The 140,307-nt window shown below is 52.6% G+C and overlaps 2 protein-coding genes and 1 pseudogene across 11 annotated transcripts; 1 reads left to right on the top strand and 2 right to left on the bottom strand.

Annotated features, from left to right (window-relative positions):
- Positions 1–1,116: 1,116 nt before the first annotated feature.
- On the top strand, positions 1,117–36,421 carry PSD4 (pleckstrin and Sec7 domain containing 4). 5 transcript variants are annotated; one of them, XM_045446822.1, is made up of 19 exons: positions 1,117–1,388; positions 2,374–2,518; positions 4,072–4,130; positions 20,875–21,952; positions 23,071–23,175; positions 23,462–23,540; positions 24,048–24,432; positions 27,369–27,545; positions 27,967–28,047; positions 28,196–28,308; positions 28,550–28,608; positions 28,793–28,882; positions 29,923–29,966; positions 30,311–30,471; positions 31,407–31,477; positions 31,598–31,761; positions 32,302–32,446; positions 32,639–32,782; positions 34,150–36,421. In XM_045446822.1, the coding sequence occupies exons 4-19, from the start codon at positions 20,984–20,986 to the stop codon at positions 34,405–34,407; spliced, it is 3,045 nt and encodes a 1,014-aa protein (XP_045302778.1). In that variant the 5' UTR covers positions 1,117–1,388; positions 2,374–2,518; positions 4,072–4,130; positions 20,875–20,983; the 3' UTR covers positions 34,408–36,421. The 5 variants fall into 5 exon arrangements, with proteins under 5 accessions (XP_045302778.1, XP_045302774.1, XP_045302777.1 ...); XM_045446818.1 differs by lacking the exon at positions 4,072–4,130 and having other exon boundaries at positions 1,118–1,388; XM_045446821.1 differs by lacking the exons at positions 2,374–2,518; positions 4,072–4,130 and having other exon boundaries at positions 1,118–1,388.
- A 10,540-nt stretch (positions 36,422–46,961) lies between these two features.
- Positions 46,962–105,455, bottom strand: PAX8 (paired box 8). 6 transcript variants are annotated; one of them, XM_045446812.1, is made up of 12 exons: positions 105,374–105,455; positions 104,921–105,028; positions 72,824–72,989; positions 70,204–70,404; positions 68,776–68,864; positions 68,348–68,473; positions 67,911–68,086; positions 63,695–63,815; positions 63,016–63,222; positions 55,900–56,001; positions 49,600–49,686; positions 46,962–48,162 (listed from the first exon to the last, which is right to left on the bottom strand). In XM_045446812.1, the coding sequence occupies exons 2-12, from the start codon at positions 104,943–104,945 to the stop codon at positions 48,086–48,088; spliced, it is 1,377 nt and encodes a 458-aa protein (XP_045302768.1). In that variant the 5' UTR covers positions 104,946–105,028; positions 105,374–105,455; the 3' UTR covers positions 46,962–48,085. The 6 variants fall into 6 exon arrangements, with proteins under 6 accessions (XP_045302768.1, XP_045302770.1, XP_045302769.1 ...); XM_045446814.1 differs by having other exon boundaries at positions 63,016–63,143; XM_045446813.1 differs by having other exon boundaries at positions 70,204–70,401.
- Positions 105,456–119,633: 14,178 nt separating this feature from the next.
- On the bottom strand, positions 119,634–119,736 carry LOC123581763 (annotated as a pseudogene).
- Positions 119,737–140,307: the final 20,571 nt, after the last annotated feature.

The following is a 140,307-nucleotide window of genomic DNA, read 5'->3' as shown; positions in this document are numbered from 1 at the left end:
TTTAGACAGTCTAATTCTGCTACATTAATCTGTTTGTCTGTCTTTATGCCATTTTGGTTTGAAGTGTTTCCTAATTTTCCCTGTGATGTCTTCTTTGACCCATGAGTTGTTTGGAGGTGTCTTGCTTGACGTCACATTTTCTAGATAAAACACTGCTGTCGATTTGTAAATTAATTCCGTTGCGATCGAGAAGATACCATCTATATGGGTTGACCTAATGAAATTTAGTGATTGTTTTATACCCAGTCTATATGGTCAGTCTTCATCCTTCTAGCCCAGAGTGCCTTGTCAATGCCTGACGTACACGCAGCAGGTATGCGGTGAAAGTTTGTAGAGTGAACAAAAGAATTAATAAGTTGTAGGATTGCTGACCTGGCATCAGGTCCCCTCTAAAAAGCACCAAAGCATCAGCATTGCATGGTAATGTAGAGCATGGACCCTGGGTCCTTCTGACTTGGGCAGGTTACTTAACCTCAGTTTCCTCATTAAGTGAAAAGTTTCCTACCTCATAGGGGAGTTGCAAGGATTACATGTGTTAAGACAGGTAGAGAGCTACTGCTCTCTAGTTAACACAGTATACATTAGCTGTTGTTCCTCGTGGAGAGCCTGGTCAGCTCCATTTTAGGCAGCATCAGATAAAGAGGCAGTTTCTCCAGGTCGCCAGTCTCTACGAGAGTTAAGATATCACAGGCTATGTTGGAAGAATAGAATCACTTAACTCAGACTTTCACATATGGTGCCTTAATAGCTACAGAAATAGAAACTAGATCGTGCCATGAACTGGGATCCTGGAAAATAGAAGCTTCTTGCCAATGTCAACTTATGTCTGAGGATGTGTTTGCTAAAATATGCTCGTTTCAAAACACAACTAGTTGCCATCATGCCACCAATTCCCAAACCAGCGAGCAGAAGTTCTCTGTAAGTGGACAGTCAGTCACAGCTGAAATTCTGGACTCCACTCAGACCGTTTTTTCCTGCCCCTGTGAAATACACACAAGCAGTGAGTTTGCAGGAATTCAGAGCAGCGCCCAGCTCCAGGCGTGCGCACATCTGGGTCTGGCCTCAGTTTCCGGTTTCTGGGCCCAGAGACGGAGCGGAGGGCTCCGCCGCGGGCAGCTCAGCCCCGGAGAGCGCAGGCGGGCGGCGTAGCCCGCGCCGCCGCCGTCAGACCAGTCGGACGGCTTCGCCCCCAGCCCGCCCCTCCCTGCCCGCGCCGCCGCCCTCCCTCCCGGAAACCCAGTCCCTCCCGCGAGCGCCCGAGCTGGACGCGGCCGGCCCCGCGCAGTCACCGCCCGCAGCCCTCGCGGTCCCGGCCCGCGCCTGGGCGCCGGGCCATGGGGCAGCCGGGCCGGCGGGAGAGGCCGGAGCAGGAGCCCGGCGGGAAGTGGGTAAGGGCACGTGGGGAGGCCGGGCGGGGGCGGCCCCGCCGCCCTCGACAGCGACAGTGTGCGGGACACGGGGCGCCGAGCCGGGGAGCACCTGCGCGGGGCTGTGGGGACTTGCGCTGAGGTCACCGGGGGTCTGCGGACCGGAAGAGCGGGAACAGGCCGCAGGAGGGTAGACAGTGAGCGCGGGGTGGCGGGGGCGGGCTCTCAGAATCCAACCTGATCTGGTGACAGGGATGGCACACAGTGGCGACTGTGCCCCACTGGGACAGTCTGCCTCGGCCTGCCCTGTGGTGGCTCCACAGGCTCCTCCAGAGGGGCTGCGTGGATCTCGGCCCCAGTATTAAAACTGGGTGACACGAGGGCTTTACTGCTAATCTCTATTGCCCTGTGCCTCCGGTGACCTCAGACCTCCTCCCTGCCCCCTTGGATGCCGGCCCCTCTCCGTGCCCTTCTGGGTGTCTGGCCAGAAAACATCAGAGATTTCTGGAAAGGTAAACAGTGTCTGCTCAGCTGACAAACTCACATCCCCGCTCGGTTCCTTTCTGGTCTAGAATTTAGTCTAGCTTGTCCTTTTGGCAGGACGATGGAGCCAGGATTGGGAGTTCTTTGCTGGTTTTTTTCCATGCTGCAAGATGGATTTTGCTGCTCTGGTCAATGCGCTCACCCAGACCCCTGGGTCTGTGGCCTGCATGTCTAGGTCAGGAGGCTGGCATCAAAGTGAAGACCTGGGCAACTTGGGGCTCCACCTGCCCTTGAACCTCATTAGCCCAGCCCTTTCCCCAGCCCAGAGCTGATTGAATGTAATTAGCAACTAATTGAATGTCTATGAGTCCCTCTGCATAAGAAATACACCAAGGTCAAGGTTAGACGGGCGGATAGGGCTGAGTGATTTATTCTTTTCTTTCAGACCTTGTATATTCTCCATGTGGGGCCTATGAAGAAGAGTCATTCATTCATTCAACAGATTCATTCATTCATTCCACAGATATTTAGTGAGTGCCCACTACCAATCAGGCATTGGAAATAGGAGTTGTAGGAAAGAGGAGCAGGTGAATCACGTTATTTCAGAGACCGATAAATACTGTAAAACGAAAGAACCTGGCTGGTTGATGAGCATGGTGGTGAGACAGGTAAGAGCAATTGGCCGCTAGCTAGACAAGGAACTAGCTTTCTGAATGTCGTGGGAGGGTGGTACCATTTTCAGGCCCTCAAACTCTGGGGGCTCAGGATAGGATGTCCTCCGTTTCCATGAGCAGGGACTTGTGAGCTGCCTATGAGGGGGTCAGTGAGCGGCGGATGGGTAGTGAGTAGCTCCTCTCTGGAGCCCTCAGAGTATACTTGTTGGGGAGGGGATGGCTTGCATCTAAGCTTCCCTAGAACACGTGCTCTGGTGGCTGGCTCGCTCATTTGTTCATTCAACAATTCCTTACAATATGTTCCAGGCACTATTCCAGGTGTTAAGGCTACATCAGTGAACAATACAGTCTTTCTTATCACAGAGCTTATTTTCTGGTGGGGAGAAATGGACAGTAAACAACAATAACAGCGATCTGAGTGTCTTGTCAGAGAAATGCTACGAAGAGAAGCAGAGCAACTTAAGGGGTTGAAGAAGATGATGGGGCTGTTGTGTTCAACAGAGTGGTCAGGACAAGCTGTACAGAGAAGATGAAATTGGAGTGGAGACCTGCATGTAGATAAGACATAGTTATGGGACTATCTGAGGGAAGAACATTGCAGGCAGAGGGAAGAGCGAGTGCAAAGGCCCTGAGGCATAAGTAAGGCTTGAACATGCTGGGCATACTGACCATGCTGGAGGAGCGGGTAGGAGGCCAGTGTGGCTCTGGAAGGCCAGCAGGCATTCCAGAGGCTCTCTGAAATGGGGGCTCAGCCTGATGAGCAGAGGCATCCAGGAAGGAGATGATGCCTCCTGGCTGCTGTGGCAGGAAGATTCATAGGCTCCCCAGCAAATCCAGGGTCAAGCCTGGTGGTTTACACTGAGCAGAACAGGTGATCCCCAGACATGTAGAGTGTGTCTTTTGGCGGGAGAGGCATTGCTGGCTGTTCTTACGCCCAATATCTGCCTAAAAAAAAAATCATCACGGGCCCACACTAAGAGAGCTAAAGTGGGAGGCAGATCCCAAGTTTTTCAAATCAGTAAAGACTCTGGAAACTGGATAGAGGGAGAAAAAACTTGCCTTCTAGGAAGAGTCCAGTAATCTTTCATTCTTTAATTAGGTGATCTCAATAGGTTTAAAAGGAAAACAGTATATAATCAGTGACATTTATTTATTTATAATATTTTTTAATGTTTATTTATTATTGAGAGACAGAGCATGAGCATGAGCGTGGGAGGGGCAGAGAGAGGAGACACAGAATCTGAAGCAGGCTCCAGGTTCTGAGCTGTCAACACAGAGCCCCACGTGGGGCTCCAACTCCGGAACTTCGAGATCATGACCTGAGTGGAAGTCGGGCGCTCAACCGACTGAGCCACCCAGGTGCCCCATCTTTTGTTATTTTTAAGATAATATTTACAAGGGTTACAATTCTTTTAGAAAGTATTTTTAAAGGCACGACTTGCATATGTTAAAACTTTTTATAACTGTTAATTCAAACAGCGCTTAAGGTGCACGGTGAAAACTCTCCCTCCCCCTCCTGTACTCTGATCCTCTATTTTCCTCTTCAGAGGCAGTTTCTTGAGACTACTTCCAGAGAGATACATTCTGTGTGTAAAGGAGCCTACAAGTAGGTGTAACTTCTCTTTTTTTATGCAAATAGTTCTAATACTCGGTTCTGCACTTTCTTTTAAGATACTTGTTCTGATTCAGGACGTAGGGATGTACGTCATGCTTTTTAAATAAATGTGTAATGTCTCACTGAATGGATGTGCCATATTCATCTAGCCAGTCCTCTATGGCTTCTAGGTTGTTCTCATTTTTGTTTCTTTGCTTGCCATGCCAGACAATAATGTGTGAAGCGTACGTGTTCCTACATACCCGCTCACTTCTGTGACGATAGGAGAAAGTCATGAGCACAGAATGACTGATTTGAAAGCCATGTGTAGTTTAGATTTCTGTTGATGGTGCCAGCCTGCTTTGCAGACACACACAGTATGACTGAGGGCTTCCGAGACAGCTTGTTTTTCCCGCCGCTCTGCCAGCTTGGTGTGTTATCATCTCGCTGTTCTTGCCAATGTGACAGATTAAAAAAAAAACAACAACAAAACTGGCATCACGTTGTAGTTTTAATAAGTATGCATAGCGAGTGGTGTTAGGAGTCTCATCTGTTTTTCGCTGTTTGTCTCTGTGAACTGTTCACGTCCTTGGCCTATGGTTTAAATTGGATTTTCGTCCTTCTGTTGTTGTTTTGATTGCATTAGAAGGGGTCTTACGATTTCTTCTTCATGGCTCCTGTCTAGTCCCACCGACTGCCCCTCACTGTCTTCCCCTACCTACCCTGCTTGTAAACAGCGGCCATTCTGATAGATGTATGGTACGTTTATCCCGGGATCTGGATGTATTCTAGAGAAATATATGACGTTGATTTATATATGCATGTATTTTAAACTCCATAAATTGTATTGTGCTACAAATCATGATCTTCTTACTTTTGAAACCTGACGCTGTTTTTTAAAAAGATTGATCTGGGGGCGCCTGGGTGGCTCAGTCGGTTAAGCCTCCGACTTCGGCTCAGGTCATGATCTTGCGGTCCGTGAGTTCGAGCCCCACGTCGGGCTCTGTGCTGACCTCTCAGAGCCTGGAGCCTGCTTCCGATTCTGTGTCTCCCTCTCTCTCTGACCCTCCCCCGTTCATGCTCTGTCTCTCTCTGTCTCAAAAATAAATAAACACTAAAAAAAAAATTAAAAAAAAAAAAAAGATTGATCTGACTGCTGTGTGAACCTCAGTTCGTTGCCCTAATTACTGGGCTGTGTTCCCTGGCTGGGATTATTGAATTTTCCTAATAGATGATTCTTTCATATTTTATTTATTTATTTATTTGTTTATTTTAGAGAGAGAGAGAGAGAGAGAGCTGGAGCAGGGGAGAAGGTCAGAGGGACAGAGAAAATCCCAAGCTGAGCGTGGAGCCCGACTTGGGTCTTGATCTCACAACCCTGGGTTCATGACCCCAGCCAAAATGGAGTCGGACACTCAACTGACTGGGCCACCCAGGCACCCCCTAACAGTTAATTCTTAGTGGCTTGGTCCACAGAGATTGGAGAAATGCTATTATGGGGATAGCCTCAGGGGAGGAGGAAGATTTGAGAGATGGAAAGGAGAGTGGGGAACGGAACAGAGATGACCAAGAACACAGCGTGAGGGCACTGCGGTACACGGAAGTACCAGGAACATTCAGGCAGAACATTCAGGTGGCGCTTCAGGCTGTGGATGTGTGGCCCAGGGAGAGGCTGGGGGTCTCAAACGCCAGTGTTGGACCTTCCCCGATGGCACCATGGGCGGAGGTCAGCAGGAAGTATTTTCAAGGGCAGGAGTGATCTGGAGGACGGGGGCCTTTTGTACTCAAGAACCTGAGGGGTAGGGGGTCCCTGCGGTTCTCCTGGTGGCCGAGTGGGGAGCAGTGGCACCTGCCGGAGAGGGAGAAGCAGCAGAACTGGGTACCGGGGTCAGGAAGGGTCTGGGCTGGTGTCAGGGCCGTTAACCTGAGAAACCAGGTGGATGTGATGCCACAGACAGGACCCAGGAGGGGCAGGCCTGGGCACAGAGATGGGAAGGCATATTCTTGGCCACATGGACGCACTGTTGGGCCTGCCACTAAATCGAAGCCTGCTCGTCCAGTAGAGGATTCCTGCTGGCAGTTAGGACTCTGGGCTTCAGTGAGTGAGGTCACCCCGGGCAAGAGAGGCCCGGGCAGAGCAGAGCCTGGGGCAGGCATTCTGGGAGAAGTGGATGGACAGGCTGAGCCAGACTAGGAGGCTGGGTGCACTCTCGAACTCTCCCTTTGCTGACTCCACGACTTTAGGAAGGCCTTCTCTCAGCATGGGAACCTGGGTGAGGTAGGAGGCCCTGCCTCCCCGATGTCTCCCATGCAGCCTTGGAGGAGGCATAGACGCACAGAGGCAGACAGGAGGGAGACGGCCTCAGGCGGCGCAGGTCTGTGGGCTCTCTCTTCCCAGGGATGAGCCCTGAGGCCCCGGTGCTGTTCCCACGTGAAGCTGCCATGCCAGGCTGCCCCTCTGTCCCTGCAGGCAAGTGTGCATAGAGCATGGAAAGGTCCCTCCTAGCATCAAAAGAGCACCAAGAAGCCCAGGGCTTTGCTGCTATGGGCAGGGCTAAATCTGGGCACCCCCAGGGAAATCCGGGACCTTTCAGTGGCCCCGGGGAATGCCTTGCTCTAAGTTTTCTCACCCTCCTTCACGATGTCAGAGCATGCCTGTTCTCTGTTTTGTGTAACACCAGAGCCTTGCGCTCCTGCTAATTGTAAGCCTAAATTTCTATTCAGCAGTTAATGACTGATCAAGCTAATTAGCGTTATAAGGAAGACTCCCAGTTCTTTCTCCAACAGAAATGCTTGAGAGGTTAGAGTCAGCGGTACACAGCGTCTGCCCTTTTGCGTATCTTGTCATGATTTTTGACAGAAGAGATTTCCACCTTCACTGTTTTAATATTTTTCCTTGACTACACACAATTTGAAAATAAAGTAGGCATTATTTGCTTCCATGTGGTCCTAAGAAATAATATGTTATGCAATCATATGTCTGTTGCATCAGTTATATTTTTTAAATGCGTATTCAAATAAAATTTATTAAAAATGTTCATTATGTGTACCACACTCCTACTTAAGCGAGCCCAGCCTTAGATTCATGGAGTCATGGAGGAGGTAGGCAATCTTTGCCCTGTAGGAGAGGGGAAAAAAACTTTTCCTCTAGCGGCTTAGATTCAGGCCGCTGAGACAGGCAAATTAAACTGACAAAAGACAGACTAACAGTAGAAAGAGGTTGGGGCGCCTGGGTGGCTCAGTCAGTTAAGCCTCAGACTCTTGATTTTGGCTCAGGTCATGATCTCACGGTTCATGGACTGAGCCCCATGTTGGGCTCTGTGCTGACAGCGTGGAGCCTGCTTGGGATCCTCTCTCTCTAGAAATACTTTCTAAAACAAAACAGTATACAGAGGCTTATTGCCATGCCCAGGAAAGCCAACCAAAGAAGTAGGGGGCTTGTTAAGTGGTTAAAAGCTTGCACACCTAACTTAGGGAGAGGGAGGCAAGGAGAAAAAGGCTTCTGTGGGAAGAACAAATAGGTTTCTTTAGAAAGACAAATGGGTTTTTAGAACAAATGAGGGATGAGAAAGTTTGTGATAATGTCCGTCTCTAGGGTATGGGTGGTCTTTCAGTCTCCTTCAGGGGCCGTAATCTTTCCTAGAGAAGGGATTTGGGAAAGTTTTTATTTTCCCAAAAGAAGGAATTTATGGCACCCTTATTTTCCAGAAGTTGTTGCTTCCAGTCAGGTAAGGGGAGCTCTGAGAAGACTTCTTTTAGCACCTGTCAGACCTCAGATGTCTTCACCTTTAAACAATCCTCATAGCAACTCTGGAATTCCAAGCAGGTCCCCACACCGACAGCAGAGAGGTCCCACTGGCAGCCACTCAGGGTGTGGTGACAGTGCAGGGTCAAATACAGTAGACACCATCGTGGGCCTCCCCATTGTACCCTAGTTCCCGCCTCCCCTGGATAGGAGGGATGAGGTTGGCAAAGAACCTCCCAGTCTTTAAAGTGTGCAGAAATATTCAATCATTATTTAATTCAGTGTATTTAATTGTCTAGTACCTTTGTCATTTTTGCTGATGGTAAACACAACACATATTTTTTAAAAATTAGATACGTGCCGGAAAGAGCGTGAAGAGCTTAAAATCCTGTGTACTGTTGCCACGCACAGAAAGCCGCTGCCAACCCATGTTTTGGTATTCTGTGGCCTAAATACACACGCTCTCAAAACTTGAGATCATCAGGAATATATAACTGGTTTTCTTAATAATATGCCATGGGCATCTTTCCCCTGCATTAAATACTCTCTAAACATAAGATGGTTAAGGGTGGCTGAGGTTCACCATATGGCTCTGGGCTCTACCATAATCAATTATCCAATTCCCAATCGTGGGTGTTGAGTTTGGGAGCATTTTTGCCGTTAGAAAGAACTGCCTATCCCTGTACCGGACAGATGTTTGTGAGTATCTGCTGGGTGCCAAGGGGGCTTGGAGACAGAGGTGACTAGCTAGAATCCGACTCACTGCTTACCTAAGGAGGGCAGACCCGTGACAAGTGGCTGCAAGGAAGGTGCCAGTCTACGAGCCCAGAGCTGGGAGGGAGCCGAGGAGAGGAGCCTTGGAAGACAGAGTCCGGGGCCAGACTTTGGTCCCAAGGAAGAAGAGAGCCAGGGAGCTGTGGCCCGGGCGGCTGTCCGTGCACGTAGGGTCAGCCTCCCAAGGCTCCTGTGCTTACCACAGGATTGGGCAACCAAGTCCAAGAGGTAGAAGCTTGTCATCATCACTTCCTGCCCTTTGTCAGGAAACCAGGGGCAGCACTGGTGCCCACATCTGTGTTGGGAGGTTGGTGGTAGCGTTCACCGCTGGACTAGACTCCCTTTCCTCATTGCCCTGCCTCTAAGAGACGTCTCCCTCGCATTCGAGAACTACAGGCATTAGGGAGGGAAGCCCTCACCCCACTCTGCCCCCCAGCTCTCCGCTCAGATCCCCAGGGGACCCATAGTCATGTGGGCCAGTGCAACTATAACCATCTAACCTGCCAGAGGAATGTCGAGGGAGGCAGGTGTCCTGTCTACACTCACTGAGGCTCCAGGCTTGTGGAGGCTGGAGAGCCGAGGGAATAGGGCCTTTACGGGCGGAAGGAGCGTGTGGCTTACTCCCAGCCCTCCCTAAAGGACAGAAGTTTGTAACGCAGGCAGGCACGCAGGAGCCCACTGAGGTGCTCCTGGTTTCTGCTCTCACCCTGCCCAGTAGCTGGTGCACCCCCCCCCAACCCCCCCGGAAGGATGGGAGTGAGCTGTAGCAGCTCAGGAGTTTCTAAAAGCTTTGAATTGGGAGAGAGAGTTCAGTAGCGCTGCTCGCTTGGAGAGAAGCCCAGCGCCTTGACACCTGCAGTATGCAGATGGTAACGGGGTATAGCAGAAAGCGGATTGGCTTGGGTTTGGCAGTCCTGGGTTCAGATCCAGCCAGAGTAACCGCTCAGACCCTCAGCGTCCTCATGTGTTCTGCAGCATGGAGATAATAACACCCCATCCCCACCCCAGCCTCGTGGGGATTGGAGGTGCTGCTTGTAAAGGGCCTGGTGAATGTCAGCACAGGGGGGCCCTTGGTGAGGGGCGGTCATAAGTCAGGTGCCCATTCCCTTCCCGGCTGCCCCCTCCTCTCACACCCTCTCAGGAGGGCAGGCTGTGTGCCGGAATCCCCAGAGCCCCTGTCCTGGAAGGTGGGCCCCATTCCCTCATCTGTGCTCAGCTTGTAAGCTGCCACCTCCCTACCTGTGCCGAGCAGCTTCCTCTGCCGGCAAACAGGAAGTCACTCACCTCGAAGGAGGCAGGAAGGGGCTGCCTGGCAAGGCTGCGTGCCCAGGGCCTGTGGTCAGGTCAGGAGGCCGGCGTCCTCTGGGCCCTGGGGATGGGGGCGGTGGGCTGGGTAGGGATCCCCAGGCACGGGGAGGGGTTGCAGATCGAAGCTCCTGCTGGCAGGGTCTTGGGGCCAGGAACCCATTTCCCTCCGCCTGCCCTCATCGGAGCCACAGGGCCACAGAGCCAATGCCCTCCTGGGCTGTACCCAGAGATCCCCCATCCGGAGTTTTGCGCCTGGCAGCCTTGGGAAGGAGATGAGCAGAGCTGGTGACTGCTACAGTCAGGGAGTCTGTGTTCTTGGAGATAGCTGTGAGCAGGAACATCCCACACCCCCAGAGGCACGCCCCTTGCACACACCAGCCCCCTGGGAGGAAAGGGAGGGGCAGATTCCATCCCCTGTGACAGCATTGTCCTGAAGTGATTAAGGAGGAGATGATAGGTAGCCCTCGGGTGCTCTGGAGGTGAGTGAGTGGTCCTTGCCCTTGACAAGGTCACATCACAGGGAACGTGTGGACTCATAAACACATAGAGGAGGCAGATCACTGGCGCCTCACCTGACCAGCGGCATTGCAGCCACGGGGAACCGTGTGTGTGCCAGGATCACTGGGGTGACGGAGGGGCTGGACTGCAGGGGGCAGGCCCAGACTCGGGGTGCAGGAGGTCCACCCCAGGTCCTTACCTCCTAATCAGTCCTCACTTTACGGCCACGTGGCTTCGGCCCCCATCGAGCCCCCTGCTCTCCCAACCCCTGCTTGTCTATAACCTCCGTGTGGCCACGTTTCATGGTCATTTTGCTCCTGCCTTACCGTCCTAGACCTTCTAGTGGCATTTGACATAGCTGACCACTTCCTCCTTCTAAAGTTATCTCCTTCCTTATCTTCTGTGATGACACACTCTCATGTTTCTGTCCCCTCTTTGGTGCCCCCTTTCACTGTCCTTTGCCTACTTGTCCCTGTTAAAGCTCTGTCAACCCCCAGAGGGGCCCCTTCCTGCTGCTCACACGTGGCTCACTTCTGCAGCCCAGTCCTCCCTTCCCGTCCCCTCCAGGCATGGTTTCAGTTGCTTGGTTGAGTTTCACAGGTGTCTTACACCTGATATTTTAAAAAGCAAACTGGATTTTCTCCCCCAAAGCTTCATCTCCCTGATTGAGCCATTTCCGAAAGTGCCATTTGCACCCGTCCAGGTGCTCTAGCCAGCAATCTATTTAGAACTTGCCCCTGACTTGGCAGTGCCCTCCAAGCCACTGACCTGCCTCCCCTGGACCGTGGGAGCCCCGGGTGGTCTCCCTGTTGTCAGTGAGCCCTTGACTGTCTAGTGCCCATGCGATAGCAGATGATCTTAAAAACCAGTCTGGCAGTGCCCCCTGGCCTGTCATTTCTCCACTTAGCACGCACACTGGCTGACCACTGGGGACCCTGTGGGACCTGGTCCTGCCACACCAGCCTCATCTTCTCCCACCATCCCCTCAGCCAGGTGACCAGCTGGCTGCCTTGCTTTCCGTCCCCTTAACTCACGGAGAGCTTTCCAGTCTCAGGCAAGGAATTAGACGGGCTGGTTTTTCTTCACCAGGGGATAATGGCCCCCATGAGCATTTCTGGTCTCCTGCCACTGTCCCTGCTGTCGTCCCCCCCTTGCTCCCCACTCCTTCCTTCCTCGGCATCCATCACCACTTACAATCATGTGTTGATTACTTAGGCCACTTGTTTATTTTCTGTTTCTGTCACTAGATTGGAAGCTCCCTGAGGACAGAGTCTGTGTTTTATTCCTGAGGGGTCAGCAGCTTGTCGCATTGGGACCACTGGAGGAAGGGGCGCTGGCTGGCCGGGGCCACATTCCAGAGAGGCCCTGTGAGGCTGGAGGCCCGGGGGGGAAGGTTTGCATTCAGGCTGAGGTGACTGGGTTTGTGGCAGACACAGCTGGGCACAGCGCTGTAAAATCCCAAATACAGAAGGAGGGGCGGCCTGGGGGAGGTGATGAGCCAGGTTTGTACTGCGGGGAGTCCGAGGCACTCATGAGATAAGCCTGCCCCTAACATTTGCCAGCCCCAGGAAGTGAACAGTGGAGGGCCCCGTCTGAGGTGTTCAGATATATAAAAATTATAACTGTGCCTGCCAAAGTGTTCTGTGAAGTGTGTCCTCTCCTCTTACCTCCCAACTTAATACTGACCTGGAGGTCCAGGTTTGAATGGGGATCCTCGGCCTCCTTCGAATGTGGCTGTTGCGGCAGAGCTCACGTCCAGCCTCCGACCCCTGCCCTGGACTGCCTCCCCTCCCTCTTCCCACTCTGCACCACAGGTGCACGCGGGGAGCAGCCTGCTACAGGTCCAAGCCCTGTCCACCCGCCCCCGTCCCTCCCCGTCCTCCGCAGTCTAGGGCTGCACAGAGCAGTGATGCAATGCCTCATGGGAGGAACAGGCCATGGGGGCCCCCGAAGCCAAGAATTCCAGGCTCCTTGGGTGCTCTGAGTATGGTGGAGGAGGGCCTGGTAGGCCTGTCCTCGTGGAGGAGGGACACAGATGGCAGAGGGGTAGAGCCGGAGTGAGGTCCTGTAAACTGTGGGCCAGGGTGGCCTCGGTCAGAAGGTGCTCTCTTCATGGCACTTGCATGCGGCGGAATCTCCTGGGCCCTTGGAATTATGAGGAGCTCGGGTGGGGCGGGGGCTTTGGAGCCTCAGCAGGGGAGGTGGTGGTTGTTGAGGCGGGAGGAGTAGCTTGTGCAGGGGGAGAAGAGAATGGTACAGGGACCATGGCTCCCCACCAGCCTTTGTCTCACGCTTGTGGACACCTGGGGCCTGTGTCCTGCAGATACATGTGGGGAATCCAGCAGTGGGGAACGGATGACAGTTCTCGTGGTCAGACACTCTGAGTTCTAATCTTAGCTCTGCGACTTCCCAGCTGTGCCACCCTAGGCAGAGGCGTAACCTCTCTGAGCCTGCCTCCCATCTGTAACGGGTATAGGGATGCTTCCTCAAGCAGGTGAGAAGAGTTGGCTGGGGTGCTATGGGGGGAGGGGGGGCGCTTCGTGACCGCAAGGCCTTTGTATCAGGCACCCCTGTTACCTACGTGAGAAGTAATGGCACACAGTTTGCAGTATCATTTGTGAAAAACAGGCAAAGAAAAGCTGCAGGGCCCAGGGCCCTCTGTGTCCCACTGGGTGCCCTGCGAGGGACCGCCAGCTGGGGTAGAGATGAGAACCTGGTGACAGAACCACAGGGAGGAAGGGGGTGGGGCCTGTCCACAGTCCAGGGCACAGCACCTTCCCCTTTCTCTCCCGAGGCCCTTGACTGACAGTTCTCTCTGGGCCTGGTGGAGGGCCCGGGGGCCTCCAGCCAGCAGGGGCATGGGGAGGGGGGCCAGAGGCAGTGGGCCTGGGAATGGAGGCCCCTGTCTTGTGGGCAGGAAGTGCGAGGTGCAGAGCAGCTAGGGAGCCCTGGGGAGGCTGCGGGGTGGGAGGGTGAGAGTGTCGGTGAGGAGAGCGGAAGTCGGAAGCACCGGCAGCCACATTCTCCACTCACGGACGGACAGACGGGTGTCCGGACCTTGCATCGGGAGGGCCCGCTTATCCTTTCCTGGGTCCTCTGGAGGTGAGCAAGGCAGACCTGCTTGGGGTGGCGGCTGGGACGGAGCCGGGGGTGGCAGAGGAGGTGGACAGTCCCGTGCGGGCCCTTGTGGTAGCTGCTGGGGCAGGTGGGAAGGAAGGAGGGCTCTGTGGGCCCACTGCGTGTGCACCTGCTGTGAGCCTGGCAGGGCGTCAACCCTCAGCTTCTCTCTCCTTTCTCCCTGTACCCCTCCTCCCTCAACCTTCCCCTCCCAAACCGGCCCTGCCTCCGATCCCAGCTCTGGCTCCCACTCACCCTGGCTGGGGGTCTGCAGTTGTGAAGAGTTAAGGGGCAAAGCAAAACTCCTTCCTGAACCTCTTGCGGGCCTTCCCAGGCCTCTGGTGACTGCTATGGCTCGGCGCCCAGGGAGGACTTGTGTGGCCAGAGGTCCCAAGTGAGCCAGGAAGAGGCTGGAGAGAAGGAAGCTAGGCGGGCCTGGGTTTTGGGACAGCTTTGGGTGCAGTCGCTCAGAATCAGCCATTAGGGGGCTCCCAGCTGTACCTCGCCTTTCGGGCCCCACCCCGAGAGAGGCTGGGTTAGTGCCCAGGACCCTGGTTGCTGGCTTGCCTGGGCAGCCTTGGTTTAGGCCTGTTGACCTGACTTGCAGCCGCCACCATTTTACTCTGAGAAGTGTCCCTGTTGGGGACACTCTAAGGCCTTCTGCTCATAGTTGTGATCCTCACAGTGAATGGAGTCTCCAGGAGGGAAGGTCCTTCCAGGGCCTAAGATCCTGTGGCTGGTGTCACTCCTCTGCTAAAAAGCAGGGGAGAGTGACCTGTCAGCAGCAGGTAATAAATACCCCTCAGGACTGTTGGGCCTTAGCCAGGTTTGAAGCAGTGTGCCTCAAAGGGGCCTGATTCCCCAGCCTCCTGGGGCTTTAGAACGTCACGGAGCTGCTTCTTTCTATAGATAAGGAAGCACTGAGCACAGGGATTAGAACCTGGGCTGCTGGGAGACCCGAGAAGGGGTGAGGGTGCTCCGGCTTGGCCCTGAGCCCTCCTCCTGGTCCTTGTCCTTTTCAGGGAGCAGCTGCTCTGGAGACACATTGGTGTTCTGCTCTCATTCTCTCTGTCCCCCAACATCTCTGCCCCAACCCCCTTCTCCATACCCCCATTCTCTCTTCTCCCACCCATTTTTGCCCCCCCATCTTCTCTGTACCCCATCCTTTCTGCCCCTCCCCCACCCTCCCTGCACACCCATTCCGTCTTTCTTCTCTGTTCTCCCTCTCTGCCTGAGCCCCAGCTGACCCCACCACAGGGTCCTGAGTACCATTGGAGCCTCTCTCTCTCTCTCTCTCTCTCTCTCTCTCTCTCTCTCTCTGCACATTTGCATGAAGGCTTCTTCCGTGTGGGCAGGATGTGGGGCTGCCCCTCGTCATGTCTCTCAGTGCTCTGGCCCCAGGTTCAGGCAGGAGCGTCTATCCTGCACCTCCAGACAAGGAACTCCTTTACTCCTCTGTTCTCCGGGGTGGCATCCCTAACCTGGCTCCTGCCTAGGGCTTCATGGGGACAGGCTACCTCCTAAATCCCTGGAGAGGCCAGGAGCCTTTGCTTTTTCCATAGGAAGGAAAAATTTCCAGGGCAAAAGGAAGGAATGTGTGCTGAGTCTGGAAGCTTAAAGGGAGTGAGAGACGGAGACTTATAACCCAGATAGAAGGTTCAGGGCCTACTCCGGGAGGAGCTGAGAGCTGAGGGAGCCCACTGGGAGGGTTGTCTGTGTGCTCGTTTGTTTTGGCTTCTCTAAAAGGCCGGCAAAGCAGCAAAGGTCAACTGAGCGAGACATGCTATTTCCGAGCACCTACCGGGGGCCAGGCCAGCAGCCACTTTCAGACCCGTCCGGCTTTATCACAAATCTATAGAGTAACTTTACTCCATCTTATTTCCTTGTTTAATAGCTAAGGAACCAGGTGAAGTTTCTCGACCAGAGTCATGCAGCTCTTTGGTCATAGTTAGGGCTTGAGTCTAGTCCGTGAGCCTCTGGACGCAGCCGGGGAGGGGTGTGGACCTTCAAGGCTTCCACCTGTCCCCTCAGGGCAGGCTCTCCCCCAGCCCCCTGCGGCCGCCCTGCACTTCAGGGTACAGGCTGTGTGCCCAAGCAGGGGGTGAAAAGCAAACCCAGCTCTCAAAAAGTACAATCCAGGTACCAACTGGTCTCCTTCTTGCCCCCAAGATCAAGGCAAAGTTGCACTGAAGCCCAGGGCGAGGTCAGGCAGGGGTGGAGGGACTCATGTCCCCTTGATTTCCTAGCAATCAGTGTCTGTGTCCCACACGCCCATCAGCCAGACCCAGCTTAGCCTCTGCAGGGCTCTCCATACAGGAGAGAGGGGGCACCACCCCTCTTCCCTCTGCCCCAGCCCCAGCCCCCTCCTGTTCCTTCCTCTCACCGTCTCCTGGAGCTCAAAGCATTTTGTTGGATTCCATAGAGCCATTCCACCAGAACTGAGCTTTAAATGTCCCAAGCCATCGAAGGGCCGCTTCATTTTGGAGGTAACAAAACCCATCTTAGGAAGCACCAGAGGCTTTCACCCTCCTTGGTTCTGGTTAGCCTACCTGAGATGAGCGATCTCAGAAGAGATTTCACTAAACACCAGGGCTGCAAAATAAAATGAAATAAAAAGTAAAATAAGAAATTTCTAGGTGCAGGAGCCCTGGACTCCGCTCCCCAGTTCCTGGCCCACCTCTGCCTAAGAGGTGCTATCCTACCCCCGGGAAACAGGCCCTTGCTCCATTCTTGACCCTTGCCATGTCAGGCTGCCCTCACCCGGGTGATTGGCAGGACTCCTTGATGGCCATGGGAAGTGACCTCACCCCTGAGGTCATCCTACCCCTTCATTCAGGGAGGAGCAGTTCAAAAAAAGGAGGAGAGAAAGAGAGGGAGGAGAAGGGGAAGAGAAAGAGAAAGGAAGAAAGGGGTCAGGGGAAGAAGGACCTTCTTAAACTCTCAGTGACGTGGCTTGCACAGGTGGAGTACCACCAAGGTGCTTAAACATGTCTTCCTCAGGTCCTCTCTGTTGACTTGCTGCCTGCAAGCCAGGACCCTACCTCTGGGAAAGCTCTGCCCCAGGGCACTGGGCTTCCTGGGAGAAGGGAAGATATGATTGGTTCATGAGCAGAGGGAAGTTGTGAGGTCAAAATGATGCTACATATCCTCCAAGCCTCAGTGTCTCCAGTCCTTTGGTAAGGTTGTTGAGGAGGGGCTTCCTGAGGATCTGTCCCTCCCACCCACTCATCCATCCATCCATCATCCATCCATCCATCCATCCCATCTGTCCATCCATCCATCCATCCATCCATCTGTCCATCATCTATCCATCCATCATCCATCTCTTCCTCCCTTCCATCCATCCATCCATCCATCCATCATCCATCCATCCATCTTTCATTTATCCATCCATCATCCATCCGTCCCATCCATCCATCCATCTTTCCTGTCATTTCCACAAACATTTCTGGAGTACCACTTCTGAGTCAAGCAGGTACTGCACCAAACAGTGGGAAAACAGATGAATTCAAGAGACTCTGCTTCACAAGTAATTCATACTTCATTCAATGCATGAAGACCCAAGGGAAATAGATTTATGGGTGGGTAGATAGGGCGCCTGGGTGGCTCAGTCGGTTAAGCATCTGACTCTTGACTTCGGTTTGTGAGTTCAAGCCCCACATCAGGCTGTGCTGGCAATGTGGAGCCTGCTAGGGATTCTGTCTCCCTCTCTCTCGGCCCCTCCCCTGCTCTCTCTCTCTCTCTCTCTCTCTCTCTCTCTTTTTCTCTCTCTCAAAATAAAATAAAAATTAAAAAACTTAAAAAAAAAAGATTTATGGGTGGGAAGAGAGAATGATACTTAAGAGAGCCACAGACCTGGGATTGGACCCCAGTTCCCCCACTTACCAGCTGAGTTACCTGGGCATATCTGACACTGTCTGAGCCTTCACTCAGCCTTATAAGTAGGGAGGAACTGCTACCATTTGTCTTATTCTTGGGGTGGCTGGCAAGACAGATGAGCCTGTAAAGCACCAAACTGGATAACTGGCACGTTGCAAGGGCTTGGTATGTTCTTTTTGCCTCCCCCATGAGGTTGGGTTGCCAGATAAAATACAGAATGCCCAGTTACATTTGAATTTTTAGAGAGTAAATTTTTAGTATAAGTATGTCCCAAATATTGAGCATCCTGTATGTTTATTTGCTACATGTGGCAACTCTACCATGAAGTTGCATGCCGCCCATTTGGAACTGCCAGCCTAGAACTGGGAACACCTCCCACTGGACTCTGTAACCCCAGGTGTCCCACAGGTGGTCCTGAACTTCTTGAGTCAACACTAACCTTTAACTAATCCACTTGAACCAAAGTATAAGGACATGCCCTCCGCCCTGAACTTTGTAGTTGGGAGTGGGCATAACACACACACTTGCAGGATTCTGTCCTTCAGCATTTCCATACTGAGACAGGTGAACAGGATCACAAAGAACCTGCCTTCTAGGTGCTTACATTCTGGGAACGGGAGGCAGATGAGAACCATGTGAGTAAACCACCCGCCATCACACAGTGGGGTAAGTGTTCTGAAATAGAGAGTGAGGGGTGGGGTGTCACCAGGGTGAATTTAATTGATTCAGAGTCATGGCCTAGTCAAAGTGCATACCTCTTCCCCCATCAAATGCTTGATCTCTCAGTCTGTCTGTTTCCTCCCTCCATTTCCCAGTCTCCACCCCACCTCCCTCAGGCCCCAAAAATCTGCTCTCTTCTCTCTTTGGTCTCTGGAAAGCTGCTACAGCTTTTCTGATTTTTTTCCCCCCTCAAACCCATTGAAGAATGTCTGGTTTCTTCTGGGAAGGCAAATCCAATGATCATTTACATCTAGCAGAGTCATGAACGTTTACCTGTATGGCTCCTTAATTCATATACATATTTATATAGAATTCTGTACATATTTGCCAAGAGGAGCATGGGGGATGCTCCCCCATGGAGGAGCCTTTCCACTGGCTGCTGCCAGCATTTTCCAGTCCAGTTATTGGCATTTGAACGTCTCTTATGAAGTGAGTTCACTAATGGGAGTAGGAGAGTTGATGTCATCCAGGCAAAATACTCTCATGCCCACAGGGCCATGCTCTTGAGGCTGGCACGTGTTCATATACAATGTGTGGAGGAATGAGGACTGGAGCAGAGGTGTGGGGAGGGGAGCCAGCTAAGCACAAATAGACCAGGTCCTGGTAGGGAGGGAAGGTCAGGGGAGTTCGGCCTCGGGGTCGGGGAAGTGAGCTGTAGACTGGGTGCTTCTTTCCACCTCTGCCCTAAATGGAACTTTCTGCCCGATGTTCCCTGTGCCCTGTGGACTGCAGTGGTGGGATCTCACCTCCTCACTCATACTTGATCATTCCTCACACAGGCCTGGGGAGGGAGGTTTGGATCTGGCAGGTTGTCCAAGTATAGACAATGGGTTGTGAGGTTCACTCCTCCTTCTCCCTTGGAAATAGGACTATGGCAGGTCTCTTACTCAGAGAGGACGGAGAGTAGAAAATGGACAGCCACCTAGGGGGAGCAAGGTAGTCAGATATCTCCTTTGGGGCCGGCCGAGGATTTAGGGAGCAAAGCATCTGAATCCTCAGCCTATAACTGGGGCTGGTTGTGGGGAGGGGTGTGGGGTGGAGACAAAGAACCAAGAAGGACCCAAGGCCGAGCTAGGAGACCCATAGAAGACCAAGGGGGAGACCAGTGCACATCAGTTTGATTCAGAGCATTGAATATAAGATTAAAAATAAGAAACAGCCCCATTTTGGGGGAAAGGTAGTCTACACAGTCACTGCCAGAACTTGGTGGCCTCAAAGGCGGGACTGGGGGCCTTTCCCAGGGGCCACAACTTCAGGATCATGAGGCCCTAGTTCAGCAATGACAGATTCTTGCTCTGAGTGAGGGATGTGGTGGTTGGGGCAGAGAGGTAAAAGTCCAGAAAAGGATTCTGTTTTTGAGGGACTTTTAGGGGAATGCTCTTAAGAGGAACAAGAAACTGAAATTCATGGTGGTCCTGTGTCATTTCTGTTAGGTACCCTCCCAAAAGAGGGCACAGTGCCAAGCTGTGTTTCTAGGTGACCTTAAAGCAATAGGTTTAAACAAGAGGACCCCCACCTGACCCTGGTTTTCCAGCTCTGGGGGTTCCCATTTATTGAGCGTCTGATGGCAGACTATAATGTAGGCAACAGGTGGTTACAAGTCAGGGGCAGGTGTGTGTTTATTTGTACCTTAGTTCCCCAAAGTAGTTTAATACAGCACACAAGCACACACAAGACTTCACGGTAGAAACACGCGAGTGAGGAAAGTGAGCCAAAGAGAGAACAAGAAAAGGTGGGATGAAGCCAGGGATGGGTTCAGTACTGGAAATCTGTGCTCGAAGGGCCTGTGCACTTGACCCCGTACTTCCTGAGAGCCAGTACCAAGAGCGGAACAGGTTATGAGTTTCATAGCGTCCACAGGATCAAAACCAGCCACTTGTTCTGAAGGAGCAGGGCCACCCAGAGAGCCACGTACCTTGTCCACATGCAGAGCATGGAGATGCACGCTTCTGGAAAGTACCCTGGGGCATCCCTCAGCTGCACCCAACTGGTGCGAGTGTGGCCGATGCACCGGGCAGGTCTGAGCCAATGTGGTGCAGCCCTTGGTGGGCACAGCCCTGTACCTCTCTCCTCCCCACGCAGCTAGGTAGGTCTGTGGGCTGCGGGTCCTCCTGTCAGGAGCCCAGGCTGGCTCTAGCCCAGCGCCCCCTCTGGCCTCCACTTGCATGGTGGAAGTGAGAAGCAGCCTCCTGGCCTAGCGAAGGATGAGGCCCCAAAGACGGGAGCCCAGGGAGGCAGAAATAAGGCAGCCTGCACCTTTCTCTCCTGGGTGCCTGCTTCTCCCCCAGGTCTCCCCGCCTCTAGTGTTGTCTGTTTGGCTCCCACACGCTTTGGTTTACGTGTGTTTTTGGCTTCCGTGGCTTGCGTGCCGTTTTGAGGCACGTCCACCTTTGGTTCCTGCCAACCACTTCAGTCCCTCGGTTCTCCAATCCCAATTCCCTAGTAAATCATCTGGTTCGTCCAGTTTATCTTTTCCAGCTAAGCCCCTGGGCCACCTTCAGCCGACAGACGGGGGTCTTGGAGCGAGCAGTTGAGACTGGGGGGGGGGGGGGTCGATGGTGCCCTCCTCACCCCGCCGGCGGGACTGTGGCTGGCAGCATCCCTTGGCCGGGAGCATGGATGCGACAGGCACCCCAGACGCATCTAATACACTAGACGTGTGTCTCCAGGGGCTCACAGCCTTTGCTAACCTGCATTTGCTCTGGGCGCTTGCAGGGTAGATGTGGGTTCCCAGCGGCACCCCAGGCCAGCGCTCCCCCTCATCCTCACGATGGGATTGTGAAGGCGGACATTTCTGGGGCTTCCTGAGCAGCTTGCGCTCCGGATGATGGGTGACGACAGCCTCTCTGAACACCCCAAACCCATGGAGTTTCTCAGCCTCTCCTTGGGAGACGACCTGCGGCCGTGCCCAGGAGCAGACCTCAGGGAGACATGCGGCCATCCTGACCCTCCCGAACCTTGTGTGGAACAGACCTGGTCCTCTGAGCCTCCAGATTCCACAAAGCCAGATGCTCCTCCCGGGGCCTCCGACACAGAGCCTGTGCACCTGGGGAGCGGCTCTTCCCAGGGGGGGCCCAGGCACAAGGCCGCACCCCCCGGGTCACCCAGGAGCAGCCATCCTCTGGGGAGCCCCAGGCAGAGCCAGAGCACGTCCACCCAGGTGATGTTCTGGGCGGGCATCCTGCAGGCCCAGATGTGCGTCCTAGACCTGGAGGAGGAGCTGGAGAAGACAGAAGGGCTCAGGGCTGAGCTGAGGTGCTGCATCCCCACGGCCCCTGTGGAGCTCCCCGCCTTCCCTTCCAGCACCGCAGGCCCCCGGGGCTCGGGCCTCCACCCCAGCTCGCCCATGGAGGAGGCCTCTGGGAGAGACAACAGCCGGCCTGAGGGGGAGAATCCGAAGCCCGTGTGGCCGAGGGAGGAAAGGCCGGACTCTTCCCCAGAGTGGGGTGCCGAGGAGGAGAGCGTCTTCTTCGACAACCCCCTCTTTTTGGAGAGCCCTTGCTCGGACACCAGTGCTTCTGGAGCTGGCTTTTCCTGGGGGTTCTCAGACTCTTGCACAGATGAGAGACCCGGGCTGCAGTATCCCCAGACCCTGGAGCCCCCGCTCCCAGGAGGCGGAGTGCTGTGGGAGCTGGGCAGTGAGCTGGATCTGGGGGTTGGCACGGCTGATCGCAGCGGACATACCACACCTCCATTCCCTGTGCCCACCTACAAACCTCACTTCTTCTCGTGGGCCGTGGCTGACACCACCGAGGGGACCCCTGAAGCACCTTCTGACTGCGGGGAGAGTGAGGTAAGCCGAGCCCTGGGGACCGACCCAAGGCTGTGCATGGGGACACGGAAGGAAAGGCCTTTCTCTGTGGTCACGGGGCCCAGAACACTCTTCAGATGCTAGGGCCTTTTGGAATGCTGAAGTAATATAGCTGAAAAGCAGGTCCGGGTGGCCTTCAGAATTATGAGTCCTTCGTTCGTTTCATGAACGCCATGATGTCCACAGAACACGATGGCAATTAAGTGCACAAATGTCTCCATCTCACCAGTTTCAGGGGGCTGTATCTGGACACATTTGGAGAACAAACAGCTCCTCCAATTGCAGCGTGTTCCAGGCCATTCTTAGTCTCCACCCCTCCCACCTCCAAGACCTTCCCAGCTGTAACAAGGCAGGGCTCAGCCTGCAAGATGACCTCTGCCCCTGGCCGGGAGATGTCTGTTTTAGGAGTCTTGTCCTCTCTTTTCTTGAGAGATTTTAGCATTTAGTTACTTTTAGTTCACCATCTTTCAACACCCCCACCCCCCACCCACCCCCGTGTTGATAGATCAGGCCCCTGCGACAATGGCAGAGGTCCTTGAGATCAACTAGGGACAAGTTACGGGGACAAGTGATATGAGACAGCAGGGAGCAGTTTTCCCAGGGAGACCTCTGCTTAAGAGATAAGGAAAGTCAAGATGGCAGAACAGGGCTGTAACTTTCTAATCTCTGTTTGCAAAGAACAATGCAGAAGAGCCATTAACCCGAACGGCTCTCTCACCTGACCCCAAGATCAGAGATGCTGCTGGGGACTGTTGGGAGTCCTCTCACCCGAAGGCTGGGGGTGCCCAGTGTGGGCCGTTACGGCTCTGTACGTGACCCTTGTTGCTCTGGCACCCTTCGGGTCCTCAGAGGGAAGCCTGGGAGCCCCATCCTCACAGCAAGTGGCACTTGCTCCCATCCCAGTGCCTGGGTGCTGCCACTCTCCCTAGAATCCAGCCCGTCCTGGGGCCGGTGCTGCAGCCCGTGGAGGGAGGAGGCTGGGGGCAGAGAAGGCAAGAAGTCAGTGAGCCTGGATGGGAGGTCCCGGAGGCCTTGTAGGGCGTGTTAAAGGCACTAAGAACAGTTTCCCTCAGGTCAAACCTCTTGCCTCTCTTTCTAAGACTTCTCTGGGAAACAGCTGTGACCCCACCGCGTCTGCAGCATCCTGTGTGGATAAAGCCTGGGACACAGGACCTAGCCCCGCCATACATCCTGCATTACCTTGGGCAAGTCATTTCCCCTCTCTTGGCCTCCCCTGCCCCATCCGTATGGAGGAACATGAGCCCGGTGATACTAGGGCCCGGCACCAGCACTTCTGGGATGTGGGTCTTTTCCCATCCAGGATTCCTCTTCGGAACTGAGGACCCAGACTAGACTGGACTGGGGCCATGTTGTCCGGGTGGGAAGACAGCAGGGAGGGAGGGGCCCTGTTTACTCAAGTCATTCTCCCTTCCCCACCTTCCCCTCTCCGTGCCTCCAGGGCTCATGGAGATCCTGTGCCTCTCTCAACAGGCCCTGCCCAGCCCTGAAGGCTGGCAGACAGAAGAGGGTCCTTCCTGGCCCCGGGGGCCTCTTCTCTCCCGGGACAGAGGTGAGACCTATTATGGGCTCTGGGAAATTGGGTGATGGGAGGCTTTGGATCCCGGTGGGGACAGAGATCATCCTTGGATTCACAGGTGTCATTGAGAAGTCTCATTATATTTTCTTGGAGCCAGACAGACTTGGGGTTTAATCCTGCTTCTGCCTCTGTGACTTCATCAGGACCATGGGTTTGAAAATGCTCATTTCATAGAATAAATGAAGAAATGGACAAAAGACCCAGCGTTTCTGATGCCTGGGTCCTAGTCGTTTAGGAAGTCCTGAACCCCAGGTTGCCTCGGGACTGGAGTCTCCTGGGAGCTCTCTGGCCACTGCCTCTGCATGTGGGAGGTCACTGCCTGAAGGAGGGACAGAACGTGCTGCCCAGCTCCAGGGGAGGAGCCCCGGGGAGGGAGCTCGTGGAGGTGGCTTCCCGGGCTGTTTTCCTGGCTCTGCCGCACCCCTTTGCCCTCAGTCTGCCTCTCGCCCCGTGTCAGCTTCACTCCATGCTCTTCCTCAGGTGACAGTGATGCTGAGTGTCCCCAGGGATCTGCTCCCTGCACCTTGGCTCCTGGCTCCCCAGGGAGCCCAGCGTCTTCACCGGAACCTAGCAGCCCTGAGTCTGAGAGCAGAGGCCCTGGCCCCAGGCCCAGCCCTGTGTCCTCCCAGGAAGGCAGCCCGCGGCTCTGGGGCCCCCACCAGGGCAGCAGTTTTCCCGAGTGGACACTAGATGCTTCACGCCCTTCACTCCTGGAGACAGATGGGGCAAAGCCAAGTTTCCTGGAGAAAGAGGAGGCCAGAGACGCTCCAAACCCAGGGAAGGAAGTGAAGAGTGAAGGCCCAGCCAGGACTCCAGAGGCTGGAGCCGTCGTCCAGCCTGGTCCTCACTTGACTTCTACAGAAGGGTAAGTGTTAGACTGACCAGCTCTCTAATTGTGGATACATTTAGGAATGCCCTGGTCTGGACAGAGCGTGAGAAATGCACAGTGGGATTTAACACACTAATATCTATGAAGCCAGGAGTATAGGACTGGGTGCCAGAAGCTTTGGGAAATACTGAAGGGTTTGAAAGCACGAGAAACCAAGAAGCAGACAGTTACACACGTGGGGTGGGATTTGTGTGTGCTGAGGCAATGCCCTGAGAGTCTGGGCACCGGGAGAGGAGGAAGGGGAAGTGTTCGGGGAACCTGACCGGGGCCAGGTGCCCAGAAAAATAGGAGTCGTGCTAGGCAGGGCTGGGGAGTGTGAAGGTCAGAGCTTGTGATGTGGGGATTACACACTGCTTTGAATTTGAGATGTCTAGGAGAAATCCATCCGTGAGCCTAGGTCCAGGGTGCTGGCTAAGATCTCAGGGGAAGCCGGAACACCAAGGGGAAGTTTGACTGGAATCAAGGGGGTGGATGTTGGGGCCCATGGCAGGATTGAATAGCCCCAAAACTGTGGCCGGAGGCAGGAACAGGACACCTGGGAAGCCAGCCTAGATGTCTGCCTGCCCCGGGAGGCCGCATGAGGACTGTCAGCACCTGGGGTCTCCACCCAGGAAAGAGGTTTTGTTCTCTGGCTGGCTGAGTAGGGACATACTGAAGAGACCAGGAGGCACCGGTGACAGTTCTGGTCGCACCAGCTGGAAGGTTGGCCCCACTCCTAGCTCAGTGTTACTGGATGATGGGGACAGAGCCTCAGGCAGGGCCAGAAACCAAAGCATCTTCCTCATGCATCTGGAAAACTCCACTCTGGAGTCTCTGGAGGTGTTTGGAGGCTAGGTAATCAGGGGAGTCTCTCAGAATCTGAGAAGACAGGGCTTGTCATACCAAAACTCCAGTCAATTCAACCCAAAATAAAAGTAAGTAAATCTGCTTAAAATGAGAAGCATACTTTCATAGTAAATAATGAAACAAAGGCTTGATCGGGGCTTTGCTTGCTATGATGTTAAGTATTACATAAATAAATAAGTTGAATCTTATTTTTAGCACAATATAGGATTAATGTTCCTGGCCTGAGTCTGCTGGCCCCACGAGATGTCTCCTTTGGGCCTGACTGTCACAGTGAGGTCACAGAGGTTATTTTTATTATATTTTATTTTACTTTTCATTTCATTTCAATTCATTTGTTTTAATGTTTATTTTTGAGAGAGAGAGACAGAGTGTGAGTAGGGGAGGAGCAGAGAGAGAGGGAGACACAGAATCTGAAGCAGGCTCCAGGCTCTGAGCTGTCAGCTGGAGGCGGGGCTCGAACTTGGGAACTGTGAGATCATGACCTGAGCCGAAGCCAGACACTTAACCGACTGAACCACCTGGCACGCCCCTCAATTAATTTATTTTAATAACAGCTTTTTTGAGAAAGAATTCACATACCATACAATTCACCCATTTAAAGTGTCCAATTTAAGTGCAAGCAGGATGCATTGCCCCATGTCAATCCTGTGGCAGTTCATATTTGCCTTATTTTTTCTACCCCCAAAGTAACTCCCCATTGTAACAACGCTAATCGACTAGGTCGTTCCTATAAACGTATTTTAGGGCTTGCTCAGCTGGGTATTCACATAGTTCCATTTAGATGTGACAAATGTGTCATTATTTTTCTTCTCTTCAGTTGTCCAGTGGAGTAAATCCTCCAGTCCCTTGTTTGTCAGTGGCTTTCCATGTGATTCCTGGAACCTTCTGGCATCACTTACACGGACTTCATGAAATTAAACGTTTTTTTGGCGAGATTTGTAATTTCACTTTTCAGTGGGTCTCTGTTATGCTGGCCCCGCCTTGCTGGGTGCGTTAGAAGCCTCAGGAATTAGTGAGGAATGAGCAGCAAAGACATGCCCCGGGAAGGGGGGTGGGCAGCCAGAGATGGATGTTTGTTTTAAGGAGAGAGTGCTGTCGAGTGCAGCCTAATTTTATAAGTGGCCGGCTGATCAGTGAACATTTTCACGTTCTGATGAGTTTTGCTTACCCGTACAGCCCCCTAACTGTGGTCACGTGGATAATGAGTGGGCACATCACGAGGATTCCCCCCCCCCACCCCGGTTGTCATACTGCAGGGAACCGGAGGAGTCAGGGAGAGGCTGGGCTCGGTGACTTCCAGGGTTCTAGCTGCCAGGCTCTGAGTGTTCCCTGAGTCTGTCGGGGTTGCCTGGGCCCCTGTAAGCTCGCGATAATGACAGCTCACCATCTGGGCTCCTGTGGTGACGGCTTCCTTTATCGAAGGGCTGCTGGTGAGAAGGGAGAGGCGGCTTGGAGAGGTCGGAAGCCGCCTCTTTGACTCCCGAGCTGTAGCTGTGCCTGAAGCCGGGCTGGCTTCCTGTGCTTCCCTCCTCCTTGCACCTTCCATGGCTCCAGCTCTAGGAGTGAAGCCTGGGGCTGGGGCTGGCAGGGGGAAGGGGGCACGGAGGCGACACGGGCAGGGCAGGACAGGTGAGGGAGATGAGTGGCTGGTGGGGTTTGGAGAGACAAATGCCATCCCTCCTGGGGATGGATTAAATACCACTGGTGTCTTCAAAGGGGACACCTGCCACCTCAGATGAACTAGGCTCAGAACATCCTGGTGGTTTGCCCGAGAAAGTGCCAGGTGCTAAGCTTGGCTCCAGCCCTTGCAGGCTGGATTCTCCTGGTGCCCAGGCCAGGCCAGGCCAGGCCAAGCAGGCTGTGACGCTGCCTCTTTCCCCGGTGAGGCCCTGGTCCAGCTTCCCTCGGCCCCCACCGCTCAAGGCCCTGGAGCTCTAGCTCACCTGATAAGCTCTGGGCAGGGACTCTGAGCATCCCTTCCAGGACTGACCTGTAGGGACACTTGCCCCATATGCCTTCCTGTCCAGCCCCCGTGGTAGTCTGAACACACTGTTGGACTTTTGCAGGCTTCCTGAGAGCCCCGTGCCCCAAGCACAGTCCCCAGAGGAAGGCCAAAGGCCACAGGCTGGAGACAAGCTGGCGAATGGTGTCAGGACCGACAAGGTGGCCTGGAACTTGGCCTCTCGCCTCTATCACCTGGAAGGCTTCCGGAAGTCTGAAGTGGCTGCCTACCTACAGAAGAAGTAAGGGGCTTTGAGCCTGAGCAAGGCTGGAGGTCAAGTCAGGGGAGGGAGGAGTGCTTGGTAGACTCCATCCGCCGGTCGCCCCTCCTGTCCCTGTGTCCCTGCTGCCCCACTGCTGACCTTCATCCCGTCATTCCTGTCCCAATCCATGCCTCCCCCCCATCCCCTTGCCCTGCCTGCCTCTTCCTCTTCATCACTCGTGTCACCGCTTGTCCATACTCTTGAGCCCTGCTTAGAGCCAGTGGACCGGTCCCCTTGTCTCCCCTACCCAACTCCTCGTGTCCTCCCCACTCGATGTTGGATGGTGCCAGTGGCAGACCAGAGCCCTGCTGCCCCCTTGTCCCCTCGTCCTCTTGGGACGTGTGCAGGCCCTGGGGCCCCGACCCCCAGTGCAGGCTTCATGCCCATTTCCTGTCCACAGCAATGACTTCAGCAGGGCTGTGGCTGAGGAGTACTTGTCCTTCTTCCAGTTTGGAGGCCAGAGCCTGGACCGCGCCCTCCGGTAAGACCCCCGGGCCCTCTCTGGGGCGGAGGGATGGCTGGGAGGTGGCGGCACTGGTGAGGGCTGGAATCTTGATTGCCCCCCGGCTCTGGCGCCTGCTTTGCTGCCCCAGCCTGGGCTTCATCCTGGACTCTGGCCCTCCTTCCAGGGTCTTCCTGCAGGCCCTGGTGCTCAGTGGGGAGACTCAGGAGCGGGAGCGAATCCTCTACCAGTTCTCCAAACGCTTCCATTACTGCAATCCTGGGGTCTTCTCCTCTGCAGGTAGGAAGGGGCTGGCCCTGAAGGCAGGGCAGGGGGGTCCTGGGGTGCCTGGGAGGGGGTTGCATGGAAGTGTCCCCTGGTCCACCCAGGAGTTCACTGGGTAGCTGCTGGTGGGAGTGTCTGGGGGACTGTGGAGAACCAGAGAAGCATTTGGGGGTCACCCCACCCAGCACAGGCAGGTGGAAACGCGGGAGTCCCGGTTCCAATGAGCTTTCTCTGCACTCCCCTCCCTCTGGAGCAGATTCTGTACACACCTTGACCTGTGCCATCATGCTCCTTAACACGGACCTGCATGGACAGGTGAGAGGGCGGGGGTGCCGGAAGAGGGGGGTTGAGGCCAGAGGCCCGGGGTGGAGTCATGGAAGGGCCCCGGGGGAGGTAGGTCTGGAGAACTGGAGGAGGTTCCAGAGTGTCCGCCTGGGGGGTTATTCTGTTGGGGTGGGGAGTGTGTGCCAGCAGTCCCCCTCCTCTGCATGGGCCACAGAACATTGGGAAGAGCATGACTTGCCAAGAATTCATAACCAACCTGAACGGCCTGTGTGACGGCGGGAACTTCCCCAAGGAGCTGCTGAAGGTATGGTGGGGAGGGAGGGTGCCGGGGTGGGGGGGGGCGCTCCCTGGGCTCACGGTGCCAGGGGCTCCCAGCCTGGGCCTGCCTCTGCTGCCTTATCTTTGGGAGGACAGGCTTGTGTATGGAAGGTCCCAAAGCGTGGGTCCTAGCCAGCCGCATCAGCACCACCTTGGTATTTGTCGGCTTGTGGAAATTCACAGGCTCCCTGCCTCGGACCTACTGAATTAGAATCTCTGGGGCTGGGGCCCCTAAAATGTTCTCTTAGGCTTCTCGGCGATTCTGAGGCTTGGGGAATGTGAGGAGCACTGGTTTCTTGGTCCTCTGAATGAACAAAGGGCAGTTTGAAGTCTAAGACTTAGGAACCAGAGGTTCTAGGGTTTGAATTCTTGTCCCTTGGCCCACTTGGGCTCCTCCTGGGGTAGCAACCACTTTATGGTGTGGTTATCACAGTGAAATAAAGGTTGTCAGGTGCTCAGAGCGGGGCGAGGCACACAGCATGCTTTTCATAAGCAGTGTTGGCCCTGGTTCTTTTGTCTGTGGGGTGAACATTTCTTGCACCCTTGCTGTGTGCCAGGCATTGCCAGGGCTCCAGAGGCATGCAAGCAGGATGCATCGACACGAATACTCTTTGTTATATCATTTCAATGTTCCGGCACCTCATTTATTCATTCGTTCACCGTATATTTATTGCCCCCGTCAGTCAGCCGTTCCTGCTGTGTCCCATGGGCGGGATGGTATGTGGATGATTCATCTTCTCAGGAGAACTAGCTCAGGCCTCACTAAGCTCAGGTAGGGACTAGGATTGCTTTGCTCACCTTGTCTCCAGCATCTGGCATGGTGCCCGGCACACGGTGAAGGCTCCGTAAATAGTTGCACGTATGCATGGGTACGTGGATGCATGAATGAGCTTCCCCCTCAAGGAAGGGCAGCTATGTTGGGGGTGGATGAGGCCGACTGTGGCCTGCCCTTGTCCTACCGATGCCAGGTGGAGTTTGGGCCCCACGGGCCGAGGCTCCCTGCCCACTGTGTGCCTTCTCTTCTAGGCCTTCTACTGGTCTATCCGAAGTGAGAAGCTTGAATGGGCTGTGTAAGTGATAGCCCCCTTCCCCCCACTCCCCACCCCTTCCCCATCTCTGGGCCTGTCCTCCCTCCACCTGCCCACCTGAGAGTTGGAGGAGCCCCAAGGCCCTGGACAGTGCTCCCCCACTGAGTGAGGGCCAGTTTCAAAGCAGGTGGAGGAGCCCAGGTCACACCTGGAGGTGGGGCTGGGGATGACAGGAACGGATGAGCTGGCTTGGAAGGACTCCTCTTGGGAGGTCATGGGTGATCTGGCTCCCCAGTGAGAGAGAGGGTGGGAGGTGCTGAGGCTGCGGGTGCCTCCTGGTGGCCTTTGCCCGGCCAGTACCCCCAGCCTGATTTTCTGATGTCCAGGGACGAAGAAGACGCAGCCAGACCAGAGAAGGCCCAGCTGTCTCCCGCTGCGGGCAAGATGAACAAGCCCTTCCTGCAGCTGGCCCAGAACCCCATGGCACCCACCTACAAGCAGGGCATCCTGGCCCGGAAGATGCATCATGATGCAGATGGCAAGAAGAGTGAGTGCTGCCCTGTCGCTGTGCGGGGCTTACGTCTGCCATTGAACTAGAGTGTGTGCGTGCATACTACTGTGGCTCTGCCTGGGGACACGGCTGACGCGTGCGGGTGTGCGGAGAGATCGCACAGGTCAGGGACCGGCGCCTGTGTTCTTTCCTTGCTGGTGACCGTGTGCTGGGCGCTATGTAAGATGCCAGGGGGTGGGGGCGCGGGGACAAGACAAACCCTGCCCTCCAGTGTCCCTGTGGTGAGGGGAAGTCAGACAGACGCATCGGTGTCTGGGATAAAAGGTAGAGATTGGTAAGTGGTGTAGGGAGGGTAAGATCAAATACGGGGGGGTGTGGAGAAGGGCTAGGTTTTGGTTTTGTTTGGGGGATGAGATGTGGGGGACAGGGACGGGTCAGGCTTCTGGGACATGATGGTATCTGAGCTGAACCTTGGAGGAACGGAGGGCAAGAGGGCATTCCCCGTAGACAAAGGAGTAGACGCAGTTTGCTCTGAATGGGGGTGTGTGTGACTGAGAACAGAAGGAGATGCATTTGGCCTCATCCCTCAGACAGGTGAAGGCTTTAGAGCAGGCCAGTGACAGGACCGGAGCCAGGCTGGGAGGGGACTCTAGGGAAGCAGGCCTTCTTCTGCTTGAGGACTGAGTCCCTGTGCCTCTCTGGATGGGACCAGAAAGATGTCTAGTGGGTCTGTGCTCGTGGGTGGGAGTGTTCGGAGAGGGGGCGGCCGGCGTGGACATCGCTTTTGTTGTTTGTTGTTTGTTGATTGCCTGGGTGTGAGGCATGGCCCGTGCTTGCTTGTGACTGTTTTGTTGTGTTGCTATGCTGCGTGTTTCCGTGGACCCTGGGCAGGGACTGAGTTGGTGGGGGAGGGGGCCGTGTGTGTCTACGTGTCTGGATGGGGCGCCCACCTTTGTGTACTCCTGGGGCAGCGCCGTGGGGCAAGCGCGGCTGGAAGATGTTCCACACCTTGCTTCGGGGGATGGTTCTCTACTTCCTGAAGGTAGGAATGGGGTGCACACCCCTGACGGGCAGGGTGGGGGAACAGGGAAAGGCCCAGGATGGTTCGGAGGGTGGGCAACAGATGATAACCTCTTTTCTGGGCCCCTGGGCCCCGTGGCAGGGAGAGGACCACTGCCCTGCAGAGGAGAGTTTGGTGGGGCAGATGGTGGACGAGCCCGTGGGGGTGCACCACTCGCTGGCCACCCCGGCCATCCATTACACCAAGAAGCCGCACGTCTTCCAGCTGCGGACTGCCGACTGGCGGCTCTACCTCTTCCAGGCACCGTAAGTCCTCCCGGGGTGACAGACAGCAGCAAAGCCCCCGCTCTCCTCTCCCCATCCCTTGCTCACCCTCTGATGGCTGCTGGCCGGACCCGGCGGGAGCGGCCTTCCTCACCAGGAAGCCTGAGAATGCTGCAGCCTTTGGAAGGGGTCCTAGGGCGGCCCCAGAGGCTGGTGCTGCCTGCTGGCCTCCCCTGACACCTGCTGCTTCCCCAGTGCATCTACCTCCTGCGTGTAAGTCCCGGTCAAGCCTCCCAATTCCGAGCGGAGGATTCCAGGAAGCCTCTAGCAACTGAGCACTGGCGTGGACATTTGGTCTAAAACCTATTGCCTTCCCAGATTTTCCTCTTTGATGGATGACTAACACCACCAGCAGAGGTCAGCCACCTCGATCAGTGGCAGCGCTTCTGGCTTTTTGAGGCGCTGGGTCCTGAAGCAGTCCTGGAAGACTGTGCAGACCGCAGGAAGCTGGGGGGGGGGGGGGGGGGGATGGGCGGGACCGACCCTGTGACCTTGGGGACCCACGGCCTCCTCTGCCCGCAGCACTGCTAAGGAGATGAGTTCCTGGATCGCGCGCATCAACCTGGCCGCCGCCACGCACTCGGCGCCGCCCTTCCCCGCAGCGGTGGGCTCCCAGCGCAGATTCGTCAGGCCCATCCTGCCTGTGGGCCCCGCGCAGAGCTCCCTGGTACAGCCCCCGGAAGGGCCGGGTGCGGCGGGGAAGGGCGCTGCACGGGACGCGGGACGAGAGGGGAGGTGGGAGGGAGGGGCTGCGCACCTGGGCCCGGGAACGAAGTGGGGTTTGAGATGGGCTGTGCACCTGGGCCCGGGAACGGAGGGGAGTGGAGAAGCAGCTTCCCCCTCTGCCTCCCGCTCCCAGGAGGAGCAGCATCGATCCCACGAGAACTGCCTGGACGCTGCCTCCGATGACCTGCTGGATCTGCAGAGGAACTTACCAGAGGGGCGCGGCCGCAGCCGAGAGTTGGAAGAGTACCGCTTGCGGAAGGAGTACCTGGAGTATGAGGTCAGGCGCCGAGTCTCCGCCCGCCCGGCTGGCTCCCGCTCCCTCGGTTGGGCTCTCTGCCGCCCTCTCGTGGCCGCATCCGTCCTTGCAGCCTTCGTTTCCCCGGCTGCCCTGGCGGAGGGAGGCCCTGTAGGCACCCGCGCGGGCAGGGGCTTGAGCGAAGTGTGCGTGATCTTGTGCCCTCAGACCTCTTCACTTCTTGTCGTGGGGGCACCCAGCAGCTGCTTGTCTGTCCGCAAACACTCACAGGGGACGTTCTTTTTATAACTTTCTTTCACCCAAGAGTATACTGTATTTGGCTTTCCCTGAATTGAAGGAAAAATGATTTCAGTTGAATGATCTCCCCTAATACCTACCTAATACTAATAGGCAGTATTTATGGAGCTTGTATTACTTGCCTCTATTATCTTGTTTAGTTGTCTGACAACTCTGAGGTAGGGACTGTTGTCCTGACTTTACAGATGAGGAAACTGAGGCAAAGAGAGATTAAACAACTTGACCGAAAATGATGAATTCACATGCCGCTCCAGTCAGGGCCGAGCCTCATTTATATTAGCCCAATGATTGATGCCAAAATGGCTTATCCCTGACTACCCCCCACCTCCGCCCCACCTTACTCCCAGATTCTGCTACGGTCTCTCATCCATGCACCTTCTGGGACCCTATGCCCGAGGAGTAGGTGAGGGGCACTGCTCTGCACACTGGGCCTCACGCTGCCCTGTCCCTGCCTGTGACCAGCTGCAACCCGTAGCCAAGCCCCTAGCCCTCCCCAGACCTCACTCCCCTCTGTAGAGAGCAGAGACAATGATGCGTGGGCCCCCCAGCCACCCAGGGCTGGGCTGAGGGTCCAGCGGGGTGGAAGACGGGAACGCGCTTAGTACGCTGGGACCTGTATCCCAAGGCTGCTAGTTACGGAGGCCTCAGGAGTGTTAAACAGATGAAGGGTAGTTAGCATCTCTCTCTCCAGATGCCAATTGTTAAAATGCTATTCAGACTCAATTAGGCTTCAGTACAGATGTGAGCTGTTTGTGCGCCGTGCTGCACAGATCAGGCCTAGCGGGTTATGGGTCTTTTAGTGTCTCAGAGATGTAACACGTTCTGGAGACGTTAGTTACAGCCCTACAAGGCGGCGGCGGTTAGAATAGGGCTGGGCTGGCGGGGGTCCGGATGATACTATCCAGGTAACCCCAGGGCTCGGACGCGAGGCTGCTGTGTTCTGCAGTCTGGTTGCTGGAGCGTGGGACAGACATTGGCTGTTGGTCTAGCCCTCTTCCTCACACGTGTGAGCTGTCTGCCCCTCGAGATTCCAGCTTCCTCCTACCCTGCAGCCAGGGAAGCGCTAAGGTGGCGGGGCCCGTGTGTTGCAGAAAACCCGCTACGAGACGTACGTGCAGCTGCTGGTGGCCCGTCTTCACTACCCCTCGGATGACCTGGACCTGTGGGAAGAGCAGCTGGGGAGGGAAGCCGGAGGCACTCAGGAGCCCAAGCCCAGCCTGAAGAAATCCCACTCGAGCCCGTCCCTGCACCAGGACGAGGCCCCCACCACGGCCAAGGTGAAGCGCAACATCTCAGAGCGCAGAACTTACCGGAAGATCATCCCCAAGAGGAACCGCAATCAGCTGTGAAGCCGACGCCACCTCCCAGACTCTGGCCCCTGCTCGGGGTGGACCTGAGACCCCACGGAGGAGGCTTGTTTCAGTGGGTCGGTGGTGGGGGACGAGGCCTACCCCTTTCCCACGGAAGGACAACCCCCGTTCCCCTGTGGTCCTCGCTCCCTCCTGCGTTCACTGGAGCTTTCCCAAACTGCTGCACCCACCCCCACGGCAGCCCCCAGCTGCCCTGGTCCCTGGTCACTTCCGAGGGAGGAGGGAGGTCTGGGGTTTGGCTGCACTCCCGTGTCACTCTCTACCCTTCCACAATCCAGAGTGGCCACGCTTCTTGGGCCTGGGGGCAGCTTAGCACTCATTTGAGCATCGGAGTACCCCTGGGCTTCCAGAGAGAAGCTGGGGCAGAGGAAGCCTCTGGGCAGTCAAGTTAGGGGAGCCATAGTCCTGAGGAAGATCTTGCTCTGGGGATCAGGTGACCTGCTGTGAGAGGTCCTGGGAGAACCCAGCCAGCCCCCGGTGACAGAGAGCAGGGTTGCTCAGTGCCACCCCCTGACAGGTAGGCTTTTCCGGCAGGGACTCAGCTCAGTGAGGCTGACTCTGGGGCCCTGGGCCTTTGTCTCCTTCCCCCCCGCCGATAAGCATCCGTGCACCAGGGGCAAATGAGACAGGCCCACGTCACACACCCCATTGCTAATCATCGGAGCAGAGCCAATGGTGGGCAGTGAGGGCCAGAAGGGGTTGGGGCCTCCAGAGCTCTGTGGAGAGGCCTGGGAACAAGGGGCCTTTGTTTCGCCAGAGCAGGGAAGGAGGTTCTCCAGGTTGGGACCCTGAGAGAGGCTGAGGGGCAAGAGGTGGTGTTGTACCCCTTGGGGACTCTCTCGGAAGGAGCTTGTCTGAGAGCTGTGAGGGCCAGTGGAAGCCTGGCTCCTTCCCACACACCCCATTCCTTGCATTTCATTCCCGAGGAGGGGCCCCAGGGTCCCTTCTGGGCCCCTCCCCCTCCTGCACCCTCTGCCCCCCTGCCAGCTCACAGGGGGCTTTGCTGCCCTCCCTGGGAAGTCCCCTTGTGCTGCCCTCTGGCTGCCTCCCAGCTGGGCTCTGGGGGAGGTTCCGGACACTCAGGGACCTCGGGCTCTGCCTGCGGGAAGGAGGCTGGGCTGGCGGAGCGGGCCACCATTGTCTCTGTTCAGCCAAGTGTGCGAGCAGGCCGCTGGCCAAGAGGGGCCTCTTCTGCCTGTCTGCCGCCTGCTGGCTGACGCGCTGCCTCTCCAGCCTTCCCGCTGGGGGGGGGGGGGGGGGGGGCCTTCCTCCCGTCCTCGCTTGTCACCAGCCCCAGGACCTGAACTCTACCAAGTGGGGCTGGCCCCTGGGGACTGTGAGGGGTGTCTGGCCAGGGCCCAGGGCTGGGCCAGGTACCCAGTGGGCACACACTAAACGCAGGCCAGTAAAGAAGCAGGTGTGCGTGCATATGTGAGGAAGGGGAGGGCCATCCTAGGACACACCTGTGCCTAAGCATGTCTGCGTGTGAATGCGTAGGTCTGCGTGCATGTGTGTGGGACGGAGTCACACATTTATAGGCTGTCAGCGCTGGGGGGGACCTCAGAATCATCTGTTCATTCCACTCATTCATGCATTCATTTCACGAATACTATTGACCATTTCTTATGGGCCAGTACTAGCGGATTACAAAATCACTTGAACACGTCTCTGGCCTCAGGAGGTAACAGTCCTGTGGTCTGGTTCCTTGCTGTCCATACAGAACCACACTTTATCTTGCTGGTAAAGACCCATTCCCACCCTTTGCTCAGGGATTCGGATTCAGTAGGTCTGGGTCAGGGTCATGGATACGTATTTTTAAAGCAGCCTGGGTCACTGATGTGCAGTTAATAGGTGAAAACCTAGCATCAGGTGGAGGTGACTTGCCCTGGGACTGATGCTTACAAGCTTGGCCTTGAGTGGATTATTCACTGAACATGTATTCTTATTTCTAAAACCAGAATAAAAGGCAGAGGCGTGCCTGCATTTGTGCATACGTGTGGCCCTTCGATGCACCTTTGCTCATGTAGAACCGGTGCCTCTCTTTCACCCCGGGGAACATGAAGCCTTCAGAGAGATGGGGACTGCAGGGCCCTGCCTGGTCAATGCTGTGTAGGCTTGGCTTGGCCTGGAGGCCTGGGGAGATGGAGACTGGGTGGTTAGGCTGCAGTTCTGACATGTGGCCACGAGAGGGCGGGCTTGCGTCTTTCAAGCTTCTGGAGCCCAGGGGCCCAGCTGCGGAGGACTGCTCCTTGAAGAAGAGGAAGTTAGTCTGTATGTCCCCGGGGCCATAACCAGAACCAGGACCTCCCGCTTCCCTACACGCACAGTGGTCCAGGCCGGGCCTCCCACCTTGTGGAGAAGTTGGCCAAGCAAGGGTTGGGACTCTGACATCTTCCTGCAGATGGAGAGGGAAAGGGTTTCTGGAGCTGTGTGGGCGCGGCCTGGAGTTCCCTACACAGCTATCCCTACAAAAGTGAAAACTGAGTGAGCTCCAAGTCCCAATCCTGAGGTGTGGGGCAGATGCAACGCACGGGCCTCTGTCTGACCTTGTGTCCACCCTCACTTCCTTTCCCACCTGGGAAGTGGGTTTGGTGGGTCTCTGCAGAAAAGACAGGTTCCTGGTGATGAGCTCAGGCTCCGTGAGGCTGGCTGAAGTTTGGTTCCTCTCCCTTCTAGGGGGGCTCAGCCTCTGGGGCCTGCCGTGACCCAGGTGATACCCCAAATGTGATCTCTTCCTGGTGTCCCAGCATCTCTGTTCTGTGTGGCTTTCTACTGATAACCTTCCTTTGTTGGTTGTTTGCCGGGCACCGGGAGAGAGTGAAAGGCCACTGAGGTCCAAGGCTTGGGTCCTTTCCTTTGGCAGCCAGAGTCAGATGGAGACGACAGGTGGGCTATGTTGGAAGGAGCTGGGCTGGAGGACTGGGATTAGCCAGGGTGAGGGAAACATGGCCGTAAGGGTGGGCCCAGGCCGGGTCATACGGGACCTTGCATGTGGCCGAGGAGTGTGCTTTACCAGCAGAAGAGGCAAAGCCTCGTGGTTTGGGGGGCAGCCAGCCTGGGAAAAGGCTTTAAGAAAATGAAATGAGTGAATAAGGCTGAGAAGTAGGGTCAGAATATGGCCTGGGGACATGCTCTATAACTATGCAACTTTTCTGTGAGTTTAAAAAAGAAAAAGAAAAGGCCTGGAAACTTAGGACAGCCTGGCAGTCCCACATCTGGTCCTTCTCCCTCCCTTGTCCCCCACCCCCACATGCACGCTGGCACGTACTTGCACGTACTTCTGGGTCTCCTCAATGCCACACTCTCCATAACCGCTCCTCTGCCAACTTTTCTGGATGCCTCTGCCCGCTTGCTCACACCTTTATCTGTTTGCCTTGCGAACAACGTCCAACATCCTCTGTACCCTTCCGTGAAATGGGGACACGCCAGAAGGACCACTGATGACACTCAATCGTCAAATCCAATGTCTTCTCAGCCTTCATGCCCCTCACCTCTCAGCGACCTCTGACCTGTCTAACCCTGCACGAGGCCCAGCGCAATCTGGTCTCAGCAACCGGGACCTGGAGTCAGACTGCCCGGGGTTGAGTCCCAGCTGTCCCTTTTGTGGCTCTCTGACCACATGCCAGTTACTTGGCCTCATATGCTTTGGTTTGCTTCTCTATCAAATGCGGATAATGACACCATGTACCTCACAGGGTCCTTGTGAGGAATAAGTATAATTATGCACATAAACATCTCAGAACAATGCCTGGCACAGAAGGAAAGCTTAGCAAGTTAGCTATTAGTACGCGGCCTTGCCAGTCTTACCACATGTGCCCTCCCCTCCTTGGGGCCCTGCTTAGGTTCTGCTCTTACAATTCAAGGCCTTGACTTTCCCTCTGCCTGGAAGTTGCAAACAACAAAGCTTAACTCCAATAGGCTTTAGCAAAAAAAGGACATTTAATGGCTCCCATAAAGGGACAGTCTCTATCCAGGTCAGATGACGCTCGAGCTAGGGCTCCACGCGGAGCAGGCCCCCCACTGCCTTCTGTTCTTCTGAGCTCCATCTCCCAGGCTAGGAGGCAGGAACAGCACTCATGGTAGCCAGAGGGCCCTCGTAGCTACCACCTTCTTGGTGCAAGTCTAGCACATAGAAACTATCTGCTCCTTGGAAAGTTCAAACTCAAGTCCAGGAACAGAGTCCCTCTGAGCGGCCCACTTTGAGCCATATGCCCATCTCTGAGCCAATCACTAGGGTCAGGGGCCTAGGGTAATCAGAGTCCACCTTCTGAGATGGGGGTGGTGGTGAGGTAGTGTCACCCCAAAGGATGGGGACTGGGACCAGCGGCTGAGAAATTCTGAGTACTGCTAGTCCCAGGAAGGGGAGGAAACCAACGATCTGGAGGCCTTCTCCTCCAGGACCTTCCTCGAGCCCTGCTCCCCCAGTTAAGTCTGTCTCCCTTCCCCTGTCCTCCTCTCATCCCCTGCCCTCTTCTTTCTGTCTCCGCTCCCAGTAGAACATAGGCTTCCCAAGGGTAGAAGCAGGGCATGTTGGTTTCCATTGCTCTGAGCCCAACTCGTACAGTCAAGAAGTGTAAATCTCGAAACTGTAGCCTCCCTGGGCTTCCAGCCTCCGTGTTCTCCTGGCTCTCCTACTTTCTTACATGGTCTTTTACTGTCTTTCTTCCACTTGCTTCTCCCACCCCCGAAGTCAGCCTTCCCCCAAGGTGCAACCTTGTGGAGGCCTCCAGGATAGCTTCTGGGAAAGCCTGGTGATGTCGGCCTTCAGCTCTGATCTCTGTTCTGCTTTTCAGACCCGGGGGTCTAACTGTGCAGGACGCGGCCCTCAATCTTCCTGGAGATGGTAAGTTTCCATACAGATGTACTCCCGTTTCTAGTGATGATTCTGTGACAGTTCTGTGACAGCTGATTTGAGAGGCAACGTACCAGGATTATGAGGGTATTTGAGCCAAATGGGCTTCTGCCTCACCGGCAGTGTCAGGTGGAAGTTTCTGGTTTCCTGATGTCTTTGTCTCCGTCTGGTGAGACACGGACAGGGTCTGGAGGAAGTACGTGGACAGAAAAGCGATGACTCTCTCATTCAGCGAACGAGGACGGGTGAGAGTGAAAGTCCTTCCACCTGGCCACCAAGGGGCTCGAGGCTCATTTACAGATCAACTGCGGTGGCCCAGGACCACTCTTTGTATATTTCCCGTGGGCCTGATGCTTTATTTCTTATTTGTATTTTCCTAATTTATTACACGCATTTCCTGTGAGCTGTCTCGAATCCTCTCTGGAACAAGGTGAGGAATACATTAATATTTAAAATAAAATAAACAAAATGTCAGTGTGTGTGTGTGTGTGTGTGTGTGTGTCTTAGGTTGGAAATTCCTTAAGGGCAGGGACCATGTCTGTTTATACAGCACCTGGCACAGTGTCAAATTGAAGCTTAACAAATGCATTTTGATGAAGAGGGAGAAAGAAGCTGTCTGCAGGAAGATAGGGAGATTTAGACTGCACCCTCCAGCTACCCTTCCGCCAAAGCCCCTTTTTCGCAAGGGGTGTCCTTCATACTCTCTGTTCCTGACCATCCAGGTTCCCTCCTGTCATCCCTGCCCTGTCCCCACTCCTCATGACCAACCCTGTCCTCATCCACACCTGCTCTCTTACAGACGTGCCCCTTCCCCACACAAACACGGCTCCAGACACACCTCGCTCGGGGCTTCCCCCCAAAACACCCCGCCCACCCTTTCACCCGCTGCCCCAGCCCCACAGGCTCAGCCAAGGCTGGGCAGCAGCCTGTCGTGCTACGAAATGCCACCGGCGGAGCCGTTGGAGGTGCTGTCCCTACTCGTGCCTTGGCCCCATGGGGGCCTCCAGCCAGGCGGGGACCTGGCAGAGGGAGGGAGAGGATAAGCCGCTTCAAAACTCCAGATGCAGCAGTTAAAAAGAGGACAGAGGCAATGATCCTTCAAATTGCCACATCTGTATAATCTGCCTTTTATTTTCTGCTTCATGAAGTTTTATTTCCTATTATTTATTCACCTCCCCGCCCTCCCCTCCCCTGCCTCCGCTCCTCCTTAGCAGGCGACATGCTCAGATGGGCCCTGAGCCTTGGCCTGGGTCTCAGCCCACCCCCACCCAACCCCCACCCTGGGCCGGCTGCTGGAAGAAGGCACCTGCTCCCCCCTCCTATGGTGCCCCCCCCATCCTTGTGCTGCGGCCCCTACAGGCCCCTCCTTCCACCCTCCAAGGGGAGCTTGGCTGCAGTGTGATGGGGGGAAGGGATCAGGGATGTGAGGCCTGTCCCCCAAGACGGCTGACACTGCCACCACCACTTAGCAGGAGCTTATGGGAAAGAAGAACCCAAGGCCCTGGAACCCACAGCCAGGGGGTCTCCATCCCTATGTACCCTCTCCCCGCCCTCCTCTCCTGTGCCTCGTTTCCCACCCTCAAGGCCTCTTCCTTCTGCTCATCCAGGCTGTGGTCAGAGAGCTGGGTGGGGGGCAGCCTGCTGAGCAGGGGGGTATTGAGATGGGAAGAAGGGGGACCAGCCAAGCCTGCACGGGGAGGGACAGCTGCCCAGCTGGTTTATGACCTGAGCCCCCTTGTCCTGTAGGAACAAAGAAGCTGCTCTGAGAAAGACCCAGGTCTTCAGGTCCCCAGCTCCCTGCTAGTGGCAGGCCAGGCTGGAGTGCGGGGAGAGGGTGTTTGGGAAAGATCGCCTACATTTTGCACTCCCCTCACCTAGCACCCTCCTTATCCCTGCTGGGGACACACAAGCACAGGAGAACAGCCCTTTTCTGGAAAGAGAGGTTTGGCTTTTAGGCCCTGCGGGTTCAGGGTTTGCAGTTGGTGTTCCTAGTGGCTGCTTCCTGGAGAAGACAGGGATGCCAGAGAAAGGCCTGGCAGGGGCAGGGAGGATTTCGCAAATATCTGAAACCTGAAGGCACTTCACATCACCTCTCTCAAGGCCTTCATCACCTTCCCGCCTTGTTCTGTCGTAGTGGCTTTCAGTAAAATCTCAGTTCTAAGTTCTGAGGGAGGTGGGGTGGGGTGGGGTGAGGGGATGGTGTAATCCAATCGGATTCATCTTGTTTTCCAGTAGATACCTGTCACAGTCTGGCACATAGTAGGTGGGTCGGGAAAGACTCCCAAATGAATGAATGAATCAATGGATGGGAGGGCTTAGCAGACTTTTCCTGCCCCAGCCTCTGTTAACTGTGGCTTATTAGTCTCACTCTGGTTTCTGCCCCAGCCCTGGAATCCTTTTGAAGCCTGGCTTAGTTCCTCCAGCTGAGACGGGGCCCCTGGGTGAGTAGGGCACCAGAAGCCACCCCGTCCCCACCCAACAGAGACGCGATTCCAAATACGGCAATATGGTGCTTCCTATGGGGTTCAGTGGAAAATTACCTGGGGAATTTGGAAGAAAGAGGGCTTCATACCTGAACCAGTCAGATGAGGCCGGTAATGCCTTTCACTGACCCAGGCAACCACTGAATCACAATGTTAGGGCCGGACATCATCTCAGCCCAAGCCACACGTTTTACAGCTGAGGAAACTGGCCTCCCCTGGGGTCTCCAATGGGGAGGAGATGGGGAGGGGCCAGAGCCCCGCACTCCAGCTCTGGGCTCCTTAGCTCCACCACTGGCCACTCGCTCTGGGGGAGGGGTGGGAGAAACAGAGGTGATGGCCAGGGGCCCCGTTATGATGGCAAGAACTAGCAGGTTCCAGTACCCCCCAGAGTCAGCCTACACTGGCAGGCGGAGCAGCCCTTTTCCTTGGCATCGGCAGCTAGTTTCACCAGCCCTTCTTTCTTTCTTAAGCTTTTCTCTTTCTCTTCCCTTCTTTCCGTTGGGGGGGAAATGAGTTTCCATTCAGACCAAGCTCACCCCTTCAGGGACAATTTCTTTCCCCGCGGGGGCAGCAGATCCCCTGGAGGCCGATCGATAGATCGATAGATCGGGCCCAAGGAACGTTCTGGCCACACTCCCTGGGCTGGGGCCGCGGGGTGCTCTCCTCTCCCCAGGGTGGCGTATGTGGGGGAGCCGAGGCCTCCCAGGAGATGGGGTGGGGGGCGGGGGATGGAAGGGTGGAGGGGTGGGGGGGCACAGGCTTGGAGGTGGTGGGAAGATAGGAGACCTGAACGTGATTTCCCGGTCCAAGCTCCGGGCAAGGCCCGGGGCCGTAAGTTAAGCTTGCTAACAATGCCCCCCTCCCCAAGGCAAACAAACGAAAACCAAACAAAAAAAGATTTATTTGCAAATGAACAGCGGCTCCCGTAGGAGGCCTGGGCGGCGGGCTGTGGGCCCGTGTGCGTGACTGTGAGAGCCCGGTGGGCCCGGCTCCCTCACGCAGGGGAGGGTGCCTTGGCTGTGGGGGAGGAGGACGTGGAAGTGGGGGGTCTCGGAGCGGGTGGGGGCCGGAGGCGCGGCGGGGGGAGGGTGTTGGCTTCACGCTGGTACTAGTTTGATTTATCCCTAATGAGTTCTCAGCACATGGCTGCTCCCGGCGCACTCCGGGGGCCAGCGCGGCCTCCCGCGGGCCCCAGCCCGCCCCGACTCCAGAACAGCCGCCGCTCGCTCAGAAAAGAGCCAATTTCCACACTGCACAGTCCGCTTCACTCAAGGGGAAATCACATTTCCCTGGGAGAGCCGCAGGCAGTCACTCCACAGCCTGGCCAGCTGCCACCAGGCGCAGATGCGGGGGAGCAGGGCCCCGCTTCCCCTCTCCCCTCGCCCAAAGCCCCGCTTCCCGCCGCCCGCGGGCCCTGAGCCCCTGCCCCAAATCTCCGGGCAGCCTCTCAGCGGCCTCTGCTGCTTTGCAAGACCAGGAGAGAGGGTGCCGTCCAGGGGAGGATGCTGGCCCGGAGGGGACCGGCCTTGCCCGCTTCCTCCGGCTTCTTAGAAGGCCAGGCGGCTGGTTCTGTCCAGGGGCTGGGGCACGTGGAGGCGGGGTTGAATGTGGTGGGTCTGCCTTCAGGAGACAAGGCCTCCGTGCCTGTGTCCCACAGTCCCCCAAACAGCCAGAGGAACAGAAGAAGGTAATGAGAAGAACAAGAAGCCAAAAGATAAGCAGATGGAGAGAAGAGACGCGCGTCCTGGCATTTGTGGAGCAGGACGCAGGACCTCTAAGCCCTTCCCGAGCGGTCACTTCCTCTCTCACGTGTCCACACCACCCCTGCGGGACGCAAATGGGGGCGGAAGGAATCCTTTGCTCCGGACCCAGCGGAGGAGGAACTGGAATAAGAAACTAAGAGATGAAAAATGTCAGGACAAAGAGGTGAGAGAGGTTGAGGGACGGGGTTCTCCACAAGAATCACAGCTATGGTCACTCAGCTTGGTCACTCCCTGTGGAGGGTGACGCATGGACTGCGGGCAGAGGAACAGTTAGATCCCCTATAGATGGAAGTGCTTTGTGACCCTAAAGGTAGGACGGCAGCTGCCAAGGGATGGCCGGAAGAGAAACTCACGGCCAAGGACAGCGGAAACGGGGTCAACCCGGTGCTCCTGGGCCCAGTCCTACCCACCTCCGCCTGTAGCCTGACCTCTGGACCTTCCATCCAGCACTGTTTGCCCTGTCAGGAGAGCATGGAAGTGCCCTGGGTGCCTGCCATCCCTCCCCACAAAGTAAAAGCCGCCTGAGGTCTCTGCAGAAGCCTGGCCACATCCAGGTATCAAGGCCCTAGATTAGGATGCAGAGTTGGCCTTAGATTAGGGGTTGGGCTGTGTGGTCCCTGCTCCTCTGAATGACCTTGAAAAAGTCAAGTAATCGTTTGCTCTCAGTTTCTCCACGTGCAAAATGGGGCCGATGTTCAGAATCAGAGACAAAAATTGATATGAATGAGCTTTATAAACAAAGACTAAGCCTATGTGGAGGATTAGGACGTCTTCTGAGGATGAGGGAAGGTGGGGGTGGGGGTGGGGGGACAGTTAAGTAGGGAGTGAAGGGGGGCCGGGCAGGGACCTTTCCAGGCAGCTCTCCCTCTGCTCCTGAAGCTCAGTCCCACCGGCCAGGGGTATCGTGGTCTCTAGGCCCCTCTTTCTGCACCCACCCCAAAGGACAAGGACATCAGGAGTCTCCTAAAGAGGACCTAGGTGGGTACACGTGTGCATTGGGGGAGGGAAGCAGGAGGATGACGCGGGCCGGCAGGAAAGCAGCAGCCCTAGCAAGTGCCTCGACTTCCCTGGTCTCCTATTTCCTGTCTGAAAACTGTGGCCACTGACTGCTCTTGCCTGAGCTTGTTGCCAGGTGAAGCGCGTGCCCGCACGTGAGGGACAGAAAATTCACTTTCTTTGCTAACAACTGGTGGCAAGGATATTGGAGAAGGGAGAGAGGGGTTGGAACCCGCCTGGGGCTGGCCTTGGAGGCAAGACTCACAGCGCCCCTGTCCTCACCCCTGCAGGCTGTGGGGTCAGACTGGAGGGTCCACACAGCTCCAATCCACCTTAGAAAGGGGGGGGGGGGTTCTGTCTGCTCCACCTGGTGGCCCCGGGGGTGGGGGGTTTGAGCCGCTCTGTGTCTTAGCCGGAAGCTGTTCAGCTGCCTGCGGGGGCTGCCTGGCCCACTCAGACCTCTCGGAGCTTCTGGTACCCTGGGCTGGCCCCGCTGCGCTAGGAGGGGCAGAGGGGGTGTGGGGAGGTGTGGTGGGCGGTGGGGGTCACTGAAGGGGATGGAGTGAAGACGAAATGATGGAGCAGGAGCTGGGAGAGCTGCCTGGAAAGCTGAGGAGGCCTCCCCACACCAGCTGTGACTGGGATTGCTTTGGTTGCGAGGCAGGTGGGTGCCTCTCTCGCCTGCTCAGGCCCAAGCCTCACCTCAAATCCTCCTCCGCACACGCACACGCTCTACTCCCACAAGTCTTCGCAGAAACCAGGGCTTGACCTTGCTCCCCGGCAAACCGACCCCCTCACACGCAGCTACTCACAGGTGCTTCCCACGTTCCCGCGTGTCCTCCCTCCTCACAATCTTTTACCCCCGCCCGGGCCACCCCAACTTCTCCCAACCTGCCCCCGGTGCTGGGGCACCTCAAGTCGTCGCTTTCCCCCAATACAGAAATGACTCTATTTTCTGAGACCCAAAGGGGGACCATGGTTTGACCGTGGATCGAACGTCTGGACAGGCACCGTCTAGTAGGACACATGGCCGTTGGCCCACACCACACACTAGCCAACACCCGCTTTGAGCACAGTGCCCTGAGACGCTCAGTTCACCTCCGAGAAAGGGAGGGGAGTTCAGAACCACGGTTACCTGCAGCAAAAAAGCACAGCCCAAGTCCCTTTGTCATTTGGGGGTTGGAGAGGGCCTGCCAGGAGCACCAAGTGTTCCCAGAGAGGGTTCTGTCTGCAAATGCAAAATCGGTCTGCAGGCTCCTTGGGGCACCATGCATCTCAAAGTGATCTTGGAACCAGGTCGGGGGGCACTGTCTTAGGGCACTCAGGGACCCAGAGGTTTGAGATGATGAGGAGCCTCAGCTACGACGGGATTCAGTCCTGCTTCCATGCTCCTAGCTAGAGGCAAGTGCTATTCTTGGAAAATGAGCCTCATCTCAGATCCCCTCAGAAGAGGAGACGGGTTTTCTCTGCGGGAGGGTGCCGTGGCTCTACTCTCATGCCATCCTTGGCCTCTTTTTAGGGCCAACAGGCCTATCTCTCTGCCTCAGCCCTCCTAGTCTTGGAGTCCCTGGTGGGTGAGGAGTTTCCTCTCCATCTGACAACCTCCGTGTGCTGCCCTGTCGTCAGCATTCACCTGGGCACGGTGCTACACAGAGCCCTGCCCCTAGTTCCTGCTGTATCCCCGGTGGAGAGGGTCCCCACAGGCCAAGCACCCTCGTGGGGGCACAGCCTTTGCAGTCACCATTTTATGTGACCCTTGTTCTCCAAAACTTCTTAGAAAGGGATTGTCTGCCCTGCGGCCTCCCTCACCCCCTCCTGGCCCTGCACGCCCAGGGCCACCCATTGCTCGGTCTTTCCAAGAGGACTTGATTGAACCCCACCCCCCACCCCCACTTCCCACCTGGGGCAAGTTATTTCCTTTTGCCGGAGCCTCAGTTTCCTCAAATCTCCAATGGGGCTAATCCCAGCTTCATTTATGGGAGGCCCTCCACATGGAGCCTTGCACACAGTAAAGCCCGGGAAATGTCTTCTCCCTCCTGTCACACCGCAGGGCGCATGGGAGCGGTTACCTGGGCTCCGGTTTACAGTGTTCCCAGCACCTTCACCAACCCTCCCGCTGATTCTCTGGCTTCCTGTGAATAACAGGAGCAGCTACTTGTGGGGAGTCTACGACTGGCCCGGCATCGTGCCACGTGCGCATTTTAATCTCACATTCACTCACAGTGGAAATCAAAGCTCAGGATAAGTGGCTGCCCGGAGTCAAACATCTATTAACAGAGGGAGAGGGAGAATGCCAAGTCAGGGCTCCTGGGCATCAGACGGTCTTTCGACCCCCCACCCCCCGCCCAACATGAGTTCATTGTCCACAGGGCTCTGGGGTTCTCTGGACAAAGCCCAGACCCAGGGTGCTTCCTTCCCCAGCTGACCCCAAAGCCTGAGACCAAGAGTAATGGTTTATTGAGTTATGTGGTAATGGTGGGTTGTCTTTAAAAAAAAAAAAGAAAGAAGCGTCAAGGAGAGAAAGCCCAACACGGCAGGGAGACAATTCACTGAGAGGCCAAAGTCTAGGGGTGGACAGAGGGAAGCTTGACCCAAACAGAGCTTCATTTACAGTATTTACAGTCAGGCTTCTGGGGCAAGGGCTGCGAGGGGGCCAGAGGGGGAACCTCCATTGCTGGCTTCAGGGGGTCGCCTCAGGGTCTTTTCCGTTGCTGTGGGCTTGGGCTGTAGGCTGCATACCTGGCTTGGCAGGGGCTGTGGGGAGAGGGAAGCGGTCCCCGGCAATTCTGCCTCATTCTGCCCCCCGGGGAAGGGCTGCAGCTCACTCCCCAGGAGCGGGGGCCCTGGGGAACGTCTGTCTCAAGCTGTAATAGGCCGACTGGCTGGCAAGGAATGATCCACCGGAGGAGAACCTGGGGCGTGCTCACACATTCTCAGCAGCAGGCGAAAGGCAGGCCCTTGACCGCCAGGTGGAGCTTCTGGCTGACTCCACCCGGCCCTCAGCCGGTGGCCGGGAGGGAGGCGCAGAAAGAGAGCCAAGCAAGCCGAGTGGAGGAGGTGGACGGCCAGAGCCTCGGCTGTGGGGCAGGCTGCAGGTGACGGTCAGCGGGGCTGTGGGGGGACAGCCTCCGCGCCCGGCTGTGGTGTGCAGGCTGGACAGAAGTGCTTACAGCCCAGGACCGCCAGAGCGCGTTGATGGAGCCACAGACGCCTTTGCGGCCCTAAGCCCCTCGTGGGCCGCGAGCCGTCCCTCTCAAGCTCCTCGGCGGTTCCCTCCTCTCTCCACATTTCTCCTCCAATTCTGTCTCTTTTGGAATGGGGCAGTGCTCTCTCCCTGGAACTGCTGCCCCTCATTGCGGAGTCTTTAGAGGACAGTTTGGCCTTCTCCAAAGTCATCCTGTCTTTCATGGTTCATTAAATCAACCACACAGGGAGGGAGCCGCAATGCTGGACTTGTGGTTATTTTTCATGTAATAAATAAAGATTCCTTTGTGTGACTCTCTGGGGCCTGTCCCAGGCCAAGTCCTCCTGTTGCTCAGTTGCTCCCACTGTCCCCATGGCAACTACAGGTGGTCAAAGGCCGTGGCAGTGGTGGGCGGTGCGCTTGGCCTTGATGTGGAACTGTAATAATATGGGGAACCTGGACGTGTTTTAAAAAAAACAACAACAACAACAACACTGCTGGTCAGAAGGGGAAATTGCACCACAGCCTTCCCCTGCATCTGCTAACCTTTAAGACAACACAAGTTAATCATCTACCCCTCCGGCCTATCTGATCATCAAAGATTAACTCCTCTCTGGGCCTATTTCCTCCTTCCCTGGCCTCACCTTTGGGTTTCTGGCCAGAATGAGAACTGTTGGCTTCTTGCCCCTCCCCCCACGATGGCTTTGACCTTCAACACCCTCCTTTTCAGGGAGAGGGCAACTGAGAGCAGTTACATCTGGAACCTTGAAGAACCAAGCGCACCTGGGGATCACTGGGGCCTTCCCCAACCTTGCATACACAGTGCGAGGTCAGAGAATCTTCTCCTTAGGGCCCAGAAGGACTAGAATCCCGACTGGCCATGGGGGATGTGCGTTTGAGGATCTCCACAGGGAGGCTCCCTACACCTGCAAAGATGCGCAGCCCAGGAAGGCTTGGCGGGGAGGTGCCCTGCCCCTGGCCCATCTCAGCACCCTCATCCTTTCTGGCTAAATTGAACGGAAAGGTGAGTTGGAGTTGACCCCATGTGGCAAACAGAGCCCAGGTTAACCACCCTCCCAGTCATCTTTGGAATGCCAGAAGGTAATGGGAAGAAAGGGGGCTCTTGGGGGATGGCTGGTCCTGCCAGGCCCTTGGGGTGGGCCACACTTGCTCCACTGCTCCTCTTGGGCTCAGGTTTGCTCTGAGACCCTCAAGGTCATCACTCAGGGAAACTCTAGTGGGATTCTTCAAGCCACTTATGGGGCTTGGTTTCCTAAAAAGCTTCCTTACCCAGCCCATGGCCCCAGGGCAAGAGAGGGGTGAACAGGAGCCCATAGCTCACTCTCTGGACCTCCATCCTGAAGGGTGTCCACATCTCAAGCCAAATATCAGGAAGGTACTGAACAAAGGGTCCCCGTATGAGGGTTCTGGTGCTGGATAATGAGTACCAGTGTGCCACTTAGATGGTTAATGTGTGTGACAGGACAGCCTTATTTGCACTCCTGTAGGGCGTCCTTGCCTCAGTGTCCCTGCTGCTGCGCTGTGAGCCCCTGAAGGCAGGAAGTCCACTCTTAGACTTTGCTGGAGTCCACCTTTGCCCTTCCAAGGCCTGAGCCCTGAATCTCACACAGAACCAAGCTTTCAGAGACATGGCCTCAGGCAGTAGGAGGGAGGATGATGCCGAGAAGTCTCTTGCTTGTGTGCTCTCCCTCCAAACACCTAGGTACTTGGCCTTCCCTCTACCTGCTTGGACTGCCAAGAACACCTGTCTCCCAGAAGCCCTCCATCTAACCTGGGCCTCCGGGCTGCCTTTCAGGCAGACTTTTGGCCCAGTCTTGTACCCCAACCCTGCCCCACACAGCAGAGGGCCTGGGCGGCCCCGAGGGGACTTACTCAGCAAGCTGGAGTTGGGGAAGCGCCAGGCCTCGCCGTAGGAGGAGTAGGGGGTGTGGCCGTAGGCATTGCCAGAGTATTCACTTCCTGTTGGAGGCACACAGGTGAGAGGCCTGTGAGGTGGACATACCAATGTAGGCTTGGGGGTGGGGGAGAAGGGTCTGCAGGGCTGGCACTGGGCCAGCCCTGGGGGCATGGACAGCCAGGGCAGAGACCATGTGAGCTCAGATGTCCCTCAATCCACCCTTTGGGGGACCCTCAGCCTGCGTCAATTTGGACAGGTACCAGAGGCGCCGCCCTGACAAGCTCAGTCCTCCCAGGTAGCCCAGGAGGGACGTGATATTATTGTGCCCATTTTTCAGGTAAAGAAGCTAAGTCTTGGAGACCTCTAGAAGCTCACACAGCCGAAGGGTTTGGTGATGTTTGGAAGCTGAACTGTGTCTCCGGCGCCCAGGTTCTACCACTTTTTCTGGGCCTGGACCTTCAACAGAAGACCTTTCCAGGAGGGGCAGAAGGGAGTAAGCGGGGTCACAGAAGCAGCCATAGAAAGAATTAGCACGTACAAACTTTTTAGCCTCCCTAGCTCTGAGTTTGTTAGGGACGGGTGTGGGGTGTGTGTGAGGCCGTGGCGGTGGGGGAAGGGGGCTGCTGAGGATTAGAGGAAGGAGCCCAGGGAGGAGCCCTGCAAGGCACCAATCTCTTGGGGACTTGCTCTGAGGACGTGGGGGTCCCATCCTAAGCGGGCCACTTGAAGCAAACTCAGTGCATGACTTCCCACACAGCAAATCAGATCACCTCTTTCTGTGAGTGGATTCTTGGCTTTACCAAAAAGGAATGACTTACCAAAGAAATGACATAAGGATTCCCTTAAGTAACAACAAACCCAAGCAGACCGCACCATTACCATGGGTACTTGGTGGGGAGCTTAAAGTCTGCAAAACATGTTCCCATACACTATGCTCCTTTGTCCTCATCAGCATCCTATGCAGCACCCATTAATATGGCCAATTGATAGAAGAGGAAATTGGAGTGCCGCAGGATTAAGCAGTTTGCCTCAAATCAAATGGCAGAGCAGAACTTGGCCTCAGGGCTCTTAACTATGAATTTCGGATAATCCCTTTATGTGCTTCTGAGACAGTTTCCTCTGAAAGCCAGGTTCCTGCCAATCCTGCCAAACCATGAATATCTGCACCGCCTTTCAGAACCTCATCTGCTATTGGGAGCGAAGAGCCTTCGGTGGCTTCTGATCTCCTTCACCAACACTGGAAGGGAAGCTTGAAACTGCCTGACTCTGGAGCCGGCCTGCCTGGAATCAAATCTCTGCTCCCAAATCTCCCACTTCCTAGCTGTATAACCTTGGGCAAATCACTTAACCTCTTTGAGCCTTGCTGTCCTCATCCGTAAAATGGGATGAATTATTGTCTCTATCTCATGGTGTTTTAGAGAGGATTAAATCGGATAATATACGTCAAACGTTTAGCCCCACTCTTGGTATATAAAAAGCACTCAAGAAATGCTAGCTTTTACTATTTTCCCATGAAGCAGGCGCTAGAATAAAGCTCAACCGAGGATCACGAGTGAAGAAACTGCTCCCCAGAGAGGGAAAGACATTTACCCCAGATCCCCTGTTCAGTTGGAGCCTGCACTAGAATCATGCGCCCTAGCTCCTACCCCCAGACAGTTTCCATTGTCTCCCACAATGGAAACTGTTCCCCATTAACCGCTGTTGTATCCTCGATTTGCCCGGCTTCAGAACACCCTAGAAGGAAGCTGATTCTACGTGGGCTACACAGCCGGGGCCTCTAACCACAGCCCCCACTCACCCCACCCCCCTGCCCAGTGCCAAACACTACTGGCTTCGAAGGACAAGGAAGAGAGGTGGAAAATACAATGTGTTTCCTCTCTCATTTTGTCACTTATTCATGCATTCACTCACTCACACACTTACTCATATACTGAACACACATTCACCAAATACCTATGTGCTTCGATCACACGGAAGCTGGCAGAGGGTTGGGGCACAGGAGGCGGCACGCACCTGGGTGCCGCGTCTTCCCACCACCAGACCCGTCAACCTGCAGGCAACCCCAGTGGATGAAATGTTTCTGCATCCGCGAAAGGCCAACCCGGCGTCTTTGCTCCGCGTCTCACCCCTCTCACCTTTCCAAGGACTTTCCCCCTACAATCTATCCCCTTTTTTCCTGCTTCAACAATCCCTCCCTTTCTAATTCACCACTTCTTCCAGGCAGCAAACATGCTCTGCCATCTTCTCTTTTAAAAAATTCTCCTCCTGCCGCGTATCCAGCTACCAGCCCCTCTCTGTGCTCCCTGGTCTCTGCCCTCGCCGCCTCATTCCCCTCCAAACAGGCCAGTGCTGATCCCCTGACATCCCCACAGCCTCCATCCTGATCACTCCAATGGTCACTTCGATGCCCACCCCACCCCCTCAACCTCCTAGCCAACCTTGATTCAGGTCATTGCTCCCTCTACGCCTTTGGGTTTCACGATGCCTTTGCCATTAGATCCACTGTTCCCTCCCACTCACTCTCCTTGCTGGTGTCTTCTCTGCTCCAGCTCTAAGTGCTGAAGGCTTGGTCTGTGAGCCTTCTGTGATTTTCCATCCACATTCTCTTTCTAGTGATCTTGTCAAATCACTTGGCATTAAATAACAGCTTGGTACAATGGCTGAAATTTATGTCCTAGCCAGAATTCGTTCCTTCAGACATACATCAAGTGCCTACTGACTTATTAAACCGGGTATTTGGAGGTGTCTCAATCCTATTATGGCCCAGTAGAACTCTTGATTTCCACCTGCCACACACTCTATCCCTCCCTCTCCTGGTCTCCCATATATATACTCGCCAGCACCACCATCCACGGATTTTCCCAAGCTTCAAGCCTAGGAGTCATTCCTGCTTCCTCTGTTTTGGAACCCCCACAGCCAATTCACCAAGTGTTGTTGGCTGTACCGCTAAAATACCTTCAGTGTCTCTTTTCTCCTCCCTCACTGCTTACCCCCTGCCCAGCCCAAGCCACCGAGGTCTTGCAGGAACTATTACGGTTGTCCGTCCCCTAACTGGTCTCTGTGCTTCTTCTTTTGACTGTCTACCTTCCAGTCCCACTAAGCTCCTCCCAAGAATGAAACAGCAGTCTGTTTCCCCGGCAGTTGTCTTAAAATTTGACCCAGCCACTACCAACATCCCCTCCTTTTGTAGTGCCTTCCCCATTTACTTGTTGTTCTTGGATATATACTCACCAACTCCTTTTTAAGTGTGATCGCGCTAAACTAGTTCCTGCCTTGGGGCCTTTGCACTTGCTGTTCTTTTGGGCTGGGGATGGTTTGCTCTAGTTTATCACTTGGCTGATCACTTTGAAAACCGTCTCAAAGAGGTCTCCCCTGTTCACCCAATCTAAGGTAGTTATCTCCTCTCCCCGTGGCTCCTTAATACATCATCCAACTTTACTGTCTTCACAGCACTTGCCAGTATCTGAAATGATCTTGTTTACTCATGTGTTGACTTGTTTACTGTACTTTTTTCTTCATGCTTAGGTTGTAAGCTCCATGAATAGAGGGGCCTCCTGCCTTCTTCACTGCTATATCCTCAGCATCCTATACCATAGATATTCAACCAGTATTTGTCAAGTGAAAAAGAGATGAATGGATGAAAGGACGCAAGAATGGTTTAAAGGCTGGAAACTGGATGATGGATGATGGAAAGGTAGAAAGATGAAAGGATGGATATATAGAAGGATATATGGATGGGTGGATGGGTGGACAGAAGGATAGATGGATCAATGAAAGGATGGATGTAAGAAAGGATGGATAGATGAACGGATAGAAGGAACTATCAATGGAAGGAAAAAATGGAAAGATGGATGATGGATGGATGGAAAAATGTGTATAAAGATGCATGGATGGAAAAGTGAGTAGATGGATGGACGGATCCATCTATCTGGAGTTGTCAGTTCAGCTCTAGAACTGGTGTGAGGGTCATCAACTCTGTTAATGGGGCAGGAAAAACAACAACAACCACGAGAAGGCAAAACAGATGATGAGCGGACAGGAGAAGTCTGTGTCCTGGTCCTGTTCTTGTGTCACTTTGCTATAGCTTGCGTTGTTATTTCTAGTATTGGGGGAGGCAGTATGGTGTAGTAGAAAGAACCCTAGATTTGAAATCAAAAGACCTGGGTTTGAACAACTCAGTCACATGGTATAGTTAATTAAGGCCCTGAGCACACTCCTTTGCTTTTCGAAGCTCGTTTCCTCATCTATATTAAACTAGAATGATACCAGCTTCCTAATTTTATGGTGAGGATTCAAGAGGAAAGTTATATCTATGAATGGCCAGGCACACAGGAATTAATGATCTTTTCCTTCCTTCCACAAATGATTGAAGAATGCCCACCGGCATGCCTTGCTTTAAGCATGTATTATGCATCTAACACACAGTCGGCACTCAGTGAAGTTTTTATTAATTTTAATAGAAGGAATCACCGTTTAGTCAACTGGGAGATTGCGGCTACTATAGAGATGGACAAATAATTTTTGTGCAAAAAGATTCCTTAAGAATTAACTTGTACCACGGAGTTCCTAGGAACCAGATGATACACTTAAATAGTATTGCATTTTCTGAAACCTGATTTACATATGACTTATTGGAAAGTCCATGCACTGCGCAAGGCAAGGCCCACCCCTTTTGTAATTCACTTGAAGTTGATGTTGTAGTTGTGCTATTTTTTTTTTTTCCACAGCACTCACTCAGGATGAGATCCTTCTGGAAACACCTGCGGGCCTTTGATGAGAGGCCCAAACCTTCCAGCTACCTCACGGGTCATACTCTGGGCCCCAGGACCCCCTTGCCCTGGGCCTGGCCTTGGGGAATGATTCATAATTAAGAGAAAAGCCCTGTGCTTTCTGTTTCCTCCTCCTCCTCTAAGCAGGCGGCAGGGAAAGGTGGAGAGGTTGGAAGGGGGATGGGGGGAGCCGACTGGAGCCTGGGATTTTGATTGAGAGGCCCCATTATCCACACTCTTAAAAAAATAACCGAATCTTTTCCTTTTTTATCTTGACCAATCTCATTTCACGCTCCAGAAGAGGAAGGGAGGGAGGGAGGGAGTCCAGGGCCAGGAGGGAGAGAGGAGTCAGTATTCTGTATTTTCAACGCTGCATTAAGCACATCGCCACGGTAACCAGGCAGCAACAAGTGCCAGCTCAGCAGGTTCCCAGGGAGCGCAGAGCCTCCTTGCCTCCTCTCTTCTCCCTCCCCTCCCTCTGCCCTGGAGAGCCCAGCCCACCTGCTTCAGCACAGGGCACCCAGAGTGGGTGGCTGGCAGAGAACAGCCCCTGCCAGGGAGGGAGGGAGGGAAGCAGCCTGGGTGAATGTAATGTGTTAAGTCTCTGGGGTCAGGGGCGTCTGCACGGGGGTCACAGATGCCCTGATTCAGAGCTCGTTCCAAAAGCTCCACGTCCTGGGGCCTCTTGGGGCACTAGATATGACTCGATTCTGCCTGGATCCTCCCTTGGGTCCTTCCTATGCGGTTCCTAAAAGAGTGAGTGAGATTCGCCCAGAAAAACTCCTTGTCCTCACTTGTCTAGACCTTGACACCCTGGGTCACTATTGGGTGATGATCACGCCAGTGGATAAGGAAATCCACATGACTGGCAGGCAGTATTCCAGGACAATGCCAGTGATGATGGAGAAATCCTTCCAGCTCATGTCCCTGCAGTACCTTTGGAGTACCTGGAACACGGGTCCTGCCCATGCAGGGTTGAGTGCGTGTGGGGTGTGAAGGAAGGTATATTTCAACCATCTTCATCATCATCATCATCATCATCATCACCGACCCCATTCATATTCAAGTTTTACAGAAAGGGTGTACAAATGCATCAGAGTGAAAAAACTGGGAGACAATGGGTTGCTCAAGGGCCAGGCTTGCGTTTAGCTCACACTGTCCTGCGGACCCCTAAGGCACCCTCCATCAAGCCTCACTGAGTCCATGGAAGAAGTGGCAGAGTTTGGGTTTGAACACTGGCCAGTCTCAGCCCTGCCCATTTCATCACAGGGAATCTGGGAGCAGGTGGGAAGAAGGAAGCTGAGCCGGGGAGAGTTAAGGAGCCAGGACTGCAGTGAAATCTTGGCTCCAAGCGTTTCCAAGAAGATGCACCCTTTGGTGGGTCTTTCAATGCCTTTTGGGAAATCTGTGCATGGGATGCACCCTGCCTCTTGGCCCCTCTTGCTCTACCTTTGGCCAACACTTCCTGTTTGCAGTACTCCCCTCCTGCCCAGCCCCTCCCCTTACCTGCCACCATGCCTGCGATGGCAGAAGAGGCATAGCTGCCCTGTCCGCTGGTGGGGATGTGGGGTGGGTATCCGGGCAGCGTGGGCCCCACCATCTCTCTCCCTGGAAAAATACAGCAAGGAGTCATTAGTTAGGCCACTGTGGGCTTCTGCGCTGTCTGTCTTGCTTCCCTGAGGCTCAGCGAGTCTTCCCTCATGCCACCACCACTCTCCTCAAAGCCAGTCTCCAAACCCACTCCCCCTCCTCCCTTCTCTGAGCTCAAGCTTCTCCCTCTGTCTGGCCGACAGGACACAGGCTCCGCCGTGCAGGGAGCACTTGCTATTGCAGTCCTGTATTGTGGCCCATCCTCCAGTGATTTTATTGGTGTGCATGTTATTTACCCATAACAATGTCATGGTTTTGAAGGCAGGGCGGGGGCTATCTCTTCTGGGTCTTTGTTATCCCCCCCAGCGTCCAGCGTACCAGTGTGTGTAGGGCCTAAGTAACACATGAGGGGCCACTGGACTCAGAGCTCACATTCTTTCAGCTCCGCTTTGAGGATCAAGAACGAGGTCCTACAAGGGATGGCAAAGGCCTTTGGGCCACTACCTTTCACTATACTTTTTTGGACCCGTGGCAGACATCGCTAATCAATCACTGAACTGTTTTCCAATGGGCCAGGGAGGGTGGTTCCTATTCCTCAATGTGGTCTTCCAGGTGGGTACAACCTATCAGAATTGTAAAGGACACAAAACCTATAGGCTATCCCTGACCTAGAAAGGAGACACAGGCTGAGAGATATTTGGTGTTAACACCTGAACATGAACCACACATCTGTCAATTCCATTCCTGGAAAAAAAAACACACACACAAAAAAACAAAAAACAACCCACTTTCAGCAAAACGGACATCCAGCTCTCTCTTTATAATCTACGGGTAATGCCCTTGTCTTGGAGGCATGTGGAGACCAGCCCTAGTGACCTGATTTCCCTGTCTCTACCTCTCCTCTACATCAGAAAGTTTGAACCTTCCCATTCTGGAGGCCCCGTCTGACTCGGTGAGTTCCTTCCACTTCTCTCGTGTCCCACAGGCCCAGATCAGACTCTCCCTCACCCAAGGATTCTTGGCAATTCATCCTGCTTTGGCCACATCTGTCCAGGTAATGACCGCTGTCATTACCACTCAGCGTATTTATTAATAACATCTATTTTACTCTCAAATACCCCATTTGGAATGATGAGTTATTTGGTCATTCCATTTCTTAGTGATGTTTACAGGGTTTCTCAACTTCAGCACTATTGACATTTGGGGCCAGATGATTTTTGTGTGGGGGTCATCCTCGGCATTGCAGGATGTTCCATGGCATCCCTGCGTCTACTCGCTCAGTACTGGAAGCACTTCCCACCCAACAGGACAACAGAACAATCCAGATATTGTCATATGTCCCCAGGGGGCAAAATCACCCTGGGATGAGAAATGCTGTGTTCGGTTATGACCATTTTACCCAAGCGCCTCTGCCTCCTTCACATCGGGGGCTGCTTTTTCTCCCGGGACTCACAGGGACCCCCTGTGAGTCTGTCAACCAACTTACCAGGGCTGTCCCCTCTGCACCACTGCCTGTCCAACTTTTCTGCCTGACATCCCCCCGAGGTCCAACATGCTTTGAACTCTTCAGGGGGTGGCTAGTAATGATGAACGGGAAGGCACGTCCCATGGAACCTTATGAGTCGTCAGTACTGCAGCGACTAAATCTTACCTCTATTTTTAGAGATTTCCTGAAGACAAGTTGTGCATTCAATAAAGATTTATTGAGAAAGTATGAGGTCCCAGGCACTTTTCCGAATACTGGGGATACAGCAGTGAATAAGAATGCTAAATTAGCAAGGCCAGCCACTAAAGCAAGATTGGGCATGAGCTGGGATAAGCGTGTGGAGCCAAGTTTAGGGGGTCAACAAACGAGACCAGGCCTTCTGGACTTCTGTCTTTCCTCTGAAGGAAGGATTTAGGAACCAGAGGACCTTGGTCCTTATCCTGCTTCTGCAACTAATTTTCCAAGTGTCCTTAGACCAGCCACCTATGTGCCCAAGCTTGTTTCTTCATGTGCAAAATGGGTGGGAGAGGGGGGAAATAAGAGTACCTTATATACCTTATTACTATTACTATGATATTATCAGTATAACTCACAGCCAGGGTTTCATGTTATAGGTGGACATCGATTAGTGCAGTGGACACATTCTATAAGTTGTTACATCATGGGAACCCTTATAGAATAAACCCTATTTGAAATGAGCCATCAGTGTTCATTATTTAAAACTATGTGAATGTTTTCATAAAAATGAACACCATCGGTGCCGGAGCAAACAGGGTGGAATCCACTGGAATTCTATAGGTGGGTTCAGTTCACTTGACCCAAGGTCTGAATAAAGGAGGGATTGGAAACTCAGGTGAGGCAAGGAAATTTTAGTGCATTTAGAAGTAGAGGAAGGACTATGCAGAAAATACACCAAGGTAAAATCTGATCCTTCTTTGAAGAAGGGCTGCAATACAATCAGCTATCGGACTCAGCCCCCTCGGCTCTCAGATGAACATTTAGCCAAAGACTGGAGCCTATGAGAGGAAGGGGCGGCCATGAAGTCTGTGAGGGCAGCAGGGGTACAGGGGGTGGACAGATGCATGAGTAGGAGAGTGATGGAAGAGGGTTGGTGGCTAATTCAGGCCCAATGCCTTTTCTTTCCTTTTCCTGCTTCCTCTTCCCTGAGAGAGAGAAAGAGAGAGAAAGAGAGAGAGCTCTAGATCCAAGCCAGGCTGTGGATGAGGGACAAACCAATTTCTCTGAATCACATCTTCCCATCTGTCTCATGAGCTAGGTTAGATTAGAGATAGTAAATTAGGTTCACCTTATCACTTACTTCATTGGTAGGGGTTTCCTGATACCCTGTTTTGAGAAGGATTCTGAGGCTGCATCTGTGTCTACCATGACTGGGGCTGGAGGTGAGGAGGTAACTCTTGGCTTTTAGGCCTCCTCTTTGCTGGTGCTGGTCTAGGTATTCTCCAGGTCTCCTTTGACCCTGGAGCCCTGTGGTTCCACACTCCTCTTTCTACTGCCCTCGACCCATCCCTTTCCATCACCTGGCCCTACTGTTTCTTGAGCTCTGCAGCTCAGTGGGCAGAGCACAAGGACACATGCTCCCCCGAAGCTGCAATTTAGTCACAATTGCCCTGTAGGACCCCATCCCATGAGAGCTAGCCCCTAGACTGCTCTTAGAAATAAATTCATTAACCTCACTCCCTTATATTCTGAGATTTTAATCTTCATCTCTCCTTGACCACCGAATTTTCTCCCAGGGGAGCAGATGTTTCTGGATCAAGTGCTGGAGCAGACCCCAAAGTTTTCCATGAAACTTGGCCCTCCTGGAAAGCCTAGTAAGACTTTCTACAGGATGGCCCTCATCCAGCCTATGGTACCTTAAACTCCCCTGTCAATCCCTCAAAACTCTGCTTCAGTTCCTTGAATATGTGGTTTCTTCCAAAAAGCCAAGAACCTTGCAACCTTCTCAGAAATGTAACCACAGAAGCCATGAGGTAGATTGCACTCCAACATGGCCTAACCACGACCTTTTACTGAATTACTTATTTTTGAAAGGTCTTCATCATTAGTTTCTTTGATTTGTTATTATTTATCTATTTATATTTATTTTTTGAGAGAGAGTGCGTGCGCATGTGTGCATGCATGAGTGAGGGAGGGGCAGAAGGAGAGGGAGAGAGAGAGGATCGTAAGCAGGCTCCATGCTCAGTGCAAAGCCTAACTCAGGGCTCAATCCCATGACCCTGGGATCATGATCTGAGCTGAAATCAAGAGGGACGCTTTACCAACTGAGCAACCCAGGTGCCCTTAGGTTCTCTGATTTGCAATTCCTCTGCACTCAAATATACTTTCTACATGGCCCTATTTTTCAGAAGGTGATGTAGACATAGGTTGATGTTCACTGGCTGCACAGTGGGGTTCTATAAAAAAAAACACTAACACCCCAGAAATATTGGCAAGTGTTCTAAATATTGGTAGAGTCCAGGAGGAATTTAGAGGGTAGAGGAGATTTCAGACAATTTTATTTGTCCACTTTGATGTCTGCCCTCTACTTGACCCCTTTTCAATTCCTTATCTTGTTCTGATAGCAAAGAAAATTTATAGCAATCCAGAAATCTCTTTGGCAGGACTAAATATAATTTTGCACAAAAGAATGGAGGCGGGTAATGGACTCTTTGATGATAAAACCAAACTCAGGGCTCTCTGATCAGCTGAGCTGGAATCAGCCCTGGAACACCCAGGACAAGGATGCCTCTGCTATCACTCTTGCAAATGTGTTGGGACCCAGACTGGGGCATCTGAAGGGAAATGGCAGGAATATTAGGGACAATCCTATTGTTCCCCAAACTCTGATCCTTCTTTTTTAAAAAGTTGATTAGGGAGAAGCTGAGACCCAGAGGGACAGTCACCCTGGAGACCGCACTATCAGAGACACTGGGTGAGGAGAGGAAGTGACCCCAGGGGGAGACTGTGAAGCAGCAGGGAGGGTCTTTAGGAAGCCACTCAGAGGAGGTGAGCTGGGAAGGCTCTGGTAGGTGAGGGCCAAGCTGATTCTGGAATGAAAACTCATCTGGTCTTGCCTCTTTCCTCTTGTCTGCAGCACTACCTCGGCATAATTGAGTCTCGGCTCCCTTCTTTCTTTCAAGTTCACCTCTTCCTCTCTTGGATGGCTTTCTAGCCCCCCTGACTCTTGAGATCCTTCCTTCCTTCCAGCCTTCCTTCTCCCTGCATGTCCTCCCAGCCCGCTCACCGTGGTTTGGCCCCATGGTAGGTATTTTAGGTCCATTCTTGACCATAGTCTGCAGGTGGACAGTCTTCGAGGAGCCACAGGTCAACACCCTGGGCTCCACATGGACACCAGCCATCCTGTACCTTGTGCCCAAGCCACAGGGCTGGCCCGGCTCTGTGAACTGCATCCCTGACTTGCTTCCTGCTCTTGGCAACCTGCTTGGACCTGGTGCCTCCAAGCCTGGGCATTCTTTGACAGAGGAAGAGTCCCTGACTCTGGTGCTGCATCCTCAGCCCTCGGGCTGGGCCCTACAGCCAGCCATTGGCTTCCACAGGGGCCGCACTCTATACCCTGGTGTCTGCTGACAGCTTCTTTGCTCCATGGGGTGCATGACCTTCCAGTTCTGCTGCTGGTCTGGAATGTGGGCATGTCCACTAAACTGAGAGCTGACAGAGGGCGGAAGTGGCCCACTGCTTTGACTGCATATCGACAGGGGGTGTGTGAAGCCCTAACAGGGTGACAGGGAAGGGAGAAAGTTGGGGGCAGGGAGTTTGCCACGGACCACTGTCCAAGACCGCTTCCCAATGCCATGCGTCCACTGCCTTGACCTCTCGAATGGTCCTGCCAGGTACCTGGGCAACTCACGCAGTAACTAAAGAACTGCGCCCCATCGTCACGTGCTCCATCCACACCTCATCCCCTGCCTGGCTTATTGCAGCCCTCCTGGTTGGGGCCCACCATTCGCACGAAGCAGGCGGTCTCACCCAGTGCTTGGGCCTCTCCATCCTGCGGTGGACGTGAGCCCCTTTACTCCCTGGCTCCCCTCCCACCCTCCCATCCCATTTTCTCTGGCTGACATCACTCCACTCAGCTCACAGATTTTTCTCCTTTAATCACTTTGGTCAAAACAAATGACCCATCTCCGCTGACTTCACCCGCTTTTGAAATTTTGAACTCTGAGTCAACATGTGCTCCCGTGCCCCATACCCTGAGACACTGCCTCTCTGCCCACACATTGGGCTTCCTTCATGAACCCTTTACCTCTGTGCCCACCTCTTTCAAGAGGTTCTCCCACACTAGACGTGGGGATGCACAGAGAAAAACATCCCAGGTCCAGCCAGACTGTGCACTTGAGTAAGATGACCTTGTGGTCCCTCTGGGCAGGTAGAGGCCTTGTTCTTCTGGTGTGGTGGTTTTCAAGTCCAGGGGCTTTCAGGGGGGCAGAGTCCCTACTTCAAACAGAGTAGCTCTTCATTTGTCTGATTTGGATACCTGGCTTCTGTAAAAGCTGTCATTTTAACAGCGTGTTTTGAGGCCCAGCAAGGTGAAAAACACTGGTCCAGAAGGGCTAGTCCACTTCTGGCTTCCTCCATGGGTTCTGGTTCAGTGCCTTGGGCCCACATCTAACACAGTCCCATCTCCGTGGAAGCCCTTCGGAGAGCTGAAGGCTATCATGGGTCCCTCCCTGCTCCCCATTCTCGCTCCATCTCAGGTCTTCTCCTGCCCAAGCCAGACACCCTCTTTCAGCTGCTGCCCTGGCCCTGGCTGGTGGGCTGATGTCCTACTTCCAGGGAGACCCACTTCTGCTGAGGGCTGACCCACAGGCCGCATGCAGGCCGAGCCCTCACTCTGCCAGACAACCACACGCCTACGCAGGGGCCCTGGCCAGGCCCAACTCCTTCCTGGGCCTCTTTCCCATCAATATAAGGAGAGATTTGCTCTAGATGCCCCTAAGGCACTTCCAGCTTTACGTGTTTTGAGGCCAGTGAGGTTCCTGATGGGAGGTCCCCTGCTCCCTCATCTCTCAAGTTTCTCCGAGGGTGACCCTGTTAAGCTGGATACAAGGAGTGCTACACTGTGGAGACCCAACTGGGACGGACCCTCTGTCTTCTTTAGAAATTTGATCCAGAAATCGTCTCCAAAAGCCAATGACTTCTTCCCTCCAAAGTTTTCTTCTTTTCCTTCTTTTTTACTTTTCACCCAGACCAAGGGTTCACTGCTTTATACTGCCTGGCTCCTGGCCTTAAGGCCCCCCTCTCTTCCATGGGTCTTTGGGGGGAGGTTCTGGAAATGTGCCGCGCACCCCACTTCCTGGCATCCCCAGAGTGCCTGCCCCTCCCACGGCCTGACTTGGCCAGCACGGAACACCACATCTTGGCACGTCCAAAGGCTGCGGGTAGATTTAGGGAATAGGGTGACGGCGGACAGGACTGAGGGCCAGAGACGGGGCTGGACCCAAAGCAGGGGACTGGTGGCCGGCCCTGAGGACCTCCCCCTCCCCCACCCGCGATAGCTGCACGGCCCCGGGACCTCCCTGTCGTACCTGAGAGGAGGGCCTGGCCCGTGAACTGCCCGTACACGGAGGCAGCATGGGGAAAGGCATTGAAGGGCGGGACCGAGGCACCGGCTGGGACCCCGGAGCCGACTTGCTGCAGATCCAAAAAGGCGGAGCTAGATAAAGAGGAAGGGGTGGAGCTAGAACTGGACACCTCGGGGGTTTCCTGCTTTATGGCGAAGGGTGAATGAGGATCTGCCGGAGGGAGGGAGACAACAAGGAGAGAGGGGTGTGAGATGATGGGGTGGGCACATGCACAGACCCAGCCATGAGATGCGGGAGGGGTGCGGGCGGGGCGCGGGGGCAGGCGGCTCCTCTCTGAGTCTGGGGGTGGCGGGAGGGCTGCACGTGTTCCTCGGGGTGAGTGAGGGCTGGAGAGAAGCTCTGCCTCCCTGCTGTGCCTCTGCTAGCATAAGAGTGTTGTGTGTGCCGCCTCCCCTCCCCTCCCCTCCCCCGCAGCAGTGGGGGAGCGAGGAGGCACGGAGGGGGGGCCTGGGATACGAGGCTAGACCCTCTGGACCCACCTGGAGGCCCAGCCAGCACAGCCCACCTCTCCTCTGCAGGCCCAAGGTCCTAGCACCCTCCTCCTCAGGGCCGGCCGCGCTCTGCCTTCCAGCCCATCTGTGCAGCTGGGGCCACGTGGCCCAGGACATTCCGGGCGTCGTACCTGCCACCACTGGGTAGGTCTGATGAGTCGAGAGGTTGCGCCCCAAGGGTGTATTGGAAGGGGTCAGGGTGGCCTTGCCGTCGTCCAGGGCGCTGTTGAGCAAGGGCAGCGGGTAGAGGCCCTGGGGAACAAAGAGAAGTCAGCGCACAGAGGCCCCTGGCAGGCGGCCTACCTAGAGACCCTGAAGCCTGATCTCCGGGCTTCCTCTCCTGCGGCCCTGGAATTCAAAGCCGGCTGGTCTCCCTCCCTGTCTCCCCACACGGTCTGGACCCACAGAGAGCAGGATGCAGGGCTGGAGCGGTCTGCCTCTGGCCTGGCTCAGAGTGCTTCGCTCCATTCATTAGTTTATTCCTCTCCGGATAGGAAATTCAGGCACAGGGAAGCCAAGAAGCTCGTCATACTCCCATGTGGGGCAGAGCCAGGACCGAAACCCAAGGGGCCTGGCTCTCGTGTGCATGCTCTCAAACGCTGCCCTAAACTGGAAGACACGATGACCGCTTCTGTTTGCAAAGAGGGCGCGTTAGAGCTTTGCCAATGCCATCCTGATCCACTGAGCCCCATGGCCCTGTGATGTGGCCAAGCAGTATTTTGTATGTTTTGTACGTGGAGAGCCCGAAGCCCAGAGAGGCAAGTGTCCCCGGTAAGTATGAAACTGGTACCAAACAGAGGGCCCCGGATCCCGCCTCGTGTGCTCTTTCCTTCAATAAAGTGGCAGACAGACCACCCACCAGAACAGGTGGGTGTCTTCTTTCTCTTTTCTACGTCCAAGTAAACATTAACTCACAGGTTCAGCTGGACGATGATTCTTGGGGTCAATTTTGTTTAAAAATCTCTTTATCAAGTACCTGGGGGAGTTTTCTTTGTTAAGGCCTCGTTTTAGATGCCCTCCGGCCTCCCTGGACACGAGTGGGGTTATATACGATTAAGGCAAGCATGCGTTACCCCTCACCGGGACTCCCTCCCTTGAGGGGACAAGACAGCGCAAACAGGCACACACCCCATCCCCCAGGCAGGTCACACACATCACAAACACACTAGGTGGAGCCGTGTGCGTATTAAAATCGAGGAACGTTCTGCGGTTACATAACAGCTCCACTAAAGGCAGTCACTTCCATGGAGCCGTGTTCTCCAAGGGGCCACAGCACTTTCTGGTTGCATGCTGGGCACTTTTGGAAACTGCAGTCAATTCTGAAGGCCACCAGGCACCATTACCATGTAGCAGCAATTACTGACTGAATGTGCTCTGGTTCCGTGCCTTCCGAGGGGAGACTGCTGCAGGGTAGGGTAGAGTTGCCTGGAGCCTGGCTTAATGAAATTGAACAAAATACCCAATTTCTAGAGAGTGTAAGAAAAGTTTAAAATGCCTTATGGATGTGTTGATTGGATAACAAATATCTACTCAAAATCCTATAGCTTTCCAAAATCCAGGCAATTCAGTGAAGGGGAAAAAAAAAAAATCCCCAAATCTCTAGAGTCAGACGTCTTGGTGATGTTGCATTGAATGGTGGCGATATCCCAGTGATGGGATAAACTGGGATGGAGCCTGAATTGGCGTGCAGAGGGGCACAGTGCTTTCGTTTCCTGGGCCAGTTTGAGCCCTGGCTCTGCAATGACCAGCCAAGGAGCTTTAATCTCCTTGACCTCTCTGAGCCTTGATTTTTTTTTTTTTTCTCCTACATAACAAGGATAATAGAATCTGATGTACAGATTGAATGAGATTTTATATACATATACTAAATGCTTAGCACAGAGTGCCCAATAAATTGCTATCATAAGTATTATTATTTCAGAATTATGTGAAGAGTCATAAGCTGCCAAATTCTTGCTGTCTGTCCTAATAGTCACATTCTGTTGATCTGCTTTTAATTGCACTTATAAAATAGAGGAAAAATACCTGTTCCTAAGCGTGACATCTAACTGTGCCTGATTGTGAAAGAGCAACCAGAAGTAAGGCCGCCATCTTACTTTCCCCTTGTTGATTTTACAGAACCTGAGGTCAGGTGTGAGGACCTGTAAGCCTCTCTCCCTCTCTCTCTCTCTCTTTCTCGGCTCCCCAGGCCAGAGGGCCTTCCTGTGCCCAGATGAGAGAACACGGAGTGTCCTTTGATGGCACAGAGTCACCAAGGATGGGAAAGGCAGGGGCTCAGATGCAAAGAGCCCTTGGGACAGGCTGGATTCTCCCTGCCCCCACCACCAACCCAGGTGAATGAATGAGCGAGCAGAAGACTGGCTGAGGGAGGGAATGAATCATGGGTGGACATGGCTGAGCCTCAGTTTCCTCCTGTACAGGATGAGAGGTTGGAGGAGTTCCATGGTTTTCAAACTGTTTTTCCGGTCTTCACATAATAATGGACATAGAAGCACCATATCTAAAACAGGTATCAGTGGGCAAGTCTGAATGAAACCAGGGCCGGCAGGTCTGAGCTCCACAGCTGTTTGCTCCCCCAGGTTCTGTCGACCCTCCCTGGCCCTGGGTTATCTCCACGCAAATGGAAAGACTGGACTCAGTGGTCCCCGAGGTCCCTGCGGCTCTGAGACTCTCTGATAACCATAATTCCCCATGTACAACATAGGCCGGCCTGGTGTGGGGTCGCGGGGCTTCCTTGTAATCAAGGAATCAGCCAGGTTAATGGAGCCAGGAGATGGCTCTGTGACCCAGAGGGCGCCTGGGGTCTCAGCAGCAGGGTTTCTTTACCAGGATGGCTGCTGTTTGCACACTGGGGTTATGCAGGCTCCTTCCCACAGAGCGGGCTCCCCGTGGGCCCACGGCTGCGGCCCCATTTCCCTCAGGGAGCCATGTGCTGACTCTCCGATGAGCAGCCGGACCCTCTTCCCAGGTCTGCTGACGGCCAGCTTTCTCTGCACCCCCTCGTGGGGTGCAGAGCCGGGCCTGATAAAATCGCTGACGCAGATTGCCGGCCCAGCTGCGGTGCTGGCATGGACCCAGCAGCCCAGACGGTCACTGGCAGTGGTTCAGCTGGTTATTGGCATCGGCGACGTTGTCCTGCTCAGACTTTAAAGGCGTAAGGCTTGCCTCATTCCTGGGTCAAACGCTAGCAGGAGCAAAGTGGGACGCGTGGACCCACCCTAAGGGAATTCCTCAGCTGGTTGATCCCGTGGGGGAGGGGGTGGAGGTCACGGCTACCGCGGACAGATACAGATGAACTGAGGGGCCAGCGGCCCTGGAGTTTCTGTCAGACTTGTGGAGTCTCTTTTGGGCTCGTGGGAGACCCGTGACATCTCTGCTACCTTTTCCCGGAAGCTGACCCACTATAAACCATCTCACCTGTCCTGAGCACTAGAAACAAAAAAAACAAACAAAAACAAAAACAAAGCAAAAAACTCCCCTGTAACTTGCAATTTAGCATTCTGGATTTCTCAGCTCACTCACCCATACGTCTTCACTGGGTATCTATTCTAAAAGGGGCACAAAGTTAGGTGCTGGAGATTAAAAAAAAAAAAAAAAAAAAAAAAAAAGATGCTTCAAGATGCTGCCCTGCCTTATGAAATCCACTGTCCACACCTCTGTCCACTAGACGGTTCCAGCACAATGTGAGAAGTTACCCGAGGGGCACGTTGGGTATGCAGAAGCACAGATGAGGGAGAGACGGAGCACGTCTGAGGGGCAGGGCATGCTTCATGGACAAGTGATGCTTGAGCTGAGTCATAATGGCCAAGTGGTACTTTTCCAGGCAGAAAGGTGGGAGGCGAGGCGCTGTGCGGGGAGGGCGTGCACTGTGCCAGTGCAGAGAGGTGTGAAAGAGAGCGGTGTGCTCGGGAGCGTGAGTCATGCAGGGTCGTAGGGTGTGCGGGTGTGAGTGGCCAGAGGTAGGCTGCAGGTGCTGGCTGAGGTCATGGTATAGGGCTTGGAGGAGCTGCTTTGGAGCTGTAGGACCCGACCCCTGTGGTCTGGGAAAGCCACGGGGCAACAGAGGGATGGTTGTGTTGCTCTTCCCGAAAAGGCAGAGCTCAGAAGCTATAGGTGAGGAGAGGCAAGAGTGCTGGGGCAGGGGTGGGGGGAGGGGAGGAGATGCCAGCATCTGGGAAAATAAAGTCTGTGAGGCTTGGAGCTGCATGAAGCATGCACCCTGAGCCCGTCGGAGCAAGTTCTAGTTGCTCTGGCGGCCGGACTGCAGGCTGACTGGGAGTCTTTGAGAGACGGCGCTTTGCTGCGGCCCCTGCCCGCCGCCGCTCACCTGCTCACCCGGCTGCTCACCTGCTCGCCTTTGGTGTGGCTGGGGGAGGCATAGGCCTCCGGGTAGTGCTGCCGCTCGAATGGGCACTCGAGCGGCTCAAGGTGGTGCTGGCTGAAGGCGTCCGTGCGAAGGTGCTTGCGGGGCCCGCTGCTGCTGCTCTGGGAGTCGATGCTCAGCCGGCAGCTGTCCTGGTCACCTGGCATCCCCAGGCAGGAAGAGAGCTTTCAGGGGACCCATCTACCACACCCCAGGCCAGAGTGGAAGGGCAGACTCGGGCTGCAGAGGGATGGGAAGGACCTGGCTCCGGGCTGCGGGACTGTGGCCAGCTTGGGGGGTGGGCCACGTGCTGTAGGCGGGAGTTGCAAAGTCTGGGGCCACCGGTCCCCGTGGAGCCTGAGCAGACTGCCCTCCTGCACCCCCCCCCCCCCGACCTGCCCTCTGGCTCCCCAACACTCACTGTCGTCCATTTTCCTCTTGCTGTCGCTGCCAGGCTGAGCAATCCCCAGGAGCCCATTGATGGAGTAGGTGGAGCCCAGAGAGTCTGACTGGGGTGATTCTGGGGGCGTTACAGCTGAGCTGGGGACTGCAGTGGGGGGGGGAGAGAGAGAGGGTCAGCACATCCCTGGGAGCCCCCGCTGCCACCATGGTGGAGACAGGGGGCCCACTGGAGTGGGGGTTCTTGGATCAAGGCTGCCGGAAATGTTTCCACCCCTAAGTATGTCAGTGCATCTTCCCTGGGACCCAGCAAGGCTTTGTCGGTGGAAGGGCTCAGTCCGCACAGGCGGGTGTGTGTGTGTGTGTGTGTGTGTGTGTGTGTGTATGTGACTGTTTTTGCTGATGGGTATGGGTGTGCGAGGCTGAGTGTGCCTGCAGGTCAGCACTCACTCAGCGTGTGTCCCGGGCTCAGGGACTTGGTGGCCACGCAGCTGTCCATGGGGAGGTTGAATGGTTGCTGCACTTTGGTCCGGATGATCCTGTAAGGAAGACAAGAAAGGCTATTAGAGAGAAGAGGAGGAAACAGGACTCACGCTGCCCTGGATCTGTGCCTTTTTGAGAGCCCACCTGGGTATCTTAAAGGCACCTCGATTACAACCTGCTACAATCAAATGCATGGCCTTACTCCTCACACCTGGTCCTTCCCAGTTTTCCCGTTTCATGATCAGTTCCATTGGTCACTCAAGGCAGAGATACAGGCGGAGTTCACGTCTGCCTCCTTCCCTCTTCTCTCAAGCCCATCATGAGGTTCAGTGGGTTTGACCTTGTAAACCTCTCTGCTGTTGACCCCTCTCTGCATCTCACTGTCAGCAACTTAGTGCATGCCACTACCAAGTCTCTCCCTCCGGGATCGCTCCCTGGCCTGCCCCTATCTGCTCTTGACCCTTTCTACTCGATTCTCCCAATTGTAGCTAGAGTGGACTTGTTGAGATGCCAGTCAGCCTCCTGCTTAGAGTCTGCCAAGTTTCTTATAGGTCACAGGTAAGAATATGTGACATGGCCACCCGCCTCTAAAGGGCAGTCTTTGCTGACCTTTCCACCTCAGCCTACCCCATGTTCCCTGTCTATCTGCTGGCTTTCTTTCGGCTTCTTGTCTAAGATCTATGAGCCACAGGTCCTTTGCATGTGCTGCCTCAAGGCTCCTTTGGCTCCCCTTTTCACTTATTTAACTCTTACTCATCGTTCTTACTCAGGGACATCTTTTCATACCTTCCTAAACCAAGTCGCTTTATGCTAGCTCACATACCCGCATGTTTCTCTCCTCAGGAGGACTTACAGTTTCACTTATACAATTGTTTGTGTGGGCACTTGATTAGTACTGGATTAGTGTCTGTCTTCCCCCTAGACTGTAAGCTCCACAAGGACAAGGACTGTGTGTTTCCAGGGCCTAGCACATAAATCGAGTGAATCACACATACATGAATGAGTGAGTGAGGAAATGATTGACTGAGGTAGTGAGTGAATAATTGAATGACTAAATAAGGGGGTGAATGCTTGAATGAGGGCCGGGTTAGGGGTCATGTGGCCCAAGAAAGGATCAATTCAAGATTCTTTCATTGAATAAAAAAGGATGTAGCGTGTGAGGAAGGAAACTGTGGAAAGTACAACCCAGGGTGGGGTGGGGTGGGAGCAGAAATGTCTCCTAGCAGTGGGGAGGTGTGATATCTGCCCAGAGGCTGGGGGGCTTCCTGCTTAATTCTTCAGCAGTAGGCCCCTCCTCAGGCTCCCCTCTACCCAAGCCAGGCCCTTCTTCAGGTCTCTGTCATGATTCCCCCAAAGCCCAGGTGCCTTGGCCCCCGGCTGCTGTGTCCCTCTTACCTATTGATGGAGCTGACACTGGGCACAGTGTCATTGTCGCAGACCCCCTCAGCCAGGAGCCGGTCTCGGATCTCCCAGGCAAACATGGTAGGGTTCTGACGCTTGTAGTCTCCAATCTTCTCCACCACCTTGGGGGTGGCCACCTTGGGCTTGGAGCCCCCTATCACTCCAGGCCGGATGCTGCCAGTCTCGTAGTACCTACTCCAATAGAGAACCCCAAAGAATTACCCAATAAGCAGGTGGGGTCTTTGGGCCGGGACTTAGCCAGAGACTCTCATTCCTCTCCAAAGCTTCTGGGGAGGGGTTTGGGGGCTCAAAAGCACCCCCCAGGGCTGGCCTCAAACACTTGATGTTCCTGGCACTATCTGTTTCCCTTGCATGGGTAGGTTTATGCTGCTGCCGAACTCTGCTAAAGACCTCACCCTGGACACCTGGCTTCTCTCTTTTTCCCTCAGGCCAGTGTCTTGTGTCTAAGCTCCTGCAAGAGCCACCTGTGGAGAACAAAAGATTTCCCTTCTTAGAAAGGTAATTGTGATGCACATGCTGCGTGTGTACATACAAGTTCACAGTGGCGGGTTTCTCTATCCGGCTTTTCTTTCTTTCTTTTTAATGTTTTTATTTATTTTTGCGAGAGAGAAAGAGAGACAGAGCACAAGTGGGGGTGGGGGCAGAGAGAGAGGGAGACACAGAGCAGGTCTCTGTGAGCTGTCAGCACAGAGCCTGATGCGGGGCTCGAACTCACGAGCCATGAGATCATGACCTGAGCCGAAGTCAGACGCTCAACAGACTGACCCACCCAGGTGCCCCTCTAACCAGCTTTTCTTAGTTAAAGCATGACTCACTGTTCTTGGCCATCCCGGCTTTACCCTCCCCAGGAAGCCAGCTTGGATCATTGGGCCCTCTGCCTCGGTCTGGCTGGTTCACCTTTGCTCCCTTCCCTTCCCCCCTGGCTGGCCACTGGTTTTCTACCAGGTTACATGGTTCAGGTTGAAGCTGCTTCTCATGGACTCTGGAATGCCAGCCTGTCCTGGATCCCTGGCCACGTCCAGCCCCATAAGCCAAGCTCACTCTCCCAGGCTGTCCACTTCTCCTCCCCTCTGAGCACCCAACTAGCTGCTTTGGCGGATCAGAGACTTAGGTCAGGATAGCTTTGCCCTCCTTGTTGTGGAAACTCTGTGGTCTCTTCTACAATGAAATAAAATCTGGTTCTTTAAAACTCTGCTTGCCTGTCACAGCCTTCCAGGGCTCATCTCTCTGGGGCACCCCAGCCCACCCTGGGAAGCCCTCTCCTGACCCTAGCCACAGAGCACATGTTACCCTGACAGCTTCGGTAGGAAGCCAGGGCTCTCCACAGTTCAGTTACAGTTCAGGGCTCTTTGCCTCTTTAAACCAGAACTATACTTGAATCTGTTAAAAAAAAAAAATTTTTTTTTTTAATGTTTCTTCATTTTTGGAAGACAGAGAGAGACAGAGCACAAGCAGGGATGGGGTGGAGAGAGAGGGGGACACAGAACCTGAAGCAGGCTCCAGGCTCTGAGCTGTCAGCATGGAGCCCGACACGGGGCTCGAACTCATGAACTACGAGATCATGACCTGAGCCGAAGTCAGACACTTAACTGGCTGAGTCACTCAGGTGCCCTTCTTCTTGAATCCACTTATCAGTTGGGTGAGGGAGACAGGTACATTGAACTGATGCAAAGCCCCAAGTCCCCCAGTGCAGGGGCATTTTGGGAGTGGCTCTCCAGACTGTGCTATGTCAATCCAGAAGCAGGGCTTTGCTGCTCCTGGTTCCACCTGAACCTTTGGGTCAGTGGTCCTCAACTCCGGCTGCAGAAAGTTGGAATCACTTGATGGAGCCTTAGCACTGTACGAAAACTTGGGCTCATTCTCCTAAAGTTCTGCTTTAATTGGTGTGGGCTGGGGCCGAGACATATATATATATTTTTTTTTTAATTACTTTTCCCCAGGTGACTCTAACGTGCAGCCGGGGCTGTGAGCCACTGCTCTGTGGTTAGTGTTCATACGTGTTACCTGGTCATCTCATAAAAATCACAGCACCCAGGCCTGGCTTCCAGAGTGGATGCTGTGATTTATATATAGGTCTGGACCAGGCCTTAGGAGCTGCCTCTCATCAGGACCCCCTGATGCTTCTGCTGCCGTTGCTCTGGGAGTTACCAGTTTGAGAAGCACACTCAGACATCCCTCATGCGGGGCTTAGGCCGCAGGAGCCACCTCTGATCATGTGCCCCTCCCTGGTGGCTCCATTTCCTTTGGTCTCAGCGGTTGGCGGGGTTGGGGGTGGGGTGCTTTGGGGAAGATGCTCCTGCTTTAGGAGTAGAGAAGCCTATAAAAATAAGACATGAGACAAAGGAGAAAAGTGGGAGGGAGAAACAAAAGGAAGGAGAAGTGGACAAAGAAGAAGAAAGGGCAGGAAAATAACAGAAGAGCAGTGCATAAGGGGGAGGCCCAGAAGTGCCATCACACTGTTCAGGTCCCGGGGACCAAGGCTGGACCTCGGGAATGGACCCGAGTCCCCTGGGGGAGGGGAGGGTGGCTGCGAGGTGGGCCGCAGAAGGCAAGCCCTGCAGGGACGGTGGCGTGTGGTGAATTTTGTGCTTACCTGCCAAGGATCTTGCTGACACAGCCATGGCTGACTCGGAGCTGGCGGGAGATGTCGCAGGGCCTCACGCCCTGGTGGGCCAGGTCCACGATGCGCTGACGCACCACTTCAGGCAGGGGTCTGCCGTTCACAAAGGCCCCTCCTAGCTGGTTCAGCCCTCCGTGGCCTAAGAAGACAGTAGTCCCAGGAACAGCTGTCAGGGGCCAGGCAGGGCGGGTGGGTGGGAATTACCCCGGGCGTGGGTGCTTGTGTGCATGAGAGACCGTGCACGTGAACTCTAACCATCGTGCCCTCTGGTTCTCCTGATGCAATGCCCCCTGTTTCCCATTGCAGACGGAGGCCAGCTCCCATTGGGGGGTGGTGTATGATGCCACAGAGGGTCGCGCTGCAATCTGGGCACCCCTTGGACCTGCGCAGGCTCCTCTGAGACCCTCAGCCCTCCTCTCTGAATGCCAACCCCACCACCTTCTTCCCTCCCTCTGAAAGGGGTTGGAGATGCAGAGTCTTCCTACTCTGACACCGAGCTGTGTGATGTTGGAGCAAGTCCCCTCTCCTCTCTGGCTCCCCGTTCCTTATCTATCAGATGAGGGCATTCAGTGGTCTTTACATTTGTCAGAGCCAGATTTTGTAAGCACAATTGCACTGAGAAACACAAACACAAATGAACCGAAGCAGAGCTTCTCTGCTTGAGCCGGGGCAGAGCGGGCCCAGGCCCTGTGTGTGGGCTCCTGGCCCGAGTGAGTGACCCCGTGGTTTCTTCTTTATGGGCCAGAGGACTAACAGGACTGGCAGAGAACTCCCTGCCATCCATTCCCGGGGGCCCAGGACTATGTCAGGCTGCAGGCAGTTGTGCAGAACGTGGACAAGCCGTGGACGCGTGTGCATGTTCCTTAGCTGCCTTCCCGACTTGCCCTCTGCCCTCTGGCCCCAGCCTGTGTTTCATTCTGAGCCCTTCTACCTGTTCAAATGTATTTATTGAGTGCCTACTATGTGCCAGGCCCTGCAGATGCCCAGGTGAATAAGACAGATGTGCTCTCTGTTCTTGTCTCACGGGGTTTACTAAAGTGAGGGCCCAGACCAACAAATAGCCAATTACCAGACCACGTGACCACTGCTGGGACGGGGCCCAAGTAGGGAGTTATGGGAACCACTGAAGGGGACCAAGCCCAGGCTTAGGGGACCAGAGAAGGGTTCCTGGAGAAGTCTGAACTTTAACTGAACATAAAGAGGTGTTAGCCAAGTGAAGGAGTGAAGGGAGAAAACTGTTCCAGGCAGTGGGAACAGCACATGCAAAGGCTTAGAGGTAAGAAAGTGCTTGTCTATTAGACTTACCAACCTTCTCAACTCTCTAAAATCCCTAGACCAGCTTGGCCTAATTCCAGGGCTGAAATATCCCTTTTGCTGATGAAGAGACTGGGGCTTGGAGAGTTTCAGTGACCTGATTTATGACTTAGGTGACTCAGCCCGCTCGAGGAGCAACCAGGCTCTAGCTAAAGATTAAGGCTCCCATCAGTGCTTCTTGGGTTGAGTCCTGCACTTGCGTTGAGTCCAGAACCGACCCTGGAAGCTTGGCATTGCCCCTGCGGGCCTGCACGGAAGGTGCCATGGTCTGGGCATGAAGGAGATCTTTCCACACCGGGGCATGATTTGGTGATCTGGCTGGGATGGTGGAGCTTGAGGAGTGGGCGTCAGGGGGAGTGAGCAGGCAAGGAGGAAGAGCCAGTGCCAAGCCTTCTGTGTGAGCCCGTTAAGGACTATTTACGGCCAAGGGTGGGAAGCGCCTCTCAGAGCACACAGTGACCATTATCGCCCACTGACTTAGCACATTCAGAACTGCCTTGCAATGTCCCCTCAGGGGCCCAAGCTGGCTTCAGCAAAATAGTCAATTTCTCCTAAAAGAAAAAAAAAAAAAAAAGAGGCTATAAGCCTCTGGCCTGGGCCATAAGTCAGGAGGAAAAAGCCTGTTGGCCAAATACCCAGCAGGAGGGACACAGTGATCCACCTCCCTGGTGGAGGCAACTGGGTGAGCTGGAGGACAATTTCCACCTGTGCTGTGCTAGGCAGCTTGTCCCAGCGAGTGCTTTCCCACCAGGGCTGGGAGGACATCCCAGATGACCCTCTCCTGAGTCCATGCGGCTAGCTTCTCATGGCTACAGGCCATTCTTGGAGAATGGCTTAGCCACTTGACCCTCATTCGTCCATCCCTATGGTCTTTTGGGTCGTTTGGGTCCAGACACTGAACACAAGGGGGCGCCAGACAGCCACCCAAACGCAGACAAGACCGTGAACTGTCCAGCTTTGTCCCCATTTTCCAGAACTTCCATCTGCCACGTCATCTACCAAGGTTCAGGTGTTTGGGGGTGGGGGCTAGAGCCTCTATATTTGGAAGCAAGTTTTCCTGCAGGTGGAGTTCTTCACCCCTAGAAAGGTAGAAGTTGAAAAAAAACAAGCACCATTTTGGGGGTGTCCTGAATTGGATATGGTGCCTTAAAAAAAAAAAAATCAACCCTATCTGTTTCTCTGTTGAAGCTGTATGGGCTATTCTCCTAAATCTTCCTGAAGGGCTGATCAGGATTCTTAGAGACCTAAGCCCTCAGGAACCCTCCTGAAGGCTTATTTATTGGATCATCCAGCATCAGTGTGAAATGGAAGGTGTTCTCATACCTCTGGCCCCTAAATTATAAATGCTCTGGTGTTTTATTTTATTTTAGTGGCTTCTGAGTGACTTTGTGTTGCTGTACAAGGAGCTTTGGGCCAGAGTCTTGCATCGACTCTGTCTGTTTTTACTTTTATCATTTGAGAAAGTTGGTAGGTTTTTTTTTTTTTCAGCCCTACTGTTCTTATCCATCGAATGAAACTTCTTCCTGTGTCTCATGCTGACCCATAACAAGTGCTGTAAGAAGATGTGGAAATGAGGGTGTAGGAGTATTTGGTTTGATGGAAATCTTGATAGAAGTGTAACGTTTTTCTAATTTGTGATATTCACATGGTTGAATGTTATGTCCCAAGCTTGGACCTAGGACTGGGGCAGTGGTTCACACACTTGAGCTTGCATCAGAATCACTTTGGGAACTTTTAAAAACACAGGCTGATGAGCCCAGTGCTCTGAGTTTCTGAAGCAGCAGGTCGAGGACGGAACCATGAATTTGTTTCTACGAAGTTCCCAGATGCTGCTGATACTGCTTGTCTGGGACCACACGTTGCAAACCACTGGTTTAGGTTGGACAATGGCAGGGAAAGAAAACTGAGAGGAACTAAATATTTGTACATCTACCACCTCAGCCCTACCTCCTAAGAGTAATAATTCATATTATTTGTATGTTAAAATTTTCATTTCTTTTTACCTCAACGCGTACGTATGAAGTGCCTACCACGGCTCAGGTACAGAGCACTGAGGATGCCATCTTGAAACCGGGAAAGGACAGGAAACCGGGCCCTCAAGGAACTTACAATCTTTGGGGGATGCAGTCACATAAATTGGGAATCACCATGGTGAGGGAGAAGTTTCTTGAAAGAGGTTAAGTTCAGGTGTTAGGGGAGCCCATAAGTGGTCAGATGGAAGTTGCAGGGAGGAATGACCAGGAGGTAACCAGGTGAAGAAGTGTCCACAGGAAAACAAATCCATGCACGAGGTCTTGGCGCTCTCAAGGCACTGGAAGACATTTACTGTGGTGTAGGACAGGCAGGTAGCAGGCAGGTAACAGAAGATGGAGACGGCCCGTATGGTTTGAGGCGTTGAGCTGAGTCCCCGTCATGGAAGGACTTTTGTCCTTCCTATGTCCGGTGTGGGGGAGTGGAGTCCTTTGGGTGAGTCACCACCAAATGCCCAGAGGTGGGTGCAGCCTTCCTTCCTGCACCGGGCTGGGCTGGGCCGCCCACCGTGCTGACCACCTTTCCACGCAGCTGTGGATGAGGTGGGCTTTGAGGCCGGAAGCCGGGAATGAGTGGGAGCTCCTGGTTGGACTAGTGGGAAGGTGTGAACCCGAAAGAGGTTGGAAGCTTCCTAAGCAAAGGCCCTTTGCATGGTCTGGAGCGTCGTGGGTGGGTATGGTAGAGGAAGACAAGACTGCTTGGCCAGACACAAGCAGGTTCTGAGTGCGGAGGCCCTCAGACAAGGGGATGCCGACTTTCCCAGGGCCACAGAAGGAAACTGAGGGGTTTCGACACTGAGGGGTTTTGATCCTTGCAAAACCCCAGATGAAGCCTGCTGTCCGGAAGTGTATACTATGGAAAAGTGCCATTCAGGAAGGCATTAGGATTTTCTTTGGTAATTTCTTCACTCCGTATAGAGCTCTAAGGAACAGGAATGGTAGGAGGAAAAGAGAGACGCTCATCGCTTAAAATTCTTGTTACATGTACCAATCCCAAACGTTTAAGACACATGGAGAATTTTCCTGGGCCCATAGTCCTTTATACAAGTCTCTGTCATGTCACTGAGGGCACTGATAAGTCTCTTTATTTGTATTCCAAAGGGCCCTCCTCAAGGCCAGGACCTTTGCTGTCTTTGTCTACCTGGCACCTGTCATAAAAGTCGAATTAATGCTTCAGTATATACATGAGACAGAAAAATGCTTTTCAAACGTGTGGGGCTGTTGTGATGGTCACATCGCACTGACTCTCCACTGTGGGATCTCTAAGTGGCAGACTCCAATACTCTCCTCTTTCTTTCTGTCTCATTCCTCACGCCTCTGCCCAGTCCCAGAGTGACACTGGTGCAATGTGTTGTTCTGGGAGAATTTCCATGTAACTCCCTGGGGATTTTTGCTTTATCTCCAAAGGGTGTCAAGGTGGAAGTTTGACCCTTGGTAGGACTATAGTGGGAGGGGCTTGTGGCTGCCTTGGGATGTCCTTTAGATCAAGCATACCTACTCCCCTTCCACGGAGGAACAGCCTTGCCGATGCTAACTGGGCTCTGCCATACTTAGCCCGGTGGTGGTGTCCCTCCCCAGCACGCTTGCCGGGCCTGTGGTCACCCACTGCAACCTCCCAGCTGCTCCCCTTGGCCTGGTGCCTTTCTGGAATAAAAGCCAGGGCCTCAAACCATTCCTAAAGGAAGTGTTCCAGGACCACAGAAACCTAGTGTTCCAACCTCTTGTTCCGTCTTGCACCCCAAGTCTGCACATCGGATTGCACTGGCATCCATGGTTATGGGTTCCCTGGGCACATTAGGACTTAGACTAACACAAAAGGGGTGGGCATGCTGAGAGACAGCCTTCCGCATCTGGCTTTAGCCCCGTCTTGCTGCGTGGCCTTCGTGTCTGTGCCTTGCACTTCTCTCCCCAAGGCTAACTGACTGGGGCAGAGACAGTAGCTAGGTAAAGCTATTGTTTCTACTTCTCATTCATTTCGCATTGATGCCTCGCCCTTCTACCCGTTCTGGAACCCTACTCCATAAATTAGCCTCACATTTCTTTTTTTTTTTTTTTTAAGTTTATTTATTTTGAGAGATGGGGGGGGAGGGGCAGAGAGAGAGGGAGAGAGAGAATCCCAAGCAGGCTCCGCACTGTCAGCACAGAGCCCGATGTGGGACTCGAACTCGCAAACCACGAGATCATGACCTGAGCCGAAATCGAGTTGGATGGTTAACCGACTGAGCCACCCAGGCGCCCCTCCTCACTTTTCTTTTGTGTTACTTACCTCTCCCTTTCTACTAGGTCTTTCCCTGGACCTGCAAACTCAATTACATTCTTCCATGCCGCTTCCCCAACCCCTCCCCGTCCCCCCAATATTCCCCCCGTTGACTATGAAATGTTTTCTGATGATTGTTTTCAACCAGACTTCTCGAGAAGTAGTCATACTTGCTGTTCCTATTTCTTTCATTTCCTTCCTTGCTATTCGGTGGTCAACTCGCTGTGTGCCTCCAGCTTAGCGCGTGCTCAAACTCGGTACTGGATGGATGGCGAGTGGTTCCGTGCTAGGTTCTCCCCCTGAAAGAAGTTTCTGTGACAATGCTGTCTCCTGGTTTCTTATACCTTCAGACCTGCTTTTGTTTCTCTTTACTGGGTTCTCTTCTCTCATTTGTTCTATTATATATGTATATATATATATATTTTTTTTTTTCAGGCTTTTCTCAAACCCCAGTGCTTTACCCACTTTACACCATCATCCTTGGTGATCACACGCCCACTCTCATTGTACCCATGTACTGATGGCCCCATGGGCACCCCTGGGATCTCCAGCCCAGAACTTTCCCCTTCCTTTTATATCCAGTTTCCTACTGGAAATCTCCTGTTGGGTGATAAAGAGCGTCCTCTCTAGTGTTGTCTTGGTCAGTAAAAGCACCAGCTGCCACGCAAGCACAGAGCCTGCCTTTGGCTTCATCTCCCACCACCCTCAACCACAATATGCACCGTGCCCTCCCTCATTGGCTTCGGCGTGACCTTAGAGCTACCAGTGCGTCCTTCTGCGTTGGGGCTTTTGCACACACGGTTCCCTCTGCCTGAACTCGTCTTCCCCTCTTATCTGGCTAACTCCTGCCCATCCTGTATAAGTTAGCACAAAGTCACTTCATCCAGGTGGCTTTGCTTTACCCTGCAGAGTAGGTTAGGGCCTGTGGTTAGACACTGTCCATGACCTCGTTTATCTTTCTTGCAATGCAGTCATTCAAATTTTAATTTCACATTCATTTGCATGATTATATACAGGAGTAGTGACTGTCTCCTCCCACCAGATCGAAAGCTCCATGAGAGCGGGACCGTGTCTGTTTTGTTGATTTGTACCCATACCTTGAGTCACTTTAGGAAGCTACCTCCTCCAGGAAGTCTCCCTGCCTTTCCTGCCTGTTGTCTCTGGTCCTTCCTTTTTTTTTTTTTTTTAAACATTTTTTTAACGTTTATTTATTTTTGAGACAGAGAGAGACAGCGCATGAACGGAGGAGGGTCAGAGAGAGGGAGACACAGAATCTCAAACAGGCTCCAGGCTCTGAGCTGTCAGCACAGACCTGATGCGGGGCTCGAACTCACGGACCGCGAGATCATGACCTGAGCCGAAGTCGGACGCTTAACCGACTGAGCCACCCAGGCACCCCTGGCCCTTCCTTTTCAACATGTCAGGACATAGTCTCTACCACTACACGTGGCAGAATATGCATCTATTTATACTGGCTGTGTCCTGCTACATAGACTGTGCCCCATGAGGGATGATTTTTTTATATCTCTGAAGCACTAATATCTAGTATAATGCTTGGTGCACAGTAGGCACTCAATAAATGCTGGCTAATTATTGGAAGAAAGGAAGGAAAGAGGGAGGGAAAGAAGAAACAAAGGAAAGAGAGGGAAGAAGGAGGGAAGGAAGGAAAGAAAGAAGGAGGGGAGACAGAGATGAAAGGAAGGAGGGTGGAAGGGAGGAAGGGAAGGAAGGAAGGAAGGGAGGGAAGGACAGAGGGACAGAGGGACAGGAAGGAAAGTAAACAGGCCCCAAACAAGCTTAGTGAAGCCCACACATTCTTTGCGCTAAGCAGAATTCTGTCTTCCAAAGTCATATTCTCTTAGACACGAGCTATTTTAAAAGGGGTCCAGAGGGGCGCCTGGGTGGCGCAGTCGGTTAAGCGTCCGACTTCAGCCAGGTCACGATCTCGCGGTCCGTGAGTTCGAGCCCCGCGTCAGGCTCTGGGCTGATGGCTCAGAGCCTGGAGCCTGTTTCCGATTCTGTGTCTCCCTCTCTCTCTGCCCCTCCCCCGTTCATGCTCTGTCTCTCTCTGTCCCAAAAATAAATAAACGCTGGAAAAAAAAAAAAAAATTAAAAAAAAAATAAATAAATAAAAGGGGTCCAGATATCACAGTCCAGGAAAAGAGAAATTTGCCCTCCTGTAGGAGCCATGGGATGAACACAGAGGCCTTCCTTTACATCAAGCCTTTGACGTCAGCATGAAATGTGTGGGCACTTGTCATGGCTCACTTACAGCCTATTTGGTCTGCAGGGGCTCCCTGTCACTCCCATGGGAGACTGTCACCAAGGCGGGCCTGCAGGCTTCAAGGTGAGAAGCCTTTTCCTTCTAACCCTGGCCTTGGAGGGCCTATGGAGAAAGATGCGGGGACACCTACACAGAGTGACCCTCACGGGGTTTACGGCTCTGGTGGGGAGACTTCAGTGGGCACCGAGGGAAGGAGCCACAAGAGAGAGCTCGGGCTAGGGATGACCGCTGTGTCGTGTCAACAGCTACCCCTCCTGGGACCTGGACACCCCAGAGTCAGAGGCACACTTGAGGAGAAGTTTCTGGCTCAGCGCTGCTGGGCAGTGACGCCCTTTTACGTCTAACAGGATCCAGTTGTTAAAAAAGAAACTGGTGGGGCGCCTGGGTGGCTCAGTCGTTGAGCGTCCGACTTCAGCTCAGGTCACGATCTCGAAGTCCGTGAGTTCGAGCCCCGCATCAGGCTCTGGGCTGACGGCTCAGAGCCTGGAGCCTGCTTCCGATTCTGTGTCTCCCTCTCTCTCTGCCCCTCCCCCGTTCATGCTTTGTCTCTCTCTGTCTCAAAAATAAATAAACGTTAAAAAAATATAAATAAAAAAAAAAGAAACTGCTGTCCCAGGTCTCAGTGCCAAGAAGCTCAGCACTGTGCTCTGTGTTCAAGGCCAAGGACACGACTAAGCCAGTCCTGGAATCCTGTTTCCTCAGACCTCTCTGACATTAAGTAGCATTATCAGTCAGTGTCTAGTCAGAAGACCTGTCCTTAGGTATTTCTGCAGAGATGCTTCAATGTAGGAGCTTGCTTATCTGGCTGCTGGAGGGCTGTAAACAGAGCACAAAGAAACACTGAGGTAACCCTGAAGTGGTAACTGCAGAAAGGAGTCACTGCTCTTAGGGGAAAGAAAGGGAAGAGGCCTATTCTGGCCTGGTCATTATCTTGCTCTTGGAAGTTTCTGGAATGCCCTAAGGGACAGGCAATAATCCCAGCTCTGGCTTCCCCGCTCCTGGAGCCCCTGCTGAGATGCTTATTCATAGATTCTTGGGCTTGTCCATGTTGATTTATTCTCCTGGTCCCTTGGGCTCTGTCCCTCTTGTGCCTCTGTGCACTTTAATGAAGCCCAAGAGGTCTCCAGGTTGGGAGGCCATGAGGACAAGCTCCAGCTCCCAGCTTCTCTCATCCCGTCATTCCGGTAAATTTGAGGGTCCCCGCAGGCCCTTAGGAATAATAGGATAAGAAGTTTGGCTCCCTTAGAAGCTCTGCCTTAGATCAGCCCAGAGGGTGGGAGGGTTTAGCACTATTCTTTCCTCCTCAACAGGGAGAGAGGGCTGGGAGGGGCAGAGGGAGGGAGACAAAGGGTGGGGAAAGAGGTCTCCCCTGGATTAGTCTCCAGCTGGGAAAGAGACAAATTTGGTATCTTGCCAGTGTTGGACTTCAAGAAGAGGAAAGAGGGGAAGGAGGAAGGAAGCAAGGGCTATTTTCAGGATTCAACCTCCTTCCCCCATTAGTCAATGCTTAGGAATAATACTAAGAGCCCATCTGCAGGAGGTACTTACTCTAAGTGCATCTTTTCATTAGTTCCCATGACAACCCTTTGAGGTAGGTAGCACATTGTCCCCATTCTACAGATGAGGAGATGAGGAGCAGAGGCCTTGTGGAACTTGCCCAAGGCTGCATCATTACAAAGGGGCAGAACTGAGACTCGGGGCTAGGGCCTCCAGGTGCCGCTGGGCCCATCCACCCCCGGCCCCGCCCCTGGCAGCACGGGGTGGTTCCAGAACAGTCAGCCCCTTCTCTAAGAGCCACAGTGTCTTCACATCACCTACCAAACAGGGGTACGTTCCAAAACCCACTTCAGGATCCTCCTCAGGTTTTCATTTTGTTGAGGCCCTAATCTTTCCTTTTGTATAATTTTCTTTAGTCATAAATTTGGTTCTTTTTTTAAAAAAAATTTTTTTAAGTTTATTTATTTTGAGAGAGACAGGGACAGCATGAGTGGGGGAGCGAAGAGAGAGAGGAGAGAGACGGAGAGAGGGAGAATCCCAAGCAGGTTCCACACTGACAGTACGGAGCCCCACGCGGGGCTTGAACCCATGAAACCATGAGATGGTGACCTGAGTCGAAACCAAGAGTTGGATGTTTAACCGACTGAGCCACCCAGGCACCCCTAACCTAATTCAGTTCTATTTCCCCGTACTCTTCATGTTAATCCTGCACTCTATTTCCATGCTTCGCCACTGCCTTTGTGCCCAGTCTTTCCTGCTCTGGGTTTGAGCCTTCTGCCCTCTCTTTTGATTGCCTTCCTTTCCTTTATTTCCAGCCCTTGCTGACTGCCCCTGCGCCTCCCATTCTCGTTTCCTCCCAGCCCTTTCCCTGCCTCAGTCCCTTGGTCCCGTCAAAGATGACAGAGCCCTCCCACCACCTCTCCCCTGCCCATTCACCCTGAGTGTTCCCTTCTTTCTGCCTCTGCGCTTCTTTGGCCGACCCCCTCCCTGCATCATCTTTATTGCCTGCATGACTGCTCAGGTTCTTTATCCCATCTTCCCCTCAAAGGCATTCGCAGCTCGGCTGTTATTCTTGTATTAGCATTGAACCCATTAAAGCTAATTTGTTTGCCCTAATCTCCATTTATTTTTCCCTAGTTGATATTAGATTTCCCTTTCTATTGCTCCAGCATGATTTTCTCTTTGTCTTCCTAATGGTCTACCCCCCTCTCTCTTCCTCTATTAATCTGGTTGGCTTCACTGTGTGTTTCAAGGCCTTTCTCCGCCTCCCCCAGCCCTTAGATTAACCCTGTCACCTCCCTCCCAGGAAGGGCCCCAGTGCATGGATTTCCGAGGATGGGGCTGCTGTAAATGTCAATAGACCCTTCAGCTTCCTAAGAAAAGTCCCACTTGACGTGAGGCCCTGCCCTGTCCTGAAGGCAGTCAGGATGCCTGGAACTCAGGGGCTGGGGAGCTGGAGGCACGTGGGAAAACACGGGCTGTTCTGAAGGGTCGCCAAACCGAGGCTTCCCTGGCTAGGCTCCCTGCTGGGGCTGTCTCAGAGATTTCTGGAAGCCTCTGCAAGCTTTCTCAGATCCACACATTACATCGGTAAGCCACACAGTGGATGGGCCACTTTGTCCCTGTGATTAAGGTTGGGTACCATTTCTCCTCCTTCCTTGGTTCTCCAACTAGAGACACGCTGCCTCCTCTCCCAGAAGAGGTGAAGCCTCCTCTCTGAGGATGTGAATTTGGGCTGGCTAATCTTCACCTTGCACTCATGTTCCCCCAGATAGAAGCCTTCCTGGACCAGCTGTCAGGGACAGCTGTCAGGGACCTCCACTATCCCCTACCTTCCCCCATCCCCGACTGCCCCTGTCCACGGCCCCCTATCTGAATCTCATTAGGCCTCTCTCGGGGTTGATGCTTTGTCTGCATAGCTAGATGCCTAGCTCCTTGAAGGCAGGTGCAGTGTCCTACCTGGCCATATAAGCTTGCCTTGTAGGGGGACAGCCATGTTCCCACCTGTTTGCATGTTGGAATCACCTAGGGCATTTGCAAACTTTCTACTTCTGGTCAGTTCAACCAGACTCTCTTGCCATGGTGTCCCTAAATCTGTATTTTAAAAAGTTCCTCTGGTGATTGCCCAGAGTTTATATCCACTCAGATGCTCAATACATGTTTATTGAAAGCATTAATTAATTGATTGAACATAAAGTTCTGGTCAGAGGCTTCAGTGGACCTCCAGTGCTGGCTGGAGGTTGATTAGAGTTCATTCTTCTCGGCCCCTTCTCACTGAGTTTAGATGTCTCCAGACTTTCCGGAAGTGACACACCAGGGGCTATAGGAGAAAGGTCTCGGGCCTCTGCATCTGGGGGGGGGGGGGGGGGCAGGGAGACCTGAGAGGTGACAATGCCAGCATGCCCTGGACACGTACTTAGAAGCCCAGCAGCCACACAAATCACTGTGGCCCACCTTTCTATCACCCTCCCTGGGGTCAGAGGCCTGGGGACATTAATGTTGTTTTTTAAAATATGGGTCTATGTTAAAGCAATTTTCAGTTCGTTAGATTTCAATTCAATGAGTACCCCCTCTAAGTCTAATAATATTCCAGGCTGGATGTGTGTGGGGAGATGGTTTCTGCACAGAAGACACAGTTCTTGCCCTTGAGAAACTTACAAGTTAATAATCCCTGACACGTTATAGAACCTTAAAATTTTAAAATCCGTTCACATGCACATCTCCTTCAATTCTTTCGACAAGCCTGTGGAATATCTATGGTGGGGGATGTGCACATGTGTGTGCATGTATGTGTGTGTGTGTGTGTGTGTGTGTGTGTATGAGGATGAATCATCAATAATTCACATCCTGAGGACATATGTTATGTAACGTTCGGCCAGGTTCTATAGCTCAAAGTTATAATGTTATAAATGTGGGTGTTGTAGACATTGACTTAAAAATCACCCAGAGGTGGGGAGGGGAGGAAGAGGCCAGGTAGCTTGAAGGACCCCTGGTGAACAAGGGAGGACTTGGTGGCAGAGGGAGAGGGAGAGGCAGAAGGAGGGGGGAAGGAAGCAGCAGCCGGCAGGTGGGGTAACTGCAGTGACTGAGAGGCCAGAGGTTCGAAGGACATCTTGAATAGAAGTGAAATCATGTGAAGAGGAGAAGTGGGAAATTTTGCCTCACCTAGAGGGTTGAACTAAATGACCTTGGAGATTCTCTCTAACGGGGATTCTATGCTTCTGAGGTCTTAATTAAGATAAGAGGTGGCTGACAAGCTCAGCAAGGAGGTGGCTGGAAAGGGTGAGCTTTGGTCTGAACTTGAGGCAGTTGGAAGGGTTGTGTGTGTGTGTGTGTGTGTGTGTGTGTGCAGGTGCAGAGCCCTCAGGGTTGGGTGGGAGGGGGAAGAAGGGGAGCCTGGCCGTCCTGTGGAACAAAACAGGTAGGAACAAATGAAGAGGAACCGCGTTTTTGAGCCGACACACCGAGCAAAATGTGTGACAAAACCGCGTATCTGTGTTTTCCACACCTGACGGCAGCTGGGCCCCCAGAACCTGGCCCCCCCTGGCACCATAGCGAAGTGGATTACACACTCTAGAAGCCACACTCACGGCTGCATAAGGAACCAGGAGGGGACAGACAGAGGTAGACTCAGCCTGCAGGTTATGGTTTCAGGGGAGGTAACAGGGGTGCTGAGACCTGGGTTCCACCCACTCTGTGACCCTACCTGGCTGTGCCTCAGTTTCCTCATCTGGTCTGAAGGCAGCAAATGATCTTTATTGTCCTCCCGATCCAACAGCTGCCACTCCAGGAATGCCCTCAGCCCTGGGAGCAGAGGTCAGACACCCCCGGGAGGGTGTGCACAGAGAGCTCTGTGGTGGGACGTTGGGCAACTTTTCCACACAGGAAGCTACCAGTGGGTGGCCCTGAGGCCACCTGTAGGAAGATGAGGGAAAGTGGCACGCAGTGGGCCCCCCGGGCTGCCACGTGACCTGCATGATGACAGAGAGAGACGCTCTGGCTGACTGACTATGGAGGTGGCCATGGGCAGTATCTTAATGCCAGAGTTGTGGGCCCTTCTAGAGCGTTCTTGGCCAGGAAGGGGAGGTGACCCATCTAATGTCACAGACTCACTTCATGGCACAGTCAAGACTCAGGTTTTCTGACCCAAATCCCTGTTGGTTCCACCCTCCAGGAGGCCCTTTTGGACCTGGGCACCACCTTGGCTGGGGCCAGCTTGGCAGACAGAGGAGGAAGAAAAGTGTGGGGATTGGGCAGAATGTGTTCTGAATCTCAGCATACCCTGAAAAACATTTCTACTCCTCTTACCAGTTTATTCATTTGTCATTTTTATTTGCTTATGTGGTGAACCCAGACTCAAGGGTCTTGTCTGCAGGTTCTGGGTTTATGAAGCAGAGTCCTCTCCTCTGTGGGAGCACTGGGGTGGACACCACAAGAAAAGTTCTAGAGAACCCATATTGGTTTCTCCTCCTCTTCTGTCAGTCCCAACAGATGCTTCTACAGCTGGTGTCATTTGGACCTAAAGCAGCCAAGGGTCCATTCAGGGCTGGGTGGAGGGCTGACCCAGATCACCAACCTGCAACACTCAGATTGTTATGCGTTGAACTGTGTCCCCTCAAAACTCACATGTTGAAGTCCTAACCCCCAGTACCTCAGAATGTGACCTTATTTGGAAATAAGGTCTTTGCAAATGATCAGCATGAGGTCATTAGGGTGGGTCCTAATCCAACACGACTGCGTCCTTAAGAAAAGGGAAATTTGGGCACACAGTGATGACGCAGGGAGAATGCCATGCGAAGACTGAAGTTATGTTGCCACAAGCCAAAGAACACCAAAGATGGCCAGCAAGCCACGGGAAGCTGGGGGAGGGGCATGAAAAACAGACTCCCCCTCACAGCCCTCAGAAGGAACCAATCCTGCCAGCATCTTGATCTCAGACTTCCGGCCTCCAGGGCCGTGAGACAACAACTCTGTTATTTCAGCCCCCCAGTTTGTGGTACTTTGTTATGGCAGCCCCAGCAAACGAATGCACAGATCAACAGGGTTCTACTCTGAACTGGATCCAGCAGGTTTAGGGAGGCGTCCTTGGGCTACTCTCCTGGGATATTTGGCTGCCTTTCCAAGTGCCTTCACAGTATAAGGCAGGCTCAGTCAGGCAGAGAGCACTTTCTAACATCTGATCCTCTCTATGTGCCCCTCTCCTCTTGCCTTCACTACGGTTCCTACAGAGCCACCATTGTGGTCTCCATTCCTGATCCTTCTATCATGGAGCAAATTCTTCTTTAATGTCAACATCAGCATAACAAAGCCTCCATGTAGGTGTCAATCACTCTTGCCCAGCCAGGCTGGGGACCCGCCCCCCAACCCCCAGTCAATCAGGACCTCCAGGCTTCTCCCTCTTTCAAGAACCTTCCAGATTGACTTTAAGGGTTGGTTATGGACTCACTTAACATTTGCAGCGCCCTTTCAAAGGGTTGGCAAATAAGTGATTCTTAAATTTAATTAAATTTAATAAATATCAATCAGGCCTTGGTTTTTTATCGGAGATGGGTTTTCATAACTCTGTGAGAGAGGTGGGGCTAGTGTGTGCGCTGGCTTGTGCACAGCCAGCTAAGAGCAGACTTGAGACTGTATGTCAGTCTGATCCACTCTTGCCCACAGCCAGATGGGAAATCTCGGTGAGGCAGGGCTGCTGTGCAGGAAGAAGGGCTGTCTCCCCAGCAGGCTGGCTTGACAGTCTCTACCTGTGAAAGACCTCTGGCTGGGCCTTGGTGGGCTGACTATGGATCTGTGGTTCTCAAAAGCTGATCCACAGCAGAATCACTGGGCACCTGTGATGGGTGCAGACTCCAGGGCCCTACATCTGTTAATAGAGCCCCGGGAGCTTCTGATGCTGGAGTGAGGACCACACTTGAGAAACACTTGTATAAAGCAGATTTTTAAAATGGTCATTTCATTTAGTGAATATTTACTAAGCATCTAGCATATATCTCCTATGTGCCAGAGGGGTTGGGGGCACTTAATTCATAGCCTAGAGAATCTTGTAAGCTTTGGTCCTTACAGATGGCCCTAAATCTGGCCATCCGCCCTGCCAAGCTGGTGCCCAACATCCACGAGGAAGGACCCCTGTTGGGCCAGTCTTGCCCAGGCCTGCCAATACTTGCTATTTCCAGGGGTCACTGCGGCCCAACCTCAACAGCCCCCATCGGGGGCCTACGGCAATATCGTGTGAAAGGGCCAAGTGCGCTTCATGTTGAGAAAGCTTTATTCGCTAAGCTGAAATGTACGAGGTAGGTCAACTCCAAAACAAAAACATGCTATTGGAGGATTATGTCAAAATTACCATCATCGGGGTTCCTGGGTGGCTCAGCTGGTTAAGCATCTGACTCTTGATTTCAGCTCAGTTCATGATCTCGTGGTTTGTGAGATAGAGTCATGTCAGGCTCTGTGATGACTTCTTGGAGACAGCTTGGGATTCTCTCTTTCCCTCTGTCTCTGTCCCTCCCTCACTCATTCTCTCTCTCTCTCTCTCTCAAAATACATAAATAAGCTTGAAAAAAAACCTACCATCATAGGCATTTTCAGAGCCCTCGTTTGATATAGGATTTTATGTCCAAGTGCTAGGGATGTAGAGAGAACAAAGAGTTCTCGCTCTTGCCTAGCTCGGAGGCGAGTGCGGTGGGGAGACAGACCAGAGGGTCACTGAGTCTGAGGGGAGCAGAAAGGGTCGGGTTAGGGAAGTGGAATGTGGGTGGGACCTTGTCTAAAGGGTAGGAGTAGGGATGATGTTCCAGGCAGCTGCCATCGCATGGGCAAATGCGCAGAGGTGGGACTGCACACGATATGTTTTGGAAACAAAGACTAGTTGGCTGGAACATGGGTTTGCATATGGAAGTTGTGGGAAACAGTGTCAGGGAAGTGGGATAGAACGTTCTCAAACTGTATACCAGCGGTTTGCCCACAAATGCCTGTTAATGATTGGATGAAAAGGAAGCACAAACAGGACTCTAAGATTATTTTGGAAAATCACCAGGCTAAGATACTCTGGAACAGGGATGGGAGAGGAGAGAAATCAGAACATTTTGATAATGCGAATCATCTAGCTATCACAGATTATTGCCAAGCTGTTCCCCTTAATAAAAATACCACAAAGCCCAAAGAGGATAAAATAGGTACGCGGCTCCAGCAAGAGAGCTAAAGGGACTATGAAAATCAACAAGGGAAGTGTGAAGTCAAGCCAGGAGAGGATGCAAGTTTTCATGCACGGTGAGTAAAACCCTCCCAAACATGTACATGGAGTGCACTTGGCCCAGGCTTCCTGACCCTGACAGCAGGGTTGTATCAACAACACCTCAGCCTGGCTTCTCTGGTCAAAGCCCCCTATAAATCCCAGCTGACGTTCTGTTGCTGTATCCTTTGCCCAGAGCTGACTCTGGTCCCTGCCGGCTGCACACACACCTAAGACTCCACATCTCTGCTCCTGCTGGTCCCTCCCAGAGTCCTCTGATGGAATCCTGCCCCAGCCTCGGCGTAGGCACCCACCCCTGCCCCGCTCATTGCCCCGTATATCCTCCTCTCCCACGGGCTCAGCATTTTGTGTCTATCTGGACTGAGGTATTTCCTCTCTCTCCTGGCTTGTGGCTGAAAGTCCAATTTGTTTCCATTCTCTCTAGAATGTCAGCAAGAAGGCGGAGGCCGGGTGTCTTGAGTTCTGCGACCCCAAAGCCCAGAACCTACTGAAGGGTTCCATGCATGTTCACTCGTTAAACTTAAAGATAGAGTACAAATGTCCTTTGAGACAATTTGGAGTTAGAGCTCAAGGTTTATGTGGCCAGGGGATGAATGATTGGGTGAGAGGGTGAGGGTGTGTCACAGGACCCCGGAGTAGCTAAGTGTGGGACGCGGGGGGGGGGGGGGGGGGGGGGGGAGGGGGTGTGGTCAGAGACCTGTGCAGGGCACTGCCAGGCAAGTACAGGCATGTGGGGAGTCAGAGGCAGAGAGTAGAGGGACCCTGGATGCTTCTTTAGGAGCTAGAGTATACCCTCAGGTGATCCAGGCCCAGGGGCCAGACTGGGCACCCACTTAGGAGAGAAACAGGCCAGGAGGAGAGGAGACAGTCTCAGGGCATTAGAGGTTGGGAAGAGAAGCATCTCTAGAGAGTGGTGGGCCATGTGGTTTGTGAACCTGAGAAAGAGGAAAAAGTAGATGATGATTTCTATGGCTGGTGTCATGGGTTAAATGTTGTGTCCCTACCACCCCCCCACCCCCCCCACCCCCCCCCCACCCCCCGCTCAAATTCATACGTTGAAGCCCTAATCCCCAGTGTGATGGTATTTGGAGGTGGGGCCTTCGCGAGGTAATTAGGGTTAGATGAGGTCATGCGGGTGGACCCTTATTTTTTTTTTTTAATTTTTCAATGTTTATTTTTGGTAGAGAGAGACAGAGCATGAGTGGGGGAGGGACATAGAGAGAGGGAGACACAGAATCTGAAGCAGGCTCCAGGCCCTGAGCTGTCAGCATGGAGCCTGACGTGGGACTCAAGCTCTGAATGGCGAGATCATGACCTCAGTCGCCCAACCAACGGAGCCACCCAGCCACCCCACGGGTGGACCCTTATGATGGGATCAGTGCTTATAATTAGAGCTTATAATAATGCTTATTCTTACCAGAAAAGACACCAGATCCTTCTCTCTCCAAGCACAGGAACCAAGTAAAGGCCATGTGAGGATACAGTGTGACGTCCCAGTCTATAAGCCAGAAAGAGCATCCTCACCAGACTCCACCATGTTGGTATTCTGATCTCATACTCTCAGCCTCCAGAACTGTGAGAAATAAATATCTGTTGTTTCCGCACCCAGTGCATGGCACTGTATTGTAACAGCCTGAGCTGACGAAGACAAGTGGCTGGGATGGAAGGTGTAGGGGTGATGGGAGCTTCTGAAGAAATCTCAAGGAGAGGTGTCACAGCCTTAGGGATGCTCCAGGGCAGCAGAGAGCGAGACAGAGGGGCAACTCGAAAAAGCTGTGTGGGCAAGTGTCCTTACTCTGGCGCAAAGCCACTGGGTCCCTTAAATGACCAGCACATGTGTGCCAAATATCGTATTCCTGGAGAGCAAGGGGCTTGTTGAGAAAGTAAAAGGGAGAGGTGGGGGCCCAGGGACATGGCTTCTTCCTTCCTTCCTTCCTTCCTTCCTTCCTTCCTTCCTTCCTTCCTTTTAATGTTTTTTTTTTTTTGAGACAGTGTGGGGGGGGGGGAGGGGCAGGCAGGGGGACAGAGGATGCACTGACAGTGAGAAGGATGCAGGGCTTGAACTCATGAACCACGAAATCATGACCCGAGCCAAAGTCAGACACTCAACCGACTGAGCCACCCAGCTGCTCCCACAGGGCTCCTTCCTTGATGGTGGCAGTGCAAATCCTCTGTGATGGAAATGCCTTCCCACACAGGAATGTGCATCTTTCGATTTCACGGAATTGGGGTGCTGCACCCACCACGCGGACATCAGGCAACTCCAGCCTCACATCAACACTAGCTGTTCTGATACTTGTCAGGAGACAGGGCGCCTGGAAGGTCACACACACGTCCACCGAGAGCGTGACCACACGGCAAGCTCCACGTAGCAAAAAGTATAGTGTGCTGTGAACTCAATCCCAGATCCTAAGGAACGTACGACGTTGTGCCACTAAACGGAAAAAAAATTACACCTTGACCTCGAAGGTGGTTTGTCCACCAATGCACTTTCTCCTGCCACCCTTGCTCAGTTGCATTATATCAGTGAGCGCGTCTGCCCGCTCTGCAGGGAAACATTGTTTGAGAATCACTGATTTATGAAGGTTATACAAACATTTGTGGATCAAATGTACAAAGCATTCATGATGACGCCATATTGTTTGTGATAATCAGCTCACGCAGGGGCTGCAGCAGGCGTTGTGCGTCCGTGAGATCGAGGTGCACACTCACGTGGCCCCTGCACATTTTAGTGAACAGGGGCATGTGTGTTCATAGGGCTGCAGGGCCAGGACCGAGTGGCTCAGGGCACCGAGCTGCCAGGGCGTTCTGATCGGGGCAGAAGATTCGACAGGATATTCTCATGGTCTGAGCAGAGGTCGGAGCCCTCCAGTGACAGTGCTCAGCCACCAGGGGACCAAGGGGCCATATTTCTAGAATAAGCAAGTCCTGCTGCTGTTGCCCACCTGCTCAGTAACTCTGTCCTCATCTGGGAAGAGCCACCATGAATCCCAGGGACAGAGCACTGCTAGTGGCCCTGACATTGGCCCAACGAGTGGCCCATGTGAATGACTGTCTTTTGGTCTCATTTGAAAATAAGGTCTCTGCGGGGTCCCCATGACCACCTATGTCCCATCACTTAAGTGGGGGCCCAGGCAGGAGGGCGTGGCTGGACAGTGGAGTTCCTCTGCTCAGATCTCAAACCATAGGTTACAAGAACGGGGAGGTCACAGGTCCATGACCTCATGTCTAAATTGTCCAGAGCTGACCCACCACACAGAGCAGATTCTCTGGATATCTTGGACCTCACTTTCCCAACCATGTCTATTATCGGTGCTTCTCAGCAATTGTGGACTCAGTTGGGACTCAGCAATGGCGCCTGTATTTCCTTGGGGTGTCTGAGAGCAAGGGCTTCCTATGTGTATGTGTGGGAGCATATGTCGCCCACATGCGTACAGGTGTATGTGGGTGTGTGAATCATATATAGGGGACTAGGGCAGGACAGCCAGGCACCCAGGGGATAAAAATTTTTTTTTAATTTTTTTTTTTAACTTTTTATTTATTATTGAGAGACTGAGAGAGACACAGCATGAGCACTGGAGAGGCAGAGAGAGGGGAGACACAGAATCCGAAGCAGGCTCCAGGATCCAAGCTGTCAGCACAGAGCCCGACTCGGGGCTCAAACTCACAAACCCACAAACCGAAGATGATGACCTGAGCCTAAGTGGGATGCTCAACCAGGAGATAAAATTTAAGGAGGCATTCACTCTCAGGGCCAGCCTTGCCCTTTCGTGCACCTGAGAGTGAGCACTTCCTTAAATTTTGCCCTCTGGATGCCTTTGTGCCTCACCCCTAGTGGCAACCCTGGTGGGGTGTATGTGTGTGCATTTGCGTGTCTGTGTGTGTGAGTGTCTCTGGCTTCAGCGGTCCCTGCCAGCAGGCGTGGGAGCCCCTCTTCCCAGTCCCCTGGGTCAGTGCTTACTTAAAACAGGCCATAGCCAGTACTCCCTGGACCTGAGTCAGCCCTCACTCCTCCCCAGCACACTCTGAAGGCAGCCGGGTGTCACAGAGAGAGTGCTGGAGCCTCTGCTGTGACACTAAGCAACTGGGGTCTGGGGCAAGGCACAGCCCTATGAGTCTCCACTTCCTCGTCCATAAAATGTGGCCACAGGGCCTCGCTGGAGAACCCCTTCTCTGGGGTCTAGGTAGATTATTTGACATAACAAAATCCTATGACGTTCCTGTGATATGGGAGGCCTACCCACTCACAGGTGTTCAGGTAGGTCAAATCTAGAAGGCATGAGTCACAGAGAGAAATATTTCTTTACAAAGCAGGCTGTAAAACATATGATAAAAGTAAAGGTCTAGGGGGCCCTGGGAAAGGGGTGGAGAGGAGGGAAGGCTTTAAGGGCGGGTGGCGTTGGAGCTGGGCTGGTGGAGGATGGCTGGGATGTGGGGAACCCCCGACTAAGCGCTTTGCCAGCCCGACGTCAGCCAGTCCCCACAGCAGCCTGCCGAGACAGGAACCTTGAGTCTACTTTTCTGCAGGTGTAAGAGGTTGAAAGGGGGACTCAAAATCCCCAAGGCCAGTTCCTTTGGGGCTCCCTTCTGCCTTCCAGCAAGGAGAGACATGGGCTCCCTGGCCTCAAGATGGGCGCCTTCTACGTGGAGCAGATTGGCGAACTCACACAAAACTGTCTGCAAACAATAGAAGGCTGTGCGCAATTGTGTGCGTGCTGCGGTACAGACAGTGACTTCCAGGGAGGTGGGGACAGAGAGCAGAATGGGCAGGGGCACGATGCGCTCCTGGCTTCAGACCTCTCGGGGAGATGGAGACCTTCCAACCGACAGGATCCAGCCAGCCAGGAATGCAACTGTGAGAAAGCAATCAGGACAGCACCCGTGTCACTACCATCAGGACTCTCGAGAGCAGGTCTCACCTGCCAGAGGGTAAGCCCTGAGGTCCGGGCGGTCTTGTCACAGTTAGGGACACCTGTCCAGACAGCTCTGTGGCCAACAGGAGAGGGGACGCTTGGGGGGCACAGGGATCTCCCTGGTGTGGGGCACTGTCATAAGGTCACAGAATACAGGGACACTGTCCCTACTTGTCCTGTCACACTGTCACACTGTCACACCTTGTCACACTGTCAACGAGATGGGAGGCCTAGAAGGGAAATCCTTTGAAGTCTGCACATCTCTGAAGGTGCGGGGGATACGCATCAGAAGTGTCTGGCAAGCATTTTGATTTAGCAGAAGTGGGCACATCTCCATGGCATTTGCACCTGCAGAAGGGCGACGTTTTGCCATGAGCCAGCCAGTCACCCCACTCCAGAGTCCTAGGGCAGACCCCCACGGAGCTGGTTGAGCTGCCACAGGCTCACGTGCTGCCTCTCTGGAACATGTGCTCCGGGGACCAACTAGACTCAAGAAGGCCAGATGAGGTTTATCTGTTGTCGGCAGTGACGTGGACAGGGAATCACAAGACTCCAGCTGCCCACTGGAGTGAGAATCACCCCTGTATTTACCTTCACTACTGAAGCAGTGAATGCCACCATTGCTGGCCTGGTGCCCTACACGTGGCAGGTGGCCCTCCACCAGGGCTTGTTAAATTGAATTAAAAGGCCGACCCTTGGGTTCCCGTTGGCTCCTAGCTTGACTCTAGCACCTTTCCTGCCCTGACATTCTCCCTCCCATCCTCATCTCCCCCCGCCCCCTCCTTGTTTCCACCTCAAAGTCACAGCCAGATGCCCAAGGACCTGTCAAGAGGTTGCCCCATTCTTGCCACCTCCATTTTGACAGCGCTCTGACATGATCTCAGTGTCAGAGGAGACGACCAAACAGAGCTGGCGTCAGTGATTTTGGTGCTCAGCTAATTTCAAATGTCAACCTGGGTCGGGCGCCTGGGTGGCTCAGTAGGTTATTCATCCGACTTCGGCTCAGGTCATGATCTCACAGTCCACGAGTTCGAGCCCCGCCTCAGTTCGAGCCCCGGGTCGGGCTCTGTGCTGACAGCTGAGAGCCTGGAGCCTGCTTCGGATTCTGTCTCTCCTTCTCTCTCTGCCCCTCCCCCACGTGTGCTCTGTCTCTCTCTGTGTGTCTCTCAAAAATACATAAGCGTTAAAAAATCTTTTTTTAAAAAAAAGCTGTTTCTAAGTTCCTTGCTTACAAACATGCTTGTCTCATCATCCTAAAATTAAAAATCAATCAATCAATCAATGTCAATCAGGGTTTGCTGTTGTGACAAAGCTGGATGATTATTATACAAAGCAGGAAAATATAAGATGGGGGTGGGGTGGAGGGAGGGAGAGAGAAAGAGAGATCAGTGAATTTTAATTTTTTGAAGATAAATGTATGGCTTTGTGTCCGTCAAGAACAAGTACAAAGACATGTCCTCCCGTGGTCCTCTCTTACTACACACACTGGATAGCTGCACACCACTTCCCTCATCTTCCCTCTAAGACTCTAAATTCTACGAAAACTCTAGAACGTTCTGGATTCGGACACAAAGTCCACGGATAGCCCATTCTAGCGTTTCCGCCATGACTGGGTTTTCTGGTAAAATGAATTAAGGAATCGTTTTCCAGAGTGAGTGGCGGTCACCGTTGATAATGGCCATGGGGGTCTGAGTCAGTGCTTCCCATGTGTCTTTTCATTTAATCCAACACCCCTGGGTCATAGGCCTCTTATTTTGTCCACCTGGAATTTGTGAAAGATCTGTCCTAAATTTTAACAGGAACAAAGTTTAAAGGCTGGGTATCAAGTTACTCACGGAGAGTTTCACAGGAAATACTAAAACAATGTCATGTTTGGGCATCTGCCCTGGAGAATTTTTGGAGACTCTCCTCCCTGGTGACCACTGTATGAAGCAGGAAAAAAAAAATTCGGGGTGTCTGGTGGCTCAGTGGGTTGAGCGTCTGACTTCAACTCGGGTCATGATCTCACGGTCTGTGAGTTCGAGCCCTGCATCGGGCTCTGTGCTGGCAGCTCAGAGCCTGGAGCCTGCTTCGGATTCTGTGTTTCCCTCTCGCTCTCTGCCCCTCCCCCGCTCATGCTCTGTCTCTCTCTCTGTCAAAAATAAATAAACATTAAAAAAATTTTTTTTAATTAAAAAAAGGGGCGCCTGGGTGGCTCAGTCGGTTAAGCGTCCGACTTCAGCTCAGGTCATCATCTTGCGGTCCGTGAGTTCGAGCCCCACGTCGGGCTCTGTGCTGACAGTTCAGAACCTGGAGCGTGTTTCAGATTCTGTGTCTCCCTCTTTCTCTGACCCTCCCCCTTTCTCTGACCCGTTCATGCTCTGTCTCTCTCTGTCTCAAAAATAAATAAACGTTAAAAAAAATTAAAAAAAAATTCTTCAGTAGTTGCTATGTGCCAGGTGGGGATACTGGTTTTACTTTCAGAACTTTCTAGAAGCCCCACAACATCTTTTTATTTTATACACACGAGGAAACTCAAGCCCAGAGAGACAACTGACTTGCCTAAGATCACACAGGAAGAAAACAGCAAGGTGAGGACAGGCAAAGCCTCCAAGGCATAGCCCCTTCTGCTGCCTGTAGAGACGGGGAGGCTGCCACAGGGCCCTGGCTCCACAGTGATTTCAAACTCCCTCGCCCTCTTGACACCTCCTGGCCCTGGAGTTTATTCTAAGAATAATAGTTCTGCTGTCCTCCTGGGGCAGCTGAGGGATCAAAAAAGCAACACACACAGAGGGCCCTGGGTGTGCAAACATGCAGTTCACATGATGACAGCAGATTAAGCTATTTCTTAGATGTGTCACCCAACCAGCTCCCGACCTCTCCGCTGTGCTGGTCTGACAGCGACAATATGTCCCAGTGGACTAATTAGCACTAACTACTCAGGTCACTCCAAGGCCACTTAGGAGAACAAATGCAAGAGAAAAACTGATGGGCATCGTGGCTGAAGACGGGAGGAGAAAGAAAAGAGTTAAAAGAAGGGAGAGAAAACAATGCTTTTTTTCTTTCTCAATCTCCCTGCTTAAACTACAGATCGGTTTTTATCCGAGAAAGGCAACCAGCTCAGGGGCTGGGCAGCTGTTCTCACAGCGAAGAGTGAACACGTTAAAATTAAACCCGGTACCGGCTAATGTTACAGGTTGAACCACGGAGGGGGCTCTGAAGGAGCAGACGATATGGTTTTGAACCCCTGAGTGAGAGGGACCCAGCAGAGGGAATGAACCTAAACTTGGGAAAAATGAGACGGGGCACCTCAAGTGCTCAGCACTGGCTGCCTGTGGATGGGGCACCAGCAGTGTCCCCTGACTCTAAAACTCCCATCACACCAACTCATTAGTCTCTACAGTGGACCCACGTCGGGAGGCCAAGTGTGGTTTGGGATGCCAAGGGACTAAGTTCCTTGTTGGCCTATGATTTATTGAGATGCCAGAGTATAGCTGTCCCCTTTTTTGGTGCAAGTGGAAACGTGGGAGCCTTGGGGGCATGCGTTAAAAGAAAGCCCCCTCTTTCTGCCTTTCCTAGTGGCTGATCATTTCCTTCCTCCTCACAGCGACCTCCAGGAGGGACATCCGGTTCGACGCCACTTCTCCCATTGTGCAGATGGGAAGATCGAGAACTGCACTGAAAAAGGATCTATCCTAACTGAGCTGGAGAATGAGGGACTCTGATGAGGAGAACAAGCTGGTAGACTGAAGGCCCTGCCTGTCACCATCACCGTTGCTATTGCATAGGCCCTGTATTTTCTCACCAGGGGACCTGGCCGAAGATCCAGGCGGAGCTGCGGGCACGAACCATCCAATGCCACAGGGAGTTTGGATGAGCTGGACTTTGGGAAAGGGGTGCGGGGGAAAAGGGGGGCATGGAGTCAGATCAGCCTCTCTCAGGTCCCTTCTCTTCTGAAAAATGTCAGTAACAATAACTACCTGGCAGAGTCCTGGGAATTAAACTGGAGGATGATGTGCCCTCTCCAGTGGAACACCATACCAATGACAGCCCTCGAAGATACTAACACAGCTCTCATTTACTGAGGGCTCACTAAGGGCCAGGGTGTGCTGAGCTCTTTGCATATTACTTCTCTTTCTTTGAATATGAGAGTGGCACTTCCAGAGCTGAAGCAGCTATGGGCTGGCTGGCTGTGCTGAGGCTTAGCAAGACAGGGCATCTTCTGCGGCATTCAGGACTAGGGGTGGATCCTGGGAATGAACACAGAAACAGGACCCACATGCAACTGGGGGCAACTCTGCTGAGCTTCTGGCCCCTTGATCTTGGATATGCCTTAGTAAGGAGATGCTGATTTCTGCCCAGGCCCATTCCTGGGGAAGGAGCCCCGGTCAAGGTAAAGCCCAGACTCAGTGACATGAATTGTGGGTTTAACAGAAAGATTCCTGTGAAGATTTTTCTGGCCCATCGCCCGTGTAAGAGACGTTTGCTCATCGTGTCCCCACCTGGCCAAGGGTGAGATCGAGAGGGGCTTTCAAAAAACCGAAAGAGGCTTGTCAGCCTTAACTCTGGACTTGAGGAAATAGTTAAGACCCTCAAAGATCCACCTAAGAGAGTGCCATGACCACAGATAAATAAGGAAGAGTGGATGCCTTTGCCTACCCAACCCTGACCCAGAGATTCCATCCGAATCACTGAGATGGACTGAAAGAACTGGGATTGGCCTGGGATAGTGGAGCTTCTGGGAACCAGGAGACCCCTGGATTGTTGTTCTCTATTTCTTCCCCCAAAGAGAAATATCTAGCACCCCTGCAGAAAGCAGTCACCACGCAGATTTCCTAGGCAGAGTATCTTCTAGCCCCTTCTCAAAAGAACCCCAGGCTGAAGTATTCTCATCTGAACCCAGAAAGAATCACTCCCCCAAAGAACTCTGAGTATGTGGGTGCATTCTCCCCGCTTTTACAGGGTGTTTTACATCCCCAGGTTCTATCTCTGAAGGGAGTGGGGGCTGGTGGGGGCCAGTGACTCAGCTGTTCCCCGAGTTTCAACTAAAACAAAAGCAAACTGCAGTCTTGAATAGGGGTGCATTCTCTTGTCCTCTCCTTTTACAATCATCTTTTTTTTCTTAAATGAAATCGTTTCTTTTATCTCTTGGCTCCTTGTGTACTCAGAACCACAGAGCTCAAAGCTTTCTCAGCGCAACTGAGAACTCGGCACCTTTTGGACTGATAAATAGAGCAGCTTTAAAATGCTTAGAACTGAAGACAGACCAACTGTGGCGAGAGAAAGTAAACACATCCGTGCACCAGTCAACCCTAGCAAGCTCCTCGCTGAGATTACAAACTGCAGTTCCTGCCTGAGCTGGCGAGGATGCTGGAGCAGGCTGGGGAGGGTGGGGGGCACAGCCACAAAGCAGCCTCCTCTGCCTGCCTGGGTTAGTCCTGCCCCAGGGGAGATGGGTCACCTGGGAGTCTGCTCAGGACCAGGTTTGGATGTGTCTAAGCATAACAGCCCCTGCCAATGTGTTTTCCCATTGGTTTCACACTTGGAAATGTCCCAAGAGAAGAGGGGACCAGCTTCATTCTTCTGATTTAAAGGGGCTCATCTCCCTCACCCCACACTCTTTGTGTGCAGGTGAAATTCACCAGTGATAGAATTGGGATTTTTCACAAAAAAGAATGTGATCACTACATATTTTGATAGGAATAGTTGAGGAACTTTTCCTATGAAAAAGAAATACTTTAAATATCTACCCCCCCCCCCCGAAACACGCACACAAATTGTTTTTATGAGAACCAATTAATAAATGCTAATTCATTCAGGCATATCTCTACTAAATTACTGTTTCATTTAATTGCAGGGGAATTTTCCATTACTAAACTCTCCCTTGCTGATTTTTTTTTGCATTATTTATATATTTTTTTCAGTTTCACTAATAGTGAGATTGGTATGTGATATTATCTAATGTTTGTACGTCTTAAATTTCTTTTTTCATTTAAAATGTTTCCTCATTCTTTCAGCTCCACGTAATCTGGGAGAAACATCGTTAAAAGCAGACAAGATTTTATACATAAATGATTGAAAAAGGCACTGGCTGAAATTAACCTGACAGGAGCGCATCTTGTCTGATTGAGTTTCTTTCATTTCAGCTGTGCGTGAGTGTGGGCAAGTGTGTGTCTCCAGTTTGGGTTTGTGTGGAAACGTTTTCCTATGTCAGTGAGTCACAAGTCTATCTATGGAGAGCTTATGGGTATACAGCTAGGAGTGAAGATCACAGGGGCTTTAATAATAAAAATAAACAACACTCAAATCTCTTTATAAGCCCCCCCCCCCCCCCCCGCCACCGTGCCCTAGCACAGTGCGTATTTTCTGGCTTCCTTTTTATGGACATCACATCAAGACTTTTGTATCTAGACACCCAAGAGCCAGACCAGCTGGCTCCTGAAAATCCTGCTTCGTTTTATGCATAGAAAAGTGGGGAGTTTCCAGTGGTGTTTAGGGGTAACTTAGGGAATATGGTAGAGATCCCTGTTCAAAAGGATGTGTTTTGAAGTAGAATTTCCATTTTCTTATATTGAATGACCAAGGTCCTGTGCACCTGGCTATCTTCACTCCTGAAATAACTTCTTTCATTTTTATTCTCCCCAGCCACCTTCTCCCTCTCTCTCTCCTCCCCCTCCCCCCTTGCCTCCTTTCAGTGCCTTTTTCTCTTGATTCTTTCCTTTCTTTCCCTTCTTTCTCTTTCAGAGCAAGTATTCTGGATGATGTGAATGATTAAACTGTTTACTCCGAGGTTCAAGTATGAAAAGGCATGTCACCGAAGCAAAGTTTCACCTTCATACCCAACTCTATCAATAATTACAAAACAGGGATGACGATTAGTAAATCTTTCTTACAATTATCTCTTACGAAAATGATGCCATGTAATCTGAGCATACTGAGTTCTACTGATTTTACTGTTCACAAAAATTAATTACAAAGCACAGTAACCTCCAAAATGAAGTCAGCATATACAAGGATTGTGAGGATACCCATGGGAAAATATATACCCATTAAACATGTGCCCTGTTAAAATCCAAGGCTTGAAGCCATAAATAGAAAGTTTTGACATATTATTATATTGATAGATGCTCTCCTTGGAATAAAAATTGTGCAATCATTAATATTTCGTGAGACTGACTTTTTTGTTGTGGTTTCTTTCACTTCCTTTGTCCTCTTCAGCAAAATTAGGCGCAGTCTTTTGGGTATCGACTGATAAAATTAATTAACTTTTCTTCCACCCCAAAAAGGTCCCAAATAAATGCTTCCAATAGACATCAAAAAAATGTCAATTAGAAATAATTACTTCTTATCAATCAGCGGAGCAATTAAAGTGACAAAAGCTTGAAAAGATACTTATCTTAAAACTAATTCACAAGGTAGCTAAATTATCTCCTAATTAACTTGCATTGAGGAGGGCGGGAGGATGGAACATCTCGAAACAAAGATGAATTGAGGAACCCCAATACCTCTTTATGTTCCTAGAGACTGTTTTCCATCCGGAGACCTTGTTTTCAACCCAGGCAAGAAACCTGGGAAGAAAATAGATCCTTCCCAAATGCATTTGGTCCCCTTTCCTCCTTTCGAAAACCTAGAGGAACAGGGCTTTGCATCTCAGATCTAGGAAGTCAGAGGCACGTTCCTCCTGGATCTTAAGTCTCATTTTACCACTTGAATAACCTATTTTCAGCAGCTGGGGTAGAGGGTTGCTGCAAATTAATTGCACATAACTTTTAATCAAACTTGCTTGCTTTTACTGAACTCTTTTCCTCACCGATATAGTATTATTTTCATTTTAATATTTATGTGGCACTTATCTTAAAGCAGTTTTAAAAAAACGGTTTTGCTTTACAGGATCTTTGTTCCCTGATGCTACAAAATTCCCAGTAGATTTTACAAAACGTTCAGCCCAGTGCTGTCCAGCGCGCATCAGAATAACTCCCTATGCGCTCTCCACATCCTTTCAGAATAAAGCTGTAGAAAAAAAATTAAGACCTCTCTCCACAGCAAGATCAGCCAAGAGTGAGGAGAGCGAGCCGAGGGTGAGCTGCAGCGGCCAGGTGGGCAGAGGCCGCGCAGAAAACTTTCCTGGGGCGTCTCCGGTTTTTGGAAACGGTGCGCTGGGCCTCGCTCCCGCGAAAAGCCCCGTGGCCGCCTGCACCTCGGGATTCTGTTCTACGGAAAAACTTAAATGGAAGCTTTCCAGGCAAAGCCGAACTCAGAAAGGAAGTGTCCCGGGCAAAGAGGGAAGCTGCTAAAGCCTGAGAGAAATGGGCTTATAAAAACAGAAGGCGTCAGCTTATGAATTTATCTTTAAATATAAGCAACAGTGTTAGGCGAACTGATTTAGAGAGACGCAGGTCTCTGGCTCAGGTTTTCCAGAGAGGATTTAGAAAAGAAACGGGATAGCCTCGAAACGTTTGAGCTATGTTTTAGGCAGTTTTCTTCTGTTCAATTAGCATTAAATTAAACTAAAGGAGAAAGGCTCATTTTCCTTCCTTGCAGCTTTATCTCTTTATTTGTTTGGGGGAAGGTTTAGAAGAAGTCCCTCTGCCTTCCTTAAACGGAAAAATACCTCTGCCCTGGCCCTGCCAGGGAGTGGATGGCTCTCTCCCCAAACCCAAGGACAATTTGCATCTGAGCTAGTGGAGAAGGGGCCTCTCTCATCTTCCGGGCCTGTTGCTGATTAAAAACAAAGTAAAAATAAATGGTGTCCTTTTATTTCTTTCCTTCTTTTAGCCCCATTTATTCTAATGAGTGCTTCTAGAATGAAAATAAGTAGCGAGAACAAAATCAAGCCAACATAAGGGACCGTGACATCGTCTTATTTCTAGTAGCGACAGAGGGAAAGGGGTCTAGCGCAGCAAGGTAAATTCGAGGTCCAAGAGCACCCACTCCTACCGGAGCCTGAAAGGTCAGGGGAAGGTCGGGCTGCGGGCGGGGGGAGATGGAATCGGGAACCGAGCGGAAGGGGCCGGGACCAGGCTGGTACAGGTTGGGGCACTAGGCGCTGAGCGCTCGGCCTCGGAGACTGTCCTGATCCCGAGGCAGAGGCGACGTCCGGTATTGTACCCCGGTTTGGCTAATGACTGAGGGGCTAAAGCCTGGTTCCAGCCTCAGAAAGTGGTCAAGAAGCGCGCGGCGCCCGGGCGCGGCTGGGCAAGGAGTGCCAGGCAGCTCCGCTCGGTTCCCTGGCTTGCTGACCCCGCCGCTCCCGGAAAGGGCCGCGAGGTCTCGGCTCGGTGCCCCGAAAGCGGCCCCGCGCTCGCAGAGGGCGGCCGGGATGGCTGTGGCCCCGCTCTCCCAGGGGGACCAGGGTGGGGAGGCAGGGTACCGCCGACTCCGTCTCCCAACCCGGAGCAAACCAGGACGAGCAACCTTCTGGCGCCCTGCGGGGTTCCCCGCACCCCGTGTCGTGCAGCCTCGGCCCCGGGACTCGAGGCTGCGCGGCGAAGCTCGCGCTCTCGGCTAAATAGAGATCTCAGCCGCGCGCCGCGCCCGATCCGACCCTGCTTATTATAACAAATGTCCCGTTTGCCGAGCGGGACTTCATATTCGCGGAGAATTCATCTGAAATATTGATTTCCTCTCACTTCGCCGGCCCAAATCGATAGCGCTGCGCCCTGGCCCCATAAATCGCCTTCCCCGCGGCCGGCCCGGCTCCATCCATCACCGCGGGCCGGGCCGCGCCTCTGCCCGCCATCCACACTTGCTGCGCGCCGGGGCGGCGGTGCCCACCGCACCCGCCCGTCTGCCCCGACCCCGGGCCTCCGTCTCCGTACACACCTCCCCGCATCTCCCCCCCCCCCACCCCCCGCACCCTCCTGGGTCAGGAGGCAGGGGAGAGCAGGCGCCGCGGCCGAGGACCCCGAGCGCTTTGGAAGGCCCTGGGCCGGGACGCCGCCGGGGAGGGGGATCGGCCCCGCGGGCAGCCCAGTGCTCGCAGGCCGGACGCCCCGCGCGCGGCTCCCCGCCTGCCCCAGGGTCGGCCAGGAGGAGTCCGAGAGCAGCCGAGGGCACTCAGAGGCCCCCAGGCCCCTGACCGCGGGCTCCTTTCCCGCTGGCTTGAGGGGTGCGCGGGGCTCACGGTCCCGCCGGGGCAGCCACCGGCAAGAGCTGCGCACACCCGGAACAAGGGCTTAGAGGTCGGGGGCGGCGCGGGGCCTGAGAGCGCACAGGGTGTCCATTCTAATGGGCCGTGCAAGACGGGGGTGGGGCGCGAGGGACAGACACCCCTCTGACCCGCACGGAGAGCTCCTCACCGCTCCGTGTGGTCCGCAGAAACCAAGGCCTGGGGAGGGCGGCTCGCCGGGCCGAGGGGGACCTCGGGGCCTGAGAACGGCGCGATGGCCGCAGCCGAGAGCTAGGCCGGCGGCGCCCCCAGCTGCGTCCCCACGCAGGTGGGTCCCACGAGTCCGGAGCGTAAGCTCCCCAGCCCCACCGACCCGAGCGCACGCACGGACGCACGGCGACGCGGGGGCTCCGGGGTCCCGGCAACGCCGCGTCCTTACCGGATCTGATGGAGTTGTGAGGCATCGCCGGGGAGTCGCTCGCAGCCCGCCGAGGGCTCAGGGCTTCCTCACGCCGGTCCCCGCCGCGCCCGCCGCCACGCAGCTGCCCTGTACAGACCCATGGGAAGGGGCGTAAGATTCGCTGTGCCCTGCTTATGCCTCCTCCCCAGGCCCTGTCCCTTAGGCTCTCATCATGTGGCAGGAGTCGGAGGATTTTTAGGCGAAGGGTGGCCCACCTCAGCCCGGCTACCTAACACGTTTGCCCGGAGGATCAGGGATTGGGTGTCCGCTGGGGAAGCCCTAAACTCCAGCCTGGGTGCCCTCCTCCTCTGTGGCCTCGGCCTTATCCAGTTTAACTTAGGAAAGGAAAGGCTGCCAGCCTTCCTGGGACCCTCTCCCTTCTCGAATCACCGCTCTCCCCGTCAGCTTTCAGCCAACCCCTGGACAGCATACCTGGCCAGCCGGCCGCAGGCCCTCAACGCCTGGGTCCGCTCGCGAGGGTGCCCTGGGCCCTGCGTCTCTCCTCCTTCTGAAGTTTGTTCCCATCCACCCGGCATCGCCGCCCGGTTTTATCCCGCCAGGGCCCTGAGAGATGGGTCTGGAGAGGCTCGAAGGCCTCGGATTGGCTGGCTGGGTGCAGGGGGGTGCGGGAAGGGGAGGATTTTGCAAGGGGGACATGGCTGAGTGGACTCAGGAGTTAGAAACATTCGCCGGAGCTTCTGTTTCCAGCGGAGAGGGGAGAGGGAGGCAGCTGAGCCCGAACTCAGCGGGCCTGGAAATATTAGAGGAGTGGGGACATGGAGGCCTCAGAGCCTGACGATGAGGAGCTCTGGGTCCTCCTGGGGTCACTGACCGCCAGAGTGGGAGAAACAGTTTCTCTGTGATCCCCTGCAACCTTCCTCTCACCCCTGCTCCGCTCTAGGGAAGCAGCCTTTTCTTTCGTAGATGGGGAACTGTTGTTTTTAAGCCTGTTTCTTAAGGTAGAAGCCTGCAAATAGGGCTGGAGATATGAAGGTCCCACCTTGTCACCACTGGTGTGGACTCCTTCCCTGAACAGCCCCTGAACCCCCATTCCCTCCATATCACCCAGCCGGGAACCACACCCTCACATTATGAGGCTAATGAAAATGGTCCCATAGCCTATTCAACAGGGATTCCCCTCCTGCCAAACACACATAGCCACCAGCCAGCCTTCCTTCTTGCTCCTTGAGGAGTTTGAACTTGGTAGAAGAGTTCAGAGGGCGGGCAGTGAGGGTCTAGGTCTCACTTCAACATGGGTGTCAGAAAGGGACAGGACTGAGCTGACCTCTGGCCTTGTCTGTGGGGATCAGCAGCCTTGGGAGTTGGGGGCCTGGGTGTGGATAGGAAGGGGTGTTTTGGGGGGGAATGAGCGGCCCTCTCTTTCTTCACAGGTTTTCTTTTCTGTCCAAGAGGCTGGGTCCAGGGAAGATTGTGTGGGCAGACAAATGTCTTGGCACATCTGTAGGCTGGGAGGGCAGGGCCTGGATGCTCCCCAGTTTCAGACCAGATGGCCAGACTCAGGAGCACAACTCCCTGGCCTGGAGGGACTGCTCTGGGACACAGAGGCCAGAGACGCCAGAGTGAGAGAGGAAGGAAGGGGCAGAGGAAGGGAGTTATTCACGGGGATGTGTGTGTGTGCATGCACAAGTGTATGTGTGCCTGTGTGTAAAAAACCACATGATTTTTGTTAATGAAAAAAAAAAATCTTTCATGTTAATCCGCTTCCTCCTCCCACCCAGACTTGCTCGATTTAGTAGAATTTAATCATTTTGTGAAAAGAGGAAGAACACGCATGTCCCTAAATGAATCCTCCACATCTGTAAGTCAAGCTGTAAACAAAAACAACAGGTGCTTTATTGTCTTCAAGCTTTCTCCAAAATTGTTATTTAAAATTGCTCCATGGTTTCCCAATGTCCAGATGCAGCGCTTCTCTGGTCAGATCCCCTGGAGAGAGAAGACCAAGGAAGGGTGTTGGGATGGACGTGGAACTGAGCACGGGTCCCACTGACGACACTGTGGGCCAGTGGGCTACTCTAGTGCCCGCCCTGCTTCTGTAGGGAGCTGTGGGGCAGGGCAGTAGAGGCAAAGGCAGAGACTGTCTGCTCAAGCTTCTTCCCACCAAGGAGGCAGTGCTCCGGGTGAACCTGAAAAAGTTCCACAGACCTCAGAAGGTCTTCCCAAGCCAAGGGGCTGATAGGTACTAATCAGGGAAACTCCTTCATCCATTCTTGCCAGTGCTTTGCTCCTGGTGGGCAAAACAAATCCTCCCTCCCCCCTGCCGCCCACTTTTTTTGGCAAAGGCTCTCAAAGGACAAAAACAGCAACTTATCAAAACATTCCTGTCTCCTTTGTGAGCTCATTTAAAAAATTCATTTCAGTATGACAACTAGGGGCGCCTGGGTGGCTCAGTCGGTTGGGTGACCGACTTCGGCTCAGGTCACGATCTCACGTTCTGTGAGTTCGAGCCCCGCGTCAGGCTCTGGGCTGATGGTTCGGAGCCTGGAGCCTGCTTCCGGTTCTGTGTGTCTCTCTCTCTCTCTCTGCCCCTCCCCCGTTCATGCTCTGTCTCTCTCTGTCTCAAAATAAATAAACGTTAAAAAAAAATTAAATGTTAAATATGACAACTAAAGGTGCAAAAAAGCCATTCACATGCCTGGAGAGCGCGCTTCCCCAGACTGTAGGTGACCAGATGGCCAGAAGGAGACTCAGCAGAGAAGTTCTAGATCCAGCAAGCTATAAGAATGCAGTGAGCCCTGCTGAAGAGATAAACACAGGCGTCATGGTGCTATCTAATTAGTCAGAAATCAGTTCCGGGTTCCTTACTACTTTCGAATTTCCCTACCACCGAGGTCAAGAAAATGATTATTAATCAGCACCCCAATTCAATCTCTTTGATGGCAGTCTCCTCCTCTGCAAAATGAAGAGGTTGAAATAGATATATATTTCAATATTTAAGTTGGATAGATTAAGATATATTAAATATATTATGTCTATTTACGTTAAAATATGTATTTTTAAAATCCATATCCATGATCATTTTAGTTACGCATAAAAACTTAAGCCTTCCTCTGATGTTACTTGACATTTCAAAAAAAAAAATTTAGCATCATGACCGAGAGACTCAGATCAATGGTACATTTAGAACACACTTTTTATTATTATTTTTTAAGTTTATTTGTTTATCTTGAGAGAGAGAGAGAGAACATGAGCAGGGGAGGGGCAGAGAGAGGGGGAGAGAGAGAGAATCCCAAGCAGGCTCCCTGATGTCCGTGCAGAGCCTGAAGCAGGGCTCGACCCCACAAACCATGAGATCATGACCTGAACTGAAATCAAGAGTCTGAGCCACCAGGTACCCCTAGAATACGCTTTTTATTAAAAACATTTTTTTTCCAATGTTTATTTGTTTTTGAGAGAGAGTGAGACAGAGCACGAGCAGGGGAGGGGCAGGCAGAGAGGAAGACACAGAATCTGAAGCAGGCTCCAGGCTCCGAGCTGTCAGCACAAAGCCTGATGAGGGGCTCAAACGCATGAGCCGTGAGATCATGTTCCGAGCCAAAGTTGGATGGTTAACTGACTGAGCCACCCAGGTGCCCCCCACTTTTAATTTTTTTAAAAGTATATCTGCCTCGAGTTTGTTTGTTTGTTTATTTGTTTATTTTAAAAGAGAGAAAGAGTGCATGCATGGGAGAAGGGCAGAGAGAGCGGAAGAGAGAAGACCCCAAGCAGGCTCCACGCTGTCAGTATGGAGCCTGATGTGGGGCACGAACTAACGAACCATGTGATCATGACCTGAGCTGACATCAAGAGTCAGACACTAGTGCACACTTTTTAAAACCAACACTTTCTTCTCCAGCTTCTCTTAGATTTGATACCCATTAGGTTTTCATGCTGAGATTATCAACTGGCAACCTGTGATTCAAACCCAGTTACAATTTTTTTTTAACTCAGTGTTTTTCCAAGAAAATGTAATTAACTACCAACATGAAGATCGAAAGAATAGCTCTGGCTTGCCTTTAAAAATTGGACAGATCTGGCCATAGATCTGAGTGTTTCTTTGTGGGAATGAATGTTCTTTCAGGTTTAACGTTCAAAGAGTTTAATATCCATACCAGGTATAGCTGCCTAACTCCAAGGAGTATTCTGTGATTTTTAAAATATTCTAAGTTGATCTGCAGAGCCTTCCAAAGATGGTCTTTCTTTCCAGGATTCAGCTGACATTGGCAGAGCTGGTGGTAGGGTTTGCCAGGGATGAAACTGAGGATATTCCCTAGATGTGGGATTTCTGGTACTAAAACCAAACTGCCCTAAGCAAACCAGGATGAGTTGGCTGACAGAATTGGGAAAAAGAGTGGTTTAGGGTTTTCATAAGCAGCTCACAGTTTGCACTGACTACTGGTGTGGCTGTTTAATCGCACAGGTGGCATCCTATCACCTTCTTGGCCCCTTGAACTGCAGCATGGGCCATGGGCCTTACCTCTTAATCCTAGGAGAGGGAGAGAACCTCCCTCTCTCCTCCCCCTGTCCCACTTTGACATGCAATCTCAGAAGTTTCTCTGTGCAGACCACCCAGAGGCCAGCCTTGAAGGAAACCCTCGTCCCCCAAACCCTGAGTGCTTACCTGTCATACCCCCTTTCCCTACAAGGGAAACAATCCCGGGGATGAAAGTTCGTTCTTTGGGAAGAAAACAGCAGCTCTGTGCTAAGAGTTAGAAGGTAAGCAGTTTAGCCCTGGCTGTGTGAAATAGGACCATTTCTTTTCTCTGAGCCTCACTTGCTCCTTCCATAGGATGTGGGCGCAGGTGGGGAGTGAGGAGGTTAAGACCCGCCTGCCAGATTTGTTGCGAGGATGAACAGAATTATGAATGTGGAAACCCTTTGAAAGTTACAGCTCTGTACAAAAGTTAATTATTATTCGGCCACAAAGGCTGGGCAATACTTCCAAGGGTAGAATGAAAACTTCTCTAAAACATTGCTGTAGAAGTCAGTCCCTTTAATCCCCTCCCCAAAGTACTGGGGAGTTTATCAAGCAGCCATGTGAACCACTGGGTGATGGGCAGGTGAGAGGGGGAGGAAAGGGCCAGTGAGCCTGCACTGGGGGTGCAGGGTGGGCTGTGGAAAGGGGGAGGGGGAAGGAAGAGGGGGAGAAGGGGGAGGAGGGGGCGAGGGAGGGTGTCTCTGAGGGGAGCTGGGCATAAGGGTGTCAGGGCAGAGCTCCCAGCCTTGCTAACTTCACCATTTCACAGAGGGCAGAAGTCTTAAGGGCACCTGCCACCTTTGCCCCACCCTCTCCCCTCACAGACTTGCCCAGTGGAGCCGCAGCCACCTGGGATTTCTACCCCGTCCCACACCTCAGGAAATGGCTGACAGCCTGCCCGGAGGCCTCCTCGTTGCCCAGCCAGAGAATCAATCATTAATTAGCCCGTGTGCCACCCCTCCCCCTCAGGCTTTCCAAACACAGAAATAGAAATACAGGTCCTGGCAGGTGAAAGGAAAGGCCCCGCTTGTGGAAGGCAGTTTGGAAAAAGCCACCAGTGGCATTTGTCCAGTTTGTTTTGGGCTGGGGATGCATCCTGGGCACGCATCTCTCAAGCTCTTTGCCTACCCTGCAGCCCTTCGGGGGCTGTGTCTGGGGTATCTGTAGGCCACCTGAGTAGGAAAGAGCCTCGTTGGGGAAGCAGAGAGGAGGGTGACAGGAGAAGACGGGAACAATAGACGGCAGGGATACCAGCTGTCAACTTTTTTCTAGTTTTAAGAGCTTTTTAAAAGTTACAAATAATAAACCAGGCCCTTTGGCAACCCATTTTGCAGATGAGAAAACTGAGCCCCCGAGAAGGTAGGTAGCATATCCAAGTTTACCCGGCTGGTAGGTGGCTGACTCGATGACCGAATAAGCACTCGTGATCCAGGCCCTGCCTTCAGTGTTGGAAATTCTGCTTACCCCATCCTAGTGGCTCCCTCTCCCGAGTGCCTATTCACCCACCAGTCAGGAAGGAAGGTTCTGGAACCCAAGGAGTGGCCAGAGTGAGGTCAGACCCTCATGGCCAGAAAACTTTCCTGTCCCAGGAGAGGAGAGCTGCTCACTCAGCAGGAATGCCCTCCTCTTGGCTAGGCCCCTGGTCCAGCCCAGAACAGCAAGAGTCAGGGCACAAGAATCTTCTCAGGCCTATGCCAGGGCCCTGGAGTGGTCTGTCTTCCTGACAGCAGTTTTTGGGGAGGCACCAAGGAAAAAACCCAGGCTCAGGGCTCTTCATCAGACTCCAGGCTGGCTTTGTTCTCTGTGGCCTTGGAATACCAGAGGTTCCTGTGGTTCACACAAACCACAGAACAGAGCATGGCCTCCCCTACCCCTCAGCAGTGCCCGGAGCCCTGATGAAAGGACCAGGAGACCCTGGTGGTTGGGGAGCAGGGTTGGGGGAGAGGTTGAGGGATAGAGAGGATTCAGGAGATCTAATCTGTCTTTTGCCTCTACCCTTCACTACTGCCTCGCTCCCGGAAGGCTTCCTGCATGCTGAGCAGAGTGGTCCTGGACACTTTGCCAGACTTTGGGCCTCCTCCGAACTCAGGACCTCTTGCATTCTTCTGGAGAGCCCCTGTCTTCCCTGCATTTGGAGGAGCAGCCTTGAGGGTTTACCACTTTGAAGCCCGATTTTTTTATCTGTGCCTCAGTGCCCCAGCAATATGTCCATCCTGGCTGTTCTACGTCCCCCACGTGAGGGTGGACACAGCATCACCTTGAGGGAATGCTAAGCATGGCATTTCTTTCCAATAACAACTATTATTTACTAAGTATTATTAAATAGTAGGGACTGTTGAGTACCTTACACACACCCAGTGAAGCCAAGTTTTGAGGCAACTGGGACATAGAGGTTGCTCTGGGTCACCTCACTGCCGAGCAGTAGAGCCAGGATCCGAACCGAGGCTCATCTAAGACCTGAGCCCACATTCTCTCCACTGCCCCATGAGGTGTTTCCAGGGCACGGAGGGCCAGGGAGCCCCAGGGGAACGAATTAGAAGACAAACTAGAAAATGAGTCTCGTTTGTCAGTTTCAGGGGCCACCCGTGGCCGACTGGAAGAAGCTTGGCCCTTAGTAATGAGACCGAGGCTTCCTCGGCCCTCCGAGAGGCCAGGTAAAGGAAAGAATAAAAAACAAGGCAAAGGTTGGGGTCACAGTGCATTCCACCTTGCCCTCGTGAAATTCCCATGCACTTGGCAAAGCCCAGGCACAGAACTCATTTGTGGCAAGAATGAGTGAGTCGGATACATTTTTCTTTTTCTTTTGTCTTCAGCTTTATTGAGATATAACTCACAAATTAAATTGTAAGATATTTCAGGTGTACATCATAGTGAATGTCTGTATACGTCGTGAAAGGATCCCCACTATCTAGTTAATGAACATATCCATCACCTCACAAATCTCTCTCTCTCTCTCTTTGGTGAGAACGTTTTCCTAGCAAATGTTAACAATGTGTTCTCTCGGCAAGTGTTAATCATGACAGCCACAGTGTTTTACGTTAGATCCTCAGACCTTAAACCTATACACTTCGGTAAGCTTTGTTTAAATTTTTTCCCCTCATTTTTAGGCATGTCATCTAAGGTAGCATTTTCCTTTTGCTCGTCCTAAGCTCTTCTCCTCTGAGCCTCATAGAGTATGCTGTGGTCCTGCTGCCTTCCCTGTCGTGTTACAGACTTTGAGCATGTCTGCTCGGAGACTTCATTTTTCCAAGTGGAATCACTTCCCTCAGGCTCACTGCAGAGGAGAGAGAGCCCGGAGCCCTGAGGAAGGATTTTTTTCCCGCTTGCACCATGACACTGCCCTCCACGATGCAGGGACAGTGTAGGTAAGAGTCAGGACCACAGAGCTGGCTGTCCGGCAGCCAAAGCCGGGATCCTGGCACATTCTTGCACTGGCTGTGTGACTTTCTCCCAATTGCCCGATCACATTTCTCTGAGCCGCAGTTTCTGAGTCTGAGAAGTGAGACGACTAAGGGTACTTCTCTTTTATTATATTGTGGTGATTAAGTCAGACAAAGTGCTTGGAACACAACGGGTGCTCAGTAAGTATCAGTGACTGACAGTAAAACTAGCCACGGTAAAGATGGTAGAGACCACGATTCGTAGACCTTGGGGAATGTCACTGTCTCCATACTCAACACCGGCAGACTCTGGAGGTTCTGAAGGGGGTAATGGAGTGAGGGGGCTGGGGAGAAAGAGGATGGAACATGGATGTTTTGTTTGTTTGTTTGTTTGTTTATTTATAGATTATACGCATAACATATCATAAATAATTCAAACAGTCATGATAAATGTCTCCCTTCCTCCAGCCTTTAGCCTGAGGTAACCGTGTTATCTATTTGATGTTTGTCCTTCCAGAACGTTGCTATTCATACCTATGTTTGTTCCCCTTAGAAAGTCTGACCTTTGTTTTAGGAGTGTGTGTTTCAGCATACATAGTAGCATACTGGATGTAAATCTCACTCGGCAAGTTGCTTTTTTTTTTTTTTTTGCTTAGCAATGTCTTGAACATCTTTACATCTTAGGACATAGCTCTACCTTGTTCTTTTGAACTTCTCAATCACAGTCCAAAATATGGATATAATGCATATATAATATATGCATACATAATGCATATAAGTCTCCCCCTTTCCATGTATTTTTCTCTCTCACTTTTTTCTCATTAAAATGTTCTGCAATGAACTCTTTGTGCACATGTGTGAATATTTTCCTGGTGAGACGGAAAATGAGAAACGGAATTGTGGGGCTCCTTTAAAATAGGCGGGATTCATTGGCTGTCCTGTAGTCTAGTCTGGCTTCTTTTTTCATTACTCTTGAATATGCCTTTAAAGATTGAAGGTAAGCAGGTTGGGCAGAGGAAGAAGTGAGGTACCTGTGAGGTTTCCTAATCCAGGGTCATTGTCATCCTCTAGACAGTGACCAAAGTGTACAGAAGTCAGGGTGGGTGTCGTGACTGGGGGATGCTCTTCATCCTGAGAACATTCCTGACTGCTCACAACTAATCGGGGAATGGAAAGAGGGTGCACCCCAGCCCCCTGGGATCCCAAGGCCACTTCCATAGATCAAACTGGGTGACTGTGTTATTCCCTCCTTCAGAATTCAAGAGACAGCTGGCCCCTCATGCTTGAGACCCAGTGTCTCCATTCCAGAGCCTCAGGAGTTGTGAGCTCAGAATCAGAGAGACCTGGGTCTGTGACACAGCCCTACTCTGAGCTATGTGAGCTTGGAAAAGCCACTCACTCACTCTGATTCTCAGGTCTGTCATGCTTAGTAAAAAAAAAAAAAAAAAAAAAAAAAGCATATATATTCACATCCTATCAATAGGGTGCTGTGAAAGTGTTTGTAAACTGTTAAGAAATGGAGAAATGTGAAGGATAATGAACTTGGAGCAGTTATGGTGATGAATATAACACCAGGGTTACCTCACCAGGAGAGCCTTTCTCCTTCCTTCCCTCTCTCTCTCCTTCCCTCTCTTTCCATGAATTTAGTTGCACAGATATTTACTGAGCATCTACCAAGTCCTGGGCACCCTGCTAGGACCTGGGAACACAGTGGAAACTGTGCAGAACAAGAATCACATCCTCGTGGAATAAATAGGCAGGTTCTCGCAGGGAGGTGTGCTACGTGCCATGACAGAGCAGGAGTGGAGAGGGGAGGTGTGGGGAGCATGGAGCAGGGCACCTCACAGAGTCTTAGCTGTTCAGAAGGGACCTCTCAGCAGATATTGGAAGAAAGAAATGCAACCAGCCAGGCAAACAGAGGAATGGGAGAAAGTGAAGATCAAATATTCTGGTATGGGCCAAAAAAAAGTTCACAATGTGAAGAAGGTCCAGAGGCCAGGAGGCACCAGGTACATTTAGGGACATTTCTCACTGTAGTGAGAAATCAAGTACAATTATAGTGTGTGTGTGTGTGTGTGTGTGTGTGTGTGTGTGTGTGTATGCAGGTATGGTAGGGGCTGAGAGATGGGACTGGGACAGTGTACAGGGTTAGATCACTAATGTCCTTATAGACTTGTTAATGGAATTAGACTTTATTCTAAATGCAAAGCGAAGGTCTGAAAGGATTTTAGCACTGGAAAAGGAACGGCCAGACTTATGTTTTATTATTATTATTATTATTATATTTAAAGTTTAAAGTTTATTTATTCTGAGAGAGAGAGCAGGAGAGGGGCAGAGAGAGAGGGAGAGACAGAATCCTAAGCAGTGTCTGCACTGTCAGCACAGAGCCTGGCGTGGGGCTCAAACTCACGAACCGTGAGATCATGACCTGGGCAGAAGTCAGATGCTTAACTGACTGAGCCACCCAGGTGCCCCTAGACTTATGTTTTAGAAAGTTCTTCCTTGCTGCAATGTGGACAATGGGTTGGAGGAAGCCACATGACAGGCTGGAAGAGGCTGTGTGACCATGGTTCGCTGAGTGGTGACAGAAGCAGTGGGGCTGGAGAGAAGCAATGTTGGGGATGGGGTAGTGGAAATATTGCCCTACTTAGCTGTTGACTCTTGATTTCATCCTTGTTCTGGTGGTGACAGGCTGCAGCCCCGTGAAGACCAGATTGAATGTAAGTGATAGTCCTGTCCTATCTTCCTATATCCCCTGGAGGGCTCAGACCTTGGGTCTCCCCCAAATTGTAGCCACTGCGGGTCAATCTGGTTCTTCTCACCTCAAAACTTCAATGGCCAAGGGGAAGTTTCTGTCTGATGACAGATCCGACAAGAGAGGATAGAGATCTTGGTCCAGGACCCAGACTGTCATAGACCAGCTGATGGGATAGGGAGGAGGCATGTGCCTCAAGTTGCCCAAGGTTTATGGATTTCAAACCCTACCCCAACCTTGACACCAATAACACCCTTGGGGCTGAACGACAGACAAATGCTGAATGGGATGGAGGGGGTGAAAAGGTATGCAAAGGGTGTTTGCTTCTACACAGGGCAGTGAAAAAAGAGAATTGGCTGACAGGAAGTTAGGGTCCCAGGCTTGGGACTGAGTTACAGACCTTGGGGACATCACTCAGCTTCTCGGACCTTGGTGTCCCCATCTTCATAAAGAAGGAGAATGTGGGAGCTGGCACATGTACTGGCTCCCAAGTAATAACATAGAGGAGTATTTCCTAGAGTGATTCCTTGAGCAAAAACCACTCTACACACTATCTCTAAACCCAAGTTTTCTCGTTTGCAATACAAAGTGCTTAAGGATAGCTTCTTGTTTAATCTCATTGGGTTGGTTCTTGGGAGCCACTGTGTGTGAAAGCACCTTGAAAACTCTTAAGTTGTAATAATACTATAGCCTGATATCACTCTTTATGGTGAACAAATGCTGTCATACCCATGATTTCGTTTAATACATTTGTCAGTACATATGTGTATTACTATTGCTATGTGTATCTACTATATAATAACGTGTGATGCTACATACAATATACGTCAAATATATGTATAATATATCACTATATATAATAATACTACGTATCTCTGTCTCTATCTCTATCTCTATCTCTATCTCTATCTCTATTCTTATCTCTATCTATGCCGGCATGATTTCTAATATGTTCCAAATTATATTCAGTTGGACTCTCACTCAGAGAAAATGACAAAACTCTGACAGTGGCCTCCCAAGTCCTCCTCCATCAGGGCATGTCACCTGTCACTTCCCTCACACATCTCCTCTCCTCGCTCCCTCTTTTATTCTGTTCCAGCCACACTGGCCTTTTGGCCTTCCTCAAATATGCCAGGCTTGCTCTCATCCCATTAGCCTGATGCTTGTCCCTCACCTCCAAGTCTTGGCCCATATCACCTTCTCAGTGAATCCCTCTCCAGTCCCCCTTATTGCAACCCTCTCCCTGACTCTTTATCCCTGTTCCTCTGCTTTATTTCTCTCCACCACTGACATACTATATTTATCACTTATTTATTTGTTTGTCACCTGTTCTCTCCCTCCCCCGCCCCCTGTAACAGATAAGTGGCATGAGGGCAAGGAGTGCTCATCACTTTTGTTCCCCCATGCCTGTTATAGTGCCTGGTACATAGGAGGGGCTCAGTAAACATTGGTGCTTGCGTGCGTGTTCGGTGGAATGAATGGTAGCAGCAAGGATAACACAATGACTTTATTGTGACCAAGTGGTGCTGGGCGCTGGACACACAGCAGTTAACAAGACAAACACTGGGCCAAAGTCTCAGCCGTGTGTGCCCCCCATTGGTTCTTGGCAGCTGGCGGTAGAAGCGGAAACTCAGTAGCCCTTAACTTTTTACCTGGGAATGCCGCCTGCCTGCTGCTTTTTTGTTACAGGCAGCTGAGGATGCTCTGAGTACAATCCGGGTGAAAGTCGGGCTCAGGCCCTGGCCAGGGTCAATGAGAGGTGTACAGGGAGCAGCCTCCCCCAGACCCCAAGGGCAGTGGGAGACAGCTAGATCAGCCTCCTCCTCTTTGGCATTCAGCCCTGTCACCCAGGGCTCCAAATCTCTGGGCAAAGGTCACAGCACCTGATGCCCAGAGGACATGTGACCAGAGTGCTGCTGAGTTGGAACAAGCCACACAATCAGGTCATTGTGTTAAACGCGCAGGTCCCCTTGCCAAGACGCACCTCATTCCATCAATGCCAGGATTTTCTGGGGCCCTGATCTACAGGGACCCTAAACTGGGGAGGGTGTTGCCTCAAAGGTCTTAAGGGGAGGAGGGATGTCTTCTGGGGGACCCATTGTCCCTGGTCTGTTCTGAGAGCCAGGAACAAGTGGGTAAGGGAGAAAAAAGCACTAAGCCCAGCCTGGCTCTGTGCCTCACGAGGAGTGGCAGACACTGGCAAGATCGTTACTCTTTGACTCTTGGTGCACTTTGGCTTTAACCATTGTCTTCCAACATTTGCTTTGGGTGGTGAAGACTGCTGATCGCTGACTTTGATATTTTAGAAATCCAAAGATTTTCCTTCTGTTATGACTGGGTCCAAGGATTCGCGTGAAGTCCACTCTTGAAAGGAGATCTTCCTTCACAGAACCAGCAGGCCACTAGGCAAGGATTTGGGGCTACTGAACTCTGGGTGAATCTGCCAAACTAAGAGCATTGTGGGGTGGGCCTCTGGAGAACCAGATCAAGCTGTCAGAGAGTACATCCCCCCTTTTCCACTTTTAAGCTGAATGGCCTTGGGCAAACTACCTAACCTCTCTGAGACTTAGTTTCCTCATTTATACAATGGGGGTTGATGATGCTTATCATATATGATTGTAGATGATCTTAAATGAAATGAGGTCTGTAAAATATTGACCTGCACAACAAGAATGCATTTGTTACTGTCCCTGGAGGAGTGAGGGGTCAGAGGAGGCTTTGCACTCTGTAGATGCTCAGGCAAAGCTTACTGGTAGGTTTCACTCCACAGACCATTCAGTGACTTTAAGAGAGTCCCACCCTGCGTGGGTTGTTTACTTTTTTCATCATAGGTGACCCTAAGGAAGCTGGCATGATGCGGTAGCCTTCAGCTGGGTGGACACAGCAATCTTGATTTTAACAGACAGGAGCATAAGGAATTTGCTTCTTACACTGCTTCTTACTTGAGCACCTGGTGTGTAGTGAGTGAAACAGAAGTGAATCTGCACTTGATCTGAGCCAGAAGACTGAGAAGTTATAAGAGGTGAATCTGAGTCAGGGAGCTTGCGGTCAACCAGGACCACCTTGGGTCCTAGTTACTCATGGGTTCAGAGATCCCAGTTCTCAGCACACCTTTCCACAAGAGAGAGGGAGAGGCAGTAAACAGCACTCGCCCTTCTCCATGTTACCTTGCAGGAAAGAGATTGGTCTAGAGGCTGGGATCTAGGCACCTGAGATGCCCTTGTCCATAAACCTGGCTCTTGGGGGCTAGTAGATGATTTTTGTGTTCTATATTTTATCTCTCCATAGTCATCCTCCAGGGCAACATCCACCCTCCCTGTCCCCCCACCCCCCGACATATGAAGGAAGTTCTGGGCAAGGGAAGAGGAGCATTACAATTACTAGAGGTTAATTTTTTTTGGCATATGTGTGTCCATTCTCCCACATCATTTGTTGAATAGAATTTTCCCCCGTTGAACTGCTTTTGCACTTTTGTCAAAAATCCACTGGACAGGGGCGCCTGGGTGGCTTGGTGGGTTAAGCATCCGACTTCGGCTCAGGTCATGATCTCGCGGTCCGTGAGTTCGAGCCCCGCGTCGGGCTCTGTGCTGATAGCTCAGAGCCTGGAGCCTGTTTCAGATTCTGTGTTTCCCTCTCTCTCTGCCCCTCCCCTGTTCATGCTCTGTCTCTCTCTATCTCAAAAATAAATAAACGTTAAAGATTAAAAAAAAAATCCACTGGACATATTTGTATGACTGCATTTCTGGACCCTATGACCCATTAATCTATGTGTCTCTCCATCTGCCAATACTATAGATTATCTTCATTACAGTAGCTTTACAGTAATTCTTAAAATTGAGTGCTGTGAATCCTACAACTTTTTTCTTTATCCACAATTTATTTTGACTATTCAAGTTTTCTTTTCCTTGCCTTTCCATATAAATTCTTTTACTTTTAGTTTTCAAATTCATTTAATGGCAAGTGGTAATTAGCAAATTGGCAACGGTTATCCTGAAGTTACTACACTAGCTGTGTTGTGATTTCTTAGGCTTGATCAGATAACCTAGGATCAGACATGCCCCCTCATAAGATGAGTCAGAGTTGGTTGATCACCAGCACTTATCAAACCAGACCTATACAAAGGACTAGGTCTGGGGACATGTCCCTGGTCTTAATATGATTAAGCCTGGGAGGAGCATTACAATTATTGAGCACCTACTTGGTAAGCATCAACTGTGTGGTGGATGCTGTCCAAGGTGCTGTCTGCTGCCATTCCCACCATTCTGGGTGCTCTTATTCCTAAAGAAAAGGGCCCTGAGACCTTGAATTTTGGAGCTGGAAAGTCTTGGAGGCTTTGGTCTGCCACTTACTGGAGGACCTTAAGATGTGACTTAGCCTCTTTCGACCTCAGTTGCCTCCCCTGTGAGATGGGGATAATTAGAACGCCTACATTTTGAGTGTTATTGATGATTAAATGAGATGAGATATGCAAAGCACATGGCACAGGGCTTGCTAAATGCTCTGAAGTTTTTAGGGATGATGATGATAAAATAGAGTTGGATCCGAAAACCTTCCCCAGATGTGATCCTTGGTTTTAGTGCTACCTGGAATTTCCAGCTGCGCAGCAGAGAGATCTTGACTCTGGCAGTTCTGGGAGTACAACTCTATTTCCCACTTGCCTGGTCACTCGGGGTCATTTATTTCCTCCAGAATATTTCCATTCTGGGGTCTGAGAGTTGGGTCCCAGGGCGCTGGGCCAGCGGTGCAATGTCAGAGCTGTTCCAAAGGACAGAAAGGCCCCTTGCCTCCTCCAGGTGCCCTCCCCTGCATGGGGAGAAGAGGAGGTGGCGGGGGGGGGGGGGGGCGATGAGGATGAGCCCCGCGTGGGCCGGGCTGGCTCTCTCCCAACCCGCCCAGCGGTGGCCGACTTGCTCTAGTTACCTCCTCCCACCGGCTGGGTCTGCAGGTGCCTTCCTTTAATTAAAAGTCTTTAGCCTTCCGCGACACGGGCCCTCATTTGCATGGGATCCCTCCCTTCATGCAGCCTAGGTATCAGAGCGAGCCAGGAGGTTAACGGAGCGTCGTCGCGCCTTGTCCCGGGACAGCCGGCTGAGCCCAGCGCCTAGTCCCCGCCAGGGCCCCCGGGGACTCCGCATGCCGCGGGGCGGGGACCTGCCAGGTTTGCAGCCGCTCTGCCGCCCCGCCTGGCTGGCCTGGCTCGAACCTGGCCGGAGCAGAGGCGTCCCGGCTCCGCTCCAGCGCCGGCGTGCCCTAGCCTCCCGCCTCCCCGCGTTTGCAGCCCGAGTGGCCCGCGGTCCTTGAAGCCTGGGCGAGGTCCTCTGCGTCTCTGCAGCCTTCGGAGCTGATCTGGACGCATGGGAATCCAGGAGGAAGGCGGGTGTTTTCCAATCATCTGTGTTTGCCCGTCCCTGGACTGAGTTCCAGGGGTTTTGCAGGGCAAGTCATGACTCCCTCCCCAAGGAACCAAGAGCTGATCAGGAGAAATTGGTATTGGAGATTACGCAAAGCACTGTGCTATCAAGGTAGGAAGTGGTTAAAAACTGCAGGAGGGTTTCACCTCAAGGGGCACTGGAGTTCAGAGGAAAGCAGGAAGTGAACTGCCAGTCAAGGCCAGTGCCTCCCTGAGGAGGAGGAGGAGGAGGAGGAGGAGGAGGAGGAGGAGGAGGAGAAGGAGGAGGAGGAGGAGGAAGGAGAGATAAGAGGAGATTCTGATGCTTAGAAAAATCAGGCACATTCACCAGGGTCATATAGATTCCCAGTTCAGCTGGCCTCCTAGACCGGTCTTTTCCCACTCAGAAGAAAAGGAAGCATCCACCCTGGAGTGACCAGACTCCTTCTTTCCCAGGTGCTCATGCTGTAGTGGAGAAGATAGACACAGACCTGGGAGACTCTAGGTCAAGGTCTTTGCTTCTGATGCCACATTGGGCTCTAACCTCATGGTTTTAGTTTCCTCAGCAGACCTAAAGTTTTCTGTGTAACCTCCTCCAATCTGTTCAGTATTACTGGAGTCAGTCCCTCCATCACCAGCAGCCTCAATGTCTCAAGACCAGGGAGACAAGAGTGGTCAACCTTTTTTTTTTTTTTTTTTTTATGTGGCAGGCCCCAATTCTTAGAGATAAGGAAGAGGAGATACAGTGAGGGTTGCTTTATGTTTGCTTATTATGTTTTTACTCCTTTTCCCAGATTGATTCTGAAGACCTCCTTTCCCCCAAATCTTATGAACTAGTTTAAATCTTCCTTTCTCCAGGTCCCTTTTTCCATTTTCATTTCCTTGGACTAGGAAAGAACACCTTCCTCAAAACGGCCTCCAACAGGTCTCTCCTCTAATTCGGACACTGTGACTATAAAGATATATTAAAACACAAACATTTTTGTTGAGAAGCGTGTGACAATATGAGTCCTAAGGCCCAACAGACAGTAGTAAACACTGGGCCATTCGATTAGCTTGCTGTCACGTAGAAGGCAGAGCGTGACCCTCGGAGGATGGATCTTTGGGGACAGGCACAACTTAAAAGAGGTGCTGGAGGACTGAAGATGAGGAGGGAGGAAGACAAGGGTGTGAGCAGTGAGCCACGTGAGTGGAAGTGTTAAGAGAGGGGGTAATGAGGGCTAGAAAAAAGGTATCCATGCAGGCTCCGAGGCAGGATCCTGAGACTGCCTTGTTCCCTCTGGGTCCTCACTGCCTTGCACAACCTTTGGATGTAGGTTCTCAATAAATATTGAAAGTAGTCGGTATTAACTGACTGGGCCAAGTAGAAGTCCTCGAGGGAGAAGATATGGGAGCAGGAGAGGAGCCTGGAAGGCAGGTCTTGTGCAGATGAATTCTATTTTCAGATTGCATCTTCGTGAGAGGGGGAGTGGGGTGGAGGGCACACATGTCAACATGAACTGAAGCCCTCGTTTTCTCCTAGTGCCTCCTTGGCCTCATGAAAAGAGAGACATTTCCTAAAAGGTGTAAATAAGTTTAATTGAGTTTACTGGTGAATAGCCAATTAGGCTTGTCCTGTAGACACCTCACTGATGAGGTGAAAGGAAAGGTCTAGGTAGGTCTAGGGGCTCAAGGAATGTTCATCCCGTGGGAGGGAGGCTTGTCTCCACCTGGCACAGACATAATAGCATCAGTAGTGCCAAAGGTCTTCCTGGATAGTAGAGTCATTGAAACTCTCTAGGTGCAAGTAAAGGCATCCAATGTGGATCAATCAGAGAGAATATTTTCATTGCTAAAGCAAAAAAGTAGAATTTCTTCTCTTCCCCCTCTTGCCCTTCCTTCCCTGGCCTCCTCCTCCCCCTTCTCCTCCTCTCTTCCCCCCTCCCCCACTCCTCCTCCTCCTCCTCTTCCTCCTCCTCCTCCTCCCTCCTTCTAAATTGACTTCTTTGGGTTTTAAACCTGCCTCTAGTCCTAACATGGGCATTTGGTAAATGAACACGTGAATTCGTTCTTGGCATTTTCTTTTCTTTTGTTTCTTTTTAGTTTAGAGAGAGAGAAATCGAACAAGCAGCGGCTGGGACAGGGGGGAGAGAGAGAGAGAGAATCTTGTGCAGACTCTGCACTGAGTGATGTGGGGCTCGATCCCACGACCCTGGGATCATGACCTGAGCAGAAATCAATAGTCGGACATGCAACTGACTGAGACACCCAGGTGCCCCATTCTTGGCATTATAGATGCAACTGTGGGATCTCCAGAGGGGATCCTTCCAGCAGCTAGTCTGGAGACATCTGGGATGCTTCTCTGATTCCAGTAGATGCTTTATTCTGTTTTGGTTGGACATTCGGCTGGAACAAGGGGTCATCCTCGAGAAAAGTCACATGGCCTCTCCAATAGACAAGTCAGGAAAAATGGTGGAGGTGGGGGGCAGCGGTTGAAGTTGGTGAGACTCACTTTTCAGAGTCAAAGAGAGAGACAGAAGGCCCATCAGGCAGAGTCTTGGTCCTCGTGTTTCCTATCTGTGTATGCATGTATAAGGGTGTTCCTTCCAATCACCATCTTGGAGGTCTTCAAAGAATTAGAGGTTAGGACCAGCACTGGCCAAAGTTCATAAGTTTTGTTTGTTTCTCTCCTAGTTCTTATTTCCTTTTGCAGGAAAGGGAGCAACGAGGGGGTGGGGTGGGGATGCAGAGTGGGGCTAGGGGAGAGAAGGGGCAGCAAACATGATGAGTCCCTGAGGACTAAGGCAAAGGAAGAAACAAGTCCACGAGAAGCTGATCTGGGTCTGTGAAGAAAGTCCGAGCACTTAAAATGTCCTGGGATTCCCAGACAGTGTTCTTGGTGGTTTCTTTCCATTGGCTAGACTGCCTGTAAATCGGGTAGGTGCCACCAGGTGGAGAAGTGTCTGGATTACAGCCTCATGACTCACATTATTTCCCATGAGTGTGGGAAACTGAGAAGATACAGGGTTTTAATCACCGTGCTTAAAACTGTTCCTAAACACACACACACACACACACACACACACACACACACACACACACACAATACCAATTATTGAGAAAGGACTCCTCCACTAGTAAGTATTATAAATTCATGGAAGTTATTTATCACGAATCCTCTCCAGAACTTTGTTGCTTTTTCTTGCAGTGATTTCTAAGTCCAGCCCTGAAATTCTAGGAGTCCCTAACTTAACATTTACAACAAGACTTATTGTACTTCATTTTTCCTAGCTCTTTACAGCTTTGGGGTCTCAACTGCATTCCCCATCTGTTCCTTTCTTACGGTTTACTTGAGCTCTGTCTCTTTTAACATCAATAACCATTCCACGTCAACTTCCTCAACTTCTTTCCTCTCTGTTTAAAAGACGTCTCTGTCTCTCCACTCATCCATTCTCCCCTCTTCTCTGGTGTGCTAGACACAAACGGCGTGTACTTTATTGGATTCCTGCAACTACCTTCTTTCTCTCTCTTGTTTGGAGCCCATTGCATCTTCTACTCCAAGACTTGATCACTCTGTGAGATTTGGCACTTGGGTGGACAAAGACTGAATGAGGCAATCTGGAAGTTCAGGGGCATGGGCTCACTGTTGGGTAAATCTTGACTGGTAGGAAATGAGACAGTAGAGGAGGATGGTCACATAAATTCCCCATCTCCTTTCAGTGGGTACCTCACCTAAGGTATGGTTTTCTTCTTGCAGAGAAGAGAGAGAACATGTCTTGTGAGTGAGCTGCTGTGTGTCTTCCCAGCTTGTTGTGAAGTTTCCAGCAGCACAGTAATGCATTTCAGCACCGTGCTTCACACCTTCTCCTGCCTCACTTCCATTTTTTCCCTAACCTTCACTGTCCTGAGGGCTTGCACCTTTCCCCCAGGCAAAGTGTCAGCACTTCAATCCTTGCCTCAGGCTCTGCTTTCCATAGGCTAAAGGCTGAGATACTTGGCCTCAGAAGACAGTGTCCCCTTCCTTTTAAGGACAATTTTCTCACTTGGGTTCTCATTTCAATCTCTTTCTGCCTCCTCTGTGCTTCATTAGCCTTTCTTCAGTTTCTTTTTTGTGATATAATCAACATATAAATTTTTCCATTGTTTTCAGTTTTTAACTCCTCCCTCTTTATGGATTCCTTTCTCTCTTTTTAAAATAATTTTTAATGTTTATTTCTTTATTGAGAGAAAGAGAGAGAGAGAGAGAGAGAGAGAGAGAGAGACTCCCAAGCAGGCTCCGCATGCTGTCAGCATATAGTCCAATGTGGGACTCAAACTCACGAAAGGGGAGATCATGACCTGAGCCAAAACGAAGAGTCAGACACTTAACTGACTGAGCCACCCTATGGGCACCCCAGGTGCACCTAGGGATTCCTTGCTCATAATCTATGGACATATTCAAGTATTTCCATGAAAAATAAACATTCCCTTTACTAAAAGTGTTTAATTTCATCTCTTACAAACAGATTTCTTATAAAGTTATACTCACTGCCTTTATTAGTTTTCTAGGGCTGCCATAACAATGTAGCACAAATTGGATGGCTTAAGGCAACAGAAATTCACTTTCCAATGGTCCCGGAGGCTAGAAGCCTGAAAGCAAAGTGTTGGCAGGGCTATGCTTCCTCTGAAGGAACATCTTCCTTTGCCTCTTTCGGCTTCTGGTTGCTCCGGGCGATCCTTGGCTTATAATTCCAATGTCTACCTTTATCTTCGCAGGGCTGTCTTCCCTCTGTGTGTCTGTGTCTTCACAGGGCATTCTCCTCTCTCTTATGAGAACATCAATCATACTGGATTAAAGGCCCATCCTCATGACCTCGACTTAATTACATCTGCAAATACCCTATTTCCAAATAAGGTGCCAGGGATTAGGACTTCAATATCTCTTTCAGGGGGACACAATTTAGCCCATAACACTGCCTAAAGGTTGTTACTGCCAACACAGTCCTTGGCTTCTTGTAACTAGGTTTCTTTCCATACCTTGCTACTCACATGGTTCCCATAAAGGTCACCAATGCCAAATTCAGTGGCTTTTCTCAGTCCCTCTCCTTGTGACCGCCCTGCAGTATTTGTCACGGTTACCTTTTTCCCTCCTTCCTGAAGCCCTCTGCCCACCTGATATCCAGGTCATTGTGTGCATCTATGGCCCGTTCTGTCTTCCGTGCTGTTCCACATGTGCCTTTTATGACTTTTCCTTCTTGCCCCATCTCCAATTCAAGATGTGTTTTAATGTTGGGGCCTTGGTCGTATTCTTCTCTTTCAACACACTCTCTCCTCTGGCCTACTCCCAACCTTCACGCTTCAGTGGTCTCTTCTAAGTAGATAACAAATATATCTCTCTGGTCCGACTGTCTCCCAAGCTCAGGGCGAGCATTACCGCTTGGAAATCACTGAAGGGCCTCAAAGGTAATATATCCCAAGCACAACAGATTATCTTTACACACACATACACACACACACACACAGGCACACACACCCTGATCAAAGAAACAACTTGTTTCCCTTCTTGGCTTTCCTATCGCTAGTAACAACCACAACACCCTCCCATTCTTTGTTTTCCCGGCATCCATGTCTGTCTTTGTGAAATTGTTCTGAGACCAGACCAGCGAGATGTGCCTTATTGCCATTATTGTGAACCCAGCTTTAGACACAGGCTGTTGAGGCCTGGGGAAGTCTGGTCTACACCTGATTCTGTCGGCTAAGACTCCCACGGCAATACTAGCAAAAGGATATGTAGCAGCCCATTTGGGAATAAGGTAACCCTGGGCCTGGTTTCAAACCCGATGAGGCCCAGGGGCACCCTCTCACTCACATGCTGTTGGTTTGGGGACATATGACTTCCACGTTAATTTTACATTTTTTTCAGAGCCTCTGGTGGAGAATCTCACACGTAGCTAGCTTCCCATAAATGTGGTTGAATGATGGAATTTGCCTGGGTGCTTATCTCAGCCATAAAACCCAATACACTTGCACTCAAGGATCTGTAAATAAGCAGTGGATACTGCTTCTCTGTAACTCAACTCCCCAGAACTTTCCTTCCCAGCACAGCCAGAGAGCATAATAATGACCATGTTTAAGATTCAGGGCTGGAGTGGACTGTAGAGATGAACCTGCTCCAATGCCTTCATTCCACTGACACTCTGAGACACCGAGGAACTTCCCCAGGGCCCTGTGTGGTCCCCTTCCATGCTACCTGCATTATTTGCTTTCTCCATAGAATGGACAGCATCAGGCAGAGGGGTCCTTCTACCCCCTCACCTGCCTGCGGTGTCGTTGGTGGGGGTGCGGTCCCATTGCACATTTTCATCCTGTGGGTGACATCCACCCACAGCACCGTGGGAAGTCGGCTTGGCAGCAAAGCATCTTGGGATAACTTAGAGATATTGTCCTGCGGTGGATCCTTGGGGGTCAGGAAGTCTCAGCAGAGGGAGCAGGGAAGAGAAGGACGGTTCAGAGGCTGTCATGTATCAGGGAACACAAAGGGTACCTCTGGGGGCGCCTGGGTGGCGCAGTCGGTTAAGCGTCCGACTTCAGCCAGGTCACGATCTCGCGGTCCGTGAGTTCGAGCCCCGCGTCGGGCTCTGGGCCGATGGCTCAGAGCCTGGAGCCTGTTTCCGATTCTGTGTCTCCCTCTCTCTCTGCCCCTCCCCCGTTCATGCTCTGTCTCTCTCTGTCCCAAGAATAAATAAACGTTAAAAGGGTACCTCTGTGTTCATATGTAGCCCAAGTGTATGTTCTGGTCTCAAAAACTCTCTTGGGACCTTATAGCCTCTTTTAATAAAGGAGGCCTTGCTGGACAGCTGAAGACTGGGATCAGTCGCATATTTAACACCTCTTCATGGGGGGCCTGATACTGTGCCTTGTATCAGACTGTGCCCCAGACAGACTGGGGAATGCAGGTTTATTTTATCTTACATTTAACTTAACTTATTGTATTCGTAAGTGTGTTGGGGTGGGGTGAGCATGTGATGGGTGCCCAGACACGGCCTGAGGTCCAGGCTGGGTACAGGGAGCTGGCTGCTCCAGGAGGTGTTGCACAGTCAGGGAAGGTCTTTGGAATCCGGGCCGTTTGTTCACAGCGCCCATGAGGAGGCTCCAGGCTCCAGGCCCCAGGTGGGGTCCGGGCAAGTGGGAGGCAGGCTGCAGGTGTCACAGAGGGCTGGGGACCCCCATCTCCCTAACCCTCAGGTGTCCCCTGTTACACGAAGTCTTCTTGGCCTCGGTGTCCTGTTCTTTGACACTTTGAGCCTATGGGCTCATTGCACAATTGTCACGTGGCTCCGGGCTCAGAGGGACCTTAAGCATACAGCTGGAAGAAATAGAAGGTCAATGAGGAGTCACCCACACAAGGTCCCGGTAGGATTGTGGTTGCGGCAGAGCCAGGATGGGCACCAGGCTCCCCGAGCCCAGCTCCTCCCCAGGGCTGCCTTGTCACCCCCCTCAGCCTGCTGGCTGTCTCCGCACCTTGGAGAGCAGTGCTCCGCGGTGGCTTGGGCTCTCCATTTCCTCCAGCTCTGGGCTGAAGATGCAGTGAGCAGTGAGCCTGCTCCATGCCAGGCCCCTGCTGGGCACTGACTCATCTGTCCTCTCAATCACCCTAGGAGATGAGCACTGGCTGCTGCTTCTTCTTCTTCTTCTTCTTTTAAATCTTTTTAAATGTTTATTTATTTTTGAGAGAGAGAGAGAGACAGAGAAAGAGAGAGAGCCATCCAAAGCAGGCTCCACGCTCTGAGCAGTCATCACAGAGCCAGATGTGGGGCTCGAACTCACCAGCTGCGAGGTCATGACCTGAACTTTGAGGTCATGACCTGAGCTGAAGTCAAACGCTCAATGGACTGAGCCACCCAGGCGCCCCGAGAGGCACTGGTTTCTTAATGTTGCAGTTAAGGAGCCTTAACTCAGAGGGTCGGAGAGTGTCCTCAAGGCACCCAGATACTTGCTGGCTTCTGGAGGAGCCCAAGGAGGGCCGCCCCAGGCACTGCACGCCCGCCCCTGCCCTCCGCAGCCCACCTCGGGCTGAGGTCTCTGTGCCAGGCCCTCCACCCCGACCAGCTCACCTGGGCAGGCGAGTGGAGATTGCACGGCTGGCGAGTGATACATGGCAAGCGTCGCCTCCTGCCTGACAGGCAGAAGATAAACAGCTCCCCGTTAAATCTCACTTAATGCTGATATTTATAAATTTATTCAGCTTGTGTTTACTGAATCGAGAGAATGCCTAATAACATAGCGTGCTTCATCTCACATGTTTCTACTAATGAGAATGCAAGTATTGCTTAATTTTTTTTTTTAACATTTCATTTGCTTTCCACTCTCACCGCCCCCCCCCCCCCCCCCCCCCCGCCTCTACCTCCTCCTGTTGTTGTTGGTTCGGATTTTAAGCTGTGGCTAAACTCTGGAAAGTTTGGGCTTCTTGGATGTCAGCGAGGAGAGGAGCAAAGTGGGCGTGGGTCTGTGGTTGCAGGGAGCCCCGTTCCCCCCACGCAGTTCACCCCATAACGTCCATGCTCAAGGAGTCGGGGTGCTGAATGCCGGGGCACGCTGAGGGGAGACAGAAGCCTGCTGCACTTTGGGCGGCTGCGGGCTCTGAGTCAGAGTTGGCAGTGTCGTGAAGCTTCAGGACGGGGAATTTAGGGCAGAGAGCAGGGGACAGTGCCCTAAGCTTTAGAGAGACAAGGAGGATGGCTAGAATGAGCAGAAGAGTAGAGGCAACACCTGCGGGGCTGCGGTGCAGCTGTGTGTGAATGTGTGTGTATGAGCATGTGTGTGAGTGTGTGTATGTGTAAAAGGTGTGAGTGTGTGTGAATGTGTGTGTATATGCATGAACCTGTGTGAGTAAGAGAGAGGGAGAGGGAAAGACTCGGCTTTTACCTTGGTTTGAGCTGCTCACCATGGGTGTGTTAAGGTGAATGCCTTCCCCTGACTGTTGATGGCCCTGAGGGGGATGGTGCTGGCTGCTGCAGGGTGGTTATGGGGCATGCCAGGCCAACAGGCTGCACCGGGCCAGGGAGTGTGCCAGGAGCAGGGCAGGAGAGGTGACAGAGATCAGCAGAGCTCAGGAGGACGCTCACAAATGCATTCTGGCAGAGGGCCGAGCGTAGGGAGAGCTGTGCTGTGCTGTGCTTCCTTGGCGGGGAGAGAAAGGAGTGGGGTGGCAAGCCGCCAGGCCTGGGTGGCCTGGTCGACAGGGAGTCAAGAGGAGGGAGGACACCATGGAAAAGTCTGGAATCAGGGTGGGGTTGCAGAGAGCTGGAGCCCGGGAGGAAGAAGGCAGAGGCATTCTCCCCAGGGGACAGGACTGGGAGGGGCTGGGGCAGGTGCACAGGGACAGGGGGAGGGACAGGAGTCTGCTCCAGGGGGACAGAAACAGGATCTGCGATGAAGAAGTGGGAGAGGAGATGGGTACAGGCCTGCCCGGGACCCCGTCCCCCCACCAGTCCCGACCAGTGGCTGCTGTTCATCCTCCCCCAGCCCCGCATGGAACCTGCACGCTGTCCAACGTGTCTCTTTCCCTTGTAGGGTTTTCCTTCTCTCTTCCAAGCAACCATTCTTACCATGGAACTGAAACATCATTTTTAATTTGAAAAACTGTATATAACTTTGAATATAAAAGTCACGTGGAGTAATTTATACTTTCCTGTCCAGACCCCCTACACGTGGAAACTTACCGATAGCTGTAGACACTTCTCTTACAGTTCAGCCAATGGCCCCCTGCCCCCTCCCTGTGCATTGGCTGGAGGAGAGGCTGTAATGAAGGAGACCGGCGTTCTGGCCCTGACCCCTGTGACCTTGGACGAGCCACGGGCCCCTTTGAGCCTCATGACCTGAAGCTCCGGGCCTTCTGGTCCTACTCCGGGTGACCGATTCTGGTCTGGGCATCACCTTCTGCTGGACCAGCAGAACCAGAGGGCCTGGCATAGCCTGGGGCAGCTCTGGGAGAGTATTTTCTGCTTTTTTCTCATTTGAGAGGCGGCAAGGCGGTCTTCCCTGAAGTCTGGCATCTTACGGGGTCTCACGACTTTGGGCATTGCCCAGGGGGCTGGGACCAGCACGGGAGCCACGGAACTTGGGGAGAGGACGGAAGACCCAGCCAAATGCCAAAAACCATTTCCCCGAGGGCAGGGGGTAGGTAAGGCATCAAGTTCTGGTTCTGCCGATCGCTGGCTCTGTGCCCTATACAGAGTACTCACCCTGTCCGTGTGCCTGTTTCCCCGTCCACAGATGTCATCAGATGACCAAGAAAAGCTTTCCAGCTCTACTGATAGTCTAATTCCACAGCTACCTGCCCAGGCAGCCCTACACCACGGTGTCCTCGCCTTCACCGCCCGGCCCCACGGGCTGACCCACACAGGGCTGGGGAAGGGGCAGCCCTCCCTGCCAGGGCCAGCACATCCTGGTCCATCTGATTCGCTTCCCTGAGGGTTGGGGAGCAGGCAGGTGGCACGGACATCGGAGGTCTTGGGTAGCAGCTACCTGTTTTCGGAGTGAGTGGGGAAGCCCCATGCCCAGCCTGTACTACTTCTGTCTGCTTCCTGTCCCCTGATTTGGTCCTTTCCACATGCAGCCGGTGTCCCTGTTGACATCTAGGCTCATACCTCTGAGGTTCATAAGGATGGTCAGCCTTCCCAGGCTCCTCTCTGTTCTGCAGCAACAGCAGGAACTTCCTCTTGAACCCCCACCCCCAATGCCTCCCTCTGGGCCCAGCTCTGTTTGGGGTTCCTTCAGGAGGAGGGGGAGGGGGACAGGGGCTCATCCCTCTCTTTTGTGCTGCCTTTCCCTCCCACTTCCGCTCCCCTCGCTGCTCTGGGTGACCTTTCACCCCTCCCTTGGATGTCCCTCAAAGGCGGCTCCTGTGGTTAATAACTTCGGCTGGCAACCCCACACAAAGCCAGGGCCGGAAACCATTGTCCGGGGGACAATGGCCGAGCAGCCCAATAATGAGGCGGCCACAGTGTTGTCTGACATCCTACGTTGCCCTGGCAAAGGAGGAGGGGCAGTGGGGTTTGCCATGCCCTCACCTCCTGGAGTTGAATTATTCCCCTCGCGCATGGTGGCTCCTCTTTCTGAGGGGACACCAGGCACCTGTACCCCCCAATCCGCCGCATTTTCCTGGGACTGCAGGCTGGGTAGATGTCACCCAGAGACACCCCTCCCCACCAATATACACCACCACTGCTCCGACTCGGCTCATTTTCCCACTCCCAAGCCCAGAGGCAGAGCACCACATGCTTTGGCAATTGATTGGCTTTGGCAAATGGATCAGGGAGGGGAGATCTTGGCCTGCTGCCTGATGGGAAGCCTGTGGCACTCTGAAGAGAGTGTAGGCTCTGGAGCCGGCAGGTGTGGGTTCAAGGCTTCCCTCCTCCCTTCCTGGCTGTGTGACCTTTGGGAAGCTGTTTAACCTCTCTGAGTCTCTGTTTATTCATTTGTAAAAGGGATGGGAGGGGAGCCAAGAGGAGGGGCCTCAAAGGTCACCTCAGAGGTGAGTATCTGTGACCTCTGGCAGTTGCCACACCCTTGCCACTCTTGTGGGGACTTAGACAGCGTCCCTCCCCTTGTCCCCTCCTGTGTGGGAGTAGCCCTGCCTCAGTTAACATCTGACTTCTTTTTATGCAGGCCCCTGTCTTGTGTCCCAAACCAGACTGTAAATTACTCGGGGACATAATGTGTCCCATGCCGTTCCTCTGTCTCTCCCCGCTTCTGCCCTTTGCACAGTGCTGGGCACTCTGGGTCCCAGTGAAGCCACAAGAATTGATTGCTGATACTTGCAAAAGGTTTTCAAGCGATTCTCAGCTCTGCTGACCACTAGACTTACCTGGACAGGTTTAAAAAATACCCAGGAATTTTGACCTAATCGGTGTGGTCGATGGCATTGGGTGTGTGCGTGTATGTATGTGTGTGTGCGTGTGTGTGTGTGAGAGAGAGAGAGAGAGAGACAGGTGGGAGTATTTTAACATCCAGGTACAGAAACACTGATTTGTGTCCTCAGAGAACGTGCCTTCTCACATTTAGCTTGAGCACAGCCCTTCTCTAGGGGGAGAAATGGTCTTTGTCGGAAGACATTCTGGAAGGCAGTCTACTTTACCATGGCTTGACTGGAAGCAAATGGTTTAGAGGCAGGGGTAGTTTTCTTTTTAAATCAACTTTATTGAGCTGTAATTTGAATATACCAAAATGTACCCACAGTTCATGAGTTTTGACGAATACGTACCTCTGTGTAACCCCTGCCCTAATCAAGACACAGAATCATCTGTGGTCCCTGAAAGGGTCCTCGCAGACCTGAGATGTTAAAAACTTCCCAGGTGATTTTGTGGCACAGCGGAGTCTGAGAATTGTGAAAGCTGGACACTCACCTACTGACTAGCCGTGCTAGTCACTTGTTGCACTTTGGCACACACGGCCTCACCCGGGGATTGGTGAAAAGCTGATTCCATCCCAGGGCTGGGCCTGGGACTCTGCATTCCTAACACGCTCCGCCCACACTTTGAGACCTGGGTTCCACATCCCTCACTCTGCAGATGAGGGAGCTGAGCATCAGAACACGCATGTGAGTGACCAGGAAACCCTGCTTTTGAAGCTCCTGGCCTAGTGACAGTCCTACCCATGCCTTCCGATCGTTCTCTTTTTTAGCACAGCTCAAACCCTGAGTCCCAGACAAGAGGCCTGGCTGTGATGGCTTCTCCCTTCTCCTTCCTTCTGGGTGTTGCCTGTAGCTTCCCGCTTACTCCCACCTGCCTTGGACCCCCTTATGTCCCTCTCCTGGCAAAGATCTCCTTTGCTGCCTGTTTCTGAATGACCTACCCATCCCCTAGCAACACCCACCTTCCCTGGCCCATTCTATTCCTTGCTGTGCATCAGTCCAACTTAATGAGCAAGTGTTTATTAAGCATTCGCACCGGGCCAGGCCTGATCATGCCCTTGAGGAGGAGGATAAACCAGAAACTATGATTAAGTTAACCGAGAAGGCAATTAAATAACAGAATATAGGTACTGGGAGAGACCTAGGTGATCCCCCCCTCTTTCACTGATAGTGTTTAGGGGAAGCCCTCTACCCAGGGCAGAGGGGTAGGTAGAGTAGACTTGGCAGGGGAGGAAGGATTTGAGAAGGCCTCTGGACATAGCGTAGGAGAGGCTGTGAGAAGTCAAGGCAGGGCATCCTGGCTCATGGCAGGAAGGAGACTCTCTCATGGAAACTGGGCCCCAGTTCTCAAAGGCTTGGGAAGAGGTCCTATGGATCTGGTCGCCCAGACAAGCCTGCCAGGATAGTCATCACTGCTGGGGCACAGGAAGTGTCCACCCAGGAGCCTTCTGGGCCCTGGGTGTATGGTGTCACCTCCCCCAGCACAAGCAAGGTGTGCGCCTGGGGTGGTCAGAGGATTACGTGCTGTAACCGCTGGGACCTGGAGCTGTTCGGTCTGGGAGACCTGGGGGCCATGTTTAAACATCAGCAAAGCTATAACACTGACGTCATTAGAACTGCGGAATTTAGAGAGAGGATAGATTCAGTTCACCCTTGGGAAAAGCTAGGTTCTAACACCGGTCCCCCAGGATAGACTGAGCCACCTGAAGAGCAAGGGATTTGCAGTCCCTGAGTGTGGACAGCTGAGAATGGACGGGGACAGAGGTGCCAGACCTCTAAGCTTCCCTGTCCCCTCCCCGAGAGTCCACCAGGGGAAGCCAATCGTCCTGGGGACCTCGAGTCCATCTTTGTGCCTCAGGCGAGCCCCCCCCCATAACAATTCTCCTGTGGCTACCTGACTGGGACAGATTTCCCTCTTTCTAGAAGAGGGGCAGCCATTTGCCTTCTCGTATATATCCACACCCAGAATTCAATATTTACAGGCAAGAACACGGATGGCAGCATAGGTTTAGGAAAGACCGATGCGGTGGGATTCTATCAGATTGCATCAGAGGAATCTTTAGGCATCTGCAAAAAATAGACTTGAAATTTAAATAAAAGGTTAGTGCTGCACAGGTAGAAAAGAGCATTAAGATAATGAGGCAAGGCTTGTCTAGGAATACCATCAAGCTCCAGATTGCTGTGGATTGGATGTCTTGTGGGCTTCTGGGGGGGGGGGGGATCAAATGTGAGTGGAATGTGACGAGCCCTGGGACTGGGATCAGCCCTGCCCCGGCCAGCTGGGTGTCCTTGGGCATACTGTGGGTAAGTTTCTCCTTTTGCATGAGGCTGAGATCGTCATCAAACGATTTAAGCTTTCTCCCAGCTTAGATGCAATAGAGTTCGGTAGTTTTAGGATTCCATTCAACTGACCATCCAGTGGTAGAAATCAGGGCCAAGCTCTCAAGGGAATGGTGGGGTCCGTGTCCAGTAGGCCCGGCCACGATTACACTGGGAGGGTCTGGAGGGAGAGGCGCAGAGGTGGATGCCAAGAGTGACTTGAGATGGGGAAGAAAAAATTGGAGGTCCTCAGACTCTTCGGTCACGCATTGCAGATGCTCACGTGCCTGCCAACTGCCTGCCAGCCAGACTTAGAACATCCCCACGGGACCTCACAGGGGTTGCCTGGTCCATGTTCCACAAAGCAGGAACAACTGCTGGTTAGTCACCAGCAGATGGGAGGTGAGGAGCACAGCTGTCTTTGGAGAGCACTCATAAGAAGCTATCGCTGCGGCAATCAGCTCCTGGCCAGACGTAGGGGACGGGTTTCTCGAGTCCTTGTGGAATGGCTCCACAGTGTTTGTCCGTCCCACACCACGCCTGACCCCTGCTCTCTGCTGGGAGAGAAGTGCTTGCTCCCTTGGCTGGCTCCATGGAACCAGAAGGGAAGTACAGGGCTTCCGTACTCTGCTCACACTGTGCGGTTTCGCTCTCCAGCTTACATCTTCACTCTGGAAAAAAGAGCCCAGATCTCAGCATGAATGCCATCTTAGGAGATCATGAACAGCGGGAGAACCCTGCTGATCAGTAGGCCTAAAGGATGCTGGGATGGAGTCTCCAGGATGGAAAAGCCAGGATGCCAAATACCCCTTTCTCTCCCGGATCCCAAGGCGGACTTTCCCACTGACCCACACTGGCCTCCGAATAGATCTTAACACAGAACCCCTGTCACTGGGGTTGCCACATTTGATGAAACCTTGACCTTCTCTAGACTGAAAGCTTAATTCCAACACTGGTAAATGACTTTGGTCTACGTATAGGGCATGTTTCCTCTGGCAACTGCACAGAGTCGTCTATAAATATCACCTCTGCTGGTGGACGGGAGGAAGACAGCTTCTGATGGTTCCACAAATTGCTCTTTAGAAACTGATTACAAAAACGTTGCTCATTATCACGTTTCTGCTTAATTTCCTAAAAGAGCAATTCGAAACCATACACGCATTCCTACAATTTCGGTTGACGGTCGAGTAAATTGCATGTAGCAGGTACTCCTCAAGCACTTCTGGGTGAATGAATGCGTGAATAGATGATGAACGAATGAAATTAAAGCTCTTCTTGTTTCTCTTAACATCAGTATCCTGTATTTTTTTTTTCCTGAAAACTTTAGTAGCCCTTTGAAAACCTTTGTCAAGGGAAAGCCATCTCTCTAGAAGCTGCAACATGCTGGTGATGATTTTTTTTTTTTTTTTTTTTTTTGGCCGGAGAAACATTTTCCATTCCTGCAACTCACCCACCCTCTTTTTCTGGGAAGCCCATGTCTCTCAGAGCGAGGTTTTGCAAGAAGGGCGCACCATACCCCCACGAGGTGAGAGTACAGCTGTCCCACCTTCCGGTTGTCCCACGTACCCTGGGCAGAATGTGTTGGTTATTAACTTTGTAAACTGACTTTCCGAACAACTGTGGTCTATTTAGTTTTGGCATCCATTCACTCAACTCTTTTCTGGTACGTTTCTTTCCTTTGTGTTTGCTTTGACTTATTGTAAGCTCAGGGTGCAGCTCCTGAGATGTTCTGCAGGGCAAAACAATTGGGTGTGCCGTGAGGCTTGATGTGAATGAATCACCAGTTGGCACATGGGAGCCACCTGCCTAGGTGCATACTCAGACCACCTGGTGAGGGTTTGGCATTAGGTAAGCAGCATTCATACGTCCACCCAAAGACAGCCACCAGCGTTGGTTCCTTGTTGCTCATGGCTTCCAGGGGCTCTGGGTGACGCTGGGTTTGCTGGCAGTCTTCTCCCTCCCTCTCCTGCCATCCCTGGCTCTGGACCTGAGCTGCAGGGACATCATGTCCCCCCCAAGTGGAAGGGTAGAGGAAGCAGGCTGGTAGTCTTGAGGGTGGGGTGGAGCAGGAAGAACACTTACTCTAGAAGGCACTAGATGTCATAGAATCCTACATGCCTGGGAGGGAGGGGGTACTACGGAGCATCTGGTCCAACATTCTCACTTCAAAAAAGAGAAAAATGGACCCGTAGAGGAGAAGTGGCATGTGACGTTAACAGAGCTCATTTTGGAGAAAATCGGGACTGCAGTCCAGGTCTCCTGACACCCACTGCCATGCTTGTTCCTGTGTCCCATGCTGCTCTAGGATGGACAGCACACTCCAGTTAGGGGTCTCCTAAGAGGATCACTGTCTCTTTTGAACCCCCGGGGTTTTGAGATGAGCTGAACAAGCTACAAAGCTGAAAAACTGGCCTTGGGTTTTTGGGCAAATGCCTTTTCATCATCTCGTTTTTGAGACTCTGTTCCCCTGGAACTGGAAAATTTTAAATATATTTATCATGCCATTTCATCTTAAAGACCAATTTTGGGGCAGAGCTATTATTTCCAATGTATAGATGAGAAAACTGAGGCCCCAAGATGGTGGGTAACTTGTTCAAAGTCACACAAATAGTAAGTGGCCAGGTGGGTCCCAGAAGGGGGGTCCTGCTCTTCTCTTTCAGGCCATCCGGCTAGGTCCCCTTGCACTTGTCAGTTACATGAGACCTCCTTACAGACAGGGACAATTCTCAGTGGGGGAAGGGAATAGGGCTATAATCCATTTTAAACCTTAAGACATGATCTCATTTGGATTTTCAAGGCCTGAAGTGGACATTCTGCTTCTTTCTGGGAATTTTAGAGTTCAAGAACTGAAGGGGGGGGGGTTCATATTATGTGTTGAAAACAACAGTTTTATTATACTAATTTGAGTTTGAGGCCAGTCCTGGCACCTAAAAGCTGTGTGACCTGAGGGAAATTACTTAGCCTCTAAGTCTTTCTTTCTTTCTTTCTTTCTTTCTTTCTTTCTTTCTTTCTTTCTTTCTTTCTTTTGAGGGACAGAGAGAAAGAGAGAGAAAGAGAGAGAGAGAATCTTAAGCAGGCTCCACACTCAGCACGGAGCTTGATCCCACAACCCTGGGATCATGACCTGAGCTGAAATCAAGACTTGGACCCTCATCCCAGATGCCCCAAGCCTCTATTTCTTCATATAAATATTCGTGGGAAGGGAGTGTATCATGGCGTGCTTCTGGACTCAGCACCTGTGGGGGAAGGGAAAGAAGCAGGATTGGGCAGAGAAGAAGCTGAACTGTGAGTATTGCCTGCAGAGCTCTGAAGTTGGGGTTGTCCTGCAGAGTTGTCCTGGGCTGGGATGAGAAGGCCAGTCCTTTAAAACCCCGGATTGACCACTCACTGGATGTGGGGCTTGACCTTGTGTGAGTTGGATCTTGTCAGCCAAGCGCAGTTCCAGAGAGGTCCAAGACTGAGGCTTTCAGTCTTGAAGGGGGCCCCAGGTCAGCACGGGATGGTACCCACCGCAGTCCTTTGCAGTGTTGTTCTAGGACTAAATGAAATGATTGGGACGTACAGACAGTGCAGGGTCTAGAACAGAGACAGTGCCCAGCTGAATCAGGTCCTTCCTCCTCCCCGTCCTCTCCCCACTTCTTGCCCTTGTTTCAGGAACTTTCCAGGTGAATGTGCAGGGGGCAGAATCCACAGACCTCACAGAGAGCTCTGAGGACCAGAACGCAGGGATCTCCCTGGAGATCTCCATTCAACAACCTGGCCTGGCCGACTTGCTGCCGGGGATGTGGGAGGGTGTGCGTGTGGGTGCCCGGATGTCTCTGCCAAATCACCTGTAAGCCCCCCGGGACAGGAACCAGGGCTAATATTTCATTCTCACTTCCCAGTTAGGTCCCTTGCTTAGTGTTGCAGATCACAACGATCCTCGTCATTCATTGACTTCAAAACAGACCACAGAGCATAGATGTTTAAGATGATGAAATTAATATACATGGTATAATAATCAACCACAGTTATTGTAAGCTTCAGCGGGACCACACATTCGTAAGAACCGTGCAAACTGGGGAGCTGACTGGGGTCCCCATAGACAGGCTGCAGAAAGCCCTCGGACAGTTGTGAAGCATGGGGCACGTGGAAGAGATCATTAGAGCGGGCAGCGGGCGACTGAGGCTGACACCGTAATAGTCAGCCACCCTGTGCCAGTCCTGATATGCTTGATCTTCTTTAACCCTGAGATCCCTACTGGTGGGTGCTGTTCCAATCTACTCGGTACAGATTAGGAACCCGCGGCTCAGAGTGGGCAAGCCGCGGACTCAGCAGACCCGGCTTCTTAAGCTGCGGAGCTGCGCCCCCCCCCCCCCCGCCCCCGAATCTGCCTCAGGCTAGCATTTACTCCAGTGCCTTGCTCCTCAAGCCAGAGGTTCTTCTCCTGGGGGGGGAGGGGAGGAGAAGGGGGATCTGGGCATCCTGTGGGAAGGGGAAAAGCAGGATTGCAAAAGGAAAAATGGCCTGCCAGCCCACAGAGGCACTCTAGGGGATCGTGCCCTCTCCTCGAGTTGGGGGTATGGGATTGGGGGCAGACGAGAAGCCTCAGACTCAGTCTTCAGTCGCAGATAAGTTTAGGAGCTGAAATGAGTTTGTGAAGAAGGTTGGGGATCTTCTTCCCCGGAGACCCTTACAAATAGGCCACAGCAGCCATCAGTGGCAATAATCAGTGGTTCGCTGCTCATCAGAAACCAGGGTGGGCTAAGAAAATATTGGCCGGGGTCAGCCCAGCTGCCCCACTTCTGGAAGGCCTGCTCTGCCAGAACACAAGCTTGCAGTCCAGCATGACTGGGGGGTGGGGGCTGGCTATAGTCATCGGAAACGCCTTTATTCCTTTCAGAGAACTTTAACAAGGGAATTTTCCCGGTGCTTTTATTTTTTCCAACGTTTATTTATTTTTGGGACAGAGAGAGACAGAGCATGAACGGGGGAGGGGCAGAGAGAGAGGGAGACACAGAATTGGAAACAGGCTCCAGGCTCCGAGCCATCAGCTCAGAGCCTGACGCGGGGCTCGAACTCACGGACGGCGAGATCGTGACCTGGCTGAAGTCGGACGCTTAACTGACTGCGCCACCCAGGCGCCCCTCCCGGTGCTTTTAAAACTGGATTCGGGTCATTTATAGAACATCTCAGAG

This window comes from Leopardus geoffroyi, chromosome A3 (assembly GCF_018350155.1).
Source record: "Leopardus geoffroyi isolate Oge1 chromosome A3, O.geoffroyi_Oge1_pat1.0, whole genome shotgun sequence".
Lineage (NCBI taxonomy): Eukaryota > Metazoa > Chordata > Mammalia > Carnivora > Felidae > Leopardus > Leopardus geoffroyi.
The sequence above is the reverse complement of the archived record's forward strand: the minus strand, read 5'-3'. Positions and strand labels throughout refer to the sequence as shown.

Excerpts from the sequence above, each read along its gene's own strand:
- PSD4 (XM_045446822.1), top strand. The coding sequence starts at position 20,984 with ATGATGGGTGACGACAGCCTCTCTGAACACCCCAAACCCATGGAGTTT. Across the intron at positions 23,541-24,047 it reads TCTTCTCTCCCGGGACAGAG|GTGACAGTGATGCTGAGTGT; the intron begins GTGAGACCTATT and ends GCTCTTCCTCAG. Across the intron at positions 29,967-30,310 it reads GAGAAGCTTGAATGGGCTGT|GGACGAAGAAGACGCAGCCA; the intron begins GTAAGTGATAGC and ends TCTGATGTCCAG.
- PAX8 (XM_045446812.1), bottom strand. The coding sequence starts at position 104,945 with ATGCCTCACAACTCCATCAGATCCG. Across the intron at positions 56,002-63,015 it reads GGGCCAGGCCCTCCTCTCAG|GGAGAGAGATGGTGGGGCCC; the intron begins GTACGACAGGGA and ends GTATTTTTCCAG. Across the intron at positions 49,687-55,899 it reads CATCGCAGGCATGGTGGCAG|GAAGTGAATACTCTGGCAAT; the intron begins GTAAGGGGAGGG and ends TGCCTCCAACAG.